The 123,026-nt window shown below is 37.6% G+C and overlaps 3 protein-coding genes across 8 annotated transcripts; all 3 read right to left on the bottom strand.

Moving 5' to 3' along the window:
- Positions 1-5,507: 5,507 nt before the first annotated feature.
- Positions 5,508-33,103, bottom strand: ENTREP1 (endosomal transmembrane epsin interactor 1). Of its 2 annotated transcripts, none has more exons than XM_087957795.1 (11): positions 32,821-33,103; positions 27,978-28,034; positions 24,172-24,282; positions 23,594-23,722; positions 21,585-21,692; positions 21,347-21,480; positions 17,551-17,680; positions 14,776-14,851; positions 12,159-12,296; positions 8,670-8,959; positions 5,508-7,115 (listed from the first exon to the last, which is right to left on the bottom strand). In XM_087957795.1, exons 1-11 carry the CDS (start codon positions 32,995-32,997, stop codon positions 6,912-6,914), a joined length of 1,554 nt encoding a protein of 517 aa, XP_087813921.1. In that variant the 5' UTR covers positions 32,998-33,103; the 3' UTR covers positions 5,508-6,911. The 2 variants fall into 2 exon arrangements, with proteins under 2 accessions (XP_087813921.1, XP_026531217.1); XM_026675432.2 differs by lacking the exon at positions 32,821-33,103 and adding an exon at positions 31,827-32,805.
- A 1,349-nt stretch (positions 33,104-34,452) lies between these two features.
- TJP2 (tight junction protein 2) lies at positions 34,453-107,491 on the bottom strand. 5 transcript variants are annotated; one of them, XM_087957794.1, is made up of 25 exons: positions 107,014-107,195; positions 105,849-105,963; positions 86,668-86,779; positions 61,187-61,240; positions 57,090-57,214; positions 56,007-56,109; positions 53,897-54,455; positions 51,243-51,346; positions 50,939-51,092; positions 48,922-49,033; positions 48,698-48,831; positions 46,910-46,976; positions 45,632-45,782; positions 44,947-45,055; positions 44,138-44,348; positions 43,050-43,237; positions 41,773-41,868; positions 40,907-40,986; positions 40,573-40,783; positions 39,642-39,742; positions 38,725-38,937; positions 38,376-38,486; positions 36,990-37,319; positions 36,481-36,566; positions 34,453-35,281 (listed from the first exon to the last, which is right to left on the bottom strand). In XM_087957794.1, exons 4-25 carry the CDS (start codon positions 61,229-61,231, stop codon positions 35,116-35,118), a joined length of 3,456 nt encoding a protein of 1,151 aa, XP_087813920.1. In that variant the 5' UTR covers positions 61,232-61,240; positions 86,668-86,779; positions 105,849-105,963; positions 107,014-107,195; the 3' UTR covers positions 34,453-35,115. The 5 variants fall into 5 exon arrangements, with proteins under 5 accessions (XP_087813920.1, XP_026531229.1, XP_026531244.1 ...); XM_026675444.2 differs by lacking the exon at positions 105,849-105,963 and having other exon boundaries at positions 107,014-107,491; XM_026675459.2 differs by lacking the exons at positions 86,668-86,779; positions 105,849-105,963.
- Positions 107,492-112,723: 5,232 nt separating this feature from the next.
- On the bottom strand, positions 112,724-121,458 carry FXN (frataxin). Its single transcript, XM_026675502.2, has 5 exons — positions 121,252-121,458; positions 119,575-119,672; positions 115,184-115,304; positions 114,253-114,350; positions 112,724-113,022 (listed from the first exon to the last, which is right to left on the bottom strand). The coding sequence occupies exons 1-5, from the start codon at positions 121,381-121,383 to the stop codon at positions 112,863-112,865; spliced, it is 609 nt and encodes a 202-aa protein (XP_026531287.1). The 5' UTR covers positions 121,384-121,458; the 3' UTR covers positions 112,724-112,862.
- Positions 121,459-123,026: the final 1,568 nt, after the last annotated feature.

The following is a 123,026-nucleotide window of genomic DNA, read 5'->3' as shown; positions in this document are numbered from 1 at the left end:
AGCTGGGTGTATGCATGTTGCATGGATGTGCATTCTGCACACATGTTGCAAAGATATGTAATGATCAGGTCTTTGGGATTCAGTGCCCTGCATGGGTGTTAGATGTAAATGCATGTAGATCCCACCCTTTTCCAGAATTGTAAAAGCACTGGGAAGCTGAGAGTTTGATAGTACAATAGAACAGTGAGTGGTTTAATGGAAAATTGTGGCCTCATAGGCATAGTGTTCTTAAAGTTCTCTATGCCCCAATCACACACATTGGCAGAGGCATAGCAACAAGACTGGAGTGTTAATTCCTTTTCTTCAAAAAAAATTGTACACTATCACATCATATTGCCTATAGAGTATTACTTCAACGATATACAATAATAAATAAAATTTCATTTCCACCAGTCCAAGTCTGCCATCCAGTCCTATCTATTGTAGTACATTTCAACTCGCTGAAATCAGTGACCAACTCTGCATAAGACTAAGATGCAAATTTGGGGTCAGTGAGCTACTTAATGCTATTGCTTTACTGAAATGAAATGGCTATTATAGCTCAGGTCAACAAACCACATGTGAGATCACTAAATGCTGCATATAAAAGTACAAGATATATATAAAGCTGTAATTTTTTCAAAGCAAAGCAAAATAAAATATGTTAAATTCAGCTCTTGGACTTTGGACATTTAACTACATTCACCTATTGTATTTATTTAGCTGTGAAAAGAAAATGCATATTTCTGCATTTGTATATATGTACATATATATATATATACACCTACACACTATACATATATATTCAGTTGGCCTAAAATTGGATTTTTTTAAATCCTTCTGGTTTGCTTTTTTCTACATCTAGGGCAAGGTGAATTTTTCACTTTTAAAATAGAGAAATGTATCTGGAGAAATGCAAAGTTGTATGGATTAGAAGAAAAAATGGCATACACTATATAAAGCACAAGTAAAAAATGTATTCAATGCGATAATTTGGTAAAATTACCTTGTTGTGGAATAGACATACCAAGCTGTGAAATCATCAGCTTTCCAATATATATTACAGGTTTGTAATATATACTACAAACATATAATGCATATTATAATACATATATTTATAATATATGTAGACTACCTTTGTGTGAGACATCCTCGATTCAGAAGCAAGCAAGTGGATCTTTTTTTTGATGGTGACCTGCTTTACAAAATATTCAATTATTTGTAAAGGCTGTCCGCATGTATTATTGTGATCAGCACAGGAACAGGAACATACTGCTCACAACCACGACCTACAACCTGAAAGTTACAAAGAAATTAACTTTTTTCCATTAAGGAAAGACCATAATTAATTTTCTTCCTGATCCCGACAATCAAGAAAAATGGTCTCTGTTCTAAGTTAAAAAGACCCAAATCTTCAACATTGACTCTTAAAATAGGTTTTGTTCTATTTTAGGTATATCCAAGAGCTTTCCTGATAAGACATACTAAGAAAGTAAGATACGAGAAGGATTGATACGTTTTAAGGAAATGAAACAAATGCTTGTGTAAGCTTCAACATGTCCTTAACTTGAATTCCCATATGTTTTTCTAGAACTAGGACAACCAGTCCGGTTCAAAAAGTCCAGCATTAGGGCTTTCTTTCTCTTTTCTTTCATTTTGTAATCAACTCCAGAATCTCCAAAGAATATTTTAAGAATAATATGGATCAGAAGTTAAGAATTCACTGAATACATATGTTTTTAATAGTTGATATGGGAGGATTCTGTGTGTGATCAAAGGTACTGTTTATTTTATATCATTTCCAGTCTGCAAAAAAATCCAGGAAAATGTAGCAGCAAACTTTAATTTCAACAGGTTTACAATAAAGTTTAGGTTGCCTCAAATTTACCATTTTTCCTATGTGCATTTTAATAATTTAATTTTAAGGCAAACAGTAAGTTATTTTTTATTTTAGGAATAAAAGAAATGTGTTCAAACAGGGGAAATATTCATGTGCGTATGTGTGTAATTTTTAGACTGCCTGTGAGGGTTAAAAATTGGTGTACCCTTTTACAATAGTTCTGCTACTGAATGGATAAGTTAAGCTCGTTGTAGTCGTTTTTCTCCTGACCTACTCTATTTAATGAAACTTGGGAAATAACTTCCCATTTTGAGGTAAGATATACATATGCTCATATAAGTAAACAAACAAGAAAGACACTACACGCTTCTGTAGGCCTTGACTGGATACTGTACCATTAATTGATTGGAAGTGTTGGGATTTTTTTGTGCCCCTTTATTTAATTTACTTTAGGCAGCTTACAAGTAAAACTAGATAAAACATTGAATATTAAAAATAAATATTAACATTAAAATTTACTTAAAATTAAAGATGGCAAGGAAGGGAGCAGGATACACATGGGATGGAGGTGAGGTCTTAGTCCATTAGCCACCTCTTGTATAATAAGCCACTCCTCCCGCAGGGCCTCAGGCCAGTTGGCAGAACCAGGTTTTGAAGCCCTTTCTGAAGGCCAAAAAGGTGAGTGCAAATCTCACCTCAGGGAGTACAATGATCTCCAGAATGTGGGAATCACAACAGAAAAGGCATTTCTGCTAGAGGGAATTCCTTGTCCAATGGGGTCTTTAGCTTACCTCTTCTACCAGTGCAGGTGGCCAATCCCAAACTATGTCTCATGCCATAAAGACCTTTAAAGATGCTAACCAATGCTTTGAATTGTACTGGGAAGCAAACTGGAAACCAGTATTACAACGATACCCCAAGAACTATCTGGCTTCATTCAGCACCAACTATACTTTCCAAATACTCTTCAAGGGTAGCCCCATGTAGCACATTGCAGTAATGAAATGACACATGTGAAATGACACAGCCTGAGTGACTGAGCACAGGGACTCGCAATCCAGGAAAGTGCAACTAAATACAACACAAAATTGCCACATGTCTTCTAGCCACAACTACCACTTGTTCTTTCAGCAGGAGTCAGTTCAGGAGAACCTGCAAGTTGTACAGCAGGTCTGAGCCCTGCAGAGCTCCACAAAGGAGCAGCCATGGACTGGAGCTCTCACTCCCTATCAACACCAAATGGGAGTGGCCAAGAGAAAAGAGCCAAACCAGCGCAAGACTCTGCTACCCAGACCCAGATCCTGGATCTTAACCGAACAGATACCATAGTCAATGTTACTGAAGGCAGCTGAAAAGTCAAGATTATGGATGGATGCCCTACCCTCATCTTGCTTTTGCCAGATATATGTATATTTTTATGGTTTTATTGTTTTAATGTTTTGGTGAGACGGCAGCAAATCAATTTAATAAATGAACATGACACTAGGCATCACTTCACAAGTCATCTAAGAGGCAATTGTGAAATTGGATTTCACCTCCATCTTCTTTAAGATCCAGATATGGCAACCATGTGATTCCATCTTTACCCAAAATTGAAGGGACAACTTTTGTGGGCAATTTTGATTCAAATAGATGGAAAGGCCATCAGGACCTGCTTTAAGAGATAAAGTATGGATATTTTGTGACATTTTAAGAAGCTTGTCTATCTTTGGCAGAATGTAGTGATCTGCAGAAGTAAATATTGGCAACAAAAGGGTTAATTTCAAGGATTTTTTTTCTGTTTCCTTTATTAAAGTGTTCCTATTTAGTCATGGAAGTCAAGGAATTATCTTTCATTGAACCCTCATCAAAAATTACATTCATGTTTTTTCTGTTAGCAAATTGGAAAACGTAATTATTTTACTGAATCATGCTTCAGATAGAGATATCTAATTCAGATAAGATAATCAGAGTTGGAAGGGACCTTATAGGTCATATAGTCCAACCCCCACGCCCAAGCGGGAGACCCTACACCATTTCTGACAAATAGAAGTCCAATCTTTTCTTTAAGGTCTCAAGTGATGGCGCTCCCACAACTTCCGAGGGCAAGCTGTTCCATTGGTTGATTGTTCTGTCAGAAAGTTTCTCCTTATTTCCAGGTTAAATCTTTGTTCAGTTTCCATCCATTATTCCTTGTCTGGCCTACAGGCGCTTTAGAAAATAGCTTGACCCCTTCCTCTCTGTGGCAGCCCCTCAGATATTGGAAGACCGCTATCATGTCTCCCCTGGTCCTTCTCTTCACCAGACTAGACAAGCCCAGTTCCTGTAACCGTTCTTAATATGTTTTAGCCTCCAGTCCCCTAATCATCCTGGTTGCTCTTCTCTGTACTTTTTCTAGAGTCTCAACATCTTTTTTATTATGTGGTGACCAAACTGGATGCAGTACTCTATGTGTGGTCTTAATAAGGCTTTATAGAGTGGCATTAGTACCTCACTTGATCTTGATTGTATCCCGTTAATGCAATTTAGGATTGCATTAGCTTTTTTGGCTGCTGCTGCACACTGCTGGCTCATATTTAGCTGGTTGTCCACTAAGACTCCAAGATCCCTCTCACAGTTACTGCTATTGAGCCTGGTTTCACCCAGTCTATATGTGTACTTTTGGTTTTTCTTGCCTAATGTAGGACTTTACTTTTCTCTACATTGAATTTCATTTTGTTAGATATGGCCGTGTTCTAGTCGTCAAGATCCATCTGGATCTTGAGCCTATCTTCTTCGGTGTTAGCTATTCCTGCCAGCTTAGTGTCATCTGCAAATTTGGCAAGTTCCCCTTCTATTCCCTCATCTTAGTTGTTAATGAAGATATTGAAGAGTACTGGGCCTAAGACGGAACCTTGTGGCACCCCACTGCTTACTTCCCTCCATGTAGACTTGGACCCATTAAGGACTACTCATTGAGTACAATTTGGCAGCCACTTGCAAATCCATCTAGCGGTGGTGCTATCTATCCCACTTTTTTCTAGCTTACCAAGAAGTAGGTTGTGGTCTACTTTGTTGAATGCCTTGCTGCAATCTAAATATATTATGTCCACAGTATTCCGCTGGTCTACTAATTTAGTCACTGTTGAAGAATGAACCCACTATGCCACTATATTGGCATGATCTGTTTTTAACAAACCTGTGCTGACTTGCTAGTTATTACTTTACTTGTTTCTAGATGTTGGCAGATCTGTTGTTTTATTATCTTTTCCAGTATCTTCCCGGGTATTGATGTTAGGCTGATTGGTCTATAGTTTCCTGGGTCTGTTTTTTTTTCCTTTTTTGAAGATGGGAACCACATCAGCTCTTTTCCAGTCCTCTGGTAGTTCCCCGGTGCTCCAGGATTTTTGAAAGATATAGTGCAGTGGTTCTGAGATGACCTTTACCAGTTCCTTTAAAACTCTGGGATGTAATCCACAGGCCCCGGTATTCAATAAACTCAAGAGAGGTCTGAACCACTAATGCAGGCTTTAGCCCAAGGTTATTCAACCTTGGTAATTTTAAGATTTGTGGAGTTGAAGTCCCAGAATTCCCCTGCCAGCATGGCTAGCTGAGGAATTTTGGGAGCCAAAGTCCACAGGTTCACACCCCTGCTATAGCCTATTAGTGACACTTCGGGGGAAAATGGAATAATTCATGTCAATGTGAAGAAAAAGAAAACCAGAACATGTTTATTTCATTTATAATTTTCATCAAAATTAAATACAGTTTATTAATTTTCTGAATTAAGACAAATAATTTGAGGAAAAAAGAGTTGGACTGTCAGAATTTCAGCAATCTGAAAGTAAAAACCTGAAAATTTGTAGCAATGGATCCTACCGGTATCACCAGTTTCTTCCATTACAGACAAGTGTTTTAAAATGTACAGAATGTATTTTAAGTCAGCAAAGATTTAAGGAGAGAGAAAAACCTTTCTCATCTGGATTCTTACTAATGATTTAAGCCAAATTATGAAAAGAAAAAAACTAGAAATAATTTATAATCTGTGTGTTTTAAACAGAAAAAAATCATCCCCATAAAACATTTAGAAAGCAATGCACACTTCAAAAATGATTCACAAGAAGTGCTTCAGTCTTTCCAAAGCCCAGCATTTTTGGATAGTCATTAATGCAATCTATTTTTTTTTTCCAGGCTTCTACATGATCCCAAAAAAGGAGGCCACCTCTTTAATGGATTGATGATTATGAGTTAACTTTTAAAATCAATGGCATTTTATTTTCAGGATGTATAAATAAGTAGCATCTGTACTGTTTCCTCACTTCCTTCCAGTCTGAAGCTCTTGAATCATTTCTGAAGCATGCACAGCCCTCTGCACTGAACAAGATTGCTCACTCTCCCATCGTCATTTTAGTAATAAAGCTGTCCTGGAAAAATGTATCATTGCTCTGAATTTTATTAATCCATTTTTTTCAAGATTATTGAGTAGTTTATGGGCTGGGAGCAGCAGCAGAACACCTGAACGACCTACTGCTTTTAAGCACTTTTGCACCTGAAGTGATAAAAAATGAAAGCTGAAGGTTCATGCAGCACTTTTAAGTACAGTAAAGTGATAGCTCTGTTCACCCCACAAGTCAAACTCATTTTAAAAGCTTCTTCATACTTTTTTTTTTTTATCATGATAAATAATGTGTAGTGCATTATTAAAAAGGAAAGGGATGAATGAGAATACATACTTCAATTCCATATACTGTAAATATATCACTATCTTATATTCCCTTTCAGATATAAAACATTAAAATGTAACCCACACATACCAGGAAGAACAATCGAAGTTTATGTAGAAACAATGATTTGTTTTGATAAAGAAGACTCCTCCTTCTTTACCTGTATCTCATGATACAGAGCTGATCCTCATATATCCTAACTCCACCTGAATATCCTTTTTTTCTGATTCAGAGCTATATTTATAATGCACCATGGTTTTCTTTGAAGTAATTTACTCCAACTTTTCCCTCAAATGCTCTTTCAAAAGCAGCAATACAATAAATGAGAAGCATAGATTAAGGATCCCTCTATCCAACTGCTTCCCTGCTCTGGTCTTTGCACTCCACGAGGGACCAAAAAGCAACCGAGCTCAGAGTACTGTTTCTTGGACGACTCCAATGAGGCTGTGAGGTCGCTCTGACTCCATCCGCTGCGTCTTCCTGTCTAGCCTCCGGGTTCCGGCTGTAGTAAAAGTACTTACATCTCCACAGCTCTCCAAGTGTAAAAGTCCCGGGTGCCTCCTGAAAGGCAGTGTGTGTGCTCCTGTTATGGCTGGGTGAGCAGGAGTCATGACCTTTGGAAAGAAAGAACATTTACACTGTCAACTGCCATATCTATTTTTATCAGAAATGTGAGGATAAAGAGTGCGTCAGCTGCCTTAAAATGTAATTTTAAAAGCAGATTGGGCATGCTGCAGATCCCATCAGCCAAAGTGTGTCGACTTCTGGGGATCAGAAGAGGGGTGTTTTTTCCACAGTGGCCACTGCTCTAGGGGACGTTCTCCCGTTGGAGATTAGAATAGCCCCGACCGTATTGGCGTTTTGCAAGGCTTTAAAAACGCCCCTTGTACTTGGGCCTGGGGCTCCAAATGTGTTAAGGAATCCGTTTATTGACTTTAACTGTTAATTGGTTAACTGTTTCAGCTGCTGCATGTACTTATTTATCGTTTAGATGTTTTTTATTGTTTTAGAACTGTAAGCCACCCAGAGTCACTTGGCTGAGGTGGGCAGCTATAGAAATTGAATAAATAAGTAAATAAATAAATAAATTTTAAAAAACTGGCTATTTCATTGAATACCTAGGTGTAGAATCCTTTAGCTATCAGGACATGTTTTTAATATTCTTAAGCCCATTTTTTCTTTTGATTAGTAATTAAGCCATTTAGCTAGAAAGGCTTCAGTCATAAGTGGAACTATGCAAAAAGTATGGATATGATACAAATAAATATTGCTCCAACTGCAGAGGGTTTTGTGTGCAAATGTATATGAGTGTGTTTTAGTATCACCAGTAATTTTCTTCACTTGTTTAGTTTCTTCATATATTATATATATATATATATAAATATCTTAAGTTTTCGTGGGTATCTATATGTATGGTATTCAGCTTTGTTCGGGTATTTTCCCATGTCATTATAGTTGTGCTTTTAAAGTTGTAGCGACGTTTCGGCAGAATCTCATCTGCCATCATCGCAATACAGAAGCCTGATGATGGCAGATGAGATTCTGCCGAAACATCGCTACAACTTTAAAAGCACAACTATAATGACGTGGGAAAATACCCGAAGCTGAATACCATATATATATATATATGGATTTCCAGAATTGTCAGTTTAAGAGGGATGATCTAATTCTGCAAGGACAAACTCCCTATTTTTTCTACTTTGTCAGCTGAAGATTTCTATCCTTATCCATTTTCTACAGACAAGTATACCCAGCATTGCAAATGGATGACCTGACCAGCTAAACTTGGGGAGAGCTTCAGCCACAAGTATTACCTCTCCCTTTAACTTACTAAGTAAACAAAATCATATTTCACCCTTAAGAACTGCGATATAACTGGATAGTGCAACTATAGGATAAGATCACATTTATTCCTTAAATAAGTACTATAGGCGTCTAATTTGGACAGAAGGAAAAAAAATCAACCCAGAAGTGATAAGTGATTAAATAAGGACAAAAGATCCACCATCTTAGGATGCCCTTCTTCACTAACCTGGTTCACAAGATTATTTTGTCTTCTCCCAAGAGAAAAAAGTTAACACCAGACAGCAACCTATACCGAGTCTCATTATGAGCTGGCCTTTCCTTCCCCAAGCAGAGCTGCAACTGTTTAGGAGTTTGTATTTTACCTGCTCGAGGAAACTGGCACTGGTGATGGCTTCCTCCATGTGCTCTTCATCTGATTTTAAGACAGATTTGATGTCTTCTACTAGTTCGTGTATGTCAGGCGTCATGTTGCAGGAGGACTGCTCCAAGAATTTGGCTACCAGAAGCTTAGTATCTATATATGATTTATAGTCTATTAAAGACTGAGGCCTTGAGCGTGCAGCCTTTGCTCTCAGAGTTTTTCGCAAAATGACAGTAGCCAATTGTGGTTTTCGGTCTGTTTGAGTAGCAGCTTCGCAACTTAGCACTAGACCTGGAGACAAAATAAAACAAAATAAAAATCTCAATGGATGTGCCCTAGTAGTTTATACATCAGCAGAGACAGCTATAGACAAATACAAGTCTATAGTAAAACCACCCACACCAACCAAGTGCTCCACTACCAAAGTAACAATGCAACCTCCCACAAGAGGTGTAAAACACTATTTAGATGAGCACAAACTCATTGCAGCAACCTGAAGTTCAGAAAAAGAAACAGATGAACTATACAATATCTTCCAACAAAATGGATACCCACATAACTTCATGAAAAGTGCCTGAACATTCAATTTAATATAGCACAACCAAGACTAGCTGGTAACACTGCCATACATCAAAAACATCTCAGAAATCACCAACAGTCTGTTACAACCATATGACATCAACGTGGCACACAAATCAACTAAAGCCCTCTAAAACAGTGGTCGCCAACTGGTGGGCTGTGGACCACTGGTGGTCCCTGAGAAAATTTTGGTGGTCCACAGAGAAATGTCCCCCACAAAGCAATTAATCCGGGCTGCACGGGAACACAAGGCTGCGCTGCCCACATGGCCTGCCCACCCACAGGCCCCCAACCTTTGGCCAAGTGCAAACCTTACCTTGAGATTTTGAAATCGTCTCTCCTTGAGGAGCGCTTGCAGAAGCAGCACGGGAAACTTCGGCCAAGCTCTTGAGAGACGAGACTGACTACAGCTGCTTCCCTCTGCGAGCACTCCTTGATAGACCATTTTGCAGATAGTTTGGCCAAACTTCTGTCCCTGGGAGTCAAAGCGCTGAAGCGTGAGCGGTGCGGGAAACTTTGGCCGGACTCTGAGTGAAGGCAGAATGCTGATGCCATGCAAATGCAAGTAGTGCAGCACTCACACACCTTCCAGCCATCTCCATTGCTGCTTTGGCCCGTCTGTGCCAACGTCCCCACTCTTGCTGCAACAGCACCATTACCTTGTCCTGGCCGGTGAGGGCTGCGCTTTTTGCACATTGCACCACCTGCAAATTTGCACATTACATGTGCCACCCCCTACAGCGGAGTTTTCCAACCCCAACACAGGCCGGTCCCATATTCCAGAGTTGCAGTAGTCACAAGATTGGCCCTTTGGTCATTCTGGAGCAGCTCATCCATGGCAAGCCAGTGTACAGGCCAGTCCTATGACTACTGCAGCTCTGGAATATGGGATCGACTTTCCCACCAACGTCAGCAAACCACTGTCAGTCCAAAGTCATATTAGTGATCCGCGGGATTTAAAGTTATGAGTTTGGTGGTCCCTGAGGTCTAGAAGGTGGGCGACCCCTGCTCTAAAACATCTTGAGTAAACCAAAAGATTCAGCAATCCCAGAAGAAAAACAGGAGTCATAGATAATATTCAGGGCAAGAACTGCAAGCAGCCACTTTGTGGGACAAACAGGCAGAAGACTAGCATCCATGAACACCATCTAGGAATCAGGAAACATGATGAAAACTCCTTAATTTCACAACACAAAGACACACTTAACCATAGTTTCTACAGGAAAACTGTGACCATCATAGACAAAGCCAAGTCCATAAAAAACCAGACAATTCCTGGAAATCTGGCACTCTACTAAACTGGCCATCAACAGGCACATAGGCATAAACAGTATCTACATCCCATTCAAAAGAGACAATCAACAAGCCAAAAAGTAAACAAAAAAGACATAACCACCACCTCATCAACAATCAACATGCTGATAACCAGAGATTAACACCAAGATTGACATTAAACTAATAATCAGGAAGCAAACCCAATCAAGAAACTATCAAACAAGCAACAGTAAACATAACACCAAGACCACTCCCACATTGGATAGGGCAATTCTGTCTGTCTAAGACTCTACCCCCAATAGCGTACGCTGCCAGAGGATTATTTTTTCCCAAGTGCATAATCTGGAACACTGAATTGCAGTTTCCACATTTCTGATCCATTTTCCAGCAATGCCAAATTGTTTTCTCTATTGCAAATACTCCCAAGAATGTCAACTTATTACACACTTTTGTGACATCAGCAAAAAGTTAAATATTACCTAGCAATCCTTCCGTTGTATCACTTATAAACACATTGAATAGAACAGGACCTAAAACTGAGCCTTGTGGCACACCACTCTTGATTGGTCTCTGTTCAAACAGTGCCCCATTAACAATCACACACTAGGATCTATCCCCGAGCCAACTTTCCAACCACTGAACCACCCAGTGGTTAAGTCTTTGCCTGTACAACTTTTTTAGGAACTCATTATTTGGAACTCTGTCAAATGATTTGCTAAAATCCAGATAGGCTTTGATCACAGCACCACCTTCGTCCAAAACATTTGTGATATAGTTTAAAAACTTAATAATTTGAGATATACCGATTGTTAATTACTGAAAAATAATTCATTGTAAATGCTGACTTATTTAGTACTTAAATAACATTTCAAATTATATTTCCAATAGGCCGATTTTATTAATATCTTTCTGATATTTTAAAAGTTAATGTTGTAACATTGGTAAATACTTTTACCTATGTTCTATTTGTGTGTGTGTGTGTGTACATGTGTGTGTAGGGGGGCATTGTACCTCTAAAGGCAATACCTTTGAGGGGGGGAAAGAGAGGGATAGGAATTCACATTCATATTGGTGCAAAGTGATCCACACTCAAATGATGTATTGCAACTACCCATTCCCTTTCCTAAAAAGCTTCTTTATTGTTCTTTGCCTTGTTGGCAGGATTATTGTAAGAAACCTGTCTATCGATGGCTCTGTAAAGGCTGCTGAATAGCAATCAATATTCGGTGAAGGATCCTTTTAGAATGAGAATGAGGTAGGCATAGAAAACAGTCCTCCAGCACCACTGATCTGCAAATTCAAAGCCTCTACAGAACTAAGCCTCAGTTCTGATGGCTGCAGCCAAACCCTCCCGTCCCCTGCAGCCGTTTGCAGCCTTGGAAGAATTGGTGGGTGGGGGCTGGTGTACAACTGCAACTCCTGCTCTTCTGGCTGAGGTGAGGGTCTCACTGGGCCTTATGGCCCTGATTCTAACAAGACCACCATCATTTTTCATCGAACAATTTATAGCTCCAAGGCAACAATACCATTTGAGATGGAACCATCTTAATGCCAATATATCCTCATTTTGTGGTCTCAGAGAAAAAAAAAAAGTGATAAAGAACATTTTCTGGAAAGGGAAGAAGAATCAGGTCACCTCTGGATGGAAAACCATGAAGAACAGGGTCACTTTTTGATCGTTTTTTGAATAGCTGAGAAGTCCCCACAGGTACTAAGCTGGCATCTGGAGACAAGGTGGTCTCTCTACTCAAAGAATTAAGAGAATTTTCATCTCCTGCAATGAAGAAAGACAAAATCAAGAAATTCATTTAGCATGAACTCACATGTGCTCTGTCTCTCTTTCTACACACCCACATCTACATGCACGCATGCATACAAACACACACACACACACCAGGGAGAGAGAGAAATTCCGGAAACATAATTCTTTTAATCAGATTTCTACAGTCATTTAAAGTTAAACAATGGTTACTAAGCAATGCTTATAAAGCTTTCCATTACAATAAAGATTTCTGTTAATTATAAAAGGGAATACGCAGTCATTATCGAAAGTATTGCCAATGTGACAAGTGTCTAACAGAGGTATCACATCTGGCAAACTATGTTTCAGTGATCAAAGAAAGCAAATATAAATCTTAAAAAGCTGGACTTGTAATTTTAACATTATGTTCACAAGCGGATGTAAACTTGGGTATGCAGTATTATAGAAACATAGACATAAAAAGACATGCTTTGCTCCAATCACCTGAGAATCATCAATGTTATCACAAATAGCTTGCAGAAATGAAAAACTCCTATTGTCCTCAGAATATATAAAAAGTAATATTCCCAAATTTCATGACAAACCATTTCTATGTTGTTGGCAAATAAAAAAACAAGGACATGGATCTGGGGCAGGCCACATGAGATTTAAAATAATTAATTCAGGGGAGTTGCTTTTTTAATGGGGAATGGTGCCAAAGCTCTTTTTAGAAGTATCTTGTTTCAAAGTAAAGGGAACATAAATTCCTAATTTTCAGGTGGGTCATTAATACTTGGATACTGAAAGAGGGCTCTCACTGGTCTCTCAAATTTTGATCCAAATGAAACAATCATATTTGTGTTCTAATATAATTTTCACATAGTAAAACTGGTTGTAACAAGGTTTATCCTAGAGAACAAACCTTGATAAAGGAAGAATAAAGAAGGTGAACAAAATCCATAAAGAATGGTAAGAATTAGTGGTACAATGATTCAAAACATCATGTCGAACTCAAAACAGTATGTTTTCCATTTATCCATCAAATCACTAGGTTCAGAATCAGCTATTCACGCAGGGGATAGAACATAACTCTCTTGCCTTAGCTTTACAGATCTAAACAAAGCTGTTGGAAAATTACTGTTGGCAATTTCTCCCAAGTACCCACCTAGTCGTTCCCTTCATCTAAATAAGAGCGGTGCATACAACATTCAGTTCAATGATAAAAAACAACAACATAGCTTGATATTTTGGGAATTCAAGGATCCCTCACTGGGAGAATCTAATAAGAATTGTATTATATTCTGCCGGGTGAGGCCTAACTGGATCCAAAGATTATTTTATTCTGGCAGTCTTTTCATTTAACAATAATTCTCTCACATTTTAAAATACATGTTGAACTTATTAATATTATTTATTCTATACTTTTTAAAATTGTAAACGGTGAGAACTTGCCCTAGAAGACAAAATATAAATAAAATTATTTTCTTGGTCTACCCTAGACACATGTATTTTCAAAACTAATAGCTTGACAACTCACTCCATCAATACAAGGTCATAAAAAGGTGCTAAGTATATGTTATCTTTCTTCACTTTAGTTTTTAATCTAATCCAAGGTCTCTATATTTTGCTTATTCACATTTCTAAAACAACAGGGACTTCGAACAAATAATTAAAATATTTTTAAATTCACATTAACAGCACCATTTCTTTTTGTCTGACAAACATGAAACTGAAAGCATTGTAGACAAAAAGAAAATGTGAAATTTATTCCTCAAATAATGACACTAACATGAAATAGGCTTTAGAACGAACAAGGTTTTAGTTCTGTTCAGTTGCTTCCAAAATCCAACAGTAAGACATACTCATTTCATTAGCAATGGTGGAGATAAAGTCTTGGTATTACAAAAGAGTTACTTCAAGGACTTTACAAGGCTGAAGTGCTCCAATGCTATTTTTCCTTGTTTTGTTTCCTGGTGTCAAATTTGTGTCTATTAATTCTTCTGTGCAAAGTTTGTCCTGTTTGTCCTGTGAAGAATTCAGTGGAGCACTGTCAACTCCATCAGCAAGGGAAAGGATGCTGAACTCACCTACGTCAAAGGTGCAGGCAATCTCAGAAGGACAGGACAAATACAATGACAGGTTTTTAACACATTCCACTGAAGTACTGGCAATCTGTCTTATGTGCACCCTGCCTCTACTTAACTGACCTCCATTCCCCCATCTTCCCCCTAGCCCTAGTTTAAATCCTTATTCTATGCATCTGATGAAATGAGCTGCAGGTTTTTTAATATAAACAAACTCCTCCTGACCTTTTGCCACCGTAGACTAACTTGGTTCTCCTCCTACAATGTTTAAGTGAAAGAAAGAGAAAGGCTGTTTCAGAGTGATCAATTTTAAGAGCAAATGGTTGTTATATACAGTAAATTAGTTTAAATAAGAAAACAATCATTACTGCATTTCTTGTAATTCATTGCGAACCCTTAGCACAATACTCCCAAAAGCACTTTTTTACCTTGTGGTACCTGTATGTCATTTTGTTCAGGTGGGTCATTTACAACTTCTGCAACAGCTGTATTGGATGCATCTTCCTAAATATAAAAATAACAGAGTAATCTTCTAAGTAAATTAATCGGAAATAGAAATACATTCCTGATTTTAGAGAATTTAAATTTAATGTAATTTAAATGTAAAAATTAAACAGAATTACAAAGAAACACCACCAAATCACAAATGTTCTCCAGGATTAAGGATCTCCCCTTTTTACTAAACATTCTGATCATTCTGATTTATTTTATGTGTGGTGACAATCTTATTAACTAGTCTATGACTGAATAAAAAATGATTGACTGATTGAATCGATTGAAATTTCCAAATTGTTTTTAAAAAGAAACCCATGCACTGTAGTAACCCAACTTTAAGATCACTAAAGATTATGTAAATGATGCCAGGCTGTTTCTGATGCATCTGGTATCAAGATGATTCTGGCTGCTGAAACTACTTTATCTTTCAGACAAAGTGTAGAAAGACAGAAAGGAAGAGATCCATTGTTTAACATATTCCAATTCTGACAGCTGAGAATAGATAGCATGGTTAATACCACTAAAGGGCTCTGAGGGGTTCAAGAGAACTGAAGAAATTATTTCCACTTCTGGTTCTACCTTACAATCTAATTTGCAAAGTCAGCAACTAATGCCATATTCCTAAGGACAAATATACAGCTGGATTGAAAAGGATCTGAAAATATGACAGTTATTGTCCTGTCGTTCAAAGCATTCCCCTTTATTAGATGTAAAAAGTCGAGCATAAAAAAATATTTTTAAGTTGTCCAGGAAATTCTTCTGCATTCTCAGATAAAACAAAGTACATCTACAGTAATTGTACAAGACAATATGATCGACATCTGTTAAACAGCCCACCCTCCTGACTCTTCCTAAGAGCCTTAAGACCAGGCTCTGCCCGATGGTTTGGGAACCCAATGGTGGAGCCTCACACTGGAGTGGTTGACTAATTTAAACCTTATCCCATCCCCGTCCCTGTGGTCCAGCTCCATCCTTCATCATCTTGTGTGTAATGATTTTATCTGTTTTGCTCTCTTATAGCTGGTAATTGTAAAGTTTTTCTACTGTAAGCCATCCAGAATCACCCAGGAGATGGGCAGCAAATAAATTTCTAGATAGATGATAGATACACTATCATCTCTCTCTCTCTCTCTCTCCCTCTCTCTCCCTCTCTCTCTCTATCATCTATCTATCTATCTATCATCTATCTATCATCTATCTATCTATCTATCTATCTATCTATCTATCTATCATCTATCTATCTATCTATCTATCTATCTATCTATCTATCTATCTATCTATCCAGAGTCCAAATGAACATGGCTTTTATCCTCAAACAGCCTTGCAAATGTGTCACAAGAAGTTGTTGAAGAAACAGCTAATTTCCTTAAAGATCAAAGGTGAATCCCTGGACATTAGTGAGGAGATTCACAGAGGTGGAAAAGAACTCTGACTTTATTATTCCTATAAAATAATTCCAAAAGTCACTCATATAAATCAAGATTCAGCATGAAACTTCCCCTATTTATTATTTATTTTTCATTATCTTTAGCTGATGAAGCTCATGTAATGGGAGGGTGAGAGACTTAAACCCAAGTATACAATGGCCTTAGTCACTTTTTTATTCCACAGGGTGACTGTGGCTTATGTGAGATTACAAGACATGCCAACTGGGGGCGCGGGGGGGAATGACGGACAACTCAGAGACCTATGAAAAAGTTTAGTACTCATTAATTTCTGAATTCCAAAATTCTTATAGACTTGCAGGACCATAAATTAGTAAGATGGAAAATTAAGTGCATTCCCGTTTGAAAGTTTTTTTTCCTCCTGTTTTTTACAGATATTTAAAACTCTAGCATGTTTATGAGGGTTTAAAAGCAGAAATGATCTGAGATTTGATATTATAATTACTTGTTAAAACTGAGAATTTTTGAGATATAAAAACATGCACTGAGCAGAATAATATAGCCTACAATTTTAGAGCTTCAGATAACCATCAAATAAGTTTAAAACAGAATAATCTTCTAGGAGTAATTTTTAAACACTCACAGTTCTGAAATACAGAGTTGGTTAATACATTAATTAGAACAAACAAAAATGCAAAAAACAAGTGGACCTTGACTTACAAGCAGTTCATTTAGTGATCATTCAAAGTTACACCACTGAAAAAAGTATTTTTTCACACTTATGATCATTACAAGCATTCCCATAGTCATGTGATAAAAATTCAGATGCTTGGCAATTGATTCGCATTTATTGCAGTGTCCCGAGGTCATGCAATCACCTTTTGCGACCTTCTGATAAGCAAAGTCAATGGGGAAGCCAGATTCACTTAACAACCATGTTACAAATTTAACAAGTAGAGTGATTCACTGGCAAGGTAGGTTGTAAAATGGAGCAAAACTCACTTAACACATGTTTTGCTTAGCAACAGAAATGTTGGGCTCAATTGTGGTTGTAAATCGAGGACTACCTGGGTGTATACTTTTTCTTCAGAACTAACATTTAATATTATATGATACAAAAAATCAGGAAGTGAGAAAGCAAGTAAGTCCCAAGCCTAGATCGAGTATAAAATATTTGTTTGTTTCAACAGCTTCCATTTCCACTATATGTGGCATTACTCAGTGACAGAAAAGTGGCACATTTGACCATCTGAAGGATGTGACAATGTACCACAGATTCCTGTGAAAACACGTTAATCTGGAAGAATACCCTGGGCAATATACCTGCTCATGTCTTATCTGGCTCATCACAGCTTCGTAAGGAGGTGGGGGATCAAGAGGGCAGAAAACTTCAACGCCTTTAATTCGGGCTCCATAAATGTGTGGTAATGGAATGACATCAGAACCCAGCATCCTAAGAAAAAAAGTTTGCATCCACTTAAAAATGCCCATAACATTTTAATGGCATACACTCGAAAAGTCAGCATAATGGAATTCAATCTTTGGTAGAAAAACAACAATATAGAGAATAGTTTTTTTTAAAGTGTATTCACAAGGATTTAAACAGGGATTATTTTCCGTGGGGGGAAAAAGGAAGGGCCTAAAACATTTTAAGTATGGAATCCAATTAAAATATTAAATATCCAAATATTAAATACTTGTCAGGTGCAAAAAAATAGGTTCTCGTGTTCAGGTACAATTTAACTGATTTATTGCTAAAAGCAATAAATGCACAGGAATCTTCTTAACTAATGGTCAGTCCTTGCTTAGAATTAGATATGTCAATGGCAATCAAGGGGAGGGGTTGGATTTAGTTCATTTATGGCTACATAGTGATTCTAGGCTGATCCCTCTTTTTATCCCTCCCCCAACTCTGCCAGTCCTTCTCCTACAATACTCTTTGCAGACCCTGTTGTGCTCGTACAATCTGCAGAAGAACTGCAGATAGCTGGCCTTGGTGAGAGGCTGAGTATGGAGGTTCATGGCCCAGAGGTTAGGACTGCGAGCAATGTTCCACAGCAAGGATCCTTCTGAATCTACAGTGTCCATCAAGACAAGTAGAGGCAAAGACGGAAATCAAAATATGCAGGAAGTATTTATGCAAGGAATTAGAACGGCCATCTTTTTTCTGTAACAACTATAATTAAAGACAGGCTGACAAGTTATGAACAATTAGTTTTTTCCCCCAGCAGAGATGAAGACAATTGTAGCTATTACCCTCCTGTACATCATACCCATCTTCTGAAGGGGGAAGAAAAAAACCAAATCCTTTAAAGCAGGAGTCGCCAACCTTTTGGACCTCAGGGACCACCAAACTCATAATTTTAGATCCCAGGGACCACTAACCGGTTCTGTGGGCGTGGCCTAATTTGTGGGTGTGACTGGCTGGGCATAGCTTGTATGTAAATATTATAAATATTTATATAAATATATTTATAAAAAAGAGCAACTTTTACCCAAGATCAGGCAAAGCAGGCAGGCAGATTGAGTTGCTCACAGAATCACAGATTCATTCAGAGATCTATCTATCTGCCATTGGCTAGCTCAGTCTGTCACATAAAATTTGCTTGCAAGCAAACTCACAAAATTAACTCACAACACACCATGCATGTAAATATTGATTTTTTTATAAAAAAAGACCAACTTTTACCCAAAATCAGGCAAAGCAGGCAGATTGAGTTGCTCATAGAATCATTCAGTGATCTATCTATCTGCCATCGGCTAGTTCAGTCTCTCAAATTTGCTTGCCATGAGTCTGCACTGAATTTGCTTGCAAGCAAACCTTCAGTCCTAAGGGAGGTTCGGCTGTGCTGAGCTGAAGATCTAAAGACTAGCTAGAAAGCAAGAAATCCAACCATTTCCTGCTTCCTAGCTAATCTAAATCTCCCGGCGCAGATGATGCTCGGAAAAAGGAAAAATAGCAACTTAGCAGGCAAGTTTACCGGGTAAGGAGTGAATGGGCGGGGAGGATTCCCGCTGGCCATGTGGGCAGCGCAGCCTTGTGTTTCTGTGCAGCCTGGATTAATTGCTTTGTGGGGGTGCTCTGGGGGTGAGATTTCTCTGCGGCCCACCAAAAATTTTTTAAAGCAGCAGCCGCTGCTTTAAAGGATTGTAAGCTGTTTCTGCATGCTCAGAATTAGTCAAAAAATGATTGTGCTTGTTTATAGCTCTCTCACTAAATTAGGATTCTTGGTTAGCCAGTTCTCACTATTTGATGAGAGAGAAGTATAGGTACATGATATCTGTTACACAAATGTTAAATATATGATTACCAAGAGACAACATAGATAGCAAGGATCTTCTTTTATCTTTCCTGCACATGCACTGAATGCATGAGGGGATTCATCTAAATATCCTTTATCTAACTGTTCCATGTGTTCAGCTAATTGAAGATAAGACATTTTAGCCACCTCTGCCATTGTTCCAATCATTAGCACATTAGAATAAAAAATCCAGCACTGCAGCAATCAATGCTTTATTTCCAAATAGGCATTCTAAAGGTCAACCTCTCAACCAGTTTCCTCAACTCTCTTCTATACTCCTCGATTTGCATCTTTCTACTACTGACTCCTCTGATATATAGTGGACTAATGCTATTCGTGCTAAGTAAGTTACATGGCCTTGGGTTTATAAGGCAAAACACATATGCCACAAGGCTTAGGATTGTTATTGGTTTAACCTCTGTGATGTCATAGGGTGCCAAAAGACCTTGAACCAGATGACTGCTCAGAGTAAAAGAAGCATTGTTTTGTAGTATGAGATCCATAGGCAAATATGTAACCGTAATTGCACTTATGGCAAAATTATGCAGTCTCAATCTAAAGACATACACATTTTGTTTTTCCTCTTCATTCTTTGCATTGAAGCTCTTAAGCAAATTACAGTTAATTTTAAGAATTACTTCATTGGTATTTTTATTACTATTATGACAATGAAATGAAAAGTAGCAGTGAAATGCTCAGCATATAAAAAATAAAAATGTTGTACAGAGCTTGCTTACTTCAGTGTCTGACAAGAACCAAATCTCTAATAATGTTCTTGAGGAAAATTGATTCTGCCTGTAATCTTAAAGATTTAAGATAGGATTAGGAACCTGCAACTTCAGGGCCCAATACACTCTACTGCTACCTTCACAATTTATGCAATAGTTCCTCAATTGCCAAAAAATATGCAAAAAGAAAAAAAAAATGAAAAATCCCCATCTTATCCACTTTTATGACATTAATTTAGTTTAGTTGCTCAACTCAAAATAACCTTTGGCAGCATATAATATTAAAAACAAATAAAAACCAGCAATTAACAGAAAATAAAAGTGACACAGAAAACCTAGCATACCCCCCTCCCCTTACTGTGACTCTTAAGGATCTTAAGTATCCAAGTTATTCCAAATCCTGGGAGAAAAATAAGATTTTAAGGTCAAAGTAGGGCTATGGAAATCACAAAGAGAATTGTGACAGAGAAGGCGTATTTTCAGATGACATTTATTCATGAGTAGGCTAACCCTGTCAGATCAAAAAGGATGGGCACTCACCTTGACAGAGAGATTCCTTCAAGCAGCTAGGGGCTATGCCATAAAGGTTTTAAAAATGATAACCGGAACCTCAAATTGTAACTGAAAGTATACTGATGAGTGCAGCTCACTAATTTTTGACCACAGTCCTTGCTGAAATCTATAAAGTGAGGTCCTTGGCTGCAAAAAGGTTATCCACTCCTGGTTATACCCATTCAAAAAGCTGAAATTCATGACATTCATGACAAAGAAACGTCTTCTGACAAGCTACCTGTCCATGTCCAGGAGAAGTGAAACAGATGGCACTGAGGGAATCTGTAGGCAGGATGGTGGTGTCACAGGGTTAATTTGGAATGACGGTGCGTTAGGAAACGTTATTTGGAGATCAAGTGCCTATGTAAACGAGATGGCAGCAAGAGAGCAAGAGTGGGCAGTTGTTAAATGAAGCAATTTCACTTAACAACTGTCACTACTTGTGGTCTTAAAGGGTCGTAAATTGAGGATTACCTGTAAGAAGGTTTGGATTAAATCAGTTGTCAAATCTCAGAATACCAAGAGCGATTACTTTACCTGCGACTGCCTCGTGGTGTCGAAGAATAGAAGGTATCAAAATATGACGGAGGTGGGGCTGGTGGCACAAAATCATCAGGATCAGAAGCATGGCCATCTTCTTCAACTTCCTCTGTATAAACTTGCAGTTCTTCCTATCAAGATAAAATTCTGTAAAACACTCTTATAGCAGGAACAGAAGACTAACTTCTTTCTATACCTATTTTTTAAAATGAAACTGTTTCCTACACTCACTTACTCGGCAGGATCTTCTAGTTGCAAATATCTGCAGGTAACGCAGGGCAGCAGCTACCAAGCAAACAGTGGTTGTCAAGGCATTCAGAGCACAGAGAGCAAAGAGAACTTTCTGAAGGACAAAAAAATTGAAAAGAATAGCTGCAGTTGTGATTCACCAAACATATATTTGAAAGTTAATTAATTCTTTTTATTTCCAAGAACAAAATTCAATTAACTTTTAAGCAGATGCCTTTTCTTCACCTAAAAACTATGCTATATATCAAATTCGACAATCGTGGTATAAAAAGTCATGGTGTATCATACTAGCAACTTCATACTCCCTAGGATTCTATTCATGTAACCCACATTTGCATAACCAGCATATTTTCTCTCTTCTTCTCCCTCCAGTTTAAATCTAAATTTAAGCCTAGCCACTCTATTTATCTGATGAAGTAATCTGCGGCTCACGAAAGCTCATGTCTTTTAATAACACTTCCTAGTGCTACCAAACTGATTTTCTGCCACTGTAGGCTAACATGGATCTCTTCCTACAGTATTCTTCTCTGATACCTTTCCTCTATGCAGTTTATACATTTTTTAAAAAAAATCAATTTACTAATAACTTAATCTACAAAGAGATTCAGATATATAAATATATTATTAAATATAAGTTTTAATTCCTGTTAGAGATTATGATCACTTCTATAAATTTGCAAGCATGTTTAGTATCTCTGGTGGATCTTCAGATAAGTTGTTTTGTAAATCTTATCAAATGTCTGCTTCTGAGAGAACCAAAGCAACAAGTTAACCCCGTTTTTAGAGCCATGCTACAAGTGATATTTTTCGCAGTTTGGCCTGGAATGCAAGATGTTTCTTTTCACACAGATAGCCAGACCTGGAGCCCATCTAGATGGAGATTTAGCTCTAAGATAAAGAAATTTTAAACCTTAGCCCATCACTACAGTGTGGATATGAATTGGAACTCCACACCCTCTATTTGTGTGGAATTAAGCTTATGCTTAGTGCAAGGCCCATGACAATAAGGAAGCCTGTTTCACTATACAAATGTACTGAATATGGGGAATAACAGGAAGAACTGGAAATCTTTAATATGGATCTGGAAGGTGAAACTCACAAGGAAAGGCTAGAGATATTGGGCATGATCATCTTGGAGAAGAGAACTGTGGGGAGATGTGACAGCTGCTCTCAAGTAGTCCAGTGACTGGCATGTAGAAGATGGGGCAGAGCTATGTGGAAATGTGGCAGAAATCAGGATAAGAAAGAACAGGTTTAAATTACAAGAAAATGAAATGTGGTTGAACATCAGGAAAAAAGATCCTATAGGTAAGAACCATTCAGTAATGGAACAGACTCCTTTGGGAAGTGGTAAACTCTGGCTGAAGGTATGGAAAGGAAGGCTGAATACCTGTAGGTCAGGCATGTTACAATAGTGACTCCTATCATCCACGCCAAAGTTGTGATCCAGATCCATATTTCTAATGGCTATTTGAGGGAAATAAATATTGCACTCAATTCTCATCATGAACATCATTGTAACATGAACATCAATTCTGAGAGATAAAGTTATGCGTTCCAACTTTACCATACACTGTCATATTTCCAAACGCAAGTATAGGATTCAGTTTACATACAGTTGCATTTTGTAAAGTGTGAAAGGATGGCGGAGCAGATATTAATTCCATAGCAAAAAAAAATAGAATGTAAAGAATGATTTTAAAAGAATATGACTTCTACAAAGAACGCTCTCAATTTATATACATCTAACTTTCCACTTCATGTAGAATGTGCACTCTGATAAAGTCAACAAATCTTATATATACCACCTGACATGACCAAATGGTCAAATAAGGTTGTATGTTGTCTTTATTTCTTTAGTATTTTCCTCTACAGGAATAAAAAAGCAACAAAAAGTCTGAAAGTTCTGCATTGGAAAGAAATTATTATTCTTAATCATGTTTCTATTTATAGCAGTTTATTTACAACCACAACAGTCAGTATTAGTAACCTTACTTTGAGTAGAAGGTGAACTGAACTGCATGACTGGTTTGCATACAATTGTAATGCATTTGCTTTCTCAGTGCATTTTGCTGGCATAAATTCTTCACAGCAGAAACAAATTTTATTTTCAGCAGCATCTACCTTTAATATTGAGAAGAGTAAGCATTTGAATTAGTAATTTAAAAGCAATGTCTTATATCAAGAAACATCAAAATGTTATCAAAATTAAACCAAAAGATAATTTACTGTCATAAGACACATACAATGTTGTTAAGGAATTTGCTATGTGGAACAATAAATATATATTATTGCTTTATCTATTATCTATTAACGTAAATTAAAGAACTTTCATACATTTCTATTTCAAGCCTTAAATTCTCAAAAACCTATATAAGAATGTAGTATTTGATTTGAACAGAAGAAACCCACAGATTCATACATTTGATATTAGGGTTACAGATATTATTTCATTATGCCTCACTGTGGTCTAATGCAGAATAGTAATAATTAGGTACTTAAGTATGGAACATTACAATTACTGTTATTTGTTATACTTTGGATGTATACTTTAAACATAAATATCTCCTCACCAGATCACACCTAGGGACGCTGGACACAAATTGAGCACCTTGGCATCCAAGGATAAAGCCCGCCAGGTTTAAGAGAACACAAATTACAGAAAGCAAAACAAACAAGTTAACCTAGAACAAATAAAAATTGCTCAGTGAATGACAACATTCAAACATGTTGGTTTCTTCAATATTCAATATATATCCTATCATGAGGAAAATCTCCACACACAGTCAATGCACGTGGTGGATCTGTACATGCAAAAGTTTACTTCCCACAATTAGCTGGCTATAATAGGCTATATTGGACTCAACTGTACAAGATAAAATAGAATAGAATGAACATAATGAATAAAATAAAATGAACATAAATTCTATTTTCAATACATTTATAACAACTTAGGAAGGACCCTAATCTCAAATGATATAGAAACATTTGAATATTAAGTAAAACAAAGATTAAGCTCAGATACTGTTGCATTATTCAATGCATTCAGTATTTGAATTATCTAAAATTATCTATGTTAGTAGCTAAGTAATATTATAATGGAATAACTACTCAAATGCAAATAATAATATAGAAACCATTCTTTCACATCCTATTAAGGACAACAATATTTAAAGAATTTAAATTACCATTTGTTTCTTTCTCTATATCCAGAAATAAAATATAGGAAAGATAACAACAGTTTTGGTAAGAGACACTGTGGGGAAAACGCAGAGTGAATCTGAATAACTAACATATAATGCCCAGTTTTTTTAAAACAGAACTATTAAAAGTTGTGATTCCTAAAATGAAAGCAAAAAGTTTTTGATAAGAGTGTTGGTGTTCTCTATTGCCTTTTCCCTTGAATGTTTTCCAACTTCCAGATCAGATGTATAGCCCTGGCATTCCTTGGTAATCTCCATTCCAAGTATACGCCATACCCGATACAACAATATTGTTTAACTTCCAAATCCAGACTAGGCCAGCAATCTGCTAAGATAGCTGGGAAAGAGAATTAAATTTAAGATCTATGAATCTTTTTTCTTGCCATGGAATCCAATCATAGTTCTAAAATATTTTTGAAATACGATGTTATTCCAACTTTGAAATGATACAGATCATTTCCTTTTAATACAGAGAATGAGTAAATAAATGTTTAAGAACTGCAAAGAAAACTCAAATTACAAATGAGAAGCAGTGGATGTAAAGGATGTAAGTTCTGTATTTTTATTACTCCCAAGACTCCTTTGAAACTATATATATTTTCTCAACTTTTTAAAAAATGGTAGAAATAATTTATCATTGTATATTTTGAATATTTAAATCCCTGATTACTTTATTGCCTATGTTTATTCAGCTTGTATTTTTTAAAAAAACTTTATATATATTATGGTTGAAGTATGTTCGAAGCAAAGTATATATTTACATACATAAGTACTGCATTATAGTAAAAGAATAACTTAAGGAAGTATACTAGTAATCAATATTATAGTAATATAATATTTCTTGAAGGGCTGAACTTCTTATGAAACTTTTTAACTATGTTTATGGTTATGAAAATTATAAAACTGAAAATTACAGCTTGACAGGTTTCCAATGGAGAAAGCTTTTTTATATTTACCACATCAATAACAAAATTACTTATTTATTCATAATTGCTTACTGTCTACCTCATAAGACAAGTTGATATCTCAGAAAAGATTTGAATAATTTATTATTTATTTGTTATTTTTAAACTTGTATGATACTCTTCAAATTCAGATATTCCTACTGAGATTTTATGGCACTACACCAACTAGATTTTACTGCTTTGCAACCTGATCCTACTTCTGATAAATATTTCAAGTATCAGCTAGGTTTTGTATGCCAAAAAGTGGGGTAACAAATACAATTTCTTTATTCCAAGTGCCTTTTGGAAAGGACTAGATATATTCTAAAAACATCCTAGAATCTTCTACAGCCTAACTGTATGTCTGCAGCCCTAAATTCCATTTTAACATTATAGCTAAATATGGACCCCATGGCTTGAATCTTCGCATTCTATCTAGTTTATGCTTTATTTACTACTCTATCTTAGAAAGAAAATGGAAAATGCTTGCACTCTTTCCCCCTAACCCTGGGGGAAAATAAGTATATCATTTCATTGCTTGTCATTCTGTGCAACAAAGTCAAATATTAAAGTGTGGTATCCCAAAGGAAATTGGAAAAATATGCTAATCTGATAAATTGATCATTTTGCTACAAAACATCTAACACGCCAATTTGTTAAAATGAGTAGTACTATACAAGTATGCCAATCATGCATATACATCCAAAAGAAAAATATTTTCTGGAATAAAGACAGAAATTATTTAATACCTTCACACCTCTCCTGGAGAAAAACTAGAACTAGTCTGACTAGAATAGGTAAAAGCCTACATTAGGGATTTCATTCTGGTGATGCAGGCAGCAGAACATTAATATTTCTCCATCCTTATTGCATCCACTGATAGTAATTCAGCAGCTCTGTTTAAGGTAACCCAATTATATTTTGATTCTGGGCCAGCCAAGTGAGGCTAATTAAGGTTTGGCTCCAAGTGCATAAAAGCTGGATAGGGAAGATCTGTCTCCAACTGAATCCCAGCAACACCAAGCGACAAGCTGTTTGAATTTGGGGAATATCTGGGGATGTTCCATCCCTGACTTTGATTGACGGAACACTTACCCCTTCTAAACTAGTATGCAATCTGGGGGGTGAGGTTGGGTCTTCTTGAGGTTAGGGTTAGGGTTCCTGCTTGAATAAGTGTCCTGCTTGAAGAAGTGTCACCTGGAGCTAAGAAGGCAAGTTACACCTTTTCCTAGATTGGGAGGCCCTTCAAACAGTAATTCATGCCCTAGTAACCTTGTGGCTTGATTTCTGTAATGCTCTCCAGATGTGGCTGTCCTTGATAACTACCCTTTAATTAGTCCAAGCATGTAGCAGTACCAGCTCTGCTTTGCTAGCGGCACTTGTTGTCAGTTTGCTTCCAAGTGCAATTCAAGGTGCTGGTTGTTAGCTACAAGGTATAGGGCCTGATTACTTGAGGGACTGCTTGCCTCCTGTAGCATCTGCCTGGCTAATTTGGTCCTGAAGCTTGGCACACTCAGAGTTCTTTTGATTAGACAATGTCAACTTTCCAGGATCCTGACTGCATGCCTTCTCTATAGCAATGCCTACCATCTGGAACAAGATATGAGATCTAGACTGCCCTCAGTCAGTTGTTGTTTAGAAAATCTGGATCTTTACCCAAGGGAGAGTGAGACCCCTCACATCTTTTTGCTTGCCATCTTTTATCTTTAATTTTAATCTTCAATTGATTTTATTATAATTTGTTGGCCTGTGAGTTATCAAGAGTTGTTGAGAGATGGGCAGTAAACAAATTTAATAAATCATCTTTGACACCATTAAACATTACCTTTTAGAATGCAAATAACAATTACATTGAGAAACTCTTCATAATTATGTAGCTGCAGTATTACATCCATTGGGAATTGTGTAGGTAAGAAAAATCAAGGACTTAATAATGAGTTAACGTTCACTGAAGCAAAAAGAAAGTTTATAAAGCTTAAATACAGGATATAACAACATAAATTTAAATTTATTGAGACTTTCTCAGAATCAGTTCTTCAAATCTGGGCTAAATACATATTTGTGGAAATACTTGAAATATAATTTCATTAAGAATGAGAAAATGTTGCCTTAAGAGACATCTATTTACATGAGGAAAGAAAGATTCCTTTTAACTGTCATGCTATTCCATTAAAAAGTGTGATATTCTTTGCTTATAACAGTTAAATCACAATCATATTAACCAACACATACCAAAAGTATCATGGGTCTCTTCCATATTGTTAATCCTATAATCCCTGATAAAATGACCTGCAACAATAAAACAAACCATTATGAAGGATTGAAAGAATATTACTCATGACTTTAAATGATAAAAATAAATCAGCAGGTGTTAAATACGTCTTGTAATCTAGACTTAAAATGAAATACAGGCTTACAGATTTTAATGTACTGGAAAAAGATCTATTCAACTGTGGTGTCCAAGTTTTGAAGTACTACAAGAGGTCTTAATTGGACATTAAAATAACCTTTGGAAGGTTATTAGAGTTTTTGAAAGTAACCCATTTCCTCATATAAAGTGCTTAAAAACCACTGAAATGAGACTGGTAAGAAGTAACTAAATCCACATGTTTTAAAAAGATAACTGTAATAAGATAATACCACATAAGATGCAATATTAAACCTCTTAAGACATTTTTAAACTATACTTTTCACTTTGGAATCTTACTAAAGAGGAAAAAAGGAACTTAAAATAAGTATTGGGGGAAAAACTTAGCTTGCAGTTAGCTTTAATAGGAAATTAATAAATAATCTGCCCATATGTGCTATGTTTATCTCTGAGAAACAGACAACCACGGGACCTTTCAAATCTTGGTGTGAAGATTTATGGCAGATTTATGGATTTCTTTACTTTCCAAGGGAAGGGATGACCATCATAATTTTGAGTCCAAGATCATAAGTAGTGCCCTGATAGGTCTGTTGTAACTTTTGTTGCTAAGCAATGGTTGTAAGTCAAGTACTTCCTGTAAAGGGTTTTCTGGTACAAATCAAAGGCCTTCCAGCAGTTTTGAACCTCTGGGCTACATATCCTGGGAAATGGTGGAGTTACTGGAGGGAATCTATGATATGAACAGCTTTTCCCCAAGAACAGATGCTGATTGAAAGTTTTTTGCTACCTGGGGTGTGAAATGGAGAGAATTACTAGGCTGGCTTAGAAGGGAAATTAGAAAGAATAGCACCAGCTAATTTGGGTTGTTCCTGTATCTTTTCACTTGGCCAGTACTGGTATTTCTCTCTCTCCCAGTATTGGCAATTAAAATCCTTTTTCACTACTATCCTATTCCCTGCTGATATCTCACAGCCTCAACCTACAGGGTCACATCAATAGCTTCTACCCAGAGGCAGGGTTGAGAGACCAAGAACAAAATATCAGTAGTTCAGTAGATCAGTGTTTGCAATGCAACTTTTAAAGCGGCAGCATCTTTTTTTCAGATTCACCCAGAAACCTGGAAGAAAAGCACTGTGCTTCTACAAAATCTCTTCTGAATCATTTTCAAACCATGCGAAGCGAACTATGTGACCCGACATCCCTCTACCTGTTGTGAAGCTGGTTTTACCATACAGGTAGTCCTCAACTTATGACCAGAATTGAGTCCAAAATTTCCACGGCTAAGCAAGACAATTGTTAAGACAGTTTTCCCCATTTTACAACCCTTCTTACCATAGTTGTTAAGTGAATCATTGCAGTTGTTAAGGTACAGTTAAATGAATCTGGCTTCCCCACAGACATTGCTTGTCCGAAGGTTACAAAAGGTGGTCACATGACCCCAGGACACTGCAGCCATTATAAATACATGCCAGTTGCCAAGTGTCTAAATTTTGATACTTATGACCATGGGGATGCTGCAATGCTCATAAGTATGAAAATGGTCATAAGTCAGTTTTTTAGTGCCACTGTAACTTTGAACAGTCATTAAACAAAAGTTTGCAAGTTGACGACTACCTGTATGACATTACTGTTTCTATATGCGGGTCTATTACTTTTCTTAAAATTTTCAGCAAAGTTTAACCTTTGATTGGATTATCTGCATATTCTTTTATACTTTTTTAAACTAGAAAATCAGTATCTGGAAGTGCCTACATTTACCATTAAGCTGTTTGAACAGTGTAATGCAAGTTATGGAAAATATTAAAAAGTTTAATGTTTACATTGCTTTCAAATACAAGTATTTAAATGGACAAATGCTAATATAAATATGGCACTACATTTGCCTTGGTGATTAATCAAGAAAAGTTGTTTAAAATAAAAAAAATGACATTTTTTTACACATACAAAGATTGTAACATGTGGGCAATTCACAAGCAGCTATCAAGATAGTTTAAATTAGGATGTGAACATGATTAATCTATTAAGGATGACAGATCTCAATTGGCAGTTAGCAGCACAAAGGAGACATAACAGTATTTACAAAGGGTCTGACTTGTCAGTACAGATGCAGAATGGCTGCTTCATAAAGTGATACCATCAAAAATATATGCAAAGCAAGAAAGGTGGGAGAAAATAGAATGCAAATTACAAGATTCTGATTACTCTCCTCTTTCCATTTATGTCTACAGAAACAGTTTCTATATTTACTGTAGCTCCATAAGAATAAAAGATATATAAAGTTGTTGCTTGTTAATGTCCATTAAACTGGAATTTGAAATTATGCTTTGCAATATTGCTCATTGTTTTTAGAAAGAGCAGCCTGTGATCATATCAATACTGCCTAATCATTGTGTACTTTAAGACACAGACCATTTTTATTGCCTACAAATATTAAATAACTTACTGACTCCAAATTCTTTGAGATATACTTATCTTTAAATTAAAATCAAGAGAACTTAATTTATCTCTCCAATGTCTGTACAGCCTGCAAGATATTTATGACTGAAAGTCTTTTCACAAGAAAATGTATCACCAATTATACCAGGGAAAAAGGATATCTTCAAACTACCTAGAAATATCATAAAGCTACAGATATTATTATACTAATGTACATATGTAACTGAAAACTTAGGAGATATGGCTACTTCTGCACATATTTTTCTAAATGTCATTTAACAGGTTTGTTTCCTCTCTCAGTGGTTGGGACAGTATCTGCAATTCAGAAAGTCTAACCTTTTGAGAATGAGAGTTTTAGATGCAGCACTGAGGCAAAAGATTAATCCATGAATGAAAGCAAAATCCATAGCAAGTGAGACTTGCTTTTACGAATGCATTCAGCTGACTTTGCAAATACATATAAGCAGGAAGCCTTTTATTAAATAAGACAGTACCTCACCACATTATATTTAGGAGAGGCTTAAGAATGAAAATAGTTACAACACATCTGTATTAAGCAATTATGCTTAACAGCAATTCCACAAGGCATGACAAATAATAAACCAGAATTATCTGGAATCTTGTTCAGTACTATAGTTGGCTCTATCCTTTCACATCAACCAGGCTTTTCAAAAGTGCAGGGACAGCACAGGAACAGAGCCTAAGAACAGTAAATGTTTTTAGTTGCATTATTAATATAAAACATTTAGAAGTAAAGAAAGGAAACTTTCCATCACAATTCCTATCTTTTTTTTTTTCATTTTAAAGTTATTTCATTAACATACTAAATAAACTATTGGGAGTTTCCTAAATATGCCATCAGATAAACGGCACAGGTTAAAATCAATCTTAAATCAAAAATTCAAAACACAAACCAGCTGGATATGCCAGCAAAGGGATTCCGAAAATTGCCAAATTTTTGTAGCCCATATATGGCAGTCCTAACCCCAACGGCTAACAAAGCCGTTTTCCAGCTTCCCATGCCCCCATTTCAATTTTAGCCAATACGTTTAAATCACGATTCCTGTTCCCGACTCTTCCCGGGAAAACCAGAACGCCCCTTCTGTAGCATCCAACCTTGCAGGGTTGTTGTGAGCATCAATAATACACATGGGACGCTGCCAAGAAAAAGGAGGAGGGACGGAAACGAAGAAGATCCAAGCAGGTGGCCCAAGGTAGCCGCTAGGCTGGAAAACCACCGCCGAGGCGAGAAAAGAGCCCGGCCAGGAGCCACTTACCGAGGAGCCGGCCCAGAAGGGACAGGAGTTCTTCACCTGCGGGGAGTTGCTGAGGGAGAGCGCCCCAAAGCTTAGGGCCACCATGCTGCACCCCAAAACCAATTGCAGCAGCCCCAGGGACAACAGCGGTTTGGCCGGCAGCGGGCTCTGGCCGACAACGGACGAGGCCCCGTTCAGACGTGAAGCCACGGGAGTCAGGGAGGCTGGCTGAGGCCGGGACTGCCGGAAGCCGGAGCTGGACCAACGGAGCCGGCGAGGAGGCGGCAAAGGCGGCGGGTTTGAGGCGGCGGTAGCCGCCACAGCTGCCCCCGCTGAGCAAGGTCTGGCCACCTCAGAGACGGCCGAGAGCCGCGCCATGGGACAGCAGGAGCCCGGCAGTACCACCGGCAGGGACATGGGGGTGGGGGGGGGAGGAGAGTCGGCCAACTCCGAGCAGTTCCCCCGCGCGGGGAGGAAGCTTCCTCGGGTGGCCTCCTCTGGTTGAGGCGGCTGGCCAAGCCCCGGTCCCGTCTACCGCAGCCCGCCGGCAGTTCACTCCCTGCTGCTCCGAAGGCAGGCGATCGGGGGCGCCCGCTCCCTAGGCCCCCGCTGGAGGTTCTGGGTGGCGGCCGCTACCGACCCCCTCCCACGCCTTGCGCGGATCCCCCGATCTCCCGCTGCTGGACCCCGCGCCGTCTTGCTCGGGAGGGAGGAGGAAACCAGCTCCCCGACCCTCCCAGCTCGACCCTCCCTTTCCGCCCAGAGGCTCCGAAGCCGTAGGACTGAGAGGCAGCAACCTATTCCATGGGGGAAACGGCTCCCACCTCACACGGCCTGCCGCCTCTGGCAAATTAACCGCTGCTCGGAAGCCCCCTCCCGCAACTACTCCCAACTCGTTGCCAAACTTTTGAACCCACCCTGGCAGATTTGACTCCTTGCTGCGCAAGGCTCCCGCCTGGCTCGTCCCACCCACTGAAACGCGCGACCCACAAACTTCTCCACCGAAAAATCAAACCTCGGGATCGCTCACTTCCGCCCTAGATAAGGACTCCTCTTGGGTTGCAGCGGAGGTCCCAGATGCCTGCCCAGCTTCTTTAGCCAGGCGAGGCCAGCGGTTGTCAGAACGATCCCTGCCGGATAATCCGACTAGAAAGCCAGGCAGCCACAACACTTCGTCTTCTCTCCCTCCCATTTATAGATTTGCATCAAATGGACTTTCCTGCCAAAATTAATCTTAACGTTAATCTTTATCAAACCAGACTCGCTTTCTCCCACCGCCAACTTCCCTTGGCAAATGCAATTTTTGTAAACGATGCATTTACATAAAAATACACACACACACTTTAACAACCACAATGAGTCATCCTAGCTGCGGTTCGAATGAACCTGTTTGCAACAAGTGCATGGCCGCTTCTCCCGTTTTAAGCTGTATACGTTTTAAGACTGGCTTTTTCAGTCTCCAGCTTATATATCTTTTCGTGCACATCTAAATGTCTCTCTGAAACTTTAAAATGTCTCTAAGATTCTAAAAGTATCTCTTTTGGGTTTCCAGTGGTGGTAGAGCTGCCTGATACATTTTTGTTGTTGTTTTTGTACATTTTGTAAAAACAGACTAATTTGTTCATTCAGATCCCACTACTCAGACTCAAAAAATCTAACTCCAGCCATTGCCAAACTCAAGTTTTTTTCTCAGGATGGGAACTCTTATTTACCAAGCTTTCTGTTTTCTATCACTTATGGCAGGTTTAAAGTATTTTAAAAATTTCAATGACTTGCTACATAACCCATTCAAATGTCTTCTGAGTTCAACCTGTGGTACATTCCCACTACTTGTTTTAAGTGTTCTTGACCATTAGGCTCTTAAAACTATGTATTGTTAAAGTATCACAAGAGAAGAGCAAGAAAAGTAATATCTCTGCAGTATTTAGCATTTGGTTTTAACTTTACTGTAAAAAAGGTTAAATTGCCATAGGAATTCACACAACAAAAAATAGGGATTTATTTAAAATCATTGACTCCCAAGTTTAAAAAGTTGGAAAGAGTATGGAAAAAAACTAAATTTATCTTGGCTAGATAGTATTGTAGTCGCTATAATGAACATTTTAACCAAAAGTTAATTTCCCCCCCCAAATGGTTCTAATACGTTTTGTAAAGGCATAAAGTGATTGGCATAAACAAGTAATGAACTCCACATAATTTAATAAAAGTTCATGTTTTAAATTCAAGATTCTAGAGGTCTTCAAAGAGAATGGTGAATTAGTAGCTGAAGGTTTAAATTGTACTATATTAGTTCTTTAACACGGAATACACAGTTGGCTCCATAGTTCAAAACAAAACAAAATATTCAGAATTAGGGAAGTCATATTCAGGCCTGAAACTCTTCAGGAGCCAATGTATGCATGAACAAGGACAGGATTGGTGTACCACAAGAATGTGTATTATAACGGTCCAGCCTCTTCTACTGCCATTGTGTGTGGATAAGAATGTCGAGATATATTTATTCCCCCCCCCCACTATTCTATATCTCCTTTGAATAAATAATAGTCCCGCAAAGTATTGCACAATATGCCACAACCTAAAGTGAATGAAATTACTTACCTCCGGGCATGATTTTAAAAAGATATAAAGACAAAAAATGGAATCATAATTGCCTGTAGAATATAATTTTTTTTATTTCACGAGTGATGTAAAATTTTAAAACCCAAAGACTCATTTATTTTCTACATAATTTCCTTAAATCTTGGCACTCCCTAGTCTTATTTATGGCAGTCACCCTAGAAAACAGTTTTATATATACAGTCATTTTGAAAATAGTGTACAGTTCTATTTAAAGTAGAAAAATAACATCCAAGGGGGAGATGGGAGTTATGAAACATACAAAAGTTAAAAGCAGTAGAAATTTCATGGCTTTGCATAAATATCAGATGTTAAGAGAACAACCAAAGACACTTTTTGTTTGAAAGGCACTCCCCCGCCCCCTTGCAGTAAAGCATTGTGGTTTTCATCAAGCTTCCATTACGCCCAACAGTTAGAGAATATTAAAAAGGCAATTTCAGTGAGGAAAAGAATTCCAAGTTAAAAATTTATAGATGCCAGAAATTAATACCAACTTTATAAATATTTTGGTCCTTTTGTAAAATAGGCAACCATGATCCAGTCCCTTCAATACTTAAATGATACTGCGCCATTCTAGTGAGCAAGATGCCTGTCAAGTTCACTAATACCCCAAATATACATATAATTGTTAAAAAGAATCAGAGCTTTTGATGTGCAAATGTGTCCCAGAACAATGGCTTGACTGCTAATAATTTTATAATTCTGTATCTCTGTATCGAGATGGCTGCCCATAGTATCCACGTTTGGAATGATCAGATAGCTGCCTCCGATAATCTTCCTCCTCTGCATCACTGCCATAAGTTCCTGGATTATCTAGGTAAGATCTAACAGCCGGCTTCTGGGGCTCGGGAGGTCTGGAACTAAAATCAACATATACAAAATTATTTTGAGCAAGTTAACAAAGAGGTAGTTAACAAAGTTAACAAAGCAGGAATAGACTGTTACCACTTTAAATTAAAGTTTAAAAAGTGTGCTTTTATTAATATTCAGGCCATCAACAACCCATTTGAAAAAATTACTGCCAAATCACAGCCATTTCAAAATTCTCTTATACTTGAAGGGAGTTGTTGCATCTTCCTCATTAGTAAAGCTGGCCTGAAATTAGGCTGCTAGCATAGGATAATAGATCCTGTGAGAATGTGGGCAAAACTAAACTACAAAATACTTCTATTTTATATTGTTTTGAATGGGATATATTTTAGGGGCAACAAAGTGAACATTTTATGCACTCTATCCGTTTAGTTCTCTGACAATATTCTTACACAGCTCATTTTGCAAAAGTTTATAAAAAGAAAATCATAGGAAGATGGGAAAGAAAAAAGCTACTTTCAATAATGTTTTGCAGCTTTCTTCCTCTCCATGAGGTTTCCATAATTATAATGAATTAGGTCAGAATTTTTTGGGATATGACATTCCTTAAAACTCAAGAGAAAAATGAGATTTTCTACCCAGAATAATTTACTGTTAAGCTTTCAGTTACTTCTCAAATAACTCAATAATTTGACAATCAAATTTAATAAGGAGAGCTCCAATTACAATGTAACAGAAAAGCTCTCTGAGGAAAGTGGGAAAGAAAGCATATGCTTAATTAGGTCAGTGTTTTAGTAGAGGTCAGACGAAGAGAACAAAGGGTGACTTATGAATAAAATTTTACAGAAGAAAATTGGGCTGCAGATGGTCAGGAGTGTATTTCCACATACAAAATGTGAAAAGGAACAAGCTCCTTTGTTGGCAACAGAGTTGGAAAAGATAATTATTATAATCAGGGGTATACATCTTTATTAATTAACTAAACAGATTTATATAACAGTATGATTACTGAAGAATCCTGGGTTGAAGAGGTTCATGTTGCCTACAGGTTGAATGGAAGGCCCAGTGAAGTTAAAAAACGTGTGAAAAAAAGAGTTAACTGCCCTACACTATCTGGAGAGCTATCCACTTACAACTTATTTGTGGACTTCTGCTCTGTTAAAAAAAAATTCTGATGCTGAGTAAGCACGTTAAACATATTCAATGCCACAGAAGCATTTAAAAAATAGGCAAATTAATTCAGTTTTACCTGGAAATCTGGGGACGGTTGTGTTCTGGCTTCTGTGTTTTCATTGGGACTGCATAAATGTCTGGGTGTTTTTGTGCTATTTCCACCTTAAAAAAAGCAGGCAAAATATTTCCATATTTTCCTCAAGCTATAAATTATTCTTTGATAGCAATTTCCCCTCCAACAGCAAGACGATCCATTTACTTTACAGACTCGTCAGATTGTTTACAAAATATGTAAAAATATCCAGGCCTAGAGGTTTGGACATAAAATGGTTCTCTGCATGACATGAAAATTAATGGAGACTATTGTGCTAGAAGGAATAATATTTTTCTAAATTTTTCTTCATTGGCAGTTCTAGCACTCCATTACAAACTGAAAAATTCTCTTTCTGACAAAGATTTCAAAAATAGTATCTCCAAACTGTTGTTTGAATTATGCTTTTTTATTAATTTGATTCTGTATTACTAGTTTTCTTACTATTGTAAATAAAACATTTGCACAAGACCAACATAATTATTATTTTATACCCTGGCATTCTGTGCTTCTTGCAGTTCTTGCATTCTTTGTAGTCTGGCCTTGTGATCCATTTTCTCAAAAATTTTAACTTTCCCCAGCACAGATTTTGGTGTGTTCTCTTCTACAACTTCTCCCACTTTTTCTTCCACTTCAGAAGGTTGAATGATTGGCTGAGAAGTCTTCAATACAGGCCGGCCAAGGTTTGGTTTCATGGCTATAGGGGGAGGAGCTATTTTAGCTGGTCCTCCCAGATTTTCAATGCTAGCTGCATTAGGGCTGTTTGTTCTGGGTTCATAATTCTTAGGCATATCATATGGATCTTCTTTGTTTTGCAACTTAGCCTGTAAACATAAAGACAAATACAAGTGTCGATTTTTTTTTTACATAAAAATAACAGATTCAGTCTAGAAATGATCAGTTTCAATAACTGATACACCTATAAAGCTGATATGTTTAGTTAAGGAAACATAAATGATTAACATAGAGCTACTTTTCTCCCTTAATGGTTGGCATCAAGAAGCTAGAAACTAAATATTGAAAAGTAAGTTTCGTGCATGAATGAATAATCCATGGAGGGCTATGATTAGTGGTCCAAGTAGATGCTACAAAAATGCAAGCTTTTAAATCCTCTAGGCCAGGGGTCCCCAACCACCGGTCCGCGGACCAGGACCGGTCCGTGGAACAAGTCCTACCGGGCCGCTGGTTTGCTGGGCGCCGCCATCTTTTTTTGGATGAAAAAGTGCTTCCGGTGAGCTTTTCCGGGTAGAAAGCTCACCGGAAGCACTTTTTCTTCAAAAAAAGATGGCGGCGCCCAGCTAATGCCGGTACCGGGCCGCGCCATAAAAAAGGTTGGGGATACCGGGCCGCGGCATAAGAAAGGTTGGGGATCACTGCTCTAGGCCAGGGGTCTCCAACCTTGGTTCCTTTAAGCCTGGCGGACTTCAACTCCCACAATTCCCCAGCCAGCAAAGCTGGCTCTAGGCAATTGCTCTAGGCAATTCAATAGCATGAATCCACCTTTTGGGGCATTTTTTTCTGGCATAACTATAAAAAGTATTGCCTAGCTCAGGATTTAGAACAGGGGTGGCAACTTGAGGACCTGTGGACTTCAACTCCCAGAATTCCCTAGCCAACATAGCTGGGAGTTGAAGCCCACAACTGAGCAACAATGAGGATGTGGAGAGACCTGGCCCATAGAAACACCAAGAGTCAGACACATGGAATGGCTAACATCATCATCGAGTCCACAAGTGTTAAAGTTGCCAAGGTTGGAAAAACCTGGCTTAGACTATTCCCATTTCTTTTTTCCTTTAGTTTTTATAATTCTGTATTTTGGTAATTAATGAAGAAACATTCTCAATTTTCATAAGTTGTAGAGATATTTCTTTCTATATTACCTTTGGAGGTTCAGGCTTGAAGGCTGGGGGTGGACTGGGATCCCTCAGAACTTCCCTGCTCCCAGCTTTTCTCATCTGAGCTTTTGGTTCAGGGCTAAATTTCCTTAGATTCTACAAACAAGTAATCATAACCATGATGCATATATTCACACAGTTCTAGCTTCATGTGAAGACCTATTACAATTTTGCAACTGACAGTAGAAAGGCACATGAGTTCTTACATCCCAGACATTAAATGCAAACAACATTCATTAGTGTCTGGAAATGATGCTAGTTATTTTCCATACTTCTCTTTCATTACAGTATTTACAACATAAAGTTCTGAAAGAAAAAGAAAGAAACCTCTTACCTCCTCCTGTTGCACAGGTTCAGAGGACCGGCTGATAGAAGAAACTCTCGGCTCATAGTATGGCTCATCAAGTTCATTATCCGTGTAAGTCCCACCTTCCCCATCTGTGTCTTCCATATCACTGATTATTCGACTATCACAGCTCAGATAGTCAGCACCCATGGCAGTTAAGTATGACATACGATCATCAATGTCATCATCCATTCCTTCCAACTGCAAAACAGAGGGTTTTGTAAAGAAACTTTGGAGGGTCAGGACACAGGCAGTCCTCAACTTGCGACTGATCACTTAATGACTATTCAAAGCTACAATGGATTAAAAAAAGTTACAACCTATCCTTGATGTCATGATTGCTGCATCACCCTTGTGGTTGTAATTCAGCTGCCTGGCAACTGGCATTTACAACTGACTGCAGCCTCCCAACACCCATTGGGTAAGCTGAATTCAGACTTGGAAACATGGGATTCATTGACTAACCTAACGACCATTTAAAAATGGCTGTAAAACAGAGTCCAATCATGTGGTGACTTGAGTCACAATGACAATGACATGATCAAAATTCAGGGCTCAATTGTGGTCATAAGTCAAGGACTTATATTAGGCAACTGTTAATGACCTGTGAATATACTGAGAAAGATTCATGAATATGTTTCCAAGAATGCCTTAGTGCCCATTAGTATCAGAATGCAAGTTTTAAACTACCAAACCTTAGCCAGATTGTTTTTAATATGTCAACAATTAGGCACAATGACTATTGCATTAAATTGAAGAACCTTTACTTTAAACAAGGAAAGACTTCTTTACGTATATAAAGAAGAAATTCCTCTATACACAGAAAGCCTTTCCTCTCATAGAGGCTCTTGGTCCATGTTCCAGGTGAACATGTATGCACAAACCAAAAGGATATGAGCACATACCTTTCCTTCTGAAACCCACACTGCTTCATTTTGTTGTTGCTGAATAGTATCTTTAAGGCTGCCATACCAACCATCATTGGCTGAATTTAGATCAATGGAAGCTGCAGAAATGTTTAAACAATGAATTGTTGGATTAGCAAACTATTACTGACAAACATTTCATTATCTTACTTTAATGGTTTTTCAACAATAGAAGATCATGGCTGTTCTCCACCTGCTAACTACGTCACTACTTACTATAAATCGGTGAGAGGATGCTTAATATTTAAAAGCAGAGTAAAAGAATAGTACAGCATTCCATCAATATAAAAGTAAAAATGAGAACGTTGGTGTTCAGGAATGGATAATGCTAATTATTATATTATCCTTCCTGTTTGCTTTGTTCCTACTTAAGAAATATGTTACATGATATTTGAAATAAATCATTTTTCTATTTTACTATTGATTTCTTCTTATTATACTCATAGTTTATAACCAATCCTAATAGATATTTTTTCTCAGGACCTCTCCAACTGAACTCTTTTAAATATAGCTTAGAAGAACAAACAATATTTTTTGTGTGTATAATCAGAATGCATCTATTAACACATTTAATACTGTAACTCATATATTTACGTTTAAGCTATTTGGACCAAGCTTTCTGGGAAACGCTAGGAACTCTGATTAGCTTATTCCACTCATTAAGCCTTCCTCTGATTAGAATATTTTTGCTTTTCCTATAATTGGAGTATTTTTCCAAAACTATTAAAATTACCGTATACATATAAAAATAATGTCTTAATTCCAACAGAAATATTATCTACTCAAAACGTATGTATTCAATAGGACTTGGAGTTTGCCTACTATGACATTTCCTGTATGGCAATCACATAACCTTTACTCTGTGCTCCAACCGATGCTTTCACAGAAAACAAATGATGGTTTTATGCACCTGTAAAAAGATGGAAACATGTCTTCTTCAACTTATTTGCTTGATCATAAAGCTTCCGTGCACTCTTGTTGGATGTGGGAATTAGCCTTTGCCTCATAACTTTCACACATTGTTTGCTGTCCGGGTTGAAAAACACTACAATTGGGAACCACTGAGTGTAGTTTAACAGATCCACAGCTTTGGGAGTCACATCCAACAAAGCATGCTTGTCCTGTACAAGAAAATGGCAATATTGAGTTTATGCTTGTAGGAAAGGGAAGAAAAACACACCAATATTTTTAATATGGTCTATTACTATTATTCTAATGGAAAGGATACAAAAGGAAAAATATACCTGTTCAATAATTTGTCTCACAGTGTTCAAACGTACTACACCAGTGGACTTCTCTGAACCTGCATCTTTTGGCTCTGTTTCTGCAAGAATATGCCAGTTTTATTATGTTTAAAGTTTGTCTTAGGAGATCACATTAACAGGAGTTTTCAACTATTTTTGTTCAAAGTTCTAATAGCAATCTTAAAGGCACTTAATAGTTTTAGATCAGGAATGGCTAAATTAGTATCACTTCACCAATAAAATTTGTGCCAGAGACTTTTTGCTCATGTGCCCAAAAGTACATACCTTAGTTTGACACATGTATGAATTACTTTTCTCAGTTATGAGTCTACTACAATTGAGTTTAATCTAATGGTTAAGGCATCAGACTAGAAACCAGGAGACTGAGTTCTAGTCATGCCTTAAAATGAAAGCTGGCTGAGTAACTTGTGGGAAAAGACCAGGAAGAAAATAAAAAGTTGGGTCTCTACTGTAATGCTTTCTATCTAAAAGATTATTCATTAGGGCTTTACAATGTTAAGAGATAATGAGCCATTAAAAATAAAAACCTGTTTAACTTTTGTTCAAGTTCATCTGTTGATTTACTCGTGGACAGACTCATATAGTTTTCTTGGCATCGGTCTGTCAAGAATTGCCAAAAAGCAGTTGGCCATTCTCTTCTTACATTTTTAACTTCCCAATCTATTTTTTACCAATCTCATAGCCGAGTTCCAAGAAATTCTTTGAAACTGCAAATTCTTAAAGTATTTGGGGGGAGATAGTCAAAGACATTTTTTTCTTATTCATCTGTTTCATTGCCACCACTTTATAATTATCTGATGTATTGTTTTTGTTATTCAATTAATAATAAGCATGAAGTCACTCACTGGCAGGCTGATATAGCTCTGGCAACTCATTATGCAACTTCTCCATCGCGATGTCTGCAATGGGACCAAATATCACCACTGGCCTCCTAAAACCAGCTGCAAAGAAAACACATGTAGTTTGCTACCATGATTATAGGATCGAAGTAAAAACTACTCTTTTAAGGTTAATTGTCATTACAGGGAAAAATCAGTGCTGCATCAATGAATTCTGCTCATATGACACAAGACATTATCTTTCTCTTTTTCGTTTTGCTACTCATTACATACCCATTGTTCTACAGGATTCCCCAAGACTACTGAAACAATTTTCATAGTACAGTAGAATCTCTGATCACAACTATAATTTGTTCCATAACTTTGGTCACTACCCGATTTGGTTGTGACCCAAACCTAATTTTGGAAATTTGGCGCTTACAATAAAAAGGCGCGGAAGAGGAAATTGGCCACAGGGGAAAAAAATTGTGAATTTTTTGGTCAAAACCCGATTTGGTCGTTGTCAGAAGCGTTCATGACCAGAGGTTCTACTGTATAAGGAGGCAGGAGAGGAAAGCAGAATTGCCTTCTTCCATTGTCTTCATTGGTGAAACTAATTTCAATAGTGGAACATAGTTGGCTAACATCTATTGACTGTAAATCGGATACCTACCTGTAATTTCCCTCTTTACAAGGGAAAGTTTACAATCATTAAGACAAGCTTCCTACAGGAATTAAAAAGAAATGAACTAGCAGTTAAAAAGCAAACAATTTGTACACCAGGTTTCAACACAAACTGAACTCTTGATGAAGTCATTTGAGATGTTACAGACTCAAAAATGGCATCATTTTTGTTATAAGGGTTAAGACAGAGGTATCAAACTCGCGGCGTCACATTATCATGTGACTTACCGTGACTTTTTTCCCCTTCGCTAAACCGGGGGTGGGCATGGCCAGCATGTGATGTATCCGGCCCACGGGCCACAAATTTGACACCCCTGGGGTAAGAGAAATGGCACTTTCCCAATGCCTAGGAGCCATCAAGGAAGCTATATTTTCCCATATACAGTATCTAAGAGTCAAAACTTCTGACATGGGTAAATTCTTCAGTGCCCATGCTGGCTCAGGAATTCTGGGAGTTACAGACCACAGGTCATAAAGTTGCCTTAGTTGCCCGCCCGTGGTCTAGAGCTAAAACTGAAGAATTATATTTTTTTTAACATTTCCCCCTCCCCAAATGAAGTATCTTTCTTTTATAAATAAGGATATTGGTTCTCAATTCTTACATGTTGTTCCTCACTCACCTTCCCTGAGAATAACCCTCTCATAGGCTGGAAATTTTGTGCCAACAGATGCAATTGCTGTTAGATCTTCTCGGCTCTTCTTCAGATTCTTTTTCATTCCTGACCGCTGGCCGCGCATCCGCCAGAAGTCAGCCCTGTCACTGGAACCATCTCTCTGAGCATTTTGAACACTGGCCAACTGTTCAGCCCTGAAAGGGACAGCATTGTTCCATTTTTCAAAAGCCAACAATGGGAATACACCTAAGATCAAATGCAACTAATCTCCAAGTATGAAAAAAATCTGATTTAAAAAGATTTAAATATTTAACCCTTAACATAGTCATAGGAACATTAAAAAATGAGTCTTCATATATTTGCTGATGGCTGTAATGCCAATCTCTTGAGCTGAGGCCTTCTCATAAGAATCCACAGGAACTTTCCTGGCCCCTATATTACATTACCCCATCTACTCAATTCGAATAGGAACAGATAAAGGTGTGCCCTTTGCGGGACAGGGCTAAAATTATTCCTTGTCCCTGGTGGTCCTAGTTCTATCTATACCTATTTGTACATTGAACCTGATTTAAATCAAGCTTCAATGGGATGATCAAGAAATACACTGCAGATCAGTATTTAGTAAGGTAGCAATGAAGGCCTTGGACAAGTTATTCTGATGCAATGACCAGTCTATAGCTACAAAAACTAGAATCTTTGTTTTTCCTCTCAAAATCCATGGATGAGAAATTTGGACTTTGAAGAAGCAGGATTAAAAAGTATTGATGCTTTTAATATTTAATGTTCCTGAGAATACTATAGTTAGCCAAAAAAAACAAACATTCATAGAACAAATCAATCCAGGGTTGTCACTTAAGGAATAAATTTTCCGGTCAGATTATCATATTTTGGGCATGTTATGTAAAGACCCAGATTCTTGAGCAACTGTGGATGCAAAACTCAAGAGACTTGAAGGACCAGGTTTGAAGGACAATTGTCCTGGAAATGATTTAACTTTATGATTGCTAACAAGTATCAATTTGATAACTTATAATCATAGTGTGACAGAATAAAAGGTAAGGTATCCCATGTTAAATTACAGAAGAGCAACATACCTGCTTTTATTCGGAATCAACCCTTTCTCTAATTCACTATCAATTCTCACTGCCAACCAATTGCCCAGCTTCCCATCATACAGTGTATCAACCACTCGGAAGACATCACCCCTGGTGAAAGCCAAGCTATGCGGAGTTTCTTTTTCACATTCAAAGTGGGTCCTTATGAAGAAAGAATCCCCTCTACCACAAGCCATTATGTCTCTATAAACTGGGGAGAAGGAAGGAAGAGACGTGAGAAAGACCCTAATTATTATTATTTGCTTCCATCAAATAAACACCTAAGAGTCGCAGATATAGAAGAAGAAAAAATGCTTCTATATAACTTTTCACACAGGACGCTATTTTTTCCATATATTACACAGAAATCAATTTCTGAATTTCAACATGCTATATCCTACTACCAGTGGCTCATTTTAAAAGGAATCCTACATATTAGCAGATATTTCCTATAAATTTATAATAGCAATAGTGTAAATGAAGAAGTTGGTCTTGCTAATAATAAAATGTCTTTGATCACTGGACATTTTTTTAGTTTCAAAAATTGGAAATATCTCTTTTTAGCACCAAGATAAATAATACTTTCAACCACTATGCAAATTAGCAAAGAACCAGTGATCTACTTAGCTATCTTAAAAACTTGGATGTTTATCAGAAAATTTACATCACTGTAACTAATAAACATGTCTAAGAATATGATAAACATCAGCAGATATAAACAGAGCAAAAGATGAAACAAGAAAATATATTAAATAAAGTAGCACATTAGAAACATGCTATCCTTTTACGAATTACATATTCATACGTACCATCATATTTGCTCTGAGCCAAAATTGTCACGATATCACCTTTAGGAATTTCTAATAGGTACAGAACAGCATCCTCTCGAATAATACCTCTGAAGTCTTGACTGTTTACCTGTTGCAAAGGAACCATACTAGAATTTAGTATTTCTTTCAGGTTTTTTTGTATACTGCAATTTTAGGTAACCATAGGATACTTTTTAGTGGTTTATATTTTATATTACTGCAGCTTTCAGTACCCAGGTATATCAATTTATTGTTATGAGAACTACATCTGTAAGGCACAAGATTGAAAAAGCCTACAGAAAAATAGGTAATTTAACTGAGTGATTTCACATATTCCATTATAATATTGGAAACCACAATCAACTTTAGTCACCATTCTTTCCTTAAAAACAAAGTCTTACATTTAAGTCAGACTATTCAGAAATACTGACTTTAATCTAATTATAATCTGTTAATTATAATAGAGAGCACAGAAAGGCAAATGGATTTTTGTGACAAGGGGATTTTTTTTTCTTTCATAAAAATTGAAAGAAGAAATAAAATGAATATTTATCTCAGCCATACCACTAAACAGATTTCTTAAAAGACAACTTCAGAATTGTCCTCATAATTATAAGTATCAGGGATATTTTTTGTCAGTTAAGCTGCTTAAAATAATATATTTTAAATAATTCTGCATGCAAACCTTAAGAATTTGATCTCCCTCCTGTAGGCCTTCCTGTTCTGCTGAGGTCCCTTCTTGAATTCCAGCAACAAATATTCCTACGTCATTCCCACCAGCCAATCGGAGTCCCACACTATCTCCTTTCCTGAACTGCACCATTTTTGTATCGGGACTTAAAAGAAAAAACAACGGGTGTTATTTATTTCACTTTAAAATAGGCTATAAATAATTTCCATAGCAGTGTTTCTCAACTTTAGCAAGTTTAAGAAATATGGATTTCAACTCCCAGAATTCACAAGCCAGTGGAAAGTGTAGTAGTTAAGAGTGCTGTCCTTAAGAAAACCAACATCCACACTAACTGAGAAGCAGCTAATAACCAAATGCTTCAACATAGCAAAGAGGAAGCTGTCCTCACAATTTCAGATAGACCAAATGCACATTATTTGTGGAATCAAAAAGACCCAGAAGGTGAAACCGAGACCTGAAAATGGAATAACCATGCTACCCTCTCCATTAGAGAGCACAGCAATTGATGTGAGGCATAGGATCATGGATAAATTAGCAACAGTCAACCATCAATTAAACAGGAACTTCTGCACAGTACATGGGCCAGACCCTCCCAAATCTAGACAGCAGATTCCACAAATCATGGAGAACAAGAAGCAAAAGATCATGTAGAACTTCCAGATCCAGAAGGGCAGAAAGGTACTGGCCAATCAATCAGACACTGTGATAGTAGACAAGGACCAGAAGACAGCAGAAGTAATAGATGTAGCGGTGCTGAATGATATAGGAACAATAGGAAAAAGGAGTATGAGAAGCTGGAGAAGTGGCTTGAAGGAGGAAGTAGAGAAGATCTGGAAACTAAAGGCCAAAGTGGTCCCAGGAGTGGTCCCACTCCTACCCAGTAGCGGTAGAAGCACTTGGGGCTGTGACTCCTAAGCTGGGAGAGTGGTTTCAACAGATTCCAGGAACATCAGAGCTCTCTATACAAAAGAATGCAATGCTAGGAACAGCTAAGATTCTGCACAGAACCTTCAAACTTCTGGTGAAATTAGAACTGCTGTTTTATCCTTGAAATAGGGCATTTGGAGCTTAAATGTTTTTAATTTGATTTTGCATACCGGTACACGACAAGATGCATTTGAATGTAGTATTACACCTGACTTTGTATGAATATCATTTTGGCAATGCCAAATTATGTTTTGTTTAATGAAACACTTTTTCCATTATTACAATTATTTAAAGCAGCAAGATTTATAAATCAAAGCAATAGTAATAAAAGTTAAAAACTCATACCCATATATTGCTTGGTCCTCAGGATTTGGCTGAAGAAATATTCTTGTTGCTGGTTTTGAATGTACAACTATATGTATATATAAATAAATAAATAACAACTTACAATCTGCTTCTATTTTAGTCCTCAATAATAAAAAGTGATATATCAGAAATTCAGTACATTTTATTTAAAATAATTAGTATTGATATATCTGTCTTTGTTCCTAGTAAATATAGAATGTGTAAGATAACGTGCACTTATGGCTACAATTTTATTTATTAAGTATGCAATGCCACAAAATAGAATACCTTCTTTATTTGCAGTGATTTCCAAAGATGCAGCAAAATCATAATCCTGAAGCACATTAAAGCAAACAAAACTTATGGCACCCATCCAATGATTTTAATTCAACATCTAATATTGTATGCCTTAATATCTCAAAGGAAATTTCAAAAATATATTCTATTCTACTATAAACCACTATATAAATTGGTTTGCATACCAGATTAACACATTTTTATTAGCCATAGTTTATTGATAAAACACAATTGACTGCATTTGTAGACTACATTAAGGCAAAACCAAATTATATTTTGGCTTAACATAATGTGTGTACCGGGTCAATATAATTTTACTTAATGCTCTTTTGCTTTAATTACAACTTTTTTCCTCCATTTACAGACTGTTTCTTCAACAAATTTCTACAGTGGGTCACCAAATATGCTAAAACATAATTTATTGGTCAAATTTTGTTAGATACGTTATTGTTGACTGGACACTCAGTATGCTATTCCATAAATGATGTAAAATATTAAATTATCTCCAATTGCTGCTCTCCTCAATTTACTATTCTCATCTTGCGGGACTGACAAAACATGTCTTCTTTGACACTGAGCACCCCCCAACTAATGTACATAGTTTCTTCCCCAAACCCCAAAAACTTTAACCTTAGACTGTCTACTATTGACCTCACCCCTTTCCTAAGAGGTCTGTAGGGGGCGTGCATAAGCGCACCAACGTGCCTACCGTCCCTGTCCTATTGTTTCTCTTATTCTTTTATTTTTCTTATATGTACCCATTTCATGTATTCACAACTATGTATTCACTTATACTTATTATCTTGTAAACAATTGGCAAATCAAATCAAATAAATAAATAAATAAATAAATAAACATAAGGTGTCAACTCTTTTGAGGTTCCCGAAGACTTAGCTCTCTTCCTAGGTCTGGAGCTGGTCTGTTGTGAAGCCTCTATCATTTTCTTTTAATTGTTATGGTTGTTTTTAGTCTGAACTCCTACTTTTTAAAGTATTTTAATTATATATTTGGATGATATAAGCCAGAAGTTTGGAAACCCTGGCCCGCAGAGTGGGGCTTGCCAGAAACCAGGCTACACAAACAAGTGAAGCCCCATCTGTGCACATGCGAGATGAAACTACACCCTCCCTGGTCTACGGAAAAGCCTCTCTCCACGGAACCGGTCCCTGACGCCCAAAGGTTGGGGGCCATTGCCATAAGCCACCCAGAGTATTTTGGAGTGGGTGGTCATAGGTAACAATGATAGATAATGATAATAATAGCACAATAGAAATAAATACACTACACATGATCTGATTGGTTGTGGCTTTTTGCATTGAAGGACTCCAGCTTGTGAGAGTAGCTCAGAGGGTTCAACTGTCTGAAGCAGGAGGAAAGTGGACTCTTATTATGCCATCCTATGAATCACTAATCAAATCGTGTAACTATATAATGGAAACCAGGATGCCTTGTTACTGAATCAAAAGGATCTCAAAAGAAAGCAGCACTAACCTGGCGGATCGTCTTGGTACTTCACTTGACTATTTGTCTCTGGTATTAAAGCAGCTGTGGAATCCACAGTTGATCGAAAAGGGGTGGGCATTGCTCCCATTTTGGAAAGTCTATTGCTTGGGTCTTCTTTTGCACTTAATACAAAAATCAGACACTGTTAAAAACAAATCAAAGATTCTGTGATGCAGCAAAAAGTAAATGACAGCACACGGAACACATCTCACCTCAATTTTTCCTTCAGCTTTTCATTTGATGAATGAAACTCCACTTCAGAGTGATGCGGTCTTCTGTCATCCTGAGGTGAGCAAGATCCGTTTGACTCTATTTCTGAAATATCTGTTGGGAGAACATAGTGCAGAGACTGGAAAAGTTACCACCGTCTATAATTTTAATGTTTGTTGACGTGCATGCATAATAAAAGGCTTTCTTCTTTTAAACACTGACAGCAAAAAATACTTTCTGAAATTAAAGAAAGCTGATGTTACAAGATACTGCTAGTAGGAAACTAAACCCTCCAGGCAGAAAATTACACCATTGTAATTTTGCTTACCAAACAGATCTAAACTTAGGATAGAGATTTCTTAGCTTTTCTTCGAAGGATGTCATTCAACAAACTTTGTTCAGATGAAGGCTTTGAAAAAATGGTAGCATCAGATAATCTGTGGAAATCCTTAGGGCTGGCATAAAAATTATGACCAGTCACTTGAAAGCTGCTGTAGTAGTAGTAGCTTCCAGGGAAATGGAAATATCCAGATTGTCACTTCTTATTGTGTAGTAATCTTGGAAGTCACTAGAGCAGTAAGGCAGCATTCTTCTCTTGAAGCCTTAGGCCAAAGTAGGTATCGATCTCTTAATATTCTGGGACATATCCAAAGACAGGCAGAGGAAGTAAGGTCCTTTCAAGTATGCACAATCTGGAGATACATGCTACACATGGCTCCTAGCACTGTTTTGACCCAGAAATTAGGATTTTGGAGGATTAAGGGGAAAGATTTATACTCTAAACTTTACAGCAGTAACCTGGCAGCTTAAAGCACTTAATTTCCTTTAAACTTTAAGGCAGTGGTGTCCAACCTTTCCAGCTCTGCAGACCAGCACCAGCGATGGCAGCAGGCAGGGGAGAGGGGGTTCAGCGCAAATGGAGCTTTGCGCACAAACGTGTGCCCACTTCTTGCGTAAAAGGACTTTCATGCACTGACCCACTTACCCACTGTTGGTGTGGCTCAATTCCCAATGGGCCGTGGCCCAGGATTTGGAGGCATTCCTTTTTCTTTAAAGCCCATTACCAGCCAATTAAACTTGATAAGGAGCCCCGGTGGCACACTGGTTAGAGTGAAGTACTGCAAGCTACTCCTACTGCAATTTGGCAGATCGAATCCCACCAGGCTCAAGGTTGACTCAGCCTTCCATCCTTCCGAGGTGGGTAAAATGAGGACCCAGATTGTTGGGGGTAATAGGCTGACTCTGTAAGCCACTTTGAGAGGGCTGCAGAGCACTATAAAGCGGTATATAAGTCTAAGTGCTGTTGCTATTGCTCTAAATCCCCATCCCTTATGCAGACATAGTAATGTCACCAGTCTTCTTTTCTCTCAGAGGTCCTCTGAGGCCAAACAAATTATAAGGATGACCTCAGCACTGGGAAGAAAATACTTCCTGTCACCAGAAGCAATCTCAGATTATTTTTTTTAGCCTTGCTTTCAAAACAAGTGGCAAGGAGCTATCCATTTCAAAGGGATTCCAGCTTTTTTAAGGAAAACTGAGTAAGGTATGCCTGATATTGCCTGCCTGAGCCATGAATTCCTGCCAACAATTATGAGCATTTATTGGATATGTGAATATGGAAGAAGCGGATATCAATGAAATAGCTCGGGATGAACAGTAGGCTTATTTAGAGGTATTTGCCTCTCTAGTATCAGGGACAGAAGCTATGAACAACATGGAAAAATAGAATATGATATGAAACATATCTGTTCTACAGATGATTCCTGCAGGGCTCATTATTGTCTTAGCTTGAGGCCCAGAAACCAGCTCACATCCTTTGCCTCAAAAATCTGGTCATGATTAAGAGACTGTTATTGTTTTTCCACACAACAAGCACAAAGATTTTGCATACGGACGTATGTTTAGATCTATTTAGGATGTAACATTCTACACATAGATGTTGCTCACTGCTCTTTTGAAAACCATTTAAACATTTTAACAGTTTAAAAAGCATGTTTGGTTTTGCTTTCAACCTCTTACCTTCCATTTCTGACTCGCTGTCCTGCATGGTAGGAATGTTGATTAGAGTTTGTCTTCTGTCTCTCATAACAACCAACTGGAGTTTTCCTCTTGATTTCTCAATCAATTTTCTAGCATCTGATAAGGACAGATTCTCTGTCACTGTACCATTGATCTGAATGTGAAAAATAAGCAAATTGATTTATATCTGAAGTTCAAAGAGTTTCCACCCAGTATTTACAAACAGGCAATTAAAACAACAACATCATTATATATATTTTACATCCCCATTAAGAAATTAATGTTTCTTTGTACAATGACATACTTTGAGAATGATGTCCCCTTCATGCAAATTGCCATCCTTTGTGGCCAGGCCAGTACTAGTCATCTCTTTGATAAAAATCTGACTTCCAAGCCGCAGGCCATATTCTGCAAGAGAAACAGGGTTTTGCAATTTATCAAAGAAACCTATTGCATACTAGCAATTTCCAAATTTTCTTTTAAAAAAAAATCTTATCAGTTTTTTGGACCAAAAGCTTTTTATCCAGCAATTCCCACATTTTAGACTGAGGGTGTAACTTATGATTCATAAAACCAAAGATAGTCTAGCAGTTAAATTTGGCTATTCTAGGACTCACAAACAAGTTAACTATCATTCAATTCAATTCAATCATATAATTCAAGCAAGCAGCACTTATAATTGACAGATTGTACTCAAAAAAACAATTTGCATAGGCACAATTTACTGCATAGTACCTTATGAACATTCAACACTGCAATAATCTAGAGCAGGGGGTCACCAACCTTTTGGACCTCAGGGATCACCAAACTCATAATTTTAAATCCCAGGGACCACTAACCAGTTATGTGGATGTGGCTTGGTGGTCATGTGACTGGCTGGGCATGGCTTGTATGTAAATATTATAAATATTTATATAAATATTGATTTTTTTTATAAAAAAGATCAACTTTTACCCAAAATCAGGCAAAGTAGGCAGGCAGATTGAGTTGCTCACAGAATCATTCATTGATCTATCTATCTGCCACCAGCTACCTGAGTCTTTCACATAAAATTTGCATGCTGTGACTCTGCACTGAATAATAGAACCTTCAGTTCTAAGGAAGGTTCAGCTGTGCTTAAAAGCAGAGCCGAAGTTCTAAACACTAGCTAAAAAGCAAGAAATCCAACTATTTCCTGCTTCCTAGCTAATCTAAATCTCCTGGCACAGCAGAACAGCTGATGGTCGGAAAAAGGAAAAACAGCAATTTAGCAGGCAAGTTTGCAGGGTAAGAAGTGAGTGGGTGGGGAGGGTTCCCGTGGGCCATGTCGGCAGCGCAGCCTTGTGTTTCTGCACAGCCTGGATTAATTGCTTTGGGTGGTGCTCTGGGGGTGAGATTTCTCTGCGGCCCACCAAAATTTTCTCATGGGCCCACTGGTTGGCGACCAGACAGAATTCAGACAGAATCCGAATGTGGGATTGGATCATCTAATCTAATTTTCTAATGTAGGAGAATACATTCCATGTAACCTCTGTTCAAAAGTCTTTGATAAGCAAAAGATAGTTTGCCTATTCAGGTTGTTTATTCCATTATCAACTGTTTCTATTATCAGAAACCATCTTTCTCACAGTTGGTTATATCCATTTTTTTGTAAATGTGAACCTACAATTCAGTTCTTTATCTCTTCAAAGTACAGAGGATAAATTTGTATGGCAGTTATTTTATGTATTTGATGATGACTATCATACTGACTCTAAATTATCTTTTTATCTTTTCTTTAGGCATTTCCAACCTTTCCACCTAAGAACTTGACTTCTCATTGCTTCTGGGTACATTCCAGAGATAACTGTATGGCTACTTAAGGGACAGCCTCTCATTTCCAGAGACACTGTTTATTCCATATAAACTGAGAAAAAATGTTTGATGCTTGGCCTATACTATAACAAGTCATTTAAAATCAAAGCAATGTTTTGATTTTCAGCTATAAGAGGGTTCCAAATATATAAATAATTGCTGGCAAAATCTTGAAAAGAAATACAATAGTTTTTTATAAAAATCACCTAACAGGATGTCTAGAAGTAAATTTTCTCTTTCTCTCTCCCTCACCCCTCTCTGTGTTTAAATATAGCATGCTAAATTCAATTTTGTTTCATTCAGAACTTGAACTGTATTTGCAGATTTATGGTTATAAACACAGGATGCATCCAAAAAGAGACATTAAGCAAACAAATCTCAACCTATTAATAACATAAAAGGTGGGAATTTTTCTTACATTCCACTTTATTGTGGAAATAATTTATTTTAAAACTGATCTATCCAAACTAGCAACGCAAACAAAACAAAAGTCTCAAAGGGGAAAGTTATATATCTATCTGATATCTTTTTATTCATTTATGTAAACACATGTGCCAATTAAATTTTAAAATACCTAGGCACTTTGCAATAGTTTAACACGAATGAATGAATATCCTATATCCTGGAAAGCTCTACATTTTTAAAATCATTTGGAAATTTGAGAGCCCAATATGGGCCTTCAGGTAAAATGGTTGGAGAATTGGATATAGCTGATTAAAGATCACTGGGCAGCAGCTGTTCACTGTTTTATTTTCTACAAAAATATTTGGGATCTACAAATGGCCCACAGACATTGCTGGAAATACAAGTCATGACTCAGGTCTACTCTGTAACATGCTAAATTCCTATAAAATTAGGTAGAGGAAGAACAAGGAACACCTCAGGTACATCACTGCCCCCTATTGGCAAAACAATGGCTATTGGTACACAGTGGGTTTTTCCCACATACAGATACACATGCAAGTACAACTTGGCAATACCTCCTTCTGTAAGCTACAGGTTATCTTTTTTAGAACGAAAAAAAGAGTAAAACATCAACAAAATTGGTTTTTGCATCAATGACAGTAAGACAACAAAAGAACAGGCAAGGGAACACATTTCTTCAACCTGTGTTTGAGAACTTGCCTTCATTTGATTTGCTTTTCGTGAGAAGAATACTAACAGGCTCTTCCTGTGTTCTACAGTCGTATGGGTCAGAGGCGGGACTGTGAGTACTCAGCCTATCTCTGCTACCACTCTTTGTTTCCCTCCCACGCTGAGGGTCAGGACGAGATTGCCAGTCATAATCTCTTGGTAGACTTCTGCCTCCATCATACCCATAATCATAGGTATCATATCGATCAACGCTCCGCCCTCTGCTTCGGGGCCGTTGGTATTTACGGTCCAAGCTTTGCTCTCTATCCATGCTACGGCCCCGGCTTCGATCGCGACTGGAGCTGCGTTCTCTGCTGTGGGTGCGCCCTTTATTGGGGGCCATTCTGTAGCCCCTGTCAAGGTTGTCTCCCCAGCTCTGGCTACGGCCTGCATTTCCGCTCTGCCAACTCCTTTCGCTGTAGACGCTTCGAGCGCTTCGGCCGTCAAACTCTGCACGATCATCCACGGGTTCGAAAGCTCTATAATCGTAGTCAAGGGACGGGCTTCGTTGAACTGCATGGACTTGTACCTTACGTGGTCTTTTCACAACCTATTTACAGGATATAAGAACAAGGTTACCTTTTTAAAAAATGAGTCCATCATTTTATATAGGTAGTCCTTGACTTATAAACATTTGCTTAATGACCATTCGGAGTTACGACAGTGCTGGAAAAACTGACTTATGACCAGTCCTTACATTTAACAATTGTTGCATTGTCCCCATAGTTATGTGATCAAAATTTAGGTGGTTGGCAACCAGCATGTGTTGATGATGGCTGCAGTGTCCTGGGCTCACGATTGCCATTTGTGACCTTCCCAGGAGGCTTCTAAGCAAGCAAAGATGGGGGAAGCTGGATTTGCTTAATGATTGCATGATTCATTTAACGACCATGAGAAAAAGGTTACAAAATCAGGCCTGACTCACTTAATGACTGTATTGCTTAGCAACAGATGTTTTGGTCCCATTGTGGCCTTAAGTTGAGGAGTACTGTAGTCCATTTTCAAAAACCTAGCACAAATTTGGATGCAACGTTGCATAGCACTTGACCAAATCTGATTCTCTTCACAGTGTGTCAAAATCACCAGAAGTTCTCCAGATTATCAATGCAACACTGGGTAGCATGTTCAATAACTTCCTTTTATGTATGGAATGAACTATATCTGCAAGTACTTTATCAATAAGAGGAACATTCTGAAATAACAGAACAAAAGCCCTTCTATCTTCTTCCATTTCAAATCTTTGCTTACTTTCACATGGCTTGTTCTCCCCCATGACTGGATATTTTATACTTGAATATAGTAAATTCTTCTGAAATCCCCCAATGCAGCAAGATATTAATTTTTCCTTAGCTTTAGTGACAAAGGGTGGTTTACGTTAAGTTGTAAACCACAATTTGCAAGTCACAACAGCTGGGTTTATTTATACTGCATTTAAAAAATAAGCTCCGTTCCAACTTCGCACGGTGGCTGATCATCTTTTCAGATAAAAGGCAGCAGTGGGACAGGTACTCTGCTTTTTAGTCTCAAATCTCTTAAGATTTATATTTCTCAGTCTCAGTGACTTTTAAGATTCCAATTCCCAGAATTCCCCAGCCAGTTCTGGGAGTTGGAGTCCACACATTGCTGAGGTTTAGAAACACTGATCTAGACTTCATACTGGATCAATCTTTAAGACTTTGGGACTTGTGGGCTTTAACTCCCAAAATTCCCTAGCCCACCATGAACAACTATTACTAAATGTACAAAATGGCAGATTTTACTGAACCGAAATAGACGGGTAAACAAATACAATTTCAAAATTCATAGAACTCATTGCAGATCACAATGAAAAGGTTACTTTTTATATATTTGATCATCTATTCCAAGACTAATCTGAAGTGATTATGTCTCCCAAAGCATTAACACCAACATATGTTAGAAAGAACCATCAGTCTCATGGAAATCCTGAATTTTATGGATACCCTTCTTCAAAACTTTAGCAGAGGTTTGCAAACTATAGAACTCAGAGCTTCCCGGTTTCTAGGCCAGCACCTTAACCACTAGGCCAAATTGGTATTCTCTCTGGTCTCTCTCTTTCACAAATAAATAATAATAAACTTACAATGACGGCCGCTTTCCCACTTTTTCTTAGTTGCTGTACAGCAAATGCATGGGCCACATTTTCCATGGGTGTGCCATTAACCATAACAACTCTGTCATTCTCCCTGGAAAAGAAGTGAATCATTGTTTTTTTTTTTTAAAGGACCAACATTATAATTCTATTCTGGTTGAAAACACGGGGATCTGCCTAATTCTGCCACAACTGCAAAAGTCCATTTAGGAAAAAACCTCATGCAGCTATTTAATCCTGTACCAGATTGTCCCCTTTGGCCTTCAATACCCAAGAAACACTGTAGAGAAACAAGTGTATTTTCCCCCCCTTTTTATTAGGCATGTGGACCTATAGCAGGACTGCATTGATCCTATTGGGTTTTGCATACAAATATGTACTTTCTATTGAGAGAAGAGAATATTTGCAGCTCAGTGGTGAACTATGGGATCCTTGGTGCTCTCTGAGCTTGGTGGTTTTTTTTGCAGACGTTTCATCATCAGTGCACCAATGATGTCACCTAGTTTGGTAATAAAATGTCTGCAAGAAAACCACCAAATTCAGAGAGCATCAAATTTCTCCATTTCTCCTTCATTACAGGAATCATAGCTGATTACTGCACGTTGTTTACTATTTAGTGATGTAAGCAATGTTGGAGAACCAAATTTATAAACCAAATAATAACCATGAAACCAAACATCAGAATACAGTAATGGCATTTTCCCATTTCTTTTCTTTAGCTACAATGAGGAATACTCTATCATCATCATCATCATCATCAGGTTTATTTATTTTTGCAATAGGTTTATTCTCTGAACAAACTCAGAAACAGCCAGATGTTCCTGAATGCTGCCTTCTGTGATAGAACAATAAATTATTCCCCAAATTTAAAATCCTCTATTGTAGAGCTCTGATAAAGGTAAGGAGAATTGGATGGTAGCCAGATTTACCATGATTACAGTAAAAATAAAATAAATAGTTACATTTATAGGGGCAAATATTAGGAAGGCCAAAGCTCAGAAACGTATTTGTTTTTACAAATAAATTGTCAATGCAACAAAACAGTTAGAAGTTAAGGTAAAGAAGCTAACTTACTGAAGTAATCCATCAGCTGGGCCACCTGCAAGGACATCAGAGACAACTATGGATGTCTCACCATTTTCAAAATGGGGGTTGTCTCTGCCACCGGAAACTGCAATACCAAATCCTCGCTTTGAGTCCTGAAAGGGAAAAAAGAAAAAAAGCACACCACACCTTTAGCAATCAACCAAAACCACATAGCAACTCCCTCCCCACAAATTATATTCAATAATTCATATATAATTAAGGATATATTAGAAAAGTGAGTGGCGAAATTACAAAGGGACAGGGGAAAAAAAAGAAAATATTTCTGACAGCTAAGCGGGGCTTCGAACCGGGAAAGGAAGAAGCTGGAACAAAAGATTTAACTAAATTGGACTAAAATATCTTGGCAATAAACAGGCATAAAATAAAGTTGGACTTAAGATTGTCAAAACATAATAACAATAAAGTTTACAAATTGGAGATTGGACTGTGCTGGAATATTGAGGTTTGAAAAACCCTAAATTAAAAAATAGGGGGGAAAGGTGAAGACTTTGTATAATGGAGTGTCACCTTTTGACAAAAACTTGAGCTCAAACAAAAGGGAAAGTGTTATGCCTGGATTCCCCAACGGGTGTTAAGGAAAACAAACTAAACAGAACATGCAGCGAAGTCAGATAGGAAGACAGGTAAATGTGTGAGATAAGTTTTCTAGTTAACACGCAGTAAAAATACAGATACGCTTGTGCTATCAAAAATATTGTTTATTCCATTTAAGAATTATAGCATAGTCAAATATAACGGTCCATTAGTCATATATCAATTTCAGTCAAGTATTGTCGGGGATACTCTATTTGCAAAGTCCGTGTTGAATAGCCAATGTCAGTACACTTACAATAAATCAGTCCAAATCTTTATCTTCTCTCCGTTGAGAAAATCAACACTCCTTTTTCTCTCCCCGTTCCAGCAAGAACGCAGTCATCAATTCATCCAGTAATTAGGGATCTTCAAGCCAGAGAGAGCGAGCTGCAATTGCCTCGCTTCTTATATAGTGCTTTTACAACCACACCCTTAATTACATTCTTGCTGTTAAAGTTACACACACTTTAACTAACAAACCATGATACCTTATTTATTATTTTTTACCCAAACCAGTTAGGGTAAACAATGTTATCCCTAACAGAAAGCATCCTGTTTCTGAATGAACTTATGTGGATATAACATTAAAGAAATATTGAAACAAAGTAAGAATCTTAGAAAGTGAAAGCAGAACCAGAATAAAGAAAAAAGGAAAGACTGATTGTGGGATTGATTGATGTTTTTGGTATAGACCCTGGGCTGGGATAATTGAGAACTTTAGAAAATTGAAAGAAGAAAGAAGGAAAGTAAAAGTGTTGTTTTTGTGGACTTTAACGATCATAAAATATAAGAGTGTGTAATGATGATATCTCTTCGGGAATTAAAAATGGAACTTAAAAATATGAGAGAATTACTACAGGAAAGAGGCGAATCACTTTGTTCTGTGTTAGAAAAAATGGAAATGGCGATTGAAGAACAAGAAGAAAGAGCTTCAGAGGAGGAGGAGTCGACTCAAGGAGAAGACATTTTAAATAGACAATTAACACAAAGAACACTACAAAGAAGTGGGGAAAGAAGAAAGGTTAAAAAGTTGAGATTTAAGAAGGCAATTACCTGTGAAGTCAGGAAAGGCAGAAAGACCCAACAGAAAAGGGGAAAGGAAGATATTAAGAAAGAGAGGGATATAAACTGGAATGAAAAAAGATATGGGGAAAAGAGGGGGAGGAGAAGCAGTAAGAAACAGGTGCATGAAATAAAGAAATACGGAAATAGTAAAACGTTGAAAAGAAATTGTTTTTTCAGAGATAATGGTTGATGAATTAAAAAGGGGATTCTGCAGGGTGACAAGGGGTAATAAGAATATTTCTGCAATTAAAAATATTTAGAAAATAGGGTAATATAGATACTGATAACTCTTATTAAAAATTAAGGGAGGAAAATATGCTGCGGAATCCAAATGAAAAGATGTAATGATTATTATTGTAACTTCTTAAAAATAATCGTTTATTGGGAATCAAGATGAGGGAATAAAGGTATATTTTAATCATTGAGGTGTCACACTCAAAGCAGTAAAAGGGGGGAAACCTATACTTGTTTTTTTTTCTTTAGTGTTAAAATTTGTATTAATCTAGAATTTATAAAAAGAATGTGTAATGGAAAGGGAATATGACAGACTAAAGAACCAACTAAATTAATAAGTTAATATAGACTATTAAAAGCAAGGAGAGACATTGGTAACCTTTTTTATTATTATTATTATTATTATTATTATTATTATTATTATTATTATTATTATTATTATTAGGTAAACACATATTGTTTATCTTTATTTTTAAAATAATTAAAGGATTATATTTGAAATAATTGAAATGAAACAAAAAGATGTTTCGATTGAGATTAATGAAAGAGGCTAGAATTAATGTGTTTCTCTCCTTACTGAAAATTTGGAATGGAAAAGGTAATAATAGAATTATATATGCATATATGAATGTATAATTGCTGTCATATTTGTATGTAAAGGTGATGACCCAGAAATATGTTGTCCACTAAAAAGAGATTTTTGTTTTTAATGTGAAAAACTGAATAAAATTTGTTTTTTAAAAAAGAAAGAAAGTAGAATAAGGGGATGTGGGCCATTTGTATTATGCCACTTTTGAATTTAAGTGTAGTAGTAGCACCAAAAATAAGAGGAAGGAATCACTTTTTGTTCAGAAAGTTAATACAAGTTGTTGTAAGTCTGTATTTATTGCAACCTTCCTAAGCCGCTGCATAAGTAAATGTGTTAGAAAGTCCTTCCTTTTGACCTTCCATGTGACAATCTCACACTGTTATCCATTAGAGAAAACTATATTCTCGTTTGTTGGGTATAGTTATTTTTTAAACTCTTAATTTAAATTTAGGAATTTAAACCTGGGCCTTTTGATAACCAAGAGCCCATTCCACCATTCTGTTTAAGAAACGATCAGACTGAAACCTTCCATTTAAGATAGTAAAACTAATAGGTGGAAATACAATTATTTCAGTATCCTGTAATGATCACGGCAAAGGAGTAGATAATTGTTCAGCATTTCTTGGATAATCTGTGCACGATTCAGTTTCGAGGCCTCTGAGCAGTCCCCCCCCCCCCACTGTGAAATCAAATACAAAAATATGGTTTGAGCAAACAGGTTTATCTGCATGCTGGAGGCCTTTACATGTATTGATGCTCAGTAAAAAGACAACAGCTGTATACACAAAAGCCAAGTGCTTATGATGTCACAGTGTAATTTACAAGAGGAAAGGGCTGCTCATCACCATTTTTAATTTTATTTGTGCCTTCAAGTCACTCTTGATTCTGGCAAACGTCTGGACTAGTTCCTGCAGTTTTCTTGGCAAGGTACTTGGAAGTGCTTTGCCATGCCCGTCCTAGGGCTGAGAGAGAGTGGCTGGTCCAAGGTCATCCAGCTGGCTTCAAGTCTAAAGTGGGACTAGAACACACAACTCCTGGTTTCTAGCACTTAACACTATACTAAACTGCTCTTTTTGTACCACCACTGTCATGGTAAATTCTATCCTTTTTTTTTTTTTTTTTGCATTGCATGAATGGGACAAAGATAACTTAATGACTTTGGGAAACAGTAGCATTTACAAAAAGTTGTAGTCCTGGATTCCTATATGTTCCAAAGAATGTAATTTGTTCCAAAACATTTCCTTCTTAGTAATAAAAACTGAGTGCTGGGAAAGCCCAGAGGTGGTTTTGTGGCATTTTAAACTGTGCTACTTCTTCCTTGGGTTATAGAGAACTGAACCTTTTAAAAAAGATGGTTGTTATTTTTTTAAATTCTGGATATTTTTAGTAGCTCTAGAAAAATGAATTGCTAACATTGCAAAGGAAATTATTGATGTAAATAAATGAGGGTTTTGTTTAAAAATGATCAAGCAATATATTTATCAAGGTTAAATATTTTGTTATTGAAAAGCAATTAAAATTGGGACATATCTTGTTTGCCAATGGATATGAGATATTCAGTGCAAAAAAGTTATTAGAAAATTATAAATAAATAACATTCTACCTTTTGTAAGGTCACTGTGTACTGTTCCCATATCAGCTCTTCCATGACTGGACCCTATTTATATGGAGAAAAAACAACATCAATTGAAAAAAGAGATTCTTTCCAAGAAAAAGTGCTTCAAGCAGAGTAAATATTTTTACAGTTATAACAGAGTAACATTTTAAAGCCAAATTTAATAAGCATAGCTACAAGTAAAACAAATAGATACTTTCTGAATGTTAGCAGAAAATAAGCATGACTGTTCCTCTACTTTCTTACTTTAAATTTGTAATATAAATTATAAAGGTAGCAGCCAAACCTTAGAAATCTACATCTTTTTAAATCCAGGTCTAAGCAAATGTCTAAGTAAGGCTATAGTCTCCAGGAATTATAATGATATAATAAAATAAAAACATCGACCTGGGTAGTTATTGACTTATGGCCACAGATGGGACTAGAAAATTTGTCTTTCAGCAATGTGATCATTAAAGTGAGGCATCATGGGACTGTACCCATTTTTTCAACATTTTTCTACAGTTGTTAAGTGAGGCATATCATGTGATGGTGATTTGTGACCTTCTCTACCAACTTCCTCTTCGACTTCATCATAAGCCAGCCGGGAAGGTTGTAATCATGTCAAAGGTCGGCTCTGCGGGTGAGTGGGTGGAGCACAGTCAGGAGCTATTGGCTCCGCCCTCCACAATAGACTCAATTTCTGATGTGGCTCCTTGGGAAAATTATTGTCCAACCCAGCTAAGAGTAAAGTTCTGTCTTCCCTACAATCTGTGAATTTACAGTAGTAATCTTGCAGAAAACCAGGGAACTCCAAATTAACATATTAGGAGGAAAGTTTGCCTCAGAAAACAAATTCTATAAAAATAGATAAAATGTTTAGTCAGAAATTTGTAGAAATTGTTATTTCTTTTTGCCATGTGGTGCCAATTCCTATGTTCTACATTTCCATGTACAAGTTATCAAACTGAATATCAGTCATAGGCCTTCAGCCATTTGTCAGAGTATGCTCATATAGCAAGTGATTTCATGCAATGTCATCTTGGAATAAAATGCTCATCATAAATTAAAAGATCAATTAAGATGTGTTACCCAATATACATCCTAATGGCACAACTTAAACCATCCCAAATATTAATATTTTATTATTAATGTTGGTATCTTTACAAATATTAACCATGAAAAAAAATGAGAAGAACTAAAATGAACAGGATTTTTTTTTTTTTAAAAAAAGAAATATCACTGTAAAAATCAGGACAGATGACATTCCCAAAATGCTCCGGATTGCGCATCTCCTTCTTGAATCATGTACCAGCAAAATTACTTTTCAAGTATTGCGTTTGATGTCCTCTAAAGTCAAAATTTTGTTTGACACATGCAAACAGACAAATACATGCTCACTAATTTTACAGTGTAGAAACCAACAGATGTAGATTTTTACATACATGCAGCCTCGTGAAAAATGTGAAGGGTAAATTATTCATTGCTTCAAGTATAGTAGTCCTCACCTTACAACCACCATTGAGCCCAAAACTTCTGTTGGTAGTGAGACATCCGTTAAGTGAATTTTGCCCCATTTTACAACTCTTCTGGCAACCATTAAGTGAATCACTGCAGTTAAGTGATTAACTGTTAAGTTGGTAACATGGTTGTTAGGTGAATCTAGCTTCCTCATTGACTTTACTTGTGAGGTCGGAAAAGTTAATCACATGATCCCAAGACACTGCAACCATCATGAATATGAGTCAGTTGCCAAGCATCTGAAGTTTGATCACGTGACCATGGAGATGCTGCAATGGTCCTAAGTGTGAAAAATAGTCATAAATGTTGGGGGCAACATGCTGACTACGTAAACCACTTAAAGAAGGCTGTAAAGCACTATGAAGCAATATATATGTCTAAGTGCTATTGCTATAAGTGATTGTTTTTCAGTGCTGTTGTAACTTTGAACAGTCACTAAATGAACTGTTGTAAGGCAAGGACTGCCTGTACTTTAAAAATATTTTATTTGTGAATGAAACTAATGCTGTACAGTAATTGCTCTATAAGTACAGAAATTAGAGTAGCATTTATTTCCGGGAAGAAGGCAGAAGAGATTAATGTTCCTTGAAATTACATATAATCAAATTGCTATAAATGAAATAGAATGCTTTCACTGCTCTTGAAGAATGGATTAATTAAACTACAAGTGACTCCAGAAGCTGCATTTTGTAGAGAACAGAATGTAGTACTCATAAAGTATTGCAAAAGCCCACCTTGGGAGTCCCCTAGGCATAAAGGCCATCTGTGCTCTTCTAAATCTCTAACTCATAATCTTTTCTTTAATGTTATAAAAATTACATCTGTTTGCTTTGCAAAATATTGTCAAGGCCAACAGATTAATGGAAGGACCAAAATGAGCACGGGGGTTGGGCAAGATCTGAAGGAGAAATTAAATTCTCGCTCCCAAAATTCTAGCTATATTAGGAGCCAAGAATTTAAAGAGAAATGATGCGTGGAGAATGTAAATACATCAAGAGATGAATTAAATCAAATACTAGCAGCTTATTAGTAGTTATTAATATGTCACTGGAGATAATACAAAAAGATAATCACAGTATGTTAGTTATTACATTATTTATGCAATTACACAGTTGAAAAGTTACTGCTTTTCAGAAAATCTAGACCAATACCTTAATGAAGTGCCATTCTTCAATTCAACAATTTTTCTTAGAAGAATTATGCACAGATTTCATCCTACCCAATTCTAATTAGTGTTTTTATTGCAAAAGCTCACCTTGGGTGTTTATATACTACTAGTGATTGTGAACCACCCCATAAACATTTTTCAAGCATGAAGATTGAAAAATATCATCCAGTACATACTAGTTAATTCATATTTAAAATTTAAAAACCTTTCTGTGTACTAGAGAAAGGTAAAAGGTAATCAATTTGCTTCCCCTGTTAAAATCCTCTATTTTTCACAGCACGCAATCACATTCACTGTTTTACCTGTCTTTGCAATCTGTTCAAAGTGTGAACTTCCCAGGCATTTAATCAATTTATATCACTCAAAAATGGTTATGCAATTCTGCTATAATAGCAGCCTACATATTCAGCTATTCAACCATCCTGCCATTCTTTCCCATACAGAAGCCCAAACACACATACACAAGAACACAAAAACTTTCAAAAGCAATGTTGAATGTCATAATGCTAAAAGAGTCCAGTCCAGCCTGTTTTAAAAGTTCTTAAATAACCTTTGAAGCTGAGGTTAAGTAAGCATCAACATTAAGAGTTGCTTTTCCTCTGCCAAGAAAAACAAACAATGTAGAAAATGTGAATTTTCGGAAATATGGGTATAAGTTTTGCATCTGGAAAGCATGCAGGACACAAATATTGGATATTGGGATGCAGATTATAGAACTCAGGGCAATTTGAGGAGCTTCCCCAAACATAGCTTTTAAGCAACCAATTCAAATACAATGCCCTTGTAAGGTGTTGGATATATTGCAACTAAAATGAATGACATCTGGATGGCAAAGATTGGGGAAGCTGATATAAAGTTATGAAAGGTGAGAAGACGAAGATTTATAGATAGATCACTGCTTTCTCTCCAACTTCACAAACCCAAGATCAGGGAGAGCAACCTACTTCAATTAATCTCTTCCACATGTTTCCAACCTATATGGTCCTGAACTTTCTTTTGCCAATTGGGCCGGCAATATTTGCTGATGTCATCCATCCATCTTGTTTTAGGTCTTTCATGGACACTTCTTATCAAGTGAGATCCATTCTATGACTGTCTGCCGTCAGTTCTTCTTGCTATGTGACCATTTCCACTTCAACTTTTACTCTTGATGATATCATATACTTTCATTTGTTCTCTAATCCAGGGGTCCCCAACCGCCGGTCCGCGGACCGGTACCGGGCCGCGGAACAAGCCTTACCGGGCCGCTGGTTGCTGGGCGCCGCCATCTTTTTTTTGGTAAAAAAGCGCTTCTGGTGAGCTTTTCCGGGTAGAAAGCTCACCGGAAGCGCTGTTTCGTCATAAAAAGATGGCGGCGCCAGCGCTTCCGGTGAGCTTTTCCGGGTAGAAAGCCATTTCTACCCGAAAAAGCTCACCAGAGCGCTGCGCCGCCATCTTTTTGACGAACAGCGCTCGGTGACGCCACCGGAAGCGCCTTTTCGTCATAAAAGATGGCGGCGCCCAGTTGACGCCGGTACCGGGCCGCGGCGCCCAGCTGATGTCGGAACCGGGCCGCGGCGTCGAAAAGGTTGGGGATCCCTGCTCTAATCCATGTGCAATTCTTGCAATTCCAAGCATGTATCTTTCCAATGAGCAGTAATATTGAACTCAATTCATTTGGTTTTTTTTCCCTAGTGAAATAACTCTCTTTTGGCATCTTAATCAACCAATCAGCTCCTGATATGCACAAAAGACAGGTATAAATCAATCACCCCGACTTTTAAAGTTCAAAAGAGCAAGTAGAAATTCTGCTTTTTTACAGCGTTTTCAGGGGTTATATGGAGAAAAAAACATCATACATGTATGTATCACAAAGTACTATGGAAAAATCACAGGTTCTAATCACATCCTACATTCCCTTCCTAGAAGCATTATCAGATAAGGTAACTACAGTAAGGGACTCATTTCAGTGCTGTAGAAGATTGCAAAACAGTTTCTACCAATACATTTTGCACGCAAAAAGTGCCTTCACCATTTCATTACTTATAAGAACAGTCACATGCTCAAGAGACAATGTTCATCATACTATTACCAAATCTCAATTGTTCAAAAGCTTCACCTCAGCCTACATTTTTCATTTAAGACAGGATGGAGACCAATGAGGATGACTTTGTGCAGTATTTATTTGTGCAATGGTTATGTTGTCCTCTGACCTCAGAGCCTGGATTAGAAAGTGCTGGTATAAAAGCAGAATGCAGACTGTACTCAGAAGGCTTTCACTGTGTCTTGAGCATCTAATAAACCTACACTGCATTGTTAAGCAGGCTAGTTGAAAAAAAAATTAAGAAAAAAATCCGTGGTAGGGATAAAAGCTGTTTGAAACTGAACGCAACACTAACAGGCCAGTTTACATACTTTTAGCACAACCCTATGCATATTTAGTCAAAAATAAATTCCAACATTAACTGACTCTCTCAGGAACAAGCCTTTATAGCTTTTCTGTTTGTTTATTTGTATCCTGTCTTTATTATTTTTACAAATAATTCAAGCCAAGGAACATGTACAACATACCTTTTTCCTTTTATTTTACCCACAACACTACTGTAAGGTGAATTGGGTGGAGAATGAATGACTAGTAGCCCGAAGTCACCCAGCTGGCTTTTATGTTGTATTGTTTAATTTTACTTGACTCATTTAGATATTTATCTATTATTCATAGGGTTTATAGACTCTGGTTTGTCAGGGTATTTTTAATTGTATATAACTATTTAGTATTCCACTATTCTTTTAACATTAAATCTGCCTAGGCAGTTTTTATTTTCATGTATTTAAATTCAGTTGAAATTGTGTATTTCTGTTCTATTTAGGTTTTAAGTATAGTATTCATTATTATTAAAGTATAGTAGGATAGCAGCTTTAAATATTCCATGTCCATATCCCAAATGTGATTGCTATTTTCATGAAAAACATGTAATTTTAGGGACAGAAATTTGGTGTTGCAGGAAAGCAGATAATAATGCTTTTGGAAAGATAAGAAAAATAGAAGTCTTAGTGGAGCTCTCACCTCACAATCAGGAGGCTGTGAGTTCAATCCTAGGTAGAAGCTAATATTTGGAATAGGCTCTCCTGCTTGAGCAGGGGGTTGGACTAGATGACCTCCAAGGTCCCTTCCAACTCTGTTATTCTATGTTCCTTATAGAAATAAATATCATACATTTGCTTGTAGCATTATAATCAATACAATTTTACCCTATTTGCCATTTGTGTTATGTTCTTTAGATTTATATCAGCATAAACCAAATGAACGTTAGAAATGATACATTTTGAATTCATTTACGTTCTGTAAACCGCTTAGAGAGGGCTGTAAAGCACTATGAAGTGGCATATAAATCTAAGTACTATTGCTATTGATTTGCTTACCAAGTGTGGCCAAAAAGGCCAGAAAATCAGGCACAATTCATTTAACAACAACACACTGCTTAGCAATGGAAATTCTGTCCCTATTTTGCTTATTAGAGGAGGGCTTTGTAGTAGGCTACCTTGAGTAGTTGGTTGGCCACCGTGAGAACAGAGTGCTGGATTAGATGGGCCAGATCTTCAATCCAGCCAATCACTGTTTATAATTAACCAATATTTACTTACAGTAAATATTTTTCAAAGCTGTGGACTGGATTGCTTTATTTTTCTGAAGAAAATTTTCTAGCATCACATCACCAATTTGTCATTTTATGTGCACACTGGATTAATCTGGATAGGCTAATTTATATATGGCAACTTCATGTTTCCTTGATGAGCTACACAGAACAAATTGAAAATTGTTCTATGTAGATTAACACATCAACATCTGCCTAATCTGGACAGACTTTTTTTTTCCTGGAAAACACATCACTGGCAGCTTTGTGATTAGGGCTGTAACTTTGCTTAGAGTAGGTCTTAGTGAGCTCAGTAGAACGTAATTTTGAGTAGTCATACACAGGAATGTATTTTAATATTCCCAGATCAGTATAACATAATCTACAAGGCTGCTTAAATACTCCACTCTTTCAATTTATTATTGTCTAAATTATTAATCCTTCCCTTGACTCAAAATAAATCATATCCTACATGTTCAGCAAGTCTAGCAATAAACTATATGATTCATAATCCATGACAATTTTCATCATTCTCCCATAATAATTTATCTAAACTATTAATGTATCTCAGCCAAGAAGATACATAAATGTTTTTTTTTTAAACCTTCAGAAAGGAACAGCTGTAATTTAAGAAACTACAGGCCTATATATTTAACCAAATAGAAACTGAGTGTCAAAACAATCTCATAAGTAATAACTACCAATCTCCCTGCTTTTATCTGGCCCCTCCTCTATGGTGTCTTATTCACATTCTTAGAAAGATAAGCTTTATCAGAATAGAGTTCTGTATAATTGACCTATATCTTAGACAACTGTCAGAGGCCCATTATTACTAGCAAATCTAATTACTAGCAAATCTAAATTACATAATAATCTGCATTAACTGCATTTTATGGACAACATTCTTGAATTTAGTAAAACAAAAGCAAAACAAAATTCAAAAAACAAACAAACCCCAATATCATAAAATAAAGTCCAGCAGGCTAAAGTTGTAGTCCTAATATACAACAAAAAGGACATAGATAAAAATGAAGCTGTTTTATAACATAAATTATTTCCATGATACAAGGAATACCTACATATTCATTAAAATAAATCCAACCATAAATGGACATTATAAAGAACAACAAGTCTAGCAATAAGCTAAATGGATGAAGGATGTTTTCGTTGGAATGAAAGGAAGATCTTTCCTTTTGCTCCTGTGTTAAACAGTTCTTGCTGGAAAAATGGGATAGTCTATTGTACTGATATTTAATACATTTAATACATGTAAGGAAAATCATAGCTAAAATTGGCTATTGGTTTAACCGAGCACATATAGATCAAACTATACAGAGTGAATTTATTTCACTGTGCATAGTTTGCAAATAGTGCGGATTCAGTCACATTTCAGTCTAACTACAAATTCCTTTTCCTTCTTTCTAAAGAACCACTTAATATTTATTTAAATAAACGGTGTGCTAAACAGCTTGTCAGAGAGGATAGATATTCTCACAAAATGAGTGTTATGGGGCCTGTTCGAGACCATGTCTCTTAGTCCTTTAAGGTGTACTCTTTACACCAGCTTATCTTTGTTACTGGGGGCTGAGGAAGTGGGCAGAAAGCACTGGAAATCATCATTCAGTCCTTTTACTTACTACAAATGCCTATGACGTCTATATGAGGCCCAGAGATACTAGAAGCTGTTCCTTTATTTTGCAACACATCGGCTTCCTATTTTTTTATATAAGGTAGTTCTCAAACTATGACGACAACTGAGCCCAACACTTCTATTGTTAAGTGAGACATTTGTTAAGTGGGTTTTTACCCACTTTATGATATTTCTTGCCACAATTGTTGAGTGAAACACTGCAGTTGTTAAGTTAGTCAGCTGGTTGTTAAGTGAATCTGGCTTCCCCATTGACTTTGTTGTCAGAAGGTTGCAAAAGATACGGATACAGGAGCCCTCAAATTATGATCATTCATTCAGCAACCAAGAGTTCCAGTTGTTGCAGTGTCTCCACGGTCACACAATCAGATTTCTGACATTCCTTGCCAACTTCCCACTAGCAAAGACAATGGGAAGCCAACAGGAAACTGGAAGTCACAATCACATGAGGTCCTCACCTAACCACCCATATGGTCATTTATCAATGGCAACTGTGACTGCTGGGAATTGCTGTCACTAAGAGATGCAGTCACATGACATTGTGCTTTATAACCACACTGCTTAGTGATGAAATTTCTAGTCCCAACTGCTGTTGTAATATGAGAACTACCTGCAGTTGCTAGACTTGCGGTTCTTTAAGCTGTTCTCTTATGATTATGTTAAATAAAACTGAATTCAAAAAAGCATGGAAGACCCAAGACATCTTTGGTTTCAAATCATATCTCAATGAAGGTCTAGGTGTTGAGAGTTCATGGCATTTATTTTATTGCAATTACCGTATATACTCGAGTATAAGCCGAGTTTTTCAGCCCATTTTTTGTGCTGAAAAAATCCCCCTCGGCTTATACTCGAGTCAGATTCCCCTCTGGAAAAAAAAATGGTGTGGAGCTCCGGAGCTGGGCAGGTGCTTCCCTGCTTCCGTGTTTCCTTTGCAACTTTTAAGCATGGGGGTAATCGGAAGCAGAAAAGTTCTTGCATGAGGATATATTTTTTCTTTTTTTAACTGTTTTTAGGGGGGGGGAAAGACCCACCGTCATGTGAGAATGCTCAGACACGAAATCTATCCGCCTGAAAATAAGTGTGTGTGTGGGGGGGGAATTTTAACAGAGGGAAGATGTAGGGAGAAGGCAAAAGCGACGGAAGATCCTTCAGGGGAAACTGAGGGGGAGACTCACCCTTGGTCCAGATGAGCCCCCTTCCCCGCCCCTAAGGAAGCAGAGGCAGCCAGCAAGGGCAGGCAAGCCCCACTTCACAGACTCCATCCGTCCTCACTCCCACCCACCCACCCACCCAAAGCCACGAAGTCCCCCAATCGCGCAGCCCAGAATCGCCCTCCCCTCAGGGGGCAGCAACGACGCCCGGTTTTTCCCGAGACAAGAAGCTCCGCCGTGCAATGAAAGCGCCCTGGCTCTAGGCTCGCGGGCTCAGAAAACAACGCGAGCCGAGGTCGCTTCGGCTTCGCTCGGCTTCTCCAACATCCGGCACCGCCCTGTTCTATGTGCCGGGCCCGGCAAGTCCGAGCAGCCAGCGCGTGGAGCAGGACGGCGCCGGACATCGTTGGCTGCCTCTTTCGCAGCACGGGAGGCCTCCCCCGGCTGGCCAGCTGCTCTCCTCCTTCTCTGCCTGGGGAGGCTTCTTGTGCTGCAAAAGAGGCGGCTAATGATCCCCGGCTCCGCTCGGCTTCTCCAACATCCAGCACCGCCCTGTTCTATGTGCCGGGCCCGTGAAGTGGGGCTTGCCTGCCCTTGCTGGCTGCCTCTGCTTCCTTAGGGGCGGGGAAGGGGGCTCATCTGGACCAAGGGTGAGTCTCCCCCTCAGTTTCCCCTGAAGGATCTTCCGTCGCTTTTGCCTTCTCCCTACATCTCCGCTCAGGTGTCCGGCTGGGGCTGTCGGGAGTTGCTGCCGCCAGTGCGGCTCCGGTCCCGCGTTGCCTTGGGAAGGGTGGGGCAAAACCAGGAGCCGCTGAGCCTGAGCCTCCGGTGCCGCTGCTGCTGTTGCAAAGCGCTGCCGCGGCTCTTCCTTTTTGCCTTTCCTTCCCGAGGCGACGCGGGACTGGGGCGCGCCGGCGGTAGTGACTCCTGATTCAGGGGGCCTCCGAGGGAGGGGAAGAGAGTGACTCCTGCCTCCCGCTGTCATCATCATCTTCTTCTTTTGGGTTAGTGAATCAATTAAACCTTTCATGATAGTGAGATCGTTTCCCAAATTAATTATTTTTATTTTTGAAATTTACCAGTAGCTGCTGCATTTCCCACCCTCGGCTTATACTCGAGTCAATAAGTTTTCCCAGGTTTTTTTTGTGTAAAATTAGGTGCCTCGGTTTATATTCGGGTCGACTTATACTCGAGTATATACGATAGTTCTAATTCTACAAGGCAATTTTCAACTAAATGATATAAAAATTGGAGGAAAAATGTTAAGAAAACAAAGTAGAATAAAACAGAGAAGTCCCTAAAATTAAAAGCACCTTTGCAACTTCATTATGGCAGTGCTTCAGGTATTACAAAAGGTTCTGGTTCATATGTTTATTGTAATGAGTAAGCAACAGGATAGGAATCCAGAATTTCACAAGTATAGAACCTTAGTAGAAGCCATTGATGTCCCAGACAATATTATATCGAACCATTATGCATTTTTAATGAGTTTTTCTAGATACTCTTACAATATCCAATCACAGCTCTGCCTGGGAGCCGGGAAAGAACATTTACCATAAATATTACATGAGAGAAATAAAAGGACGGTTGTAGCTTTTGTTTCTGGCAGTTATAAATTCTTAAGGTTTAAAGTTGTCAATAGAGGATAACTGCAACAACTATAAAAAGTGACCATAATAGTTATTTGTCCATTTTTGTGATTATGAAATAGTGGGTTTCATTTTATCTAAGATCTAAAATCTTTCTAAGATTGTCATTAGATTTATCTAAGATCATTCTAACTAGGGTAGACATTTCCAGGAACACCTGAATGCAGCTAAATAAAGTTTCGAGTTTGTTTGAACTGGGAAGGTTTATGCAGAAATGACACTAAGAATAAGAATTGAGACAGATGATCCACTCTTAGGATCAGTACCAATAAATACAGATTGAGCAAAAAGGATTGTTGCTTGGTGCTTCTCTTTAATTGAAAATGTTAACATTTTAATTGCATGGTAGTAATGATACAGCACACATAAGAGAAATTATTCTTGGATGTTCTACTTTTAATTAGACAATGTTGGATTAAGAGAAGTATTCTAGGATGTGAAGAATATGAACTCAGTCAATGAAAAGTAAAGTATTAACTTTGCCACAAAAAAGGGCTTATATTTCTGTCACCACCTGACAAACACTCTTCATTGGAGTGACATCATTTGCTTTAGCTAATTCATATGGTACAATGCCAGGCACATTTGGAAGATGCTGGGATAGAAATATATTTATTGTTATGCACATTAAAACCGCTGTGATAAACCCAGTTTGAAAAACCAGTTAGTTGGTTTGTCCTGCTATTTTTTAAAAAATAAATTAGTACTTTAAGGATATTGGTATTTTAGATCAAATTACCGTCAGAAAAATCCGGATTAACCAAAACCCTGAAACTGCAAGATATTCAATTAAAACATCTTTGGATTTTATACTTAATCCAGAGACAGTGTTGCTTGGTTATATTTCCAGAATATTAAGATAGGTATCAGTTGAACCAATTTGATGTAATTCTTCAAGGTGCTGCAAAGGGAGACCTAGTTATAATCTTCCCTTTTACATGGAATGCAGTTAAATGGACCACGCACTGTATCTGATCTCTAGACTAAGAAATTGAAAAAAGTAGAAAACCACTTCCAAAAACACTGCCAGGAAAACTTCATAGCCAGGAAAACTCCATGTAATCACAAAGAGTCAAGCTTGGCTCGAAGGATCACAAGAGAAGAAACCAGTCGTAAAAATGTTGGAATCAAACACTGAGCTATACTATACACTATACATGCAATTTAATGGTGAAAGTCTTAAAAGATTAGATATGTTTAGATATGTTTCTCTGAAGATGAAATTAATTCATTGAAATGTTTTTCATATTTTATTTATTATTTTTTACATTGCCTTCTTTTCTAAGCATTTGTAGCATTGCACTGGATTCTACAGAGACTGTTTAACATGAGTTAGCTGTGCTCTCTCATTATAGGAAAAGGTAAAGGTTCCCCTTCACACATATGTGCTAGTTGTTTCCACCTCTAGGGGCAGTGCTCATCTCCGTTTCTGAGCTGAAGACCCAGCACTGTCTGATGATGATTCCGTGGTCATGTGGCCGGCATGACTAAACGCCAAAGGCATTCCCACCAAAGGTGGTCCCTATTTTTCTACTTGCATTTTTATATGCTTTCGAACTGCTAGGTTGACAGGAGCTGGGACCAGTAATGGGAGCTCACTCCGTTATGTGGCACTAGGGATTCGAACCACCCAACTGCCGACCTTTCTGATCGACAAGCTCAGTGTCTTATCCACTGAGCCACTGCGTCCCTGCTCTCTCATTATACTGAGAGTATAAAATGATAAAGAGTTCACTTATATTTATCATATGGGCTTGTCCCAGTGTTGTCCTGTTTTGATGCAATATCCATAAGTTCTATTAAAATGGTTTTAGGAAGAATGGTTTAAAAAAATGTGATTCTAAATTACATACCAAAAAACCCTTTTTTATGATGGAAAGATAATGCCATTCCAACTTTACAATCTTAGATTGAGTGTATATGCTCAAACGTGTTTATGAATCAGTTACTTTCCTTATTTCCATTTTGTCAATAAATAAGGAAATGGCAAACTGATGTCACAGTGAACAGGAGACATTATGGCTTAAAAATGTGGCTGGATGCTGGATCCAGAATATCAAAATTTCTCCAGAGAAAGCAGAGATGTGGAGTGAGTTTATCCATTCATATTCTGGCAGTTTTGTAGCTTTTTGCAGTTGTCTTGCAAATAGCTAAGAGTTGCAGGATTCCACTGAACACATAGCTGCCAATGATTTTTTTTTTACAGAATTAAGTTTTGGCTGAAACACTCTTTTTAATCACTTTAGATTTTACTTATTTTGCTACTTTTTAAAGATTGAGAAAATATTCACTGGAGAAATTTTCATGACATGAAAGAAATTTTGAGTTTAAAATTAAAAAAAAATAATATACAGCAAGAGTGATTAGAGTGTTGGTTTTTAAAAAAATTCAAGCAGATTAAAGGTCCAAGTGTACTTGGTTAAATTATAAGAATCCTTCCTGTGGGAAACTTTTTACATTTACATTGGGGAAAAAACCTGATGACTTTGAAGGTTGGTCACTAGAGGGCATCAAATGGAAATAAATGCATCAATGGATCCATTAAGAAAGATGTATAACTATTGGGCTTAGAAAATAATTTTAAAGTTAGTACTATTATATATAAATTAGGAAACAGGAAAAAGAGCAACCAAATAAAGCTGAAATTGATTTGAATGTGAATGTTAAAAGGATTGTGTATAAGAGGGAGATGGACTTAAATAGTGGATACAGTATACAAAAACATGAACTGTTGGATATACAAATGAAATTGGATGATTTAACAATTTAAAAAGACCTACAAATACTAAACCAGAAGAGTTATACGGATCACATTTTATATTGTATTCGCAAAAGGGACCTGATAAAGTTGTCAATATGACAAGAAACTGTGAGAATATGAAAAGTAACGCAAATGACCTCTTTATACTAGATTTTCCGAAGGGGCTTGTTAAAATTGTCATCATTTTTGTGAAATGAGACAAAGAGAGTATGAAAAGAAAACACACACTTGGACATTACCAGAGGGAACTAAAGACTGTTGTGAGACAGTGGAAAGAATATAAAGTTGGTTAATTTAACCAAGGTTAAAATACCTTTGATTGCAATTTCTGGTAATGTTTAATGGGTTTATGCCGATTAGAACCAGGCAATATTTTAAAGGTTTTGTTTGTTTATTTAAAGAGATGAGATGGAGGGATTTTTTTTTTAAAAAAAGAGATATAAATATAAAAAGAATAAACTATACCAGATAGTTTGTAATAGTTACATTGCTATTTCTGATAATCCTTAGTAGGCTTTGTTAATTAAAATGAGGCTTTAATACTTATTTACAGAAAATGGGATTGGATATGGGATGATGATTGGTTGCATTTTAATAGCTGATCATGTTGTTAATATTAACTATATTATTCATGGACCAGTGGGTTTTCTTTTTTTTCCTGCACTTTTCATTTTTTTCTTAAAAAAATATTTTTATATTTTGTATCTTTTGTCGTTTGCACTAGTTTTATCTATGTACAATGTAATATTTAATAAAAATTATCCTGCAAAATGAATAAAAGATATAGTGGAAAGACTGACCAATAATAGTTCATGTGGTTAAGTTTAATGCCAGGCTTAAAAATTGAGCTTTTTAAAACTGCTATTAAATAGGAGTTTTCAAACTTTTTTTAACTCATTAGTTAAAATAAAGACAAAGATCTAGTGATAGAAAATTGCCCATTTTCAACAACTTTTTTTAAAAATATTATGTTCTCCTGAACATTATTGGAAAATGTAGAAGTATTTTTATTTAGTGTATGTTTACATTTAAGCAAAGTACAATATCATAATGAACCTAGTAGCATCTTTTTCAAGCAACAAATTTTATTAAAAACATTAGAACTTATGAGCTAACGATACTTTTTAATAAAATCTGTTAGTCAAGAAAGATGCTCATCCTGATTTTTTTTTTAATCCCAGACTAACATAACCCTTAACCCTTTCTCCTACAATATCTACAAGATTTGTGTGTTTATGTATCTCTGTGTGTATGTACAGTTTGTGATTTTTGTCTTTGCCTTTTTTCCCTGTTTCTATTCATATTTTTCCAGTTTTGATCTGGGCAGCTTACAAACCAGCAAAATGAACAATATATACAACAACAAAAATATAAAACCAAAAATAGAAAGATCTGGTACCTCAACTACACTTTACTGTATAGTAAATAAATGTATTAAAAATTCACATACATTTCCCTTGATACAATACCATATTCCTATATTGGAATATATAAATAAAATGCTTTTAAAGACGTTTACCGTAGAGATAGCTTTCTCTAACCTGATATGGCAAAACTGACTGAGATAGTCTTCAAAAATAGTTCATCAACAGATTATAGTATACCATTGCTAGAGTAAGTTACACATACAATTAACACCTACTCTGTTTCTTTCAAGATTAAGGAAGCAAAGATTAAAAATGCATTTATACAGCAAATGTTAAGAGAGACTTTTAGTTCAGTTATTGGTACGACTTATGCTAAAGAACTAAAGAAATTCACTAAAAAGGCAACGAAATCAGACGTGACTCATTTAACCACCATCTTACTTGAGCAATGGAAATTCTGGTCTCAATTGTGGTTGCAAGTCAAGGACTGCCCATATTTCTCTGATCAAACTGCAACAAATTTCACTTACAATAATGCTGTAGTCAATTTTAATATGCTTCCTGTCATCCATATTAATTCTTATGCATTCCTCTACCTCCATTCCTGCATACTCTTTGATTCCAGCATACTAATAAAATCATCACCCCAGTAACTTACATCTTTCATAGAAATTGAAATGTAACACTTTGAAAAATAGGAGTCAAGTTTGCCAATTTAAGAGATGTCATTCCTTCCAACCCACAGATGTTATTCCTAGTATGCCTTATACACAATGCTTACACTCACAGTTGGTATTTACCTATGATTTATATTACTACAGCAATCATCTCCAAAATATAATACGGTATATTTTGCTTGCAGAAAAGGGAGGATTAATGCCTACCTGAATTCACATATTAACAGGGGGCAAAGGGTGGTAGGGAAAGGCAGAGAAAAACAGCCTCAGCTCACATATTTGTGTTATCTGACACTATCAGAATTAGAATGAGAACAAGAACTAGATTTAGCCATTGAACTGAAAAGAGAAAAATGATAGCATCCCCAAGATTCGCTTAATTCAGAGATTTCCACCCCCCACCTCAAACACTGACTTCTTTGTCTATTGTATGGTCCAATGTAATCTCTTTGCCCTGCAATTGTTAGTTGAGTCAAAGAGCATGTGAACTCTCAGCCGAGAAGGCAGATGTTTACTGACACTGTCATAACTTGCTGGATACATTAAAAAAAAAAAGGTTTTAGCAAATGTAACAAAATTTTGCATTAGTCAGGAAACAAGCACAGCTATTGAACTGCTCCAAGGCCTCGTTCAACTGCTGAGTTATTTGGTTGGTTGTTTCTCTTTTCCTGATGTACTTATCTCTTCCACCAGCCTTATTGTGATAATAAGCTAGGAAAATAAGTCCCATGTACAGTCCCCATTCTCTCAGACCTTGTCCTACTTCAGTAAAGGAAGCCTGTGGCTGCCTCCAGACACCACCAGGTCCTTAGAAACTTCCTTCCACACTGCAAGCCACAGGCCACAGCCCTTCTGAACTTGTTGGTATTACTTTCAATGCAACAACATTTGGATGACAAGTAAGACAATATCTGTGTGTGGTTCTTCTAAGTTGTTTTAACACTCTGGGGAAAGCAATGTTTCACAGACTTTGCTGGTCAGTTTTCATCAGTATCCTTTAAACCTGTAATAAGAAATATGGTACCTGAACTTTTCACATCCATGTTACATAAAGACTCCATGTTTTAAAATCTGGCAAATTATTCTGTGCTGAAGCAACACATAGTATTTGAATTTCCTGTGTCTTGCACTGATATAACTCATATATTGTTTATTGTTGTATATTGTATGTTGTATATATATTGTATATTGTTGTGCCTTCAAGCAGGTGGATTGCAGTAACTCTGTTTTTATGTATTATTGTGTAATGAGAAATTGTAAAAATATAAGAATTGTACAAATTCTTTCTTAGGCAAATATCAAATGCCGCAAAATAATTTGTTGCTTAAAAAAGAACATATACGTTTTATTTAAAAAATAGTTCCTAGTTAGGCTATCCTTAATTTAAAATGATAAAATTTATGTTATTTCCACACCCGATGTTACTTTTGCTTCTTTCAAAAAGCATCATCATTTCTACAACTGGCTAAAATTAGCCAAAGTAATACTTTTGATTTTCTTTGAAAGAATCATCTCTGCAACCTTGTGAAGTCATAAAAATATTCTTAGGATAAATTAAGAGGATTGAGAAATGTTTGTCCTTAATTCCCAATGTGCTATTAATTTGTATACCACACTAAGATATTACTTCACTACATAGGCTACCTGGACAAATCTGTGATTCACTCCTCATGCTGGAAATGTTACAGAACTTATAAAAATTTGATCTTCTAGAACTAAGAAATAAACCATGCCTCAGATTTTATCTGAATACTCATATTTCCACCTTCACTGCTGTATTTTTTTTTTTACAGAAAATGAACATATAGTGTAGGTTTCAAATCTCTACTGAACCACTGCATTCACTGTGATCATCTCTGCACAGTACATTAAGTCATAGTAGGTTTAATCACAGTTTAAAAACAACAACAACCAAAACTGGATAGGCTAGCACAACTTGCTAAACCATAGGCTACAATTGGGTTCATACAAGGGGCAAGGCATAAAATAATTCACTTGGCTTAGTGTCTTGTTTGACATAAATCTCCCTCCTTCCCTTTTTTTCCTCTCCACTGTTTGCATTAATAGATGCATATATTGCACTAACTTGTGCAGTTGCTTTTTGGCTTTGTCCAAAAAGGCTTTGGACTTTGTCCTATTAGTGAAGTTTGACAATTGTTTGCCTAGTTCATCACAGTTTAAAACACAGTCTTAATATAAAATGCAAAACCACTCTCCTGTGTGTTTGTGCAGAAGTCAGAAAGGAACTAAATCTGAACAATTCAATTCAATTCAAACCTTTATTGTCAATGCACAACATGTGTTCAATGAGATTGGCTGAGCCTCCCTTAATGCATCCCCTCCAACATAAATACATCTCAATAACTCACAGTGAAAGAAAATCCCTAACCCAAGTAAATCGTACTGACTTCACCAGCCTTTTATCACCCTGGGCCCTTCTAAAGCTTGAATTAATTACACTTCCTCGGAATCCTCATGTCTGGGGCCCGATGAGAGTTGTAGTCTTGAGGGCACTCAATTGTGTCAGATGATAAACAGCACCCTGATCTACCTTGAGAACAATTTACTAAATCATGGGCAAAGAAAAGGATGTTTGCACTACCAGCGAAGTATCAATTACGTGTGTAGGTTCCATTCCACAACATAAAACACTCCTCTCTCTTGCCCTATAGACCTATCGCAGATAATATACCCAGCAATGTATCCGGAAAGTTACAGGTACAATCAAAATCCCTACATTAGCCACCTAACATCGTCCAGCGTTTAAAACAAAAAATACGTTATTTTCCTTTTTTTTTTTTTTTTTTAAGGAAAGGAAGCCCCGGGTTCATTTTAAACGGATTCAAGACGGGCTCCATAAATTCAACTCTTGAAGCTGGCGAGGAGAGGGTGGGAGATCGGAAGGAAACCGGGAAGGCGAGGATGCTTAAAAACTTACCCTAAACCACGGTGAAAACATCGACCGGGCAGGCAGACAGCGATCGCTCCTTCTCACCGGCATCTCCAAGAGTGTTCCTTGAAGGAAACCGCTACGGGAGAAACTTCAGCCGTCCCAACTTCCCCCGATTTTCACACTCAGAAAGCGGCGGGCGCCTCCTGAGCAATGCTTGGGCTTCCTTAAACCCCGAAAAAAAAGTTTCGCACTGTTTGGGGACTCAAAAACTTCTTCTTTTGGCTTCCGGAGTCCTTATCCCATCCTTCCCAAGAAGCCGCCCGGCCGGAATATCCAGCCGTTCCTTTCACTGAGCGCAACTACCACACCAAAGCAACACTCTTTAATAACGCCGCTACCATTCCGAGCCGAGGGGGTGGGGGGAAGGTTCTCTCTCCCAAAAATCCTCGCGCGCACCTGTGGCGCCGACGTTCGCTATCCAGGTTAGGGGAGTGAAACAGGCTCCCACGACACCGAGAACAGCGGCGAAGGATAAAACGGGGGAAAGGAAACGGCGCTGGGTGCTAATACAGACCTGCTCCCTCCCTCCTCCTGGACCAATTGGTTTGCTCCCGATGGAATCCTGCGCTGCTCCCATTGCAACATTTCGTCTTCCCTCTTGGAAGTTGAGGGGCGGGCGCCGGCAAGGGCATTAATTGTTCGCTTGACGCCTCCCCTGATGCGAGGGAGGAATCGCAGCAGCCACTCAGTGCCTCAGCTCGGACCAACGCTTTCCATGGGGGGTTGGAGGAAGGAAGAATTACAAATAGAAAAAAAAGCGCGCAAGTACGTGTATACATACACGGGGGGCGGGGGGGGGGAGGTTATGAAAAAATTTAAGCTGCTGCGTAAAACAAGAGCTCGGCTAGAAGAAGCGATGGAAGAGCCCGTTTCAGAGAAGAAGAACAAAGAGGGCCAGAACAACAAATTCCTATGCGCTTGAGTAGGCCTTTAATGCTGGGCGTGAGGAAAAACTGTAAGGCTGCGTTCCTTCACCTCCAGCCTTGGGCCTGCAATCTTGTGTTTCAAGCCATTGGGAAGGAAAGGACGATTCTACTCATTGTTTGAGGGTCAAGGCTTCCCTATGGAGTTGCCTGAAAGTTTCAGCTTTGATAATGTCTAAATTTGGGTCCTGCCAAGAAAACTGCAGGGACTTGTCCAGACAGTCCCTCAGGAATCAAAAACTGCCTTGAAGGCACACAGAGACAAAGCTGGAACTTCTATTCAATAATTATTTCACAAATTCCAGATAAACTGGGTCTGGGAAACAGAAAGTGACCCATAGGTCCTGGATTGGAAGAGGTTTTAGCAAGTGAAAAATGGAAAAGATGACAAGACTGTCAAGGAAAAATGAAAAATTCTGAAAGAGAAATTCTTGGTGAGGTTGGGAATAACATCTTTATTTTTTCAGTGACTAAGCTCCGTTGCTTTCCATCAGATAAGAATGTCATTAGTCCAAACTGGTGGTGTAAAGATCACTAGCATGTAAAGATAAAATGACAGAAGCCATAAACTGAAATTTTCTGAACGAATCTGATTAGCTCATTTCAGAAAACAGCCCCTTCCCTCTTTAAAAGTTGGGAACTACCACTCATTCACCAATCTAGGATAAAAAAAAGAACCTGATGTTCTTTTGCCTCAATTGTATTATGGTTCTGTTTTGTTTTTATATTGTCACATGCCACATTATATACAGGTACCGTATTTATCGGCGTATAACACGCACAGGCGTATAACACGCATCTTCATTTTAAGAGGGAAATTTCAGGAAAAAAAATTAAAAAAAATTCTGCCTGCCTGCCTTAGTTTCTGGTTGTTTGGGAGCAGCTTCGGCTGAGAATAATAACTATTCGCCTCTTTTACTCAGCCGAAGCTGTTCCGATTCAACCATTAACGAAGGCAGGCAGGCAGGCAGAACGGAGCACTGCGGGCGGGCGGGCGGACGGGGTGGGGGTGGGGGAGAAACGGGCGCTTCAGGGAAGCTGCGGCGACAGGAAAAGCCCCCCCCCCGCTTCTTTGAAGCAGTTTCTTCCTGTGCTGGTGGAGGAGCGAGAGAGCGACTGAGAGAGCTGACCCAGAGAGAAGGACAGGCTTCGGTTGCTTCCTCCCTCCCCTTCTTTCATTTGTGTCCTTGATCCCCGATCCCAGCAGCATTCACCGAAGGCTTCTTAACATTATATCGGCGTATAACACGCATACATCATTTGCCCCCTATTTTCAGGGGGAAAAAAGTGCGTGTTATACGCCGATAAATACGGTAGTCCTTGACTAACAATAGCTTTTTTGATGACCGTTCAAAGTTACAATGGTGGTGAAAAATGTGATGGCTGTTTTTTCATAGTTATGACCTCAGCAGCATCCCTATGGTCATGTGATCAAAATTCAGATGCTTGGCAACTGGCTCATATGTATGACCTTTTGTTGGGTCCCAGGATCATGTGATCACCTTTTGCGACTTTCTGAGAAGCAAAGTCAATGGGGAAGCCAGATTCATTTAACAACCAGGCAACTAATGAACTGCAGTGATTCATTTAACAATGGTGACAAGGAAAGTCGTAAAATGGGACAAAACTCTCTTAACAAATACCTGACTTATCTAACAACAGGAATTTTGGATTCCATTGTGGTCATAAGTTGAGGACTACCTGTACTGAGATGTTGTATTTATTGTGCATATTATACTGTCTCATTATTATTTTTTCTGCCCTGAATCTTCAATCAAGTGCCATGTAGGTTTTCTGAAATCTGAGCTACGAACAAGAATTAAAACTGTCTACATTTCAAGTCCTAAAAGAGGGAGAAAGTAGCAGCAACAACATGTACTTCCAATAATAAAAGCAGTGCGAGAAACAAAATGTTAGATTTTTTATTTCTCCGCATCATCTCCCCCACCTCTCTGAACAGCAAAAAATAAAAATAAAACAACTATAAATAATATGGAGAAGACTAACTAAATAATAATAGTGCCCTAAATGCAAGAAACAGTAATTGAAGCTCATGTAGGGATTACAGCTCTCCTTGAGGAGCAGTGGGTGCTCCTAGACTGGTGTGGCCATACAGCAAACCTCAACAACAATTAATAGAAGGAAGTGCAAAATAATCCCCAAGGAAAAGTATGATGGGCTGCCTAGTGTAATGGTATTTCAGATGTTTCCAGTAATAATCAGTTTGCAAAGTCAGTACCTTGTTTACTTTCAGAGACAGAAACCAGACAAAACTCTGATCTTATTCAACTACTTAGTAAGGGAAAAAAGTTATGTTCTGGCAGAAGTAACAGTGTTTGAAAAGCATTGCATGTTTTTAAAAAATAAAATATTGTATGAAGTAAATAAATATTACATAACTTTTAAGTTGTTCCTGGGTTGCATCACAGTTACAATTACATTTCTAGGTTATTCTAATTGATAAAAATGAGTAGTTGGTAGACAGGATGAAAGTGATACATTTTCCTTTGCTGATCAAAATAATAACAATTATGATGATGATGATAATATATGCTCAGTTTTGTTTCAGGTACAGAGACAAAATGCTTGCTTCAACCATTACTGCGTATAGAAAAAGCTAAATGTGTAAAATGGACATTACTCAATTTATATCCATTTGAGCAACCTTTTTCATGCTCGCGTTATCTTGATGCAGTGAGATTATAGCTCTCAAAGCTGCCAGACAGTAAGATTGAAGGCCATGGGAATTCCAGGTTGGAAAAAGCTTTTCAGTTTTAAAACAAAATGTTGCAACTAAAGAGAAGGCCTTTGAGGTCATTTTGAGGTCAACCACATACTCTAAATTCAAAATTTACTCCACTCAAAGAAAGTGAAATGTCATCTGCTTTCCCCCCCCTTCCCCTTTTCTCAATGGACAGTTTTTCCTACTACCGTATAGTTCTTTCTGAGCTCATACACAGCCTCAAAATTATGCTTCATATGTTTTACCTATGATAAAACATGGTTTAGTATGGTATGTGAACCTTGGTTTAAACCAGGAACGGCAAGGAAGCCAACAAGGGATGAGGAAAGTTGGGGGTTGCTGTTCTAAAATTATTTCACAAGTTCTCTTTCCAAAGAACACAGACAATGAGTAAATCTTATTAACTCTTTCAACAGAGATGAATTTGCAGCCTTTTGCCTGGGAATTAATATGATTGCATATTTTTGTCTCTCGAGAGATGGCTTAGTCCCCTTTTTAAAAAATTTCATTTGTTTTTATAGTTGCAATTGTAATGTTTAATAAAACTTAACATATAATTTAATAAAAGAGTGATATGAACTGCATTTTTGAAGATGCCAATGATTTTTTTAAAATCAATACAAGATCTACAATACATTTTGTTTTGAAGAAAAATTGACTGTTGCCGATTATTCAAATAATTGAAACTTTTAAAAGAATAATTTGTTTCTGAAGATTTGCATATAAAAATGGCTCAGGTGAGACAGAACAAAACAAGTTCATTTTTAAAAGTTTCAAAAAACTCATTCTACAATAAAGAGATGAAACTACCCATTCTATATTGAAAATATCCATTTTTAGTGCAGAGCATTTTTATTGCTCAATCAATTTGATATAAGAGAAACATCTCCCCCATGTTGTCAATTTTATGTTGCACTGTATTTAAAAACATTTTGTACCCAAAGCAGCTTACAAGCAAACTATTGTTACAACCTACTTAGGAAGACAGCAGCATCAATGAATTACAAACTGCCAGTTAACTTTGCAATTCATTCTAAAAACCTATCAGTGAATTCTGCATTTTATTGGAGGATCAAGCAGTGTAAAGACCATATAATGTGATCCAGAACAAAGTTTACTTAATGTCTTAGGATTGCCCTTCAGTTTAAGTTTTATATGCCACTGATCTCAAACAGAGTATTTTTTCAATTGAGAGAATTTTACAAGTATGCACAAGTGATGAGGAAGACTACCCAAGAATTCTCCTTTTAAATCCACTGTGTGGTATAAGGTTTGGTAAGCTTTTTTTTGTTTCCCAATACCTGTCCAGAAAAGCATCTCAACATGTCCAAATAATCAGAAGCACATCTCGTGACATTGCATTATAAATGTTATCTCTTTCTAATGTACAAGGTTAGAAGTTTCTGAACTTGTTTTTGGGGGCAAACATACTTAGCGGGGATAGAATACCCTGGATATTAATAAAACTGTAGTAAAAACATGTATTTACTCATTTCTCAGGATACCAGGCCATGATTTGGTCCCAGCTACTAACTCCATGATCTCCATATTAAATAGAATATGACATTGAGATTTGTAAATCTCTTGACATAACTAGCATTAACCATATGTAGAATCAATGGAGATGCAGACCACCATTAAACCTAACAAGAGAAAAGCAGCACTTGTTTGAAATGCTGGCACTCAATTTACAAATAACAGTTTATGTTACAAGTCTTGGATATGCATCAGCTTGATTCAAAATGCAATCAATGGGTGCAAATCTACTTCAAGATGACATTTTTTGCTTCAAGTACATACTTTTCTACATTTTTCTTCACAGCTTCTTGTTGTTAGTGATACTTAAGACAAATTCAGTTCTTTGGCATAAATTTCCAAAAATGTTAGGCCTATTCTCAAAGATGTTTACAAAGGAAAAGAAATAGCACATGATGATCAAAATATTTGCTTTCAAGAGAGTTTGATCAAGAGGAAGAAATCATCTTTTCAGTGGCTGGCAAATTCATCTATTACAAAGAATTCAATAAAACCAACGTATCTGTCACTACCAATCTGTCTTTCCCACTGGAAATACTTAATGCAGCCAAGCGTACAGGATGATCAGTGTTAAAAGTCTCAGTTCTGCCTCAATCTATTTGTTAAAGATAGAGTACAAATGAAAGTAACATGGTAATGTGAGTAACTACAAACAGGATGATAGTGAAAGATGCAATATGGGAAAAGTAACTCTTGGCAGAATCTAATATCATGAGTGCCCCAGAATTTGCCACCAGGCCATGCTGACTTAGCTGCTATGATTTATAAATCAGTAACACAGGTTCCTCACCGCTACCATGCATTTTTCTTCATATAGGCCATATGACCACCAAATCCTAATGAATTCAATGGGATTCTATACAGATAACTATATACGGGTAGTCCTCAACTTTTAACCATTCATTTAGTGTCCATTTGAAGTTGCAACAGCACTGAAAAAGCGTTTTGTGACCCTTTTTCACACATATGAACCTTATAGTGTCCCCATGGCCAGATAATCAAAATTTGGATGTTTGACATTTATGACAGTTGCAATGTCCACACGATCTTAAATAACTTTGGGAAGCCACAGTTACTTAACCATGTTACTAACTTAACTATGGTGATTCACTTAATAACTATGGAAAGAAAGATTGTAAAATGCGTCAAACTCATTTAACAAGTATCTTGCTTAGCCAAGGAAATTAGGGTCTCAAATGTTGTAAGTCAAGGACTGCCTGCACAGAATAGTATTATTGGATTTTTATACTATCACCTTAGATTTTCCTATATTCATTTTAGTTATCTATTGCCCTCTCCCTATACTCTTTTTCTCTGTAAAAAGGAAGACCTTTAGATTTTGTTGTCAGAGAAGACAGCTCTAAACCTGCACTTTCTTGCCTTCAAGAAACTAGATAAAAATACTTTTTTCTTAAACCCTTTAAAGGATTTGTTTCATTATGTACAAATGCCTAGAGTACTATTTTATGATATGGTTTGTCAAGACTACATGATATACTAATGTATGTTCCATACAGCAGTGGCCCTCAACCTTTTGGGCACCAGGGACCAGTTCCATTGAGAAAAAAATTTCAGTAGAGTGGAGCAATATGGTTTCACATCTTGCAGGTGGGGTCTTCGCTTCTCAGCGCAGCCTGGCATGCCACGGAGCCCTGTCTTAGAGCATTTTTATAAGCAAAAGGACCCTGGAATAATAACTGTAGAACTACAACTCTCTTTACTGATTCAGGGTGTTGACTGAAACTATTGAATGTATTAACCTCTGCATGTATTAACACATACCTGGGGAAGGTCTGGCTTCAGTCTTCTTAATGCACTTCCTGTAAAGTGCCTTGGGTTCAAATTACAGCTACAGTCCCATTCACAAGGAGACGGGTATATTGTTGTCTGGTCCCTAAATTAATAATAATAGAAGAACAATGTAAATTGTCAATGCAATTTGGTCATGCAATCAAGGTCAAGCTTGAAATATTAACAACTGAAGATTTCTAGTTATTTTTAAATTATGTTTTGCAAGATACAATTGTGCCAAGCAAATTAATATAGAAAACATTTCTCTTTTTGACTGACCTCTTTGGTTGTTTAGTACTGTACATATTAATGACACACATTTTTACTACAATTTAAAAAATAATAATGCATCACTATAAATCTGCCTGTTAGAACTAGGTCTTACTGATACACTGATTTCATATCTATAAATTCCCATAACTAGGCTCACCTATTGTGCTAGGCTACAATTCAGGGTTATTTTTAGAGCAGCATAATGTGGGAATCCATCCATTGTAGTTTAACAAATACTATGAATCAAGCTTTTATTGTTTGTCCATCACACCCAGGATTTAAAACACTCCAATAAGAATACTAAATTAATCAAAAAAACAAGACTGAAAAATTGTACTTCAGTGTAATGTATGAATTCAGCCAATGTCTGAATTCAATGTTTGAAATGACCTGGAGTAGAAATAGCTAATATTGGATCCATTTTGTCAAGAAGCATAGCATGATAAAATTATAGAAAGTCAGAATGTTTCTGATCATATTCTGTATACTAAAAGAACAAGGCTTGAATCTACATGTACAGTCAAATGTATTAGCTTTAGAATTCAAATAAATTCAGAAATATTGGAAGGAAGGAAGGAAGGAAGGAAGGAAGGAAGGAAGGAAGGAAGGAAGGAAGGAAGGAGGGAGGGAGGGAGGGAGGGAGGGAGGAAGGAAGGAAATGCAATACTAGGAAGAAAACACAAGCTCAAATCTAGTTATGAATCCAAACTATTTTATATTTTAAGAAGTATTTATGGAAACTAGCATGTATTTATGACGGTTGCAGTGTCCCAGGGCCATGTGATCATCTTTTGCAACCTTCTGACAAGCAGTTAATGGGGAAGCCAGATTCACTTAACAACGATACTAACTTAACAACTGCAGTGATTCACTTAACAACTGTGGCAAGAAAGATTGTAAAATGGGTCAAAACTCATTTAACAACCATCTGAGCAACAGAAATTTTGGGCTCAATTATGGTTATAAGTTGAGAAATCTGAATAGATACATTGGATTCCTGGTCATTCTGCTGTTCAGGTGTTAGTTATTGATGGATAGCTATAGGGTTTCCATGCTTTCTGTTTTATCATTTTCAGTCTTGAACCTAGCTTATACAACCCTTCAATAGAAGATTTTGTCTGTATTATCACATACATAGCCACCCTGTGATGGAAAATAGAACACAGCAACATAGCACCCAGGATACCTCTAGATAGTATCTTCAAAAGTCAATAAATTAAACATTATATAATTATTTTAATGTGCAAAATATCACAAACCTACCACATTTCACAATATTTTTTTCATATGGGATCTTGTAAGATAACAGAGAAAAGCCAAAATCCTACACAACTGCCATTATTACATGAAATTGTGCAAGTGAGATTGCTGAAATCTTGTGACATTTCGGATTTTTTTTTTTACAGATCAATGTCATTACGTAGTTGTATCTAGTACTTGAAGAAGTTGCTCACCCTTGGAGAAGAGGAACAGGCACCTCCCTAATTCTAGTCGTTAATTCAACTGAAAAATACTTTGCAAGGGGTTAAACCAGGGCCCCCAAAATTTGGCAACTTTAAGATTTGTGGACTTCAACTCCCAGACTTCTCCAACCAAATGTGCCCAGCTATATAATCCCCAGCTATTTGTTCAACCAGGCACTTTGCAAGCACTCTAAGCATAATTTCTTTATTCAAGCCGGCCATTTATAATGATTTCAGTCAGTTCCAAGCCTACTAAGCACTTCTCCTCAGCTTCCTATCTATGGGCATTTCCTGTAAAGCTGTGTCAATTAAGTCTAACTTTTAATTAATTCCAAGCCTAGTCTCTCTCTCTTTCTCTGTGGCTGTTTTTTCTCCATGGACTCATTTCATAGAGTGCCATTCAGAGGATAATTCACCTTCTAGCACCCTTGCTTATTCATAGCTTTGTGATGAACAACCAGCTGGATGACTCTGATCTTTTCCCACCACACCCTAAACAGAGCTGGACTGCTCTTGTTAACCAGGAACTTTCCACCTTCATGTCATTGTTGTAGGAAGAAATATCCTTCTGGGTTCAGTTCCAAGTGGGGAGAAAGACACTGGAAACATGGAGGCGGTTTGGATAGATGGTCTGATGGCGGATAGGATCACATGCCTTGGAGCTCTTGGGCGAAGAAAAGGGAAGAGATGCTGAGAGTCCCTGGGTTTTATACCCTCTGGCTTTCAACTTCCTGGGGCACAAGAAGAGTATCCTGAATGGTTGCTGTCAGAGGTCATAACTAGCTTTGTAGGTAATCTGTGTACTAAGTTTGGTTGAAACTTGGTGGGTGGTGCAGTGAAGAACAATTAAATGGCTCTGCCTGAAAGAGGTAGATCTTTGTTATGTAGAATACACTGCCCCAGGCCTTAATGGCCCATTAACAAAGGTATGGGTGGGGATTAGTTTCTGCCTCTCTGAGTTTATACTTTTCTTTTAGGGGAAATATTCTAAAAAAGTATATCCTAAAATATTTCATTTTTCTAGGAGAGGGGTGGGTTTTAACTTCCAACATTATAAAAACCCAGTATATACATCCCTATAATAAATTACTTCTTTCAACCGTTATTTCACAAATCAGAAGCATGGTGATATGTCACCATTTGTATCTCTGTTTTGTTTACTAGACTGCATTTAGTTTCCACTCCAAGCTAAAAATGCCAGAGGAATTACATCCTATACACCTTTTATGTACAGTACATCTATACATAGACTGTCCAAGTCTGTAACCTCTCAATGCCATGGCCTTGATTTCAAGTAATGCAAATTTTGGCTTTGTTGTTTGGCTATATCAAGACCACAGATAAACCCCAATAATTTGCCATATATCAATTAAATCAGGGGTGTCCAACCTTAGCAACTTTAAAACCAGTGGACTTCAACTCCCAGATTTTCCCAGCCAGCAATTCTGGGAGTTGAAGTTCATTGGTCTTAAAGTTGCCAAGGTTGGTTCCCCCAGGACCAAAAGGCAGTGAAGAAGGAAACTGTTCTATGGGACCAGTAAGCTGCTCTGAGGTCCAAAATGGGAAAAGGGAGGGATATAAATATATTAGTCAAATAGAAACAGGCCACATAAATTTTCCAAGCTCTGTGTCTCAAAACCATATGAAGCTATTATAGGCACATTTTTAAAACAGTCTGCAGAATACAGACTGCAAAGCATGTTTTAAATAAAGTGTGATTAGCAAGCCAAAACAAATCAAAACCTATATATGAGAACAGCCGAAATCAAAAATATTCAGCTTTTCTTTATCTTCAACAACAATCTTTCTGAAGTTGCTAAATTACAACCACTTCTTGGTAGATAACATTTTTCCAATCTGTTGCTCTTCCCAATCCAAGGACCTTCCATTTTAAGGAAAGAATTAATCAGACAGGGATATTTTTAAAAAAATGGGGGGGGGGCTCCATTTCGTTCTAAAATTATTTACGGCTTTATGGGTGTACATTTTATTATACAGGGTGGAGATTCTTCCTGTTACACTGCATTTGATACTGATTTATCCATGTACTCTATTTTAGAACAGAGAATTGTACCCTGAAGCCAAATGCTGGGTGCAAAAGTCTGACCTTAACATGTCACAACCACCCTCACAGCACAGATGACCTCATTTCAAAGAGAAAAGCATAACTAACAAATCATTTTGAGATGTAAATAACACAGTGTAGTAGACTGTGCTTAGTGATCACTGTGACCAGCAACTCCGTTGCTAAGCACCATGGTTGCTAAGTGGAGAATCACATGACTGTGATGGACTCACAATGTCATTTCCCATTCGGTCAATAAGAGTCATTACATGACGACGACTTGACATTTTGCTTCCATATTCTTCATTAAGCCTGTTTATTGAAAGCTAGTTGTGAAGCACAAGAGCGATGACCATGTGATCACAGGATGCTGCAATAGTTATCAATGTGAGGATTGAGTTGTTGTTTTTTACAGTGTTGTAACTTTGAATGATCACTAAACAAGGCACCTTTAATTCATCACCATATTTTTCCCCCATTTATCAAGCGGCTAGCCTATTTGTGTCTTCCAAAGCTATTTTTTCTGATTCTTGAATGAAGGCAACTTGCATTTGAGTTGTATCCTTGCAGCTATTGGAATCCCAGACAATGCTGACACTGAATTAAAATTAACACTCATTCACAATACCACTCTTGATAAGTCTGGTTGATAGAAAAACATTCAAATTAAGTGGGGTTTACTTTTACATAAGTAGACTCACGATCCCAGACACACTCAGAATGTGATTGTATTCCTGATATGATGCCCTTCAGAGATATTTGTTCACAATTTCCATAACTCTCATCCCACATAATTAAAAGCCTATATTTGGGTAAGTTTTAGTGTAATACACGTGAAGTGGGGTAGCTGCTGTTCCACTCTACTTCTGAATAAGCACAGCTGAATTTAATGGGATTTCATTCTGATTATCACAAATATTTATGTCCTGTGCAACAACTTTTCTCCAAGGTAGAGCTGTGTTGCAGCTTTAAACTTTTTTAAGTTTATAGACATACATTTTCTATATCAATAGGGTTTATACTTTATACATCAAGGTATTTATGACAGGACATGTTCTCTTATTTCTACTAGCATATAGTATAGTATAGTGCAATATTAGTGCAATATCGGGTTTTAAATTCAATTGTATAAAATGTGAAGGATGTGTGTTTGTGTTTTATTTTTAGTTATAATGTACACTGAAGATGGCATTTAATTGTGGTGTACGAGGTGCAATGACAATAAAGTAAACTAAACTAGCATACAACAACAGCCAGCTTCTCAAAGACCGTTAATAACAGAGGGGATAAAAACAAATTACGAAAAGACCATGAATTTTCCAGTGTTGATGGCTTATTTCTAAGACATAATGTAGAATAAGAAACTGAATGAACATTCTTAGAATTGCATTGTTCATTTTAGCACTTATAATATTATCCTAGGTCTGAATGAGCAACAGAAGCAATATGACTGTTGCTGTTCTGGAGAAACCAAGCTCCATTCAGCCATGGAACCCATCTAATCCTAATCTATCTCCCTGGAAAAGATGGTGGGTGAGGAGAACCATATCCATCTTTTAGCAATTTGGAAGAACAAAATGAAACGTTATTAAAATAAAGCTTCTTCATAAAGTTCCTATGCTTAAAACTGAAAAAATACCATAATAGAAATCTGTGCTAAAGTATCGTACTGGAACATGTTTGTACATCTTTTTAAAAGAGTTTCTCATATTCATGATTGCAAATAAGGATTTCAAAATAAAATAATAATAAAATCCTGAATCTACAACGTTTGAATATCAGTAAAGAACACTCCACTTAATATGACATTTTAGTAGTTTCCCTCTACGTAAAAAAAATTCCCTTTGCCAAATCCCAGTTTTAATATTTAATTCCATAATTAAGGAATATAATTCAACATCATGTTTACATCTTTAACTGATATATTTTCCTAAAGCTTTATTAACATATATAATTACTTCTGTTTGTGATGTAGGACTCCAAATGCAGATTTTTAATTGGAATTGAGATGCTTCGGCACAGAATTTTAATTCTCGTTTAGCATATAATATAGCTTCACATCTCCCTTAGGGCCATTTTTATGTAAACAAGAATTACCTGCAAAGAAACCTGTACACTGAATAGTGTTGTAGAAATTTTAAAAATGCAGCAAAGTTTCAATAACAATTTTTATCATTCACATCTCCTCCCAGTTGATGATAGAATTATCATGTTTAATTACTCCTGCACTATTTTTCATGTGGTATGTTTAAATCCTGGGTGTGCGGTTGAAACATATTCACAAAATGGGCGTAGGCATTTGAAGTCTCTTGAACAATAATTCTTATGGTAAACATTTAGCTACTCTGAAATTATTATTCCAATGTCTCTAAAACAGGAGAGGAATCAAATGAATTGTATCAGTCTAAAGTAATACTATTGCTTTTGAGATAAATGTATAATTTTTAAAATTAAACATTTAAAATTGATGCTACTATGGAAAACTACATTATGCCTAAAATACTTGGAGGAAACATTAGAAAGCCTCAGTGAAACATATCAAGTCATATTGACTTTTTATTCATTGATATGCATGTATGTATGTATGTATCCCGCCTTTATTATTTTTACAAATAACTCAAGGAGGAAAACATATCCAATATACCGTCCTTCTCCTGTTTTCCTCACAACAACCCTGTGAGCAGGCCATCTTTCATGGTTAAAGTGGGAGTCTCCTGGTTTCCACTAGACCAGGGGTCCCCAAACTTGGCAACTTTAAGACTTGTGGACTTCAACTCCCAGAATTCCAAGCTTTGATAATGTACAGTGTTGTTTAAAAGTTTGTGAACCTTTTTACATTTGTAATATTTCTGCATAAACATGATCTAAAATATGATTTGCTATCCACACAGGTCCCAAATCTAAACAAATATGTTAAAAACATTAGGACAACACTGAACAACAATGGTGTGAATGGCAGGGTCCAAAAAACCCTTTGCTGCCCATCTACATTTTGCAAAAGTTCATGTGGATAGCCAAGAAGGCTATTGGAAGGATGTGCTATGTATGGATGAGACTAAAATTGAAGTTTCTGGCTTAAATGTAAAAGTATTATGTTTGGAAAAAGAAAACATTGCCTTCCAGCCTTAAAACTTTATCCTATCTATGGAGCACAGTGGTAGCTATTATGGTTGTTATATTTTTATCCCACCTTTTAAATTTAAACTCAAGATGATGAACATACCTAATACTCCTATTTTCCCCCAGCAACAATCCTGTAAGATGAGTTGGGCTGAGAAAAAATGATTGGCCAAAGTCACCCAAACAGCTTTTATTATGAAGGGATGTTTAGAACTTGCACTCTCCTGGTTTCTAAGCCAGCATCTTAACCACTATTCCAAACTGGCTCTTATGGTTTGAACCTGCTTTGCTGCCTCTGGAGCAAGACATCTTGCCATCATTGATGAAACTATTAATCCTGAAATGTACCAGCAAATTCCATAGGAAAGTGTCATAGTATCTATCTAGTTCATGAGAAAGTGGGTCATGCAACCAGACAATATCCCAAAAGACATAAGTCATAAGGCCAAAGAATGCTTAAAAACCAAGAAAATTAATGAATAAGAATGGCCAACAAAATGTCCTGGGCTTAATTCTACAGAAATGATGTTAGAAGGACATGAAGTGCAAGGATGCTTATCAACATTTCCAAGTTGAAGCTGTTCTATAAAGAGGGCAAGCTTAAAATTCATCCAGTCCCATGTGCAGGACTGATCATTATTGAAAACATTCATCTGCTGTTACTGCTATGCAAGAGAGCACACCAGTTACTTAAAACAAAGGTTCATACACTTTTGCCACACACAACTATTTAGCTTTGTATCCTTTTCTCAGTAAAGAAATGAAGTACATCCCTTGATTACCTGGGTTCTCTTTGTCTAGTTTTAGGACTTGCATGGAGAGGAGACAATATTTTAGGTTATATTTATGTAGCAACGTTGAAAGAATGGGTTCTCAAAGTTTTAAGCCAGAGGTCTCCAAACTTGGCAACTTTAAGACTTGTGGACTTCAACTCCCAGAATTCCTCAGCCAGCATAGCTGGGTGCCAAGTTTGGAGGACCCCTGTTTTAAGCATTACTGTATTCTCTATGGGCTAGAATAGATGGTCTATGTAAGATTTGTTTTCCATAGACTTTTCCACATATCTTCTGAACAGCTACTTTAGAAATGAATCTACATTTTGCCCTCAACAACATCTGAATAATTCCATTGAAGCTGTAATCATAGCTAACATACAAGCCATAAAAAACCAGGATAAACAGGCATTTAATATGTGTCACAGTGTGATTTTGTAGATGGCAAAATCATAGGCAGGAATGGCCAAACTGTGCTGGATTCCAAGTCCCATAAACCCAACAATAAAAGTTAAGGAGCTTTGGGAATTAAAGCTATAGGTAGTCCTCAAACCTATGACCACAATTGGGACTGGAACTGCCCTGCCATTAGTGGGATGGTCATGGAGTGGGTTAGGGTTATGCTTGACCTGATGACAGAGAGTGCCACCTCTCGCTATCCCCTCTGCCTCCTTCCAACTGGGCTTGGCAAGCTGTCTTCAGGAGACAAGGGCCTGGCACCTATCACCAGTGGTGGATTAAGGTTCACTGGTGCCCAAAATCTTGGTGTCCCCTTTCTTTGTTCATACTGTACAAACAAAGCCATGTTCTCAACTTTGTAGTGCCCCCTTTTGGGCCTGGTGCCCGAAGCACATGCTTAGTCTGTTTAAAGATTAATACACCACTGCCTATCACCCTCACGGCATGCATCTCGCTTAGCAACTGGATCCTGATCCAGCAACAGGAGGAAGAAGATGATGAAGGTCATGTGTAGGGAACAGGGGGCAATGGCAATGTGGTGTGTGTGTGTGTGTGTGTGTGTGTGTGTGTGTGTGTGTGCGCGCAGAGGTATGTGATGGAATGCAGGGCATCCCCAAGGACAGATAGGGGAAGATAGGCAGACTGGGGGAGTTGAAACGCTCCTGCGTGGTAACTGCAAGCAGGCTGTAGTATAGAATTTTGATCACTGGGGGAGAGGGGACTGCAATGGACATAATTTTGGGGACCAGCCACAAGTCCATTTTTTTTCAGCACTGTCCTAACTCCGACCAGCAGCAAAGTTGGATAGACTTAATTAGTGGCACTATTAGAAGACCTGAAGGATCAAATTACAGATTTTCTCTTGGAAATATTTCTGTGTAGTTACTAAGATCGGCACTGATTTGATGGCACGTAATTAATCAATGAGTGACTAATTATCCAGGAATTTAAATGCCACACTTGAGGAGGACTGAAGATTACCCTCCCTTTCTATAAACCAGCGTTTATAGAAGGGTTCTATAAATCTCGGGGCTAGATTTTGCCTCATTTATCTTCTACAATAGTATTGCATTTAATAATACTTCATTAGTATGATCAAAGGGCTACTCTTACATATGTATACACAGTGTGTAGCTTCCCATTTTAGAGGAATTCCAATTACATCATAATGAAAGGCTGCCACCTAAAGGAACATTCTTGAAATTCATCCATATACATCAAAGCTGAAACGAGCTGTTTGCATACTGTACCCACGTGCGTTTCTCTGGAATCAACAAGCTATTTTAATGATTTTGCATTTTAATGATGTTTTTTATAGTAGCAAAATATTGTTTGTAAATTTCATTCCCTGATTCATCAGTCTTCTAAAGGATTTTGTAAATGAACCAAATACCGTACATACATTTGATTAAACCTACAATGCAAGGTAGCACAAGCCACCTACAGTATTTTCATGTTCTGTTGTCAATCAATAGTATGGTCAATACTAGCTTGACCAGCTTGGTTGTCAGATCATGGCAGTGGGTTTTTAAAAAGATCAACGTCCTCTTTAAGCTACAAGATCCTTATTTATGGTGGATGACACACTTTTCTCAATTGCCTAAAGCATATCATCAATCCATTACCAGCCCAGTGACCCCTTAACAGCCAAAGAGAGAACATGTGCATTTGTTCTGTCTTCGTTGTGAGACCCTTTTATACTGCATGCAACAACTTGAAGACTGGGAAACAATGGGGCTTTCTTTGCTTGCATTACACTCAAAGAAATGCCAAAATGCATTATTATTTTGGACATGCCCTGTACATGCTCTCATGCAGCAATTTAAAAATGTCAAATTAAGACCAGAGCTCCAGATTCAAGAGCACACTCAAGGAAGAAACTCATTGGATGCCTCTGGACCAGTCACAGGGAGCATTACCTAATGGTATCAATCAATAACATCTTTTGTTTGTTTGCACAAAACCTTACACTTGTGGCAGCAGGCAGTTGAGACCAGCCACAATCAAACACCCCAGTGACGGCATCTACTAATGCAGCAAGGGACTCCATTTGCTTCCCATGTGTCCAAGAAGCCATATTTAGTTATCCCTTGATCCTTATCTCAACCTAACCCTTATGGGAATAAAACTGGAGGAGGAAGCATTATGTAGTCTACCTCAAGGGAGGGAGTGTGAAATGTATATCTATACATAATGCCTGGTGCACATGGGTGCTTATTTGGAAAGAATTGCAGAGCATCTAAGCCTTTTATTTTAAGTTCGCCTCACAGAAAAGATATGTGATCTTTAAAAATGATTTTTTTTATTCAGAAGGATCAGAAAATCTGTTTAAAATTTGGAAACTGCTTTATTTATTTATTTAATAAATGTAACAGGTAGTTTTTGAGTTACAAGCACAATTGAGCCCAAAATTTATGTTGCTAAGAGAAACATTTGTTAAGTGGGTTTGCTCCATTTTATGACTTTTCTTGCCACAGTTATTAAGCGAATCTTTGCATTTGTTAAGGTAGTAACGTGTTTGTGAAGTGAATTTAAATTCCCCATTAACTTTGCTTGTCAGAAGGTCACAAAAGCAGATGACGTGATCCCAGGACACTGCAACCGCCATAAACATGAGTCAGTCGCCAAACATCTGAATTTTGATCATGTGACCATGGGGATGCCACAAAGGTGATAAGTGCGAAAAATGGCCATAAGTCACTTTTTTCAGTGCCATTGCAACTTTGAATGGTCACTAAATGAACTGTCATAAGTTAAGGACCACCTGCATAGGCTGCCTACTGCACATAAACTGTAGATGGATTCTTTGATACATGAGGTACAAATATGAGTGGGCAGAACCAGGTAAAAATGCAAGGGACTGCGCCCTTCTTCTCCTAAGAAAAAAAGTTACAAGTCTCACAAGATAAAAGTTCTTCAAGCCCTTTTAAAAGATGGGATGAAAGAGGCTTGAGAAACTCGTGTCCCAGAAATCTCAGGAAGAAAAAGGATAGCTAAGGAGCTCAAAAACAATTAGAAAAAACAAGAGTGAAAAGAGGAACCAAGCAAGAAGACACCCAGGTACATTTTCTGGATGCTCCAAGCCAACAACAACAACAACAACAACAACAACAACAACAACAAGAGAATGATGCCAGGGACTCCAAAGTGATGTGGTGGTAATAGCACAAGGAGGACAGAACCCAGAGAGCTACAGTAGTTTCAGTAAAGGCAAAGATTATGGTAGCAGTGGTGACAAGTGAAGAGCTTTGGGGTGGTGACACAAAGCTGTAAGGTGTCCAATGGAACATCTGCTGAACTGGTGGAAAGTAGATTCAGGACACACTGGAAGTAAATATGGCTGTCAAAGAAGAAAGCATCAACACCTAAGGCAGTACAGCAGCCCAGGGCTGGCAAGTAAAATAAGCAACCAGGCCAAAAGGAAGAATTGGCTTGAAAGCCAAGAGTAGCTTGAGCCTATGGCATGGTTTATAACAACAGAGCCCAAAGTGACCACATGGGTGGAATGCAGAGCCAAGTAAACACAACTAAAAGATAACTCAGCAGAAAGGGCTCCTGATTGTCTAAAGCAGCGGTCCCCAAACTTGTCAACTTTAAGACTTGTGGACTTCAACTCCCAGAATTCTCCAGCCAGCTATATAGAATTGTGGGAGTTGAAGTCCACAAGTCTTAAAGTTGACAAGTTTAGAGACCTCTTGTCTAAAGCCTTAGAAGAGCCCAAGTAGGAGGTACAAAAGCCAGTAAAGGTAGCCTGGACAGTGGATCACTGAACCCTAGCAGTGGAAAAGGTCTAGATAGGAAGACACAACATCTGAAACAGACCCATCAGAAGCAGTCCATCCCAGCAGAACTAGCTGATAACAGAGATCAACTTCAATGGGAGATAAGCAAGAGAGGTGATTGAGGATGCCGGGGACCAGCATCAATATCAATAACGCCGAGGTCCTGAAACAGATATAAAGATCCTAGCTGAAAGAAAGTCGCATCTAAGGGGAAAAATATTAGAAAGCTAAAGCAGAAAAAATGTGTGTAATAACAAAAGGCAGAATACAAAAAGCTACAGGGCAATAAGTATTAACATCAAGCAGAAGAATACAACAGAGACGAGATAGAGTTAAATCAGGAAAATGGAACAGATTTAGAAGATATCCCATTGAGGTTTATTTTAAATAAGAAAAGGACAGCTAATATATACATAATTCACTTTTTCAATAAGAATGTTTTTCCTAAAGGAATTTGATACATCTGTTTTGCCTGGGTGCAGACTATTCCTGAATGTACAAGAGGAGAAATGCCATTATATCCCCATCTAGACTTGACCCTGCATTGAATCTGCACTGGCTTCACTATATTATTTTCATCCCAAATACTTAACCAGAGGTTTAAATGCTGTAACCCACCATACCTTGACTGATCTTAGCCAACTATACACTAGACAAAAGCATTTACATTTTAGCCATTGAGGAAATATAGCTAGCTACGAATAATGCACGCTGCAAATCCACACACAGGTTCAGAGTAAATATTTACCTTTGCAATGACTCACTCACCCAACTTAAAACTCACCCGGGTTGCTGCCAGAGATTTACATGTCGAACCACTGGTAGCATTTCTCTCTTATTAAGAGGAGTGATTCCAACTGCAGCTTCAAGAATAGCGACATACTTCTTACATTTCATCCTGAATCTTTTAATGCGGTGTTGAATTAAGCTACAAACTATGTTTGGCTGCCGCATCGGAAATCATCTTGTCTGAGCAAGCTGACCACACTACAGCAACCCTTTTCAAAATGGATTACATCTGTTGCAAGCTGGAGAAATAGCAACATTTGGGAAAAGAGTGAAAACGTTCCTGACAGCTTCTCTGAAAACGTCAGAGTTATGTAATTCCGGGGATCTACACATAAAGCACTAATGGAAATGAAGCAAGAAACATGGTACTAAGCCTGGTCTGATAATGGACTCTCTCCAATTTACTAATCCTCAGCTAAACCTTCAGGGCTTATAATATTTCAAGCACTAAAGGAGAAGCAGGTGGTTTCATTTTTCAAATGATGTTAAGAGCTACCGAAGACTCATTCACTATACTTTCCATGACATTCCATACTTTGAGAGCCAAGCTAAGAGGAAGGAAGAAATTAAATATACATTTATAGTAGCAGATGCTTAAGAGATGTGCTCAGAACTAAGCAGACTGACACCACCCCGCTAGTCAGCAAATGCTCTTTTACAGAAATAGCTTGCCTATGGTGTGTTTGGTAAGTAAATGTTTATAAATCAAGAACATCTGGCACATGTGCATGGCTTCACTTTCATCCCCTGACTTCTGGTTTTAAGCCAGGATTGATAGAAATAACCAGTCCCCATAAATTTTTAGCTGTATAACAAATGGATCAGTCTAACTAATCCAGAAGTGACAGGATATATATTCACCATGTAGAATAGAATAGAATAGAATAGAATAGAATAGAATAGAATAGAACAAGTTGGAAGGGACCTTGGAGGTCTTCTAGTCCAACCCCCTGCCTAGGCAGGAAACGCTATACCATTTCAGACAAATGGTTATCCAATCTCTTCTTAAAAACGTCCACTGTTGGAGCATTCACAACTACTGGAGGCAAGTTGTTCCACTGATTAACTATTCTGTCAGGAAATTTCTCCTTAGTTCCAAGTTGCTTCTCTCCTTGATTAGTTTCCACCCATTGCTTCTTGTCCTGCCCTCAGGGGCTTTGGAGAATAGCTTGTCTCCCTCTTCTTTGTGGCTATTGGAATATTGGAACACTGCTACCATGTCACCCCTAGTCCTTCATTTTATTGCTGAAGTTACTTAAGCTCAATGTAGAACCAATTAGCCTTATATTCACTCAGCCAGGAGCTTAAAGAATGAACAAAGGTCAGCCATTTTGAAGCAACCTTCCACATTCAATTTAAAATCCACATTAGATATCTCTTCTAATAATTCTGAAGGGCTTAAAGTGCAGAGTAATTTTTTTTTTGCTGTAAAGCATTGTTCACAGTACCACAAGAAATGAAAGTGTTATCACACATCAGAGAAGTGACTACACACCAGGAGCCATTGTTACCGGTCTTTTCATGAATGCAACTGAGGGGTGGGGGATTCGGGCGGGTGCAGGTGTGTCTGTACGAAAGTGTGTGTGAGTGTGGTAGATACATTACAAAATCCGAAAGTTTCAAGGAGAGGCCATTACAATGAAGTAGTCCTCTGAACTCTGAATTACACCACTGTGCTTATATAAGGACAAACAGGATGTACAGTGAAAGGAAAGAATAGTTCTGAAATAGTGAAAACACAATTTAAATCCCAAACATCTCTGCAAAATAATTTTAACAAATTAGAAACATAAAAAATAGGTAACACAAGAAACAAGCTGTTTTTCTGTATTTAACCTCTATTCTTTCATAGGCCAATTCAGTTCTTTTCATAATTTTTAATTATCAGATTTCAGAGAAATAGAATAGGGATACAGAGACCACATGAGGCCTAAGAATTTCTTATCTGAGGGGAACCTCAATCAAGTTTTATCAATGCTATGTTAATCAAAGAAAGGTAAATTCATTGTCTTCAGATGTTTTAGATTTCAATTTTCATCAGATCTAGTCAGCATAACATCCAAAGACTGCAGTCAAAATTTTTTGGAGGACGACTCTGCCATACTCATTACAGTATTCTGTCTCTCAGTGTGTCTCTTTCACCATTTTCCAGTCCATTTAATGACCACTCAACTAATATCAAAGACTTCATTAGCTGGAGTACCAAGCTAGAACCTAGGAGATTGTGAGTTCTACTCCTGCCTTAGACATGAAAGCCGGATGGTTGACTTTGGGCTGATCAATCTCTCTCAGCCCAACTTACCTCACAGGATTGTTGTTGTAGGGAAAATAGGAGGAAGCAGGAATATTAGATGTTCTTGCTGCTTTTAGTTATTAAAATAATATAAAGGTGGCATTACAAAAATGAGCAGTCCCAAATTTAGGGCAAAAATATAGCCCCAAACACACGCAAGAAATTTGCAACTTCTAATAAAAGAAGTTGTTAACCGAACTAATCAGACAGGTGATTACTAGTTCGTTTACATTCGTCTGATCAGTGTTCATCCATTAGAACTTCAGGAAATCCTATTCATGGTTTCTAAGTAGAAAAGGCGTTCACAACATTATTTTTCAGAACAAATCATTGATTAATCTCTCAGAAATCTCAACAATCTTTACCATTACCCATCAAGAACAATTATTTCAAAATTAGTATTGTACCACCAAAGCTTTTCGGACTGCAGTGGGGTTCACACATAGTTTCAATGACATTACAACAAAAATGTGTTGTTTTGCAGGATACTTATTTGAATACAGATCTGGAGGCAATGATATGAGTAAAGGGAATCTTTATGTAAATTGAGTTATTGCATTCATTCTCTCACAAGTCCCATCTGTGCATATCTTTTCATGGCAAGTATTCATTTTGTAGGTATTCTGTTCTTCAGATTATGAATTCTATTTCAAGAAAAGGCCCATGAATCTGAAGTTTACTTCACATGTTCAGAAGAAACATGGAGATTGATCAAATTTCACTTTTCTATATATGTGCATCTTCAAAAATTTTCAGCGAGTTTTTCCAATCCAGAGAAATATATTTTCTCCCAATTAAGCAGTATTTAAAAAGGGATGGCAACCTTTTGGGTTTGGCATGTCAAAAACCAGGAAAATGCCTAACTTGACTCTGTTGCCATGTCGTATCACACCCTTGAATAAAAGAGAAACAATTCTCTATTCCCTTCCCACAGCCCATCTAGCCCACCGTGAACAGTGGTACTCAGCAGCCTAAACTCAGTGGCCCAGGCCTCAACTCCAGTCCTAGCGCCACGGCTGCCACTCAAAAAGGCCAACTCATGCTATTCCAAAAAACTGCACAAAAGCATAACCTGTTCTCACACTATTTTGGGAGGCTCTGGAGGCCATGTGTGTACACAGCCCTCTCATATGACTTCTGGAAACCAGAAAAGCACATCCCATTCTTGCATGGCCTCCGCAACCTTCAAAAATCACTCAAGAACAAGGCATGGTTTTGAGGATAATTGTTGGTACTGGTGAATATTGACATGGTGCATAGTTTCACCATCACTGATCTAATATATCATTATTTCAGAAGAAAGTGAACTGCTGTTTTGGCTTGAGAAGAATATTTGCCTTCATATAACATTCCACCTAGTTTGATATGGACAGAGAAAGATAGAATTGGAAAAAATCTTATATATAGTTCCACCATTTGATCAGTGCAGGGAATGTAGAGCAAATGTTTTCATACTTTTTCAGGCAGCAGAATCTATTACCGGTAGTTAAAATTATTCCCAGAACTCTTCGGTATGGTTGAGTGAATTTTCTCATTCTCCCTTCAGTATCTTGTGGTACTCCATTAACCTCTTGCAGATCCCTGGAGTTGAGAAATCTTGTGCTAGAACGCCTCTAATGCATGATCATATATGCTCTTTTGAAGACCTCAGAGAAAGTTTGAAAAAAGCATCATATGGAAGAGGAGGAGGAGGAGGAGGAGGAGGAGGAGGAGGAGGAGGAGGAGGAGGAGGAGGAGGAGGAGGAAAAGTATTATTTTAATTTTATGTCACAAAATTCCTTGTGTGAAACAATCTATGCAGTTCCACTTTTGAAGAATTAAGGGTTTCTTGAATATAATACCATGCACAAGTCTATAATCCCATTAATCTTATTAAAGTTATCCTGCAGCCACTTTTAGCATCAGTGTTCCTTGATCCATCTTGTGCTTATTACAAGCTCTAATTTTGCATAATCAGAGGCTGCACTAACAAATTTTAGAGAGAAAGTATGCAATCAAACATCAGTTAGTAGAAAGCAACATGGAAGAGTCAAAAGCAATGTAATTTGTACTCTATTTTACCTCCATTTCCACAGTTACAGTAGATCATCTAATACAGTAGTCAGAGTCCAAGCCAAAATTGTTGAGTTTATCCGGGTAATCCAATATTGTCATTTGGATCTATCTCCACATGTAATATAAAACCTTAGCCTTAGAAGCACAATGTTAATGTATTTTTCCTAACGTTTTATTTCACTATGGTAAGGAGGAAGTTACAAGTTAAAAACAAATTAATTTCTAATTACTGTAGGTATAGTTTATCACTAAACCATTTAAGATGTTAGGCTTTGGGGAAGCAACCTAACAAGCAGAAACACTGCGGCCAGAAAGAGAAGGGCAAAAGCGGTATTTGAGCTGCCCCAAGGGACCAGGCGGCTGCAGCTGCAGCCAGACAGTTGCCCCCCTGCACCCGTACCACTTGTGCCAGCCACACCCATCCGCCCCAGGCTTATTTTCAGGGTAGGGTTATTAGCCCCCAAAAAAAAAATTAGGGTTAGGCTTATTGAGGTGGGTCGTGTTTTCGGAGAAACAGGGACATAAGAACCACTATATATTTAAGAAATGTATATGGCTGCCTAGCTCATACCATAAACAAACTAGTAGTAACTTTTTAGTATGTACAGAGTAAGGAAAATGACCCTTATGGAGATGTACAGGATTGGTCACCTAGGCAATAGGGGCTGAAGCTTATACTTCCACACATATAGCAAGGAGCAGGAAGAGGTTCAGAACAATCATACTTGAAAGATTCTGTTATTATAGTCAATGTGAATACAAGTAGTTTTAGCTTTCTTGTGGAGCTGATTTTCTTGTCTGGTCTACCTAATGGAAGTGACTGAGTAAAAGTTGGACTTTTACTTGGACTTGGAGAAGAATGGAAAGCAAGATGGGTCAATATAGATTTCAGCAGTTTTAGGTAGATAAAGAAATGCACATTCCAGGTTAATTCAAGATTACTAAATACTGATACTGCATAGAAATCGCTATACAAGAAGTATGGCACAATACGGAATCCGTCTACCTAGTAGATACAGAAGAAAATCCAAAGGCACCAAAAAGAAAATGACCAAGGTTGCATAAGTCATGAAAGGATGCAACTGAAGTCCTTGATGAATTGGTTGTACTTTATTACAGAAGCAACATTCCTAGTTACAACTTAGGATAAGTATTGTCACACCAGCACCAGCAATACTACTATAGACGTAAGATTCTTCTAGCATTCCAAGATTAACTATTAGTTGCTATAGCAATTCCTTATTATACATTGTCCTGAAGTGGGAGAGAGAAGTTGAAACTGTTGGTATATCTTTTTTGAATGTTGTTTAAAGAATTATCTGATAGAGTCAATCTTACAGAGAAACTAATGCTTTCTTTTGTACGCTACCAAGAAAGAAAGAAAAAGACCTAGTGCATAAGGCAGCTCTTGTGTGTTTGATTAATCAGGGAAACTCATGACTCTGCCATTGTTAACTGTTTCCATTTTTATTCCAATACTGAAGTTCAACAGTATTTTTGTGTTTAACATACCCCAACAAAGTTTCTCAAGAGAAATACTAATTAGTACAATGATTACTCATAAAATCTGTTCAGATGAATGGATAGAAGTTAAACCTGACTGGTGGTGACCAATTTGATCTGAATGCTATTTATACAATTGAGAAGCAATTTATTGCAGTAATTACAATATAGTATTGTTTGTGCTTTGACACATGTCATGTTATTAAGAACTTACGTGTTCCTTATGTTGGAAATCTTTGGATGACAAATCTTTTACATTATTCAGACTGAAGCATTGTTATCACAGCAACTGCTGTATTACATTTGGTTTTCTAAAAAGCTTTTGAAGAGCAAGGTATCAAACGTAAGGTATTAAAACAAGCAATTTAATTAATGAACTGGAAAGACTCTGCCTTAGGCTTTGCACCGCCCAAAATTGCTTTTTTAAAAAATTAGTATGTTTCAGAAAAGAACAATGGGAATACTGTATACCCGTTTGCAACCAAGTCGGGTGTTGTTTTTGTCTGCTTTGTGAAACACAGTGGAGCTTTACTCTGTCAGCCTTTAAGAAATACAGGAAATGATCTCTCTCAAACTCAGGCATTTCAAAGTACTTACTGTAGTACAGATGTGCCATTTCAAGCATGGCTGGTATTCAGAGATATTTTTTTTTCCCGAGTACAATTTCCTCAGGATAACAAAAGTTCCCATGACTCTGTTCAACTTAATTCTTCTGCAAAACAAACGATGATTCACCACAGGCCCAACTCAAGGGCCTACCGACCATCATCACCTTTCTGCCCGAAAACGCTTGAATTGGAAAACAGAAACATTGTAGGCCCATAATCCTGTACATTAAGAAACCTCGATCCTGCAAATTAAAACTTTTCTCTAACAGGGTAATACCCAGGAGCGAAGGAGGAAAAACAGCGCCCCTTCCGCCTAGGAAATATCCAGTCCGCCATCCAGTGACAAGCATAACCAAAGGGAAAACGCCACCCACAACCCAAACGCCTGGAGGGAAAAGCGGCTGGAAGGCAACGAGCGATCCTTGCGGGTATAAACTCCGGCGCAACCCCTGCGGATTCCTGTTTAGTAACTCTTTCCTGAGATTCAACATATATAGTCAGAACAGTGTTTTTTATTCAGACGAATCCAAGCCAGGGGAAAAATAATAATAAATCCACCCGATTCTCTCTCCTCGCTTCGTTCGTTCCCCCTCGAGGTTGAACTCCGGGGGCAAAGCAACAAACCTTCCCATGGCAAACAAACCTCGGGAGGGGTCATTTCGAAAAACGGGGAGCAAAACAACCGGATTCACGCTTTATAAGCTTCAACACTCGAGAGTTTGCGAACAGCGACCTCGCGGACATGACCGAGTCGTACCCCCCCCCCCCACACACACAACCCGAGTGCGGTGGCTTGGCTACTTTTGGAGGTAGGTTGGGAAGACAGTACGGCGGGAAAGGGGGCGCACCGGGCGCTTCCCATCCAGGCTCTCAAATTAGGTTGTAAGAGTTCTGCGGCTCAAGTCCCGCGCGCTCGCCTGCACGTCGGGAAGCGCTTAGAACGCGAGTCTGGGATTCTCCCCCCCCCCCTCCACCTGGCGCGCCCACCCTCCCCCGCTCGCGCACCCCAACTCCGCTTGTCTCTAAACCTTCCATGAAGAGGAGATGAAAAGGGCGACTTAAAAACAAAAAAGAAAGAAAGAAAGAAAGAAAACGCAGCACACGCCCACATTCCCAACAGGTAAGAGAAGGGGAAAACAAAACAAAACAATTACCTGGAGTAGAAAATAATCCGTTCGGAAAACCGCCCAGCCCTCGGAAAACGGAAAGTGGAACGGCCCCCGGAGATATAACCGCGATTTAAGCAGAAACCGCGCCTCTCAATGCCCGCCTGAGGTGCAAGCTGCCCGGGAGAAGGGAGGGCAGTCCCTGTTCTGGAGCCTTTCCTGACTCAGCCGATTTCCTGTTTCAAGAGGAGGCAGGAAAGCCAACCTGGGAGGCGGCTTTTTCTCAAGGGCGCGGCCGCTCGGTCGCCGCAAACAGGTAAGCAAACGCTCCCGCCGCTCGCCTCCCTCCCTCCCGCCCGAAAGGAAAGGAAAGGACGAGGCGCCGGCTGGAAGAGCTTGGGAGGCTCCTGCCCGGAGAAAGAAGCGCCGCTGTCTCCTGGCTTGGCTTCGCCTCCGCCACGGCCCAACCACAATTGCCACCACAGTTCAGCCAGACGACCCCGCGGCCAGCCGAACAATAAAGAGAGGGAATAAGAGAAGGGAAGGGACTGGCCGGCTCCAAGGACGGGGTTAGACAGCGAAGGGCCCTCCGATCAGGACGCCAGAGGAGAAGTTGGAGTTCCCGGACGTCGCAATTTGCGCCCTCAGAGGGTTTGTTATTCTAAGGGCAAGGCGTCAAAATGGGACTACAAAGCCCAGAAGCTGCAGAGAGCAATTCGCTCTCTCAGACCCAACAGAGGGTTTGTTATTCTGAGGGCAAGGCGTCAAAATGGGACTACAAAGCCCAGAAGCTGCAGTTACCTAACTACTCCGCCAAGGTGTGTGCTAATTTCTGAGATTTGGATCCATCCTCGGGTTGGGTCCTTGCAATGAACCTCCTGATCCTATTCGAGCCGTTGGCTTCGTTTGCAGCCCTTTTTTTCTCAGGCGATGTTTCTGGATTACGGTCCGCAGAAGTGCAGACACGCGTGTCCCTGCACACGTGCCGCCTATTTTCACGTAGCACCGGGACAGCCGCGGAACCGTTACGGAACAATGTAACCAACGTTCAGTCTGAATGGCATCCAGCATTTCACGCTGGCCAGCAAGTAAGTTCAGTTCCCCCTCCGTGGTCCTGACTGGAACAGGAAATACCGGTTCAAAATAAAACTCTGACAAACGCCAAGGAAGTCGAGTCCGTGGTGACACTGGGGCATTCGTCATTGTGCGGCTTTCGTTTGGCTTCAGCCCAGATCGCAGTTGAAACTCTCTTGTGAAGGGATTGAGCAAGTTTGAGAGGGACTTCCAAGTCTGGATATTCACTTCTAAGGCTGGTTTTTCAGCCTGACAATCAAGTCAGGCGATCAAGTTTGGATTGCAAAAATCCAGGTGACCCTTGAATAGCAGCTAAGGTGTAACTCTTGGCTGGCATTACGTGTCTACCTACCTCAAGAAAGCAAATAATTGTTTATTACCCATTACTTTTGTGTTAAGTTGGCTGTACAGGTAGAACAAGCTGAATAAAATGCAAAAGTGTTGAACGAGCCTGGGTTCTGGATCTCCAAGATGTCCTATATTTTATATCTCAATGCACATACTGGCTGACTTTGCTTTACAACATTGTAGCTCTGGAGACGTAACATGAAGGCCTGGGATAATCTTGCACCATATTTCCATAACCTTCTGAGAAAAAAGAATCTGCTATCAAGATACAAGCAAATTAAGTTAAGCAAGTTAAGTGTGTTTGAATAGTTCTAAGTGATAGAGTGGTCTCTTTCTATTGACAGCTCTTGACTTACCACTGATTATTTTACAACCATTTAGAATTGCAATGGTCCCAGAATGGGTGCTTTATATCCTGTAAAGCACTTCTGGCCATTGTAAAATGTCACACAAACACCCTACATGGTCATGTGACTGCACTTCCAGTGGTGGGATTCAAATTTTTACTACCAGTTCTGTGGATGTGGCTTGGTGGGCATGGCAGGGGAAGGATATTGTAAAATCTCCAGTCAGAGGTGGTATTTGCCAGTTCTCCAAACTACTCAAAATTTCTGCTACAGGCTCTCCAGAACTGGTCAGAACCTGCTGAATACCATCTCTACTTTGGACTATTTTTTTATCAAATTTAGAAATGACCCATTTCCCTCAGAGGGACTCTTGGCAACTGGCTTATATTTATAACTGGTTATAACATCCCAGTCACATGGCCATGATTTGCAACTTTTTTTGCTGGTTTCCAGCAAACTACATTCAATTCAGAAGAATGGGTTCACTTGTACTACTTGCTTATCACCCTTGTGATTTAATGACTGTCACAAAAGATGTCAAAAAACCCCAAACAAACCAGGTCCTATCATGTGGGTGCCTCAACTTAAGACTGCAGTAGCTTACAACCATTTCCAGTTCCACTTGTGGACTATGTATCATTCAAATGACTTTACATAATACACTATGGCAAATGTCCAGTGTAAGCACATACCCTTGATGTATCTCATAACACCCAAATCCTCCAAAGATGATAACACTGACTTTTATTAGCCTCAAATTATTCCTCACAGAATTATCAGCAAAGCAAATGTTTGAGCAAGGAGCAGTTCAATCCACTTCATGCCATTTAACTTTGATCTACATGATGCAGTCACATTCATGAAGATTCAGTTGTTACCCCTAATGGGGTCTGAATTTGATGTGTTTAGGTGATACAAGATACAGTGGTATTCCCTACAGCAGGGTTGTCAAAACTCGCGGCCCATAGGCTGGATGCATCATGTGCTGGCTCCAGTCCCGCCCTGTTTAGCGAAGGGGCAGAAGTCCCAATATATCACAATAGTCCCAATATACCATATATGACAACATCGTGACGTGAGTTTGACACCCCTGCCCTACAGCTTTCCTCTTCTTAAATCTGTCAAAAGGCAAGCAGCTAATAATGGGCTTGCCTAAACAAATCATACAGTTGTGCAATATTGGAATCACCTATATTTCTTAGGATTCAGCCTGTTTAGTGAGGATTTCTAATTGCTTTGTAGAACTACAATAATGTTCAAACCTCCATCCCGCCTTTTTGAATGTCCCCCAGTTCCATTAATAGTGGGAGTGATCCTGCACATCTGAGAGATTCTAAATGTCCCAGGCCCACTAAGGTCACAAATAGAAACCGTTTGTGTTTCTTTTTGCAAACCTTCTCTTCATGTGCTCACCTACAATATCTGGATGCATTGGGGAACAAAAGTACACTGCGATACTGTTAAGAGATCTATAATATCAGTCGTATCAATCATGGTGCCTTAAGATTTTGTTTCCTTCTTCCTTAGTTTCCTTGGGATAGACTTCCTGTCATTGTGCTAGCTCAATGCTCCCATTTTGACACAAGAAACTACTAAGGGATATCTATAACAGAAGTATTCACCATCACCATTAGAAAGTTATTTGATCTGAGGGTAGCACTATACACTGAAATTACAGATAAAAAAGATTACTGATGTCAAATACCGATGATCAGAATCCATTTATATTCTTTTTAGTAGCAATTTCTTTTTTATTTTAATGACTAATTTCTAAGATAAAAAGTGGGGTTTTTTTTGTTTCCCGGAATCAAGAACAATTGTGAAAATCTCACTTATATTGTCAAGAAGATAGAACATTATGGACACAAACATTTATCCCAGTCAGTTTTTCAGAACTATAGATTTTTTAAAAACAGTCAGTCAGCATTCATGGCCCCTGAGAATGATGACACTCTTAATGGGGCTTTTGAGTTTTTTCCCCACCCATATTTTTTTTCTGCAAATCTTGAGGCTTCTTCCACTTTCCAACAGCTTCCCTCATTTTACCCATGTTCAGATCTGGCAATAGTATTAATAAAAATCCAGAAGTGCTCAGTGTCAGAAGAAATATTTAACATGTCTAACATTTGAAAAAATGCAGAAACCCAGAAGTTAGATGTGTTGTAGCACGTATGCAACAAATAAATAAGTGATCCTATCTCACTGTTCAAAAATGAATGGGGGCAGGAGGAACTTACCTTTTACTGTTGAACTCTGCCCTGTTCAGAGTACTATAAACATAAGGCAAGCATGAACATGATTCAAATCTAAGCAAATATTTTAAAAAGTAAATTTAAGAAGAAATTTGTTGAAGAACTAAACTCAGGGATTACAATATTGGTTTAAAAAAGGCATCTCATTGAAATAGTTTTGAAGTTTTATTAAAATAATTAAATTCTAAGGAGGGAGTGACCCGAATTTATCTTGGCTTCTTTTCTCCTCAGCATAAATGGAAAGCCATTTGAATACTGTTACTGATGGAAAAAATGACTTTTTATATAGTTTGCTACCACTTTTAGCTCATTGTTAGGGGACATGATGATTAAAGGGCACTGAGCTACAGAAACCAGGTCCCAGTTAAGAGAAAAAGTCCACAAAATGTGAATCTTCTTTGCTACATCCAAAGCTTGGAATTCTCATAATGAGACAGAAAACAAACCAAGGCTGAGACTAGAGATATTGTGAAATTTAACCATCAGCCCCTATGTAAGTATCAAGAGCTAATCCTCATTATTTCAGTTTGTCTGAGTTTGGTTTCAAATTTGCATTCCTTCTTGGGTTGTACAGAACTACAGCAGCCTCCAGTCTGTGAACAGAATTTGGCTTGCAAGCTTCCCTCCATAGTTGGAGAAGGTCCCCAAAAGCTTTGCTGTTTCTCCAAGATCCGTGTATGCTTCTCATACTAAGTGGAGGCTTCCCAACTCAAGAACACCTTGGTCCTCCTTTGTTTATACTAGTAGGAAATGCCATGTTTAACAATGTCTCTGTGAGAGGCACATATAAATAAGGCTTCAGGAAACCTGGTCCCTGCCTTTTGGTGTTATTTGGTCCTCAGAAAATTATTGGAGGTCAATCCAAGATTGGGACTGAAGTTCCCTAGGTCTGGACTAGAGAATAAGATCTCATACAGGTCACAGATTCTCTAAATCTCTAATTTAGGACAATGGATTGAGAATAGTTTTTGAAGCAGCCATGACATTCTTCCAAAATAGGTTTCGAAAACAATTTTTCAACTGCTTTGCATAGACCTAGTTTCTTCACTCATCTTAAAATGTAATGTTGCATTTAATTAAGGAGGATGTTGCACTTAATCCCAGTTTTTCTATGCAGTTCACTATTAGTTTAATAATTTCTACTCCTTATTTCAAAGTTAAACATAAATTCAGGTTTTCTAATTATATACATGTAATAGGTAAGCTTAGTATTTCAACTTAGTCTGTTTCTGATTTTAAAAAAAACAAATGTCCCACTAATTAGATTCACTTTTGTAAGAATTATTGGAGTACTTCCCCCCACAGCTACTTAGAAATTATTGCACAGTCTCATTCTATGGTGGGACATAATATGATATATTGGACATACCACTTGATTTATGGCAATTCCACTGAATATTGCCATTATTATAAAAGTTACTGATAGTGGAGTAAATATATAGCAAAAGTATCCAGTTTGGCTAGCAACTCTTATGCAAATATCACACTTCTACAATTGGATACAATCTTGCAGAAATATTTCACACTCTTATGCTTGCAATATAAGAAAACTCAGACTTTCACTCACAGACGAACACAATACAGAAGCCTGATGATGGCAGATGAGATTCTGCTAAAACGTTGCTACAACTTTAAATGCACAACTGTAATGACGTGGGAAAATACCCGAACAAAGCTGAATACCATACATGTAAGTACCCGTGAAAACTTAAGAAAACATATATATATTTATATATATATATTCCATTAGTGTTTGATAAAATAGATTTGAACAACATTTTGAGAATTTAAATTTGGACAAACAGGTTAAAACTAGTATACCGTGAGGAAGAAAGAAATGAGTCAAAGTCCAAAGTCTTTGGATTTTTATAGATAATTATCGAGAATTAGGCTCTCCACCAGTGTGTGTTAAAGTTGATAAATCCAGTTCAATTGCTAATGCAAGTGAAAGTTCCTTTGACAATAGATCATGAAGAGAAATGCCATCATGAGAATAAATCCATTTTTTTCCAGACCAGTCATAACGCTTTGGGCCACTGTGAAAAATTAAGACATAAGAGAGCTAAAATTTAAACATTTACAAAATATAATCGAGCGTGCATAGAATAAAAGCATTGGTTTACACTAAGTTATAAAGCTCATAGATAACCTTGCTTAAAATGGAGAAGAATATTCTGTATTATTTGATAGAAGAAAGTAAAAACAAGGATACCTGATTCCTAATTATACATTTCAAATTCATATTTCTTTGGAAATGTAGGAATTTTACCAGTTATTATACTCATGGCACCTTCCTTCCTTGCTTTACAACTGGTGTATATCTCTCTAGCATAATCAACTTAAAATTTACTATTTCATCCAAACTGGCAATTGACAGTTTGAATAAGACCTGCAGCAATATTCAAGTTTGAATATCTGGTTAATAAGACCTCCCCCTTGTTTGTTTTTTAATCACTGAAATTTTAGTTTTTTTTCATTCATTCTGTAACAAGAACTTTAAAAGTTAGGTAAATATTTGTTTTTATCCCTCCCCAATTTTTCTAAGGTGCTTAATGTTTTTTAAGCTACAGACATATTTCTTTTAGTCACTTTTTATCAAAAATTATATGTAATCTAATGTACGGCTGGCTTGAATCTGCTTGCTTGGTAACTACTTGTAAAAATAATCAGCAGCAAATTTATATACATATATACAAATGCTTTCTTTTATGCACAACTATTTGTACATAAATATACACTATTAAGTCCTGTGGAACCTCCTTATGAAAAAGTATGTAAAAAAGGCATTCTTCTAAAGAACAGTAATTGACTGTTTCTGACACTATTATTTGGATGTTGTATGCTTACAAAAGAAACAACCCAGTCAGCTACCTTCAGTATTTTATTTACTAATAGATTTTACAGACTCAAAGGATGGTTTATGTACTTTGTTTACAATCAAACAACATCCAATCAATAGCCTTTCAACTAAGACAAAAGCATTAGTAGTAGTAAGTAGTAGCATTCAGCTGACTTCATCTGGGCTTGGGAGTTTGAAGCCTCAAGTTAGCTTATAAGTGATTGGCAGCCAGAAAATTCTAGGTGATGTGCTAAATAGGGAAATTTTGTTAGAAGATGGCATCAAAGTCTAGAATGTGTACAATCTGGAATTGCCATACTGTTATTTTAGAAATTTCAGAATGATACGTAATAAATGAATTGTGCATTATGGTGCTTTAGTTCAACTACAAATTTTCAAATCATTGTAACCTATAAACTAAACTCACCTGATTGGAGAAGAGAGCCATATCTGTTTATTTGGTGTCTGTTTATTGATTACATAAGTTCCAATGTTTCCACCCAGTTTCACTGTTAGTACTCCATTCTTCAGAATAAAAAGTTAAAAAAAAGGCCTTTGAATTAACATTATTGTGCAAGAATTTTTTCAAATATTAAGTAGAGGTACTTTTACTACAGTTAAAAGAATCACTCATATCACTGTTAAATGAGTACATTTCAACCAAATTAAACTATTTGCTTTAAGAAGTGTGCAAGAAATGTGCACGCCCCCATGTACACACATTAGTGTTATACCTCTCGTTGGTCACACTTTCCCAAAAACATTAATCCAGAACCATAGCTGAACTGGGGGTGGGTGGGAATGCAAATTCTGAATTGTGGACAAGAGCAAATATTTCCACAGGCAAATTCTTTGATATATAGAATCGTGGAGATCATGTGGGAGAAACTATATGAAGCATTCAACTTTAATGCTAAAGTCATCTTAAGGAAACAACATGAAGGAATGACAGGGTCTGCCTACGTAGCATTGTGCCTAAGGTTTCCAAACGATGCAGCACACTTGAAGGATGTGCATTTGTTCACTTATGCAGGCCTTTTCCATTCAACTCAGGCATTGGGCTTCAACTTGCTTGATTCCAAGTAAGCATGGCTTTTAGAAATACACTGGTCTGTGATATACCCGAAGGCTCCATGGAGAAGGCCAAGCAGTGATTTTACTGCCCTTGAGGAACTCTGATAATCATTTTAGAATTCTGAACCTATAGGACAATCTCCCAATATTTCCAACCATAATTAACAACATATAGAGGGTTTTTAAATGTACTAACAACATATAAAAGGTTTTTAAATGTTCTATCTACAAACAGGTTAAACATTTACAGAAAAAAATCATAAAAAGCAATAATAGCATTATACCCCAAAGGAGACATCGTAATCTTTAGAAGTAAACGGCTTGTCTGCCAAATCCTCAAAGAAATCTGTTAACGATTCCAGTGTTTCCTCAGCAAGTTTTTCATACTTGGTTTCATCTAATGAGCTGTAAAAGTCATGTGAATAAAGATTCGCTCAAATTTACTTGCTGAAAACAAGAGGGAGAGATTAGAAACATTCAGAGGAAAAAAATTCAGACTACTTGAAGATATTCGTTACTAGCTAGTGTTGGAAGCATTTCATAGATTTTATTAATAAAGAATGGGGGAAAGTTCATTATAGACCATGAAGAGAGAAATCAGCTGAGGTTTAATTCTAGATAGGCCATTAAGTTATTTCTATTCATTTAATTTTAGCAACCATCTGATATAAGAATTCTTAGTCTATTACTACTCAAAAAACATTTGGAAATGATATGAATATGGTATATCAGATAGTAGCAATTACTCCTCCATGAGAAAAACCACTGAATATATTTCGAAACTTCTAGAAACAACAAATGGAACTTTGGATATATTGCCAAATTCCTTTTCTATCAGGAATGGAAAGTATTCTTAGCCTGGTTGTTCTTTTACTATCCCTGCAGGAGGAACAATTCATTTTCTCATAAGGAAATTAATAATTTCAATAAAGAGCTGCCTCCCAGCCAGTTAAGAGAATATGTTCAGTACTAAAACAGAATCACCATTTGGAAGGACATCTGCCAAAAATGTTCTGGATGAGACTTGTAAATTAAGCCTGCATTGTCTCATGTAAGAATAAAATAAGGACAAGTTGCTCAATATTTATTTGTATCCCGCCTTTATTATTTTTACAAAAAACTCAAAGCGGCAAACGTATTAGCTCCTCCTCCTATTTTCTCCACAACAACCACCCTGTGAGGTGGATTGGGCTGATAGAGAGTGACTGGCCCAAAGTGACCCAATCAGCTTTCATGCCTAAGGTGGGACAATCTCCTGGTTGGGAGTCTGGTGCTTTAACTACTAGACCTAACTGGTTCAATGGATCAGTAATGCTGCTAAATTAGTGATATTCCTAATGTTTCAATGCAACATTATATACAACAATTAAGGCAACAGTTAAGGATACCTCCAGAACCTGTAGGGAAACAATAACAGACTTACCCTGAAGCAGAAGAGAGAAAAGGAAGGGTAACATTTAGCAAGGAACTCCTATAGTTAGTTACCTTTAGACCAGAGTAGAGGACTAAAAAAAATCTAGGAAAATGCTCTCTTCTGCCATCTAGAAGTTACAAAAAAAGTTATTTGGTCCTGCTTGTCAGATAAATGTTAGATGCAGCTCAACTAAGAATATTAATCCTACTAAAACCTGTGGTTTACTACACTAAATTGAGGACATATGCTTTCAGTTAAGGATTCCTTAACTCTAACATGCCCCAGCTTGTGTGGCCTCAATATGACAGGGTTTTTTGGGGGGGACAGATGAGGGAAGTCGTCAGGTAGTTACACCAACAGTGTATTCTTCCAAGTGGGGTCACCCAAGGTGCAAAGGTCATCATAGCTGCCCAGTTAGAGCAAGCAACAATAGAGGAAGGTGGATGATCACTGTAGCGACAATAAAGACATCATTTCATACTGCATAGGAGAAGGCAAATAGTAAATCACTCCTGTATTTTATCAAGTAAACCAGAAGGACACAGGACGTATGAGGGGTCTTTGGTGCTCTCTTAGCTTGGTTGTTTTCCTGCAGAGGTTTCATTACCCAAACAAGGTAACATCATCAGTGCTTTATCTTACAGAGCAGATGAAGTAAATGCTGGATGGATCAGGTCCGATGGCACTCAACATGCTATGGATCTTCCAGAGTAGAAACAGTATTTATGACATAGACTGATTAAATCCTATGAAATGTCTGAATGAAATGTTTTCATTCAGAGAAAAGAAAATCCAAAAATAAAGGTAGAAATGCAGTAGAGCACAAAGCCTAAGAAGCACTAATATGGAAAAGCTCAACGTAATGAAAAACGAAACAAACTTACTGTACACACTGACATCTTGAGTATCGATGAATTGAAACAGAGTGAAATTGGCCACTTTCAGTCAGAAAATCATACTGTTTAATTCTCAGACCATGAAATATCAAAAGACCTCTGTTGTTTTCATAGTCAGGAAGGTTATAGCAAAGACAGTATTTTGGTATAATGCAGTTAATGATCAAATAATATGAGTTAGATTTTGCAGACAACCCTGTTTTTGATCTATGATAGTTATCCAGATCTGTGATCCTGGTGTAGAGGAAGAAGAGGAGTGAATTTTATGATCAAGTTCAATCAGAAATCAATAGAACATGAAAACAGGATGTGCTGTTTTTGATTGAGAACTGGAAAGACAATGTTACAAATATTGAGGAAAATGTAATTGAACTACAAAAGCAGGAAACAGAAATGAAACAGGAGAATGAATGGTTAGTTCTTGCCAATCCAATTTCTTCATTGGTATCTTTATCATCAGGTGGAGCAACAGAGAAACCAAACTGATGTAAGGAAATGGAAGAGCTCAACTTAAAACAGCAAAGACAGGGCGAGGAATTATGGAACGGATCACAAACTGCTAGTGTGCAACCCCCAAGTCAGGTTAAAGTGGAAAAGCAAAACCAGTTTCCACTATATAATCTTGACAATATAATTACCATGTAAAGGAAAACTACAAAATCCTGGGCCCCATTTACGGGGAGCCATAGGAACTGTGGAATAAAATCAAAGAAACTGTTTAGGATGAATGTGAAAAATATATTGCTGAAGACCAAGAAACAGAAGAAACCAACTGGATGAGAAGAGAGATGGTAAAAATTGCCTATAGGATAAGCCAAGGCTAAGAAAGGTAAAGAAACTGAGCAAAGAATTTCAGAGAGAAGCATTACCACAGCATTACCATTGTAAAGACACTAAAATGGAAACAGACAGAGAAAAACAACATTTTCCAAAAGATTTCCAAACTCAAAAGGATATTCCAACCTCAAACCTAGTTTGCTAAAAGATGTCAAAAACAATAACTTATTCAAAGCAGATTAAACAAAAATGAGAGTACACTGAAATACCACATAGTAAGTACTGGTACATCAATATCCAAGATACCTTAGAAGATATGTATTCATGTTTGTAAGAACTGCTAGTACTGGAAGTTAAATCAGCATTCCAGTCATTACCAAGACAGAATGCTATGGGAATAACAAAAGAATCAGGAGAGGTTCTAATCAAAGTTTGCAAGCAAATCTGGAACAACACAGTTGTCAATAGTCTGAAAGAGCTGAATCTACTTATCAATATCAAAGAATAGAGATTTCACAGATTGCGCAAACTATTACACAACATCCTTTCATTTCACATCCAAGTAAAATAATGCTTAGAGTCATCCAAAACAGATTAGAGCCTTAGGCACAAAGAGGAAATACCATATGTTCAAACTGGTTTTAGAGAAGGCCAAGGAATAAATAAGTGACATTATTGCATGTGAATACTGGATACTTGAAAAAGTCAAAGAATGCCAAAAAAAGTTAATAAGCACTTTATTGGATATAGAAAGGCTTTGAACTATGCTTACCATGTCAAGCCAGGGAATGTCCATAGGAAAATGGGAGTCCCAGAATCTCTCACATGCAAAATCTATACTCATGACAGAAAGCCAATTCTGAACAACAACAACCACAGACTGGTTCAAGTGGACAAAGGAGTGAGATAAGGCTGTATATTCTCCTTATTTATTCAATTTATAGACTGAAAATATTTGACACATGCTATATTGATAGAAGATTAATATGTTTTAAAACTGGACGAAATATCAATAACTTCTGATATACTGATTACTTTACTTTGAAAGCTATACATGATTTGAAAGTTGTAATAATTAAAGCCAAAAAACAGGAAAATGGAATTAAGAGTAAATATAAAGATGACCAAACCAATGATAATTGGTACAGTTAAAAAGCCTTTGAAATAATAAAGAAGATACTGAAGTGCTGGATGGCTTCTGCTTTTTAGGATTGACCATCAACAGTGAACAAGCAGCAGTCAACAAAGATTTTAGACACATTACATAAAGATACAGCTACTTTGAGTTCATAATGCTGAAAAAAAGAAGGGTGGATTATCAGTAAGTTGGTGGAACTGAATTACAACAGTCACTAACTCATAACTGACAGACTTAAAAGGTCAAATAGACAACATATCATTTTTGACAAAGTTTATCTATGTGGATGCTAAGAGTCAACACCTACTTAATGAAACTAAATCACAATGGGTACTAGCTTTGGTTAATGCTAGCTCTGAGTGCTAGATATCAAGTGCTGCTTGCTCACTAATTTAGCCTTTAGAAAAAAATATATAACACAAATCATTATCAATTGTGCACACAACATACCCTTTGTCTATGAGAGTTCCTGTTCTTCTTTCAAATATAAGTTGAATACTCTTGACTCTGTTTATCAGAACATGGTCTAAAAAGTGTAGATGAACATCCTGTAAAAAAAGTTTCAACTTAAACAAGCTTTTGCCAAGATAGTGACCTATAGATGGATTAGGACTATAATTTAATTATTTTGTGGATGTCTTTGATTTAATGATTTAAATTGTTTTATAATTTTAGAATTGTAAACTGCCAAGATCACTTAGTAGAAATTGATGAATGAATAAATTTTCTAGAATTCTCAGGTAGCATGGCTGAAAAGAATCCTGTGAATTATATTTAGACATATTTAGACATAGGGGGCGTGCATAAGCGCACCAACGTGCCTACCGTCCCTGTCCTATTGTTTCTCTTATTCTTCTTTTATTTTTCTTATATGTACCCATTTCATGTATTCACAACTATGTATACACTTATACTTATTATCTTGTAAACAATTGGCAAATCAAATAGATAAATAAAATAAATAAATATTTAGAGGAAAACTGTTTTAAAGAAGGCTAGAAGTAAATGCCATGACATACAACTGAGGTCTATAAATGAGCACAACTGTATTTCAAATCTAAGTGCGTTTAAACACTTGCTATGTGGTCTTGGTGCACTCTTGAGTTTAGTTGTTTTCTTGCAGACATTTCATTACCAACTACTGTAGGTAACGTCATCGTGCTGGAAAAGATTTACTTAAAAGCCTTAGTGACTCATTTAGTGATAGTTGTAGAAATGGTCATAAAATCAAGTCTAATCACCTGACAATTGGATTTACATCACTACAACTTACAACTAAAATCTTGATCATAAGTCAAAGACTACCTATAACAATACCGATTATAGCCCTTGGAGTTGATTCAGTCCCACTATTTTTCCGGTTTCTTATCAAAACCCAAACAGAATTTAGACCAAGCTAAGTTAGAACAGGTCACCAGTAAAGAGGGACACAGAGAACTGGGCAGCTTTGCTGGCTGGGGAATTCTGGGAGTTGAAGTCCACTAGGCTTAAAGCCACCAAGGTTGGAGACCCCTGGCCTAGACGAAGGTGGTGAACAATCATGTCAGACTATCAATGGCCTCCATACCAATTTACGGAGAACGAGCTCTTCAGTCAGGGCTGCCCATCCTCGGCAACTTTAAGAACGGTAGACTTCAACTCCCAGAATTCCCCAGCCCAGCCATGGCCGGAGTTGAAGTCCACAAGTCTTAAAAGTTGCCGAGGTTGGACAGCCCTGCTCGAAGGAAAGGATGACAAGGCTCTGCGGCTGCCCTTCCGAGGCTTTGGGTCAAACGATCTTTAAACTTGACCGCTTTAAGAGTTGTGGACTCCAACTCCCAGAATTCCTCATCCGGTCATGTCAGCTCAGGAATTCTGGGAGTTGAAGTCCACAAGTCTTAAACTTGCAAAGTTTGAAGGCCCTTGCTCTGGGCGGATCAGGGGCGATCCCTTCCGGACCGAGGCGACGCCTACCTCGCCGAGAACGGCGGGAAATAGAGTTCAAATCCTCCGCCAAGGCCTACTTTCTTCTTGCCTCCCCCCGCCCGGCCCCGCCGCCTCCCAAAAAGACGATCTGAGCAAGTCCTGGTGTCCTTCCTCCCTCCCTCCCTCCCTCCGGGGATGCCCGCACAAGCCAAGCATGCTCACCGGCTGGCTGAGAAAGAAGGAAGAAGAGGCAGCCGCCGCGGCCTCTTTCCTCCGGCCCGCGCCGTTGCTTAGACGGCGGGCCCCGAGCAACAGTCCCGCGGAGAAGACGCAGGCTCTCCCCCGGCTCCACATGTTGCCAGGCCGACCCTTCGGGAAGAGGCCTCCCTCTGGCCGCCGCGAACCACAGAGAACGGAGGCCGTGGAAGCCGGCGAAGGCCCGCGGCTGCCCTCTGGCGGTGCCTGAGAAAGATCTCTAGGATCCGAGGTGCTTTGGCTTTGGTCTTTTCTAAGTGGAATTTTAAAAAAAAGAGATTCTTTTTTTTACACTAAAAAGACAAGAAACTAATAAGAAAGAGAGGTAAGTAAAGAAAGAACAAAGCAAAAGTGCAGAAAAAAATATAAGAAATTGTTCTGATTTTATATATTTACATGTACCCCACCTTTGTTATTTTTACAAATAACTCAAGACAGCAAACATCTCCCAACACACCTTCCTCTCGTTTTCCCTTCAACAACAAGCCTGTGAGGTGGGTTGGGCTAAGAGAAGTGACTGGCCCAAAGTCATCTACCTGGCTTTCATGACTCAGGTGGGAATAGAATTCATTGACTCTAGTTTTCTTAATGACTGGACTAAACCTGCCCTTTTACAAGAGTTATAAGTATAAATTTAAATTGAGGTTTACAACATTGCTTTCATTTCTTTCTATTAACAATTATTTTTTCTAATAGTCAAAATCATACATTATCGCACTTTTTTTCTGTCTTACACACGAAGTTCCAATCAGCATTAAAATGAATCAATGTCTTCTCTCTAATCAAAGCTGTCAATTTTGCCAGTTCAGCAAGTTCCATCACCTGTACTATTCACTGTTCTATTGTGCATGTCAATTTTTTCCACCATCATACATAGAAAACTCACTGCTGTTTTTTTTAAAGGTTCCATGGTGGGTTTTTACAGTTTTTTATCAATAAGTTCTTAAAAAAACATATCTGGCTTTACTTGTAAATAAAGTTTTAAAATCTTCTAAATTCATGCATATATTTGAATCCATTTTTTAGGTTTTTTGCATGTCCACCATCAGATCCACCATCAAGTCCTCTCTTGTTGTCTTTTACAACATGTGTATGTTAATACATTTTAAACAATTTTTTTCTGGTGAAAAATATCAATGATACATCATTTTGTAAAGATTTAAGATTATAACAATGTAAATTTCATCCATCCACTTATTCTCCTATCATTTCCTTTATACATTATAACCAAAATTTTAGCATATTTTATTATACATTCTTTTGCTTGTTCTTCCATTTCAAATTTTAATAAAATCAATACATTTCAGCTGTAACATGTTCATCATTTGTACATAATTGTTTCAATTTTTACAATATTCAAAACCATTTTTTTACTTTAAATCTCTCTGATAAATGCATATAAGAAAATCACTGATGTTATATCCTCAAGTCAAATCTCATGATTTTGTTTTAAAATAACCCTAGGAAAATCCTGCTATGTCACCATAGGTTAACATTTCTGTTTATTATTTTTCTTGTATAATACAGTTATTGTGGTGAGAGATACAGAGGTATTTTAGGACACACGCTGAATTTATATCTACTCCATCTTTTCAATGTGGCACATCTAACAAAAATATTTTTAAAATCTTCATTAACCTTAACTTTATCATATCATAAATAGCTGTGCCTCCAAAACCTCAAATCATGTCCTTTTATTTCCAATAACTTTCTATTTCTTAGCCTCACCCTCTCTTTCATCC

Source organism: Notechis scutatus, chromosome 2 (genome assembly GCF_049901735.1).
Source record: "Notechis scutatus isolate UNSWTSFEM ecotype Mainland chromosome 2, rNotScu1.2, whole genome shotgun sequence".
NCBI classification, from domain to species: domain Eukaryota; kingdom Metazoa; phylum Chordata; class Lepidosauria; order Squamata; family Elapidae; genus Notechis; species Notechis scutatus.
This window is presented reverse-complemented; position numbering and strand designations above follow the sequence as displayed.

What these genes read in the sequence shown, in the direction of transcription:
- FXN (XM_026675502.2), bottom strand. Translation starts at nt 121,383, where the DNA reads ATGTGGAGCCGGGGGAGAGCCTGCGTCTTCTCCGCGGGACTGTTGCTC. An exon ending in CCTTCTTTCTCAGCCAGCCG is followed by an intron (nt 119,673 to 121,251) that starts GTGAGCATGCTT and finishes CTTTTTTTACAG; the next exon opens with GATGTTCATCTACACTTTTT. An exon ending in GGAACTCTCATAGACAAAGG is followed by an intron (nt 115,305 to 119,574) that starts GTATGTTGTGTG and finishes TGACTTTTACAG; the next exon opens with CTCATTAGATGAAACCAAGT.
- TJP2 (XM_087957793.1), bottom strand. Translation starts at nt 80,260, where the DNA reads ATGGGAGCAGCGCAGGATTCCATCGGGAGCAAACCAATTGGTCCAGGA. An exon ending in ACACAGTGACCTTACAAAAG is followed by an intron (nt 57,215 to 61,186) that starts GTAGAATGTTAT and finishes TTTCCCTTTCAG; the next exon opens with GACTCAAAGCGAGGATTTGG. An exon ending in GAGGGTTATTCTCAGGGAAG is followed by an intron (nt 41,869 to 43,049) that starts GTGAGTGAGGAA and finishes TTTTCTTTGCAG; the next exon opens with CTGGTTTTAGGAGGCCAGTG.
- ENTREP1 (XM_026675432.2), bottom strand. Translation starts at nt 32,222, where the DNA reads ATGTCCCTGCCGGTGGTACTGCCGGGCTCCTGCTGTCCCATGGCGCGG. An exon ending in ACACCACGAGGCAGTCGCAG is followed by an intron (nt 17,681 to 21,346) that starts GTAAAGTAATCG and finishes TTTTTTTCTTAG; the next exon opens with GATGCTGGGTTCTGATGTCA. An exon ending in TGACATACAGGTACCACAAG is followed by an intron (nt 12,297 to 14,775) that starts GTAAAAAAGTGC and finishes TCTTCATTGCAG; the next exon opens with GAGATGAAAATTCTCTTAAT.